This window comes from Pan paniscus, chromosome 11, assembly GCF_029289425.2.
Source record: "Pan paniscus chromosome 11, NHGRI_mPanPan1-v2.0_pri, whole genome shotgun sequence".
Lineage (NCBI taxonomy): Eukaryota > Metazoa > Chordata > Mammalia > Primates > Hominidae > Pan > Pan paniscus.
Genome location: NC_073260.2, coordinates 40,606,300 through 40,725,766, shown reverse-complemented (window position 1 = coordinate 40,725,766; position 119,467 = coordinate 40,606,300). Strand labels below are relative to the sequence as shown.

General features: G+C 46.1%; 2 protein-coding genes across 9 annotated transcripts; one reads left to right on the top strand and one right to left on the bottom strand.

The window, feature by feature from the left end:
* Positions 1 to 205: 205 nt before the first annotated feature.
* On the bottom strand, positions 206 to 64,881 carry ANKS6 (ankyrin repeat and sterile alpha motif domain containing 6). Of its 7 annotated transcripts, none has more exons than XM_034967864.3 (16): positions 64,459 to 64,857; positions 58,461 to 58,963; positions 53,186 to 53,230; positions 52,310 to 52,514; positions 50,820 to 50,926; positions 48,541 to 48,689; positions 46,835 to 47,033; positions 46,014 to 46,063; positions 42,483 to 42,686; positions 39,500 to 39,650; positions 36,681 to 36,850; positions 25,029 to 25,215; positions 19,633 to 19,700; positions 14,156 to 14,272; positions 5,395 to 5,491; positions 206 to 1,435 (listed from the first exon to the last, which is right to left on the bottom strand). In XM_034967864.3, the coding sequence occupies exons 1-16, from the start codon at positions 64,815 to 64,817 to the stop codon at positions 1,386 to 1,388; spliced, it is 2,661 nt and encodes an 886-aa protein (XP_034823755.1). In that variant the 5' UTR covers positions 64,818 to 64,857; the 3' UTR covers positions 206 to 1,385. The 7 variants fall into 7 exon arrangements, 4 of the variants coding, with proteins under 4 accessions (XP_034823755.1, XP_034823756.1, XP_063450021.1 ...); XM_034967865.3 differs by having other exon boundaries at positions 25,029 to 25,212; XR_004673395.3 differs by having other exon boundaries at positions 1,297 to 1,435; positions 4,870 to 5,491.
* Positions 64,882 to 75,166: 10,285 nt separating this feature from the next.
* On the top strand, positions 75,167 to 118,521 carry GALNT12 (polypeptide N-acetylgalactosaminyltransferase 12). 2 transcript variants are annotated; one of them, XM_063593950.1, is made up of 10 exons: positions 75,167 to 76,459; positions 91,642 to 91,811; positions 95,139 to 95,328; positions 100,147 to 100,332; positions 103,624 to 103,654; positions 105,346 to 105,522; positions 108,377 to 108,508; positions 112,477 to 112,590; positions 114,358 to 114,504; positions 117,343 to 118,521. In XM_063593950.1, exons 1-10 carry the CDS (start codon positions 76,089 to 76,091, stop codon positions 117,481 to 117,483), a joined length of 1,659 nt encoding a protein of 552 aa, XP_063450020.1. In that variant the 5' UTR covers positions 75,167 to 76,088; the 3' UTR covers positions 117,484 to 118,521. The 2 variants fall into 2 exon arrangements, with proteins under 2 accessions (XP_063450020.1, XP_034823760.1); XM_034967869.3 differs by having other exon boundaries at positions 103,624 to 103,741; positions 117,343 to 118,472.
* Positions 118,522 to 119,467: the final 946 nt, after the last annotated feature.

The following is a 119,467-nucleotide window of genomic DNA, read 5'->3' as shown; positions in this document are numbered from 1 at the left end:
GTTGGTTAGCATCTGTGTGCCACAGTCACCATACTGACAGAAAAAGGAGTTTCAGTCTGCCTCACAGGGTTCCTGTGAAGATGAGGCAAGGTGACTTCTAGAAGCTGCGCCTGGCAGACCCAGGGACTCGCTCCATAGCAGCCATGACAGGCAGGAATTTGGGCAGTGTTTTACACCTTGGATGAATGTAGTCAAAGTGGGAAGATAACTTTACATCATTTAATATACACAGGCCGACAAACAATAATCTTTCAAAGAATTAAGTCCCTGCACAAACATAACAATAAAATAATAAAAAGTGTCTATGGTGAGGAAAATAGACACTCCCTTGGGCAGAAACTAAAATGGCATTCTAGACTCTTGGCAGTGAATACACTGGCCCTAGTGAGGGCCCTATAGGGGAAGGCCAAACCTAGAGGTGGAGACAGGGTCTCCGACACAAGGATGGCCATGCCCTGTGTCTCAGCCCTGGAGAGGGCTCCAGCAGGAAATGGGAACCTGGGAGGGTCCCTATGCTGATGCGAGATGGCTCCACTCTGCTGGGCAGGGCCCCAAGTTGGCGGGGGTCCTGGAGCAAAGGGAGTTCTCAAGGGCAGGGAGAGGTGGTCTCAGCCTTAGGAAGGAAGCGCAGTGCTGGGGAGGGGAGCCAAGGACAATGAACTGGGCTTTGTGCTCGAGCTCACTACCCGTGATTCTGTGTGGATTTCCCTTCTATCATTCCCAAGCTTTGGCAACAACAACTGTTATTTTTGGAACTGGATTCTCAGCTGGGGGGCTGAAATTAAGGCAGGGTCTAAATCCACTCTTAGGCTGCATGTTAAGGAGGAGCAGAGCCCCCTGAGGCCAGAGGACCCACCTCACCCAGGGAGATTCCTTCTGCAGGCCAGTCCTGCAAAATCTGTTATCAGCTTTATTAGGGAAAACATCAGGTCTCTTTACACGTTGAACAGGAACTGCTGGTTAACAAGACACGATTAACTTGCTAGGAATGGACAAGGACAGCGACAGGATGGTGCTTCACAGTGCCTCCTGCTGATGGCACCTTCATTCTGGCTGCAGAATTCTCCCAGGAAGGGTCCCGGGCTCTTCAGGAGGCATTTACTTGGAAGTACAGGTCAGCGTATCTATCCAAAGTTGTCCAGCCTCCGGCCTGGCCCATGTCTTCAGGCAGCTCTGAGGCAAGCATAACAGAGACGAGTTCCCTGCCCCCTTTTTACCCGCTGGATCAGCTTCTACGACTTGGTCAAACTATCTTTCTTTCTGTCTGCCATGCCAGGAAATCCAGTGACAGCAAGACCCAGAGTCAGGCACATTTGGAGGGCAGGTCCATCGGCCACTCCTCACTTCTGTGGGCTCCGATGCCAGCAGAGCCACCTGAGCGGCTGCTACCTCTTGCCGGAGGCAGTTTCTTCTGGCCTCACCCACCCAACCATGGCTACGTCAGGGCAGAAGGGAGAGAAGAGAGATGAGAGATGAAAGAATTTAAAATGTGCAACCATCTTTGAGGTTTCCCACATCTGCACCGCTCCACAGTGTGAAAAGGGCTTTCTCACTTTCACATGATCCCTGGGGGCTACTATCCCCCTGTAACCAAAAGAGAAACTGGGACTCAAAGGGAAGAAGAAACGTGCTCAACATCATGCAGCACCAGTGCTCTTTCCAGGGTAACAGGTTGCTTCTACTCATTTTAAAGGACTAAAAACAGAAAAACAGGCACCCAACTGACCCTTCCTCCCTGACGATCTAGAACTTACACATTACGTGCTGCCTTTGCACATGCCCCAGCTGGAATGCCCTTTTTCTTTTCTGCCTAAACCTGCCCTTCGAGGCCCCACTCCATCTCTCTCCTCTGGGGCGTGCCCAGGCTGAGCCTGAGCCATCATCGATGACTTTCCCTGAGCCGTATACCCAGCAGGCTTCATCACCGCACCATCTCACCGACGTGCTTGTCTCCTCTAAGATACTGTGGGGTTCCCTTGAGGGCAGAGAAGTCCTTTTTCATGTTTGGAGACAGAGCGTACGAGTAGGGCTGGCACAGGGTAGATGCTCAGTAAACGTTCGGTAAACAAAAGAATTAAAAAATAAACAATCTCCTCACAAAACCAGCTGGCCTCCATGTAATTTTGTGGCGCTGAAGAAGAGAGGCAGGAGCCCTCCGTGGCCAGCAGGGACTTGGACATCCAGCACTCACGACACACCAGCAAGACACTGCCTGGGTGCTGGGAAACAATGCCCTCCACCCTGCAGGAGAGCTCAGGGTGGAGCCTCAGCTCAATGCCCTCAGGCTGGAGAGCTCTCAGAACAGGGACCCTGCCATCTCAAAGCAGGCCCGGTCCCCTGATGTCCCACTGCCAAGCAGGCCACCTCTGCAGAGCTGCTGGGGAGAAAAAGGTGACCACCAAGGGCCCTGACCCACTTCCAGGGCTGCAAGGCCTCTTGGTTGCCGCTGTTCCAGAAAAAGCGGGGCTTCTCCAATGGTGTCCAAGGAATTCCAGTCTTGCAAAAGCACCTTGGAGAAGTGATGAGAGTAATGTGGGAGATGCTATGAGTTTCTTGGCCCTGTGAAGAGGCCTGACCCATGCTGGCATGCTGAAGGTTGTGAGAGGCCTGTAGCAAAGATGATCGTGTAGCTCGCTTTAGTGTCTGCCAAACCTACTCAACCAGGGAACCTCACCCCACTTTCACATACACACCCTACGTTTCTTTATGAAAAACCTATTAACATCCTGTGGAACTAGGGTTCCCAGGAGCATACTTTTGGGAAATGCTGGTGAAGGTTGCCAAGCAAGGGAAGTGCTTCTTGTGGGGGGAACAGCCACAGGCAGGCTGGGGACACGTGTGGGAAGGGAAGGGGGTGATCAAGGACCAAAAATCAGAAAAACAAGCACCCAACTGACCCCTCCTCCCTGACGATCTATAACCTACATGTTCCGTGCTGCCTCCACACATGCCCCCGCTGGGGTGCCCTTTCTCTTCCCTGCCTACCAGCTGCATCCAAACATCCCCAGAAAGGGTGCCAGGGACCTCTTGTGAACCAGCACACAAACTTCCTAGGATGAAAAGCCTTGGACACTTGAGTCCAGTGAAAAAGAAAAGAAAGGCATTGTCTGGAGCCTCTGCTGTCCTGTCTGCAAAATGGGAATAGCCCCGCTCTGTCCAGGGTCATCCAATGAGTTCATGGAGGTCTACATTTGTGAAAAGGTGACCCCCCGGTGTAGCTGTGTATCATTGTTCAGTCAAACTTACCTGAGTGGAAGCTATACCGGTATATTGTTATGAAAAAAACAGGACCACAGCAAAAAGCAGGCACAAAACCTCAAAGCACCTAACGTCAGGGGCCATGAATTTCAGAGGCAAACAATTCTAGGCCTACTGTTAACCCCTGAAGCCATCAGTAAATTAAAACAAGAATCACAAGTGCTTCTAGCTCCAGGAGTCTATAGGAGTTAGTGGAAAAGGCACAGGCTTGCAAGCCCACCAGGTCCGGTTCTGACCCCAGATCTGCTCCTTCTGGGCTGTTTAACTGGCAAGCAGCTTCCCTCTCCTAAGCATCCGTTTCCCGAATGTGCAAGATGAGGTTACACAATGCCACCTCCAGGGTGGCCATGAGGATGAAATGACAAAGGTAAAGCTGCCAGCACATAGTAGGGGATGAATGAGTGTGTCTCCTTAAAAAGGCTGGGACATTAGTAACCTTTGTAAAGTGTCTGTCAGTAACAGCTAAATGAAACACTTTGTCTTCAGTCCTGTGGAAAGTTGGCTTCTGTGAGTGTAAGGCTGAGAGAATTTAAAGGAAAAACACCCAACCATCAGGGCAGGGGAAGAAAACTACGAGGCTCTGGGCAGTAAGTTAACGACAGCCTCTGAAAGCCAGCATAGGGGAATGGGCTTTCATGGCTGAGGGAGGGACAGATGAGAGATGGCACCTCCCAAGGAGACCAACTTGTGGCTCAGCACGGCTCAAGGTAGAGATCAGAATTCTGTGCAGCCTACCATCAACTGGGTACTTCCTGCAGACCCAGCACTTTGGGCATACTGGTTCTAAGCTCCAACTAAGAGGCCATTGAGCTTCATCTGAACTTTGAACCTGAGTCCAGAGCACAAGGTCTGCCCACTCTACCATGCTGCCTCTCAATGTCGGGACCATCTATTTACAGGTGTTCTCTTGCCTGTCGAGAGCCTGAAGGCTCTGTATTGTGTCTGCACACTTGGCACCTGGTAGCTAACATAAATGCAACAAGCACTGGCTGAATGAGTCATTCACTGGAAAACACTTCAGAAAGCCAGTGGGTTTTAAAAGTCAGGGCCCCTCTAATTCAATAAAATATGATATGGTAGGAATCTACACAAGCCAATTCCCTTTTGAGGAACACAGCATTAATAGGATGTAGAAAAAATTCCAAATTTTCACTTCTTTGCCTAGAAACTTTGAGCACCAGAGACCTTTACACAATGTGACCCATTAGCCTTCTGCTTCCACTTTCAGTGCAGAAAGCCCTGCAGTGATACAGGTGAGCACTGTGGAGTACCAGAGCATCATCTGGTCTGACCTTCCACTTTGCAGATAAGGAAACTGAAAGCTAGGAAGAAGAAGGGATCCACACAGCAGGCCTCCACTTCTTTCCTTCTACAATAGACTCTCTTTGCAATAAAGAAAAATGCGTTTGACATACACATCTCCAATGTAAGCTGTATGCAGCAGGTGCAGTGGAATGCTACAGCAGTCACATACACAGCACTAAGGGACCCAGTGGCTGAAAAGGGGTCAAAAAAGACTTCATCTGACAGGTGACTTGGACTAGGAGGGGCAAGTTAGAAGTTTTAAGGGAAGATGTGCCAGGAAGGCTAACCTCTCACCATAATACATACCCCCCATCTAAGTCAAAAGTTGTTGCTGGGAAGCCACTATGTGGAGACTGCACATCCTGGCCTCCTCTGCATCCAGGTGGGGCCACATGACTACCAGTGGCCAAGAGGACGTGAGCAGGAGTGATGTGTGTCAGTTAAGAGCAAGGCAGGTAAGAAGCAGCCGTGCCTTCTCCATCGTCCCTTTCCCTTGCCGCCAGCCAGAAGCAAACTCTGAGGCTCCCAGGGAGGGCAGAGCACAGGATGAAAGGAGCTGAGTCCCTGCATCACTGTGTGAACCAACCTGCCAAGCAGAAGCACCCCCACTGGACTGTTACATGGGAATCTGTCTCTGTGTGTTGAAGTTTGTTGCAGCAAGAAGTACTACCAATGAATGCAGTCGACGTGAAGTGGGCATCCCGAGCAAAGGGAACAACATGACTAAGGCACAGCAGTGTGACGGGGGCAGGGCTGGGGCTGTGGCCATGTGAAGGGGTCCCGGGATTCAGAGAGCTCACGCTGGTGGCTGCGGGAAGGAGGATCACGCACAGGGGCTGTTGCCAGGGGCCCTGGTGTTGCTGGCACTGCTCTCAAAGGAAGAGTGAAAGTTGTGAATGGTTTCCTGTAAAATTTGTCTCTCGCGTCCCTGTGGAGGAAATTGAAAACAGACACAGAAAGTCTTATTAAACCTTTTAACCATTAATTCAATTGACACAGTGTTGTTAATGTTCAACTCATACTTCAAAAACCCATGGGCGTCTTGGGGAAAATAAATTACCTAATTGAAAGAGTACCGAGTTCAATAAAAACATACTGAGTCAGAATCTCCCCAGTACCCACCATCGCAGCCTGTCAATGCTGGAGAGGCCCTGGGATGCAGGACCCTAAACCCCTGGACAGAGTGGGAGGCCGAGTCCGGGGCATGACTGACTTCTCCCGAGTCGCACGGCCCGGATTCGAGGTCTCCTTTCCTGCGCCTCTGTGCATCTTTCCAGTCCTCAGATTTCCAGATAATTCAATGGGAGCCAAGTGTCCTTCTGCTACAGGATAAGAGTTTAAACTGCCTTTGCTTCCCTTTGCCCAAAAGCTGCCGGATTTGTCTTCACAGAGATTCACTTCTCACTCTATTCCTACAACGCCCCCTGCCCCCTATACACACATTTTCAGATGAGAAAAGAGGGTGGATATGAATGTTCCGTTAAGCCCAGAAAACATCATCACTGCATTCCAGGCTCAGAGGCAGCAATACTCAGAGGTTAAGAACAGAGACTGGGTCCTAGCCAGAGCAATCAGACAGGAAGTCAAACTGTCGCTGTTTGCTGATGACATGATCGTTTACCTAGAAAACCCTAAAGACAGCTCCAGAAAGCTCCTAGAACTGATAAAAGAATTCAGCAAAGTTTCTGGATACAAGATTAACGTACACAAATCAGCAGCTCTTCTATACAACAATAGCGACCAAGCTGAGAATCAAATCAAGAACTCAACCACTTTATAATAGCTGCAAAAAAATAAATAAAAAAAATACTTAGGAATATACCTAACCAAGGAGGTGAAAGACCTCTACAAGGAAAACTAGAAAACACTGCTGAAATAAATCATAGATGACACAAACAAGTGGAAACACATCCCATGCTCATGGATGGAGAGAATCAATATTGTGAAAATGCCCATATTGTCAAAAGCAATCTACAAATTCAATGCAATTCCCATAAAAATATCACCATCATTCTCCACAAAATTAGAAAAAACAATTCTAAAATTCATATGGAACTGAAAAAGAGCCCGCGTAGCCAAAGCAAGAATAAGCAAAAAGAATAAATGTGGAGGCATCATGTTACCTGATTTCAAACTATACTATAAGGCCATAGTCACCAAAACAGCATGGTACTGGTATAAAAAATAGGCACATAGACCAACGGAACAGAATAGAGAACCCAGAAATAAACCCAAATACTTACAGCCAACTGACCTTTGACAAAGCAAACAAAAACATAAAGTGGGGAAAGGACACCCTTTTCAACCAATGGTGCTGGGATAACTGGCTAGCCACATGTAGGAGAATGAAATTAGATCCTCAACTCTCAGCTTATTCAAAAATCAACTCAAGATGGATTAAAGATTTAAATCTAAGACCTGAAACTATAAAAATTCTAGAAGGTAACATTGGAAAAACCCTTCTATACACTGGCTTAGACAAGGATTTCATGACCAAGAACCCAAAAGCAAATGCAATAAAAACAAAGGTAAATAGCTGAGACTTACTTAAACTAAAGAGCTTTTGCATGGCAAAAGGAACAGTCAGCAGAGTAAACAGAAAACCCACAGAGTGGGAAAAAAAATCTTCACAATCTATACGTCTGACAAAGGACTAATATCCAGAATCTACAATGAACTCAACCAAATCAACAAGAAAAAAACAAACAATCCCATCAAAAAGTGGGCTAAGGACATGAACAGACAATTTTCAAAAGAAGATATACAAATGGCCAGCAAACATATGAAAAAATGCTCAACATCATTAATGATCAGGGAAATGTAAATAAAAACCACAATGTGGTACCACCTTACTCCTGCAAGAATGGCCATAAAAAAAAAAAAAAAAAAAAAAAAAAAAACAGTAGATGCTGGAATGGAGGTGGTGAAAAGGGAACATTTCTACATTGCTGGTGGGAATATAAACTAGTATCACCACTATGGAAAACAGTGTGGAGATTCCTTATAGAACTAAAAGTAGAACTACCATTTGATCCAGCAATCCCACCACTGGGTATCTACCCAGAGGAAAGGAAGCCATTATATGAAAAAGATACTTGCACACACATGCCTATAGCAGCACAATTCACAACTGCAAAGTCGTGGAACCAACCCAAATGCCCACCAATCATCGAGTGGATAAAGAAACTGTGATATATATATGATGGAATACTACGCAGCCATAAAGAGGGATGAATTAATGGCATTCGCAGTGACCTGGATGAGATTGGAGACTATTATTCTAAGTGAAGGAGACTATTATTCTAAGTGAAGTAACTCAGGACTGAAGTAACCAAAAATAATATGTTCTCACTTGTAAGTGGGAGCTAAGCTAGGAGGATGCAAAGGCATTAAGAATGACACAGTGGACTTTGGGGGACAGAGGGGGAAAGGATGGGAAGGGGGTGAGGGATAAAAGACTACATATAGGGGGCAGTGTATACTGCTTGGGTAATGGGTGCACTAAAATCTCACAAACCACCGCGAAAGAACTTACTCATGTAACTAAACACCACCTGTTCCCCAATAATCTATGGAAATAAAAAATTTAAAACAACAACAACGACAACAACAACAACAACGAATAGAAACTGGGCTGGGCATGTGGCATGCACCTGTAGTCCCAGCTACTTGGAGACTGAGGTGGGAGGATCGCTTGAGCCCAGGAGGTCAACTCCAGCCTGGGCAACAGAGCAAGACCCTGTCACAGTCTAGGTTCGGAGCCCATTTCTCCTATTTGCTAGCTGGGTCACCCTGAGCGAGATACTTAATCTCCCTGGGCCTTGGTTTCCTCATCTACAAAAGAGGGATGATAACAGTCCCTCAGGTGATGGCTGTGAGATGATTAGAAGGCCTCAGACACAAAGCTGTCCATTGCAGCACCATTTATACAAAGTTTGAAAAGCTATATAACCAACAGGTAGGAATTTTTTAAAAATTAATTTTAGCACATTTCCCCAACAGACCCTGTGTGGGTAGCTGGAGGCAGACAGATCCTATCCTCAGAGAGCAGCAGCGGATTAAACATATTTTTTAAAATTAATAAATATGGTCAAAATGTAAAGTAAATTAAAAATGTATCATCTCTGGCAGATTGTTCTCTACTAAGAGTGAAAAGGGGGGAAAATCCACTGAATGAGCCCAGACTTCAAACTTTCTTTCATTTCATGGACTCCCCATAGCCCAGAAGGGCCCCTCTCCAGACCCCTACACAGACACCTCTTGTGCTGATGAGGCCTCCTAGACTCGAGAGGACAGTAAGATTCTCCCTTCATCCCAACCAATCCAAACAATTTTAAATAAGCTGGGAAAATGCCCTCCAGATTCCATCAACACAATCCAAAGGCTGGAGGGTATGACAGAGCATTGGATGCCAAGTCAGAGGATCTGGAATCCCCACTCTACCACTGATTAGCGCCAGGATCGCAGGCCCACCCCTTTTCCGCTAAGTGTCTGTCAAATGGGGATGTTACCTGCCAGCGCTGCACTGAAGCTCACCCTGAGATAATGAATGGGGTGGCGCTGTGCAAACTGCAGAGGGCTAAAATGTAAATGGAAGGGTTGACAGCAATTTTATTATTAAACACCATCTTAGCCTTAATTGTCTGAGAAATGAGGTCAGGGCAAGACAGGGTTCCGGCCCTCGCTGCCTGCTAACCTTAGGAGGGAGCTGTAGATGATTAAAACCATAATTGTTTCCTGCATCCACAACTGATTGAAGATGATAACGATAATTGCCCTTTAAAAACCCCTGAGTTTCAAAGGACCTGCCTGATAATTCTCAAAAGGAAAAAAAACAGCTATTAAATGTAGAAAAAAGGTTCACCTATCTAGCATCTCAAAAAATGCAAATTAAAACAAGGTACCTTTTTTTGCCTATCAAATTAATAAAGATTAAAAAACAAACTGATAGTAATACTGGCAAAGCTGCAGTGAAACGAATAACAAACTCTCACACACTCACAGCTAGTGGAACTGTTCACTGGCTCTTTCCGGTAAGTTATTCAGATGTACATATACCTTGATTCTGACTCTTTGACTAAGTAATTCCACTTTCAGACATCTACTGTGAGGATTAGAAGGCCTTAGACACAAAGCTGTCCATTGCAGCACCATTTATACAAAGTTTGAAAATCTACATAACCAACAGGTAGGAATTTTTTAAAAATTAATTTTAGCACATCTATGCAAATTTATATGAAAAAGAGTTCTTAATGACATGAATAGCTGCATATATTGCATATTAAAGAAAGCAGGATATAAATACGGACCCAAATTTATCTCAGTTATATTTTACGAAAATTTAAGGGTGTGGTGATGCATGCTTATAATCCAAGCTACTCAAGAGGCTGAGGTGGGAAGATCCTTTGAGGCCAGGAGTTTGAGGCCAGCCTGGGCAACACAGGAAGACCCCATCTCTTTAAAAAAGAAAAAACAAAAAAAAGGACACAAAACACTGCAGAGTAATCTGCCCAAAGGTGAACAATGTTGGCCTCTGAGTGATTGGATTGTGATTTCTTAAAAAAATTCTTTTCACCATTTTGGTACTGTGTAAATTTAATAAAATCAATATGCACTGCATTGACAATCACAAAAAAAAGGGCAACAAAAAGAAACAATGACTTAGGACCAACTAACTCCTCATTTCTGGTAAACCTCCAATATATAACTCATCCGAAACTAACAAACTAATGAGCAGACTCGAGCATACATTACAATTCCAATACTGGGGTGGGTTCATCTGGAAGTGACGTGGCTTGCAGGCTGAGGGTCCACAACGTTTTGCTAATATTACTATGCTTAATAAGACTTGCTGATGTTATTACATTATGAGCCAGGTTTTTAGTTAATACTCACTTAAAAAATTTTAGGCCAAAATGCTCAATCTTATTGATTGTGTAAAAAAAGCATTTTATATCACACCCTGTTTTCATGTAAACGTATGTAACTGAAACATTTTGTCCCTTCTATCTGCAAAAGCATGTTGCTATTTTCTATTCTATTTTCTAAAATGTGCTGCTCATGCCCCATTAAATGGATTCTAAAACCCACCAGCGTGCTGTGGACCACAGCTAGAAAGACACTGCGGGCAAGGAAAGCTGGGCCTCCCCGTCTCATGTGTCCTGGTCTGGGCTCTCTAATGTGTACACAGCACTAGAGCCACAATGGGTACTCTCTCTTGGTTGGCCAAGCTTGCGTTTCAAAAGAAAAAGTATGAATGTTACAAAGAGAAGTTCATGCCCTATAGCAAAATCAAAGAGGCAGGAACCCTTGATGTCAAGGTCAGGCAAGTCCAGTCTAGAATAGCCAAGGCCCAGAGCATCTGAAGGCTGTAAGGGCAGTGAACCGACTCTTGGAAGCCACCTTTGGCCTGAGGAGCTCTTTGCACATCTAAGAACCAGCACGCAGTTGCAGTGCTAACTTAAAATAATGCAGCAGAAGTTAAATTTGCTTTTGTACTATTACGCTTCTCCTAAACATGCCTTTTCTCTATGACTCATGATGATACATGGTCTTCCCTTCCAGAGGACTTTATCTGGTATTATTTACTCTTGAATAACAGGATCTTTCTCCAGGGAAGTGGTACAGATCGGCTCCTTCCCCTTGCACCTATTACTGTGTGGAACTGCCTGACTTTGCAGGGTGGATGCTGCCTGTTGGGGGGACACAGGTGGGATTGAGTGGTGCCTTTGGCCTGGCATGTCACAGGCACCTGGGCCTCTTGGTTGTGAGCTGGTGAGCTGGGCCCCTAAGCAGGACCACTAACAGCTGTCCCTTCTGCTTCACCTGATGGGGCCTGTTTAGTATAGGATGCAGACTGTCGCAGAAGAGGGAATGGGTGGGGGGGAGGGGGAGATGAATTTGAGAGGCAACTGAAAAAAGGCTCTAGTTTATATAAACTTTAAGAACAATGTCCTCCATCGGGATGGGCTCAAGATGTCATATCATTCACTCTGATGATGTCAGTTAAGTTTCCTAAGGTTTGCAAACTAGCCCAGTCTGTCTGCTTTTTGTGATCCTGGGCCAAGGAGGCCGTAGCCACAGAGGGCACAGGGGAGGTTCTGGAAGCATTAGCAGTTGCCATCTGGTGGCATCAGCTCCTGGCCTGTCCTCTCACTGGCCCTGCCTCCAGAACCTTTTCCGTCCTTCTTCCTTAACTGGCTTAAGCTTGGATTTTACTCACTCCATCCTCTCCTTGGCTCACACATCTGGCCTCTGGAGGCCAGGAGGAGAAAGGGTCCTCTAACGCCTGGGCCACAGCCCTCCCCCGCCCCACCATCACTCACCCACCTCCCCTCCCCAAAGCCCTTTCCCTTACTTGACTGAGTCACCCTTTACCACCCTGGGGGCCTTGCTCTGTCCCTTGGGCCTCCCCACATGTCATGTCTCTTGCTCTGCACTCCAGCCATTCCTTTAGTTCTTTAAACACACTGCACACCTCACTACAGGGCCTTTGCACGTGTGCTTCTCTCTGCCTGCTCCGCACTTTTCTACTACCCCTCTAACCAGTGGTTTCCACTCTTGCTTCAGGTCTCAGCTGCCTTGCCACTTCCTCAGGGATGTCTTCTCAGCCCCGATTCTAAGCCAGCTCTCACAGCACCACCTGCCTCTCCTTTATGTGCTGTGGGTTAGCTACACTGAGGCAGTTGGAGCCCTTGGGTGAATTCCTCAACTTCTCTGAGCCTTGGTTTCCTCATCTATAAACTGAAACTGACTTCTGTGGCTTTCGTAAGGATTAAATGAATGACTATAATGTGTGACATGCTCAGAGCACAATGCTTGGCACAGAGTGATTCTGAATGGTCAATACCCGCATGGTGCCTGAGACATAAAGGCTCTTCTTCATGAATAAATCAATGCCCCAGTCTTTAGAGATTGTTTTGGTTGATTCGCCTTCTGTGAGCCACCCTCAGGCTTCAGTTTCCTGGACGATGCCCTTCCTGACAGCCGAGATCTGCCCGCCTCTGACAACCTCCATACCTGCCTTACCCCCCTGCCCTCCCCCTTGACATCTAACAGCAGAGCAGAAGCGGTGCTGGTCTGGAAGTCAGGCATCACTGCCCAACTCTGAGCCTGGGCTTCCCTATATGTAAAGTGAGGTGGTCCAGGCCCACGCAACAACCAAGAAATGTTTAGAATCCAGCCATTTACAGAGGAGAAGGAACTAGTAAAGACTGGAGGAAAACTACTTGGCCTTGGGATGCCCAAGGCAATGCTAAGGGCATCCCTTTGAAGGATCACCCTATAGCCTTCAGGCAGGTAATAAGAATGACGACAGTGACAACAAAAACCACCACCTCCAATCCTGGCAGGGCTGAGAGGAGCCGCCTCTGCACAGCACAGTGCTGCAGAGAGGTGAAGAGAAAGAGGCCAGGAGGCCTCGGTTTAGCGTCTCCCTCCACTGCCCACCACCGCGTGACCTGGGCACCATGCTCCCCTCCCTAGACTGTGCACCCTCACCAGCCAGACAAGGTAAGTGTAAGGACATCGGCCTCCTTGGGCTGTCTACAGGACTGATGAGGAAACGTATGCAGTGATTTGTAGATGATAAAGTACTACGTAAATATTTATTTGCTGCTGGTGGTATGTGTCTGTTCAATATTTCTGTGCATAGTCCAGCAACATACAGAAACAACCATAAAAGTGGCCATGCTCTCTGATATCTCCACATATCGTGGAACACAGCCCAAGGAACAGCAACAAAAAAAGAAAAAAAAGAGGAAAAAGGCAGAGATGTCCATTATGGCAATATTCATAATAGCAAAATTCCAGGCATGAGACTATTGTCCAACAAGTGGAAAGCTGTTAGGCCAAGTGTGAAAAAGCAGCAGGTAAACAGGTACTGCGCATTGTTCCTGGAAAAAAAAAAAGCCACCCTTTATTAAGAAAAAAAGCAGACAGCAAAGGAGTTCCAATAGCCCAATAGCAACTACAACGAAGCTTGCAAAGTGAGTGGTGATTTGTCTTTTTTATTTTTGTGGTTCTTTTTTGTTTTTGGTGTGTGTGTGCCTTTGGGTGGGCGCGGGGTGAGGGCACTGATATTTTTAGCTTTAAAGCTGATGAGAAATTTAACATGAGACAAAAATGTGGGAAGCCGACAATAGTGACTGACGGCTCTCTGTATGCCAGGAGCTCTGCTGAGCATTTTAGTCCTTGACACACCACCATCATCCCCACCCTACAGACGGGGACAGTGAGGCTCAGAGAGGTGTTTGCCTCACCCCACACAGTGAATAAGTGAAGGAGCTGGGATTCAAACCCAGGCCAGTCTGATCCCAGGGCCTGTCTGAGCCAAAGGCTCGAAGGCTCTGCTTTCACAGTGCTCCCGAGGGCCACACCTAGCCCTGTGCATTGATTACCTGAGCGAAGATTTCAGCTCTATCTGGGAAGAAACCTTACGGGGGAAGTCCGAAAAGGGAAAAGGCCATGCTGGGAGGTAGTGAGTGCTTGCTCACTGTCAGAGAGAGGAAGTAAGACCTTCCCAAGATCCCAGGACCCTGGTGAAGCTCTCAGATGTCTGAAACACGGAAATACAAGAAACAGAGAACGGTACCTTGCCTGCGTTCAGTTCAGAAATCGCTGCCAGAATCTGCTGCCTGGACCCATCTGTCTTAATTCCCAGCTCCTTCAAGTCACCGTCAGTCAGCGTGAGGAACGCTTCCATGTCCACCTGGGGAGAGAGGGGATTCGCCACCATCTGCTGGATGCCACAGTTTCTTCCCAGTCACAACAGCAATCTCATGATTATGAGCTATGAGTGCTTATTAGTAGTAAACTGATGATGATTTACTACTTCTAAGTCCTGACTTTATGTTTAGAGTTTCGTTGAAAACATTTTTAAAAAATGAACTCTCCTCAGATCTGGCTCTTGGATTTTCTGAACAGATGCATTTTAGGAAGACCCTTAAAATGAGCCAGGTAAGAAAAATCTGGGATAGTCATCTGGGTGGCTAGAATAGGAGAAATCCAAGGCCCGCTATTAGAAAGGTAACTGCAATGTTGCTGTACTTTTAACAATATCGGATACTGTACAAACGTATGGCAGTACTCACCTCATCTCCCTCACCACACACGAGACAGAGACAGACTGTGGAAAGAGAGTGAGGAAATAAGCAGAAGCAATAAAGGAGAGAGGGCCATGGAGAAGGAGAGCAGAGCTCAGAATAAGGGCATCTCAAAACTGCAAGCCTTGGTTTCTATGGGTGAGATCCTAATGGCTCTGTCAACCCTGCCTGGCCCGTGGACAGGAAATCAGGCCCTCTGCTCCACTGGCTCCTGTTCCTCTTCAGCAAGGTGGAGGGAAGGTCAGAAGTGGCTCCAATGAAGCAAGCACACCCATCACCTTGCATGTCGGACAACAATGGCCTCTGGCATGGGGGTCCACACCTGGCAGGATCCAATCCAGGTCTACTGGGAAGCCAGTCTCACCGTCAGACCAGAGGAGGGCAGTTAGCAGTATGTGTGCAAAGCACCTTCTGAGGACTTCAGATAGACGGAGTCATTTAACCCTCATGACATTGGCGGGGTAGATCACTATCCCCACTTTGGAGACAGGGAAACTGAGGCACAGAGAGTTTTTTTTTTTTTTTTTTTTTTTTTTTTTAGCATTCAATGTAACATGGCCAGTAAGTGGCAGGGCCTGGCTTTGAACCCTGGCAGAGGGCTCCAGCATCCTCGCCGTTCTCCACAATGCCACATCACCCTTCAGCCGCAGATTCCCTGGCCTCCCTCATGGGCTTTTCCTGAGGGCAGTAGCCCCCTTGTTAACATGACTTGACCTTCCCTAAGCATTAAGGGATTGGGTCCCCAGTCCGGGCCCTTCCCCCTGGGGAGCTGCTATTGCAGACAATGCTACAGCTTCACAAATCAGACTCCAACAACAGCGCTTATCTGGGAGATGGGACAAAGAACTGGCTGCCCACACCCACGTCTTCAGCCAGAGCTAAGCAGGAGGAGGCTGTGCTGCCCTGGAGACAGATAGGGTGCCAATTCCCACTCACTGCCAGGGGACCTGGGCAGGTGCCTTACCTCAGTTTCCCCACTGAAAAATCACAAACAATCCCACCATATAAATTACAGGGTGCATGCGGGATCTACAAAGAGTTTACAAACAGCTTTATGATCTACATTTACAAACTACCAGATACTATTATACTTTAGAGATATGCTACTGTCATTTAAAATAAAACTTGCATAACTTCTTGAAAATCCTTAGTCTTTCACTTTATAAGAAGGCTTTATTTTATATTCCCTCATACCTAACAAGATTAACATTTTTTTTCTTTAAAACATTTGATTTATGTAGGGATAGAGATTTTCTTTCTGAAATTTTCCCCGCCCCCACCTCTCCTTTTCTCTGTTAACAGTCATTTTACTTTTCTGGATTAAAAACAAACAAAAACCTTCAGCCAGGGTTGAGTCACTGGGGAAGAGTCTGTTCCCTTAACCAGTCCTTAGCCCCCTCTGAGATGCAGGCACCCCCACCTCTCTGGCAACAGTAAGCTCCTGGCATCTCCTGGGTGTTTTATAAAAGTTCACGGAGTGCTGAGGGGCTGAATGGATAGGTGATGCAGTCTGAATGGAAACCACCTGCCCCCCGCCCTGCTGGACACGAGTCTTTCCCCACCATCCCAACCCCTAGCAGGGACCCCACGTCCAGCGTGGCACCATGGCCAGTCCTCAGCGATTCTGACATCCTCAGCACCTGCCCTTTTGGTGAGGGGCCCTCCACCTCCTAACTGGTCTTTCCCTCCCAGTTATTCTTCCCCTTCTGCCCTTCCAACCCCTGTCCACCTCCACACCAGAGGCTACAGACCTTCCAGCCTGCATCTACCTCAAGCCCATGGTGTACAGAAGCAAGTCCACATTGTCCAGGCCCTGACTGGTCAAGCTCCATTCCCTCCTCCTGATGGACTGGCCTTGGCCCAGTCCCAGCCAAGCCAGAGTACCACAGGCTCTCTCAATGAGTCCTGCTCCCTCTTCCCAGATGCCCTTCCAGGTCCGTTCCCCCTCTTTCTCCAAAGTTCAGCTTAGCTCTCAGCCCAGGTCTTCTCTGGCCCTCATTTCATAGACCCCCTTCTCTGGGCTCCAGAGTATTCTGGGCATCTGCATTTCCCAGCACCAGGCTCTGGCAGAGGGTCTGGCAGGGGCAGGGTCTCAAGTACTTAGTATGCGTTTGCTGAATGAATGAATGATGGCATCAATCAATCAATCTTCTGCATCTCCATCTGCACTGACCTTCCCAATTCTGACCTCCGTCAACCCTGGGGGATGCCAAACCCTCAGGGCTTATTCTAGGTGGAGAGCACCAGAGACGGAATTCCTCTCCTACAACTACTTGTGAAGGGGTAGCAGGAATAAGGCAGAAATATCCCAGTATCCTTTCAATATTCATGCCCTATTTTTTTTAAGCAACAGAATCCCAATTTTTAGCTGGGCACATTTCCACACAGTTAAAACATATTTCTTAGTTTCTTTTGCAGTTAAGTATTGTCAGGTGATAAACTTTTGGTAAATGAGATATAATAAAGACTGTGTGGGACTTTGGGGAAGTCTCTTTAAAAAGGAGGGAATGTGTCCTTTTTCAGTCTCCTTCCATCCTGCTGCCTGGAATGTGGATGTGATGGCTGGAGCTCCAGTAGCCATATTGGACTTTGAGGATACAAGCCACATACACTAGTGGGGGTGGAGCAGAGAGCTAGAAGGAGCCTAGATGACTCATCTCCAAACTTTCTGTGGGAAAAATCACCTTATTTTTTGTTTAAGGTACCATTATTTTGGTATTTTTCAATACACATAGTTAAATCCACCTTAATACAGGTAGAAAGATGAAAATTATTAGTCTGTCTTTAGCTTCAAAATGGCAAGATGAGAACATGAATTAACTTCATTCCTCTTCCATATTCTCACTGATAACTATAAGTGCATTATTAATGGGGATAATTGTTTACTGTTGGAAACTAGGGAAAAGTGCTATCTACATGCCCTTTTGCAAGGGACTGAGAAGTACCCCTGAAGCTGTGGTGACTGGGTCTGGTGGCAATCAGCAGGGTTAAAACCTCAGTCCTACTAAAGCCTCCAAGGAAAACACTGGGTTGTGGGTCCATATAGAGAGTGCACCCCTACAGTGTAACCAGCTCATATGTTGCCAGAGAGAAACTAAGTAAAAGGAAGAGACCCTGAGCTTGGCCCCCAGCAAGCACAGCCACCTGTGTCAAGTAGAGACAAGGGCACTGCCTCAGCTAACCTCACACGAACCTAACACACAGAGAGGTCCTCAGCCAGTGGCTGCCAGCCCTCCCCATGGCACTGCCTCAGGCCCCAGCTTCCTCCCTGACCCCAGAGGCTGCAGAAACTTCTAGGTGGGTGAGTTACTAAAATTAGAGCAAATCTGCACAGCCTGCCTTCCTCTCCCCGTGAACATTCTCGGAGCTCTGTACGTCAGCTGAAACATACCCCCGTTCCCTACACTGGATAACCACAACAACCTCTGAACGATGAAGGACAGGTGAACTCGCAGACATGCCAGGTCAGAAAAAGGGGAAAGGCCAATAAATCAGAACAAATGTCACCCTATGAGCCAGGGACACGATACTTCAAGAAGCAGAAGTGTACTTTGAGATGTGTTCTCTGTACACTCCAAGAAGGCATAAACATATCAGCAAAAGCAGGCAGCGATCAGCAATACGGAAAGATTTCTTGAAGAAAGTCACTGCTAAGGTTTAAAACACCAAGGAGGCAGGAATGGCAGACTGTATATGGTAGAAAAGCAAACAGGAGGAGGAAAGCTACTGCACCCTATTTGTTTCTTGAACTAAAATACGAGCTCCTCAACTGCATCTCAAGTCTGGTGGGGACAATGAGTGATTCTCATGATTGCTCTGCAATTGTGTCAGTTTTTACCTACTAAGCTGCTCACTGGAATGTTCTAAACCAGTGATTATACCCTGGAGGCTGGTGGGCCTGTGGAGGAGTTTTACTTGGCTAAAGCAGTAAATTTTTTAACAGCTTACTGAGATATAATTCATCTACCATAAAATTCACCTATTTATACAATTCAATGATTTTTAGTATATTCACAGAGTTGTGTAACCATCACCACACACTTTTAGAACATTTTCATCACCCCCAAAAGAAACCGTGTATCCATTCTAGTCACTCCCTACTCTGCCCATTCTACCCGCCCACTCCTCCACCCAACTCTCTGGCAACCACGAATCTACTTTTTGTGTCTACAGATTTGCCTAGTCTGGACATTTCATATAAATGAAAGCACACCCTATGTGCCTTTTGTGACTGGTTTCTTCCACTTAGCAAGATGTGTTCAGGTTCATCCACGTTGCAGCATGTGCCAGTATTTCATTTTTTTCATGGCCAAATAACATTCCATGGCACAGGCATATTTTATTTATCCATTCATTAGTCGATGGACATTTGGGTCGTATCCACAGTTTGGCTTTCATGAATAATGCTGCTACAAGCATTTGTGTACAAGTTTCTGTGTGGACACATGTCTTCATTTCTCTTGGGAATATACCTAGGAGTAGGACTGCTGGGTCACACGGTAACTCTATGTTTAATATTTTGAGGAAGTGCCAAACTGCAGAACAGTATTCTTTTTTTAATGTGAATCTGAATGCTTTTAAACACATAGCAACTCTCTCAGACCACCACTGACCCTAGATCCAGACACATAACACAGGTTCCTTAGGGTTTACTATTAGCTCACTTTAAGCCTATAAGTCTGCCAGTCAATCACACACAACAAAAAAATGTTTTCAGGACAGGAAGAAACTTTTCTAGAGAGAGCAGTGCTCAAAATTACAAAATTCTATCATAACAAAGCAAGCCATAAGTCCCCAGGATTTCACAATAACAAACTGAACTAATCCCGCTGAGCACGAATTCTATTTCCTCAACTGTCTCAGTGCAAGAGATCAATCTAGGCTTGCAAAATGAAAACCTACACATTTAGACAAATTTTTCTTTCACAGTAAGATTTAAATTGACATTCAAAAAGAGCATTCTTACCTCTTGTTCCTCAAAAATGGGCTGATATTTCTCAAGTGATAATTTCTTAAGGATTCCAGTTAGTTCATCTTCAAGATGGAAAGGTGAAAAAAAAACAACAACACATTTTAGAATTTGGTAAAGTGGTCTTCAAACCTTTATAAACTAGTGGTAATCTTATTTCAAATGAAATTCTATAAGAAACACCAACACAGAAAGCTGATCTCAGCTGGACTCCTGCAGATGAGGCTGGAGGTGGGTCCTGAGCTACCTGCACCCTCTTCCCCTCAAGGCAGGCCCTCAGCAATCAACAAAACTCCACGTCAGGCTGTGAAGACACAGAGAGTCTGGGCCAGGACTGACTGATTCCCTCCAGACTGCGACCCTCAAGTTCTGGAAGTTCCAGCTGCCAGAACTAAAACTCTGCCTTCTGTGCGAGAAAGCACCATAAATGCCAATGCCTGCAGTAAATGCCAATGCCAGCAAGTCCTTAGCTAGTGTGAGGAAGAACTTAAGAAAGAAGATGGTGGGCTTCAGACCAGAGCCAGGGTTTGGCTCAAGTGTGCAGAGGCTGTGGCCTTCCTGAAGGAAAAAGGCATCTATGTGGAACAGCAGAGCCACAAGGGCACAAGAAGATGATTTGGGGTGTCAGAACAGGGAGAATAAAGAAAAGGAGACAAAACCAGCACCTGAGGGGCTTGGAGAAATATTTACTCACACATTCAATAGGGATTTGCCAAACTAGGAACTGGGGACTCAATAGATACCAAAACAGACAATAAGAAGGCTGACAGAGGCCAGGCAGGTCGTGCATGCCTGTAATCCCAGGGCCTTGGGAGGCCAAGGATGAAGGATCACTTGAGGCCAAAAGTTCAAAACCAGGCCTGGCACTATAATGAGACTTCATCTCTACAAAAAATTTAGAAGTAATTAGCCAGGAGGTGTGATGTGTGTGCCTGTAGTCCCAGCAACTCGGGAGGCTGAAGCAAGAGGATCACTTGTGCCCAGGCCACAGTGAGCTGCAATTATGCCACTACACCATTGCACTCCAGCCTGGGCTACAAAGCAAGACCCTGTCTCAAACAAACAAACAAACAAACAAACAAACAAACAAACAAAGGCTGATAGGCAAGACAGCAAGGAAGAAGAAAGCAGCATCAAGGTAAATGACAGCATTTCCAGTTTTACAAACGCTGTTTTACAGAAGATGGTCACGGAAAGACTCTCCTATAAGGTGATCTATGAGCAGTAAATGAAGGAGTGAGCTATGCAGATATCTGGAGTAAGAGCATTAGGCAGCATCCAGACAGGGAAGAGCAGGTGTAAAGGTTGTGAGGCAGTGCATGCAGCTTAAAGAAGTGATTAGGAGGCTTAGGTTCCTTCTTTTCTTAACTCATTCATTCAACCAACCTTCCTTCCCTCCTTCCCTCCCTCTTTCCCTTCCTTCCTTCCTTCCTTCCAGCAGTGACTACCACTGTGCCCAATGGACACTAGGTAGCAAGGATGGAGAGGTCCCTGTCATGAAGCTCAGTGTGGCTGGGAGGATAGGATGAGGAGGATGAAAGCTAATACACAGTGCTATCAGCCAGCCTGTACATGGATGACCCACTTGCTCTTTACAACACCAATGAGGTAGATCCTATTACTGTCCCCATTTACAGATGAGAAACTGAGGCACAGAAAGGCTTGATACCACATCTTGGGTGAGGTCATCCTGCTAGTCCGTGGCAAAGCAGGGACTCAAGCCCAGTGGTCTAGCTACCAGGCCTGTGCTAGGCGCCCACTCTCCACTTTTCTCATGGGTGGTGCATGCTATGGTGAAGAGCAAGAACAGGGGGATGTGGGGACAGAGAGAACAGCTGACCCAGCCCAAGGTACTAGGGAAAGCTTCACAGTAGAGAGGCTACTGAGCGAGGATGTATAAGACAAATCAAATCCCAATCCACACATAATCTGTTGTATTTCATGACACCAAACCTTTGCTCCTGCTGTTCCCTACACATGCAGCCTCGGTCCACGGTGGTGTGCTGGTAGATGTTTAACAACTGGTTCTCGGGGGGAAGATGTATGCATGTATATAGGCACATAAATCTATTGCAGATTTACTGATATAAAGGATTTATAGCACACAATTTACAAATAATAAAAAATACAATATTCTTTCTTATAAATTCCATATAGCCAATTGATTCTCACCAAATGCTTTCATTTGTTTTTGCCCTACTCTTGTACCCACAGCCAAGGAGTATGGTTCCAACATGAACACTGGCTGAGAGTTTTGTTTACATGAACAAGAAACATAAAAAAGAAACAACAAAGACTTACGTTGGAACTTCAGGTGAGCAACTTGGCTGAATCAGATAATGGTTTTCAAATACTGGAAGAGTATTTTCTCAATTTTTTGTGCTATTCACAAGATAACGGTTACAGATACAACATACTTTTAAGTTTAATCCTCATTGTTAACATTTTCCCATCACTGCCTAGATTACATGTAGACAATATCTATAAGACAACAAATCAAGCCCCGGATTGCTTGAGACCAGGGAGGTTGAGGCTGCAGTGAGCTGTGATCACACCACTGTACCCCAGCCTGGGTGACAGAGTAAGACCCTATCTCAAAAAAAAAAAAAAAGCAAGCCCTGATTGATGGTGTTTGCCAATTTCCATGGTGTAAATACCCCCATCATAGCCAATTTCAACCTACCAATCTAATGCCCCTGAAAGTGAAGCTGAGCAGAGATGCGCAGTAGGAACACATCATTATGGGGTATTCACACTGCAGGTATGAGATATACACAACCTCAAGAGCACAGATAATAAAATATACAAAAATGAGTAAAAAATACATTTTAAGTACAATATACTGTTATATTTCTATAATTCAGTTAATTCTAAGTTCATGTAATTTGTAAATAATGGTTGTGTTTAACAACCAGCTTGGGCATGTCCTACAAATTGAACAGTCAGCTCTGGCACCCCACTGCCCATCTCTTCCCAGCGTCGTGGTCCAGCTGGAGTGTCCGCTCACCAGGGGAGCCTACCATGGCACATGGTGCTTTGCTGATAACAGGTATGACCTCACCTTGTGTTACACTCTAATGTCATTATGTTGAATGTGTCTGTATCCCTGTGAGTTCCCCTGGGTGCATAGGTTAGGGCATCCAGGGGACTGCCCAAGAAAATTTCCTGGAACAAATGTGAGGCTGAGAAGGTGATGCTGTCACCAGCCTTGCTGCTTCAACAGGTGGAGTCCAGAGAGGAGGAATGCAGATGGAGACATGAGGCAGGGAAAAGCTCACGTGTCCTTGACTGGGACCAAATATTTCCCAGAAGAATATAATAAAAATAGCTCTTTGGGGGCCGGGCGTGGTGGCTCACATCTGTAATCCAAGCACTTTGGGAGGCTGAGGCGGGCGGATCACGAGGTCAGGAGATGGAGACCATCCTGGCTAACACGGTGAAACCCCGTCTCTACTAATAATACAAAATAATTAGCCAGGCGTGGTGGCGGGCACCTGAGGTCCCAGCTACTCGGCAGGCTGAGGCAGGAGAATGGTGTGAACCCGGGAGGCGGAGCTTGCAGTGAGCCGAGATCGCGCCACTGCACTCCAGCATGGGTGACAGAGCAAGACTCCGTCTCAAAAAAAAAAAGCTCTTCGGGGATGGATTGCAGCCCCTGGCCTATAACAATCATATACCCACAGGACACAGGGCTCGCTGCCTCAGGACCCAGGAACTCTCAACAGGAAAACTAAGCTTTATGAACCAGAGAAATTATTCTACAAAGAAAGTGCTATTGGCCCTCTTCTTTTTTCATCCCAATTAGGACTTTGCAAACCATTTTTAATAATGAACAAGAGGGAAAGAGAGTGGGTACAAACAGTCCATACAGACATCCACTGTCTCCACTCTTTTTTGGAAAACAATGGGGCACAAATACCTAACTGAATCTCTAGGGGCTTCAATTCCTGAAAACCTCAGAGGTGGGAGAATTCACGAGTGTGGAACTCAAGACTCCACATAGAAAATATGGTTGGGGAGGAATGAGTTTGCTGGTGAATCTCTGAGGCCTTGATAAATGATCACACTGGATATCACAAAACAATAAAAGCAGCCCCCAAATAAGGAGGATACCAGTGGCAGCATGCATTTATCAACTTAGTACAGACTAGAGCCTGTGCAAGTGATTCCAACTTATCTTGCTCAGCAGAACCTGCTCAGCACCCTACTCCTCAGCAGCTGCAGCGAACTGCCCGCAAACGCATTTGTGAGGGCCACGAACACTATCAGATTTTCCTCCCTGCTGATTTATACTCCTCGATTTGCACCTGCCTGGACCCCAGGTCTCACCAAAGCTTCCTCCCTCTTTCCCCCCTCCCAGCTCCTACAGGCCTCTAGAGGGCAGTTTAAAAGGATGGGATTCCTTTCTTCATCTGCCTTTATCTTTCCTGGGGCCTGACTGCAAAGCCTCTGCTCCTGCCCTACCACCCACTCCATCTTCCCTCATCATTCCCGCATGGGGGCTGCAGAGGCTATAATTCACAAGGCAGGTTCCAAGGCTCTCCTGGCTGCAGCAGACATCAACTGCTTTTGCTTGCCCTCACCCATCCCCCTTCTCGTGGAAACAGTATTTCCAAATTTTCCTTTGAGGAACTATTTCTCTCCCACTTCCAATACACAAATGTCAGTAGGTTGGACCCCAACTCTGCTCCAAAGCAGACAACTGACCGAAGGGGCATGGCCAATCACCACATTCCACCCCTGTGGACACAGAGATAGTCAAGGGTGGGCAACTGACCTAGGTCATTATAAATACAGCCAAGCCAATGGCCTTTACACTTGGGATTTTGCTGGACCTACTGAGAAAGTAGCACTCGTTCTGCTGGAGTTGAAAAATTGGTGGGAAGACAAAAGTATGCCTGAAGCTGCTTGCCACCACTTGGAGAGAGCCTACCTGAGACCTGGAAACACTCCCAAAGCACCTGGATTCAGGTATGGTTGAAGCACACCCTAGACACTCCCATCATATGAGCCAATGAAATGTCAGGTTTCATTTTTTTCCCTTGAACCAGTGTGAGTGGAGTTTCTCTCACTCGCAACTGAAAGAATCCTGACGGGTACAGGGTCCAGGGAAAGTAAGTTCGTGTTGGAGAAGCATTTCCATGGGTGTATGTTTGTGCATGTAAACAAAAATCACCTATACTCAAAAACTCTTTGAGGGAGCTTACCATACCTTTAGCATAGTGAAGACAAAAATACAAGGTACAATCAGAGAAGAGGAGGGACATGTTTGTCGTAAATCTTAAAACCTGACCTAGGATGGTTATAGCAATTAAGGTCACCTTGCAGTTCCTTGCTGCCAGGTCATCATGGTGAGAGGAATAGGTGGGGTTTCAGGCCCTCAGGGGACTCACCCTCATCTGTGATGGTGCCACTGCTGGAGCCCCCACTGCTCTTGGACTGCCGATGGGATGACGAGGAAGACACTGAGGACTCTGCAGTGTGCCCTTTGGGTGAGGGGGAGGGCGTGAGGGTTGGAGAGGTGCTCTTGGAGGTAGTGGAAGTTCCAGATGGAGGCCTTTTGCTGGTCTCCAATTTCTGCTGAACAGAGTAAGACAAATACATAAGCCATCACCTGTAGGGTAGAAATGATGAAAACAAGACACCCACAACAGGGAACATGGGTGGTATTTGATTCAACATGATGTTTAACCAAGACTATGAAATCTACTTTTAAAAACATGGAAAGCAGAAATATCATTATCAGAACAATTAGAGGAAAATGCAACCCTGGAGCAGAGATAGGATAAGATCAAATAGCTGCATATTATGAGTCAGGAACTACCCCGCTCCCCACCCCGCCCCGCTCCCCCAATCCCAGTCCTGCCCTCCAGCTACTTGCATTGTGGCTTTGGCCAAGTCCCCCGAGCTCTCTGGGCCTCAGTTAACCAGCTGTAAAATGAAAGTCTGGCTTAGGGAGGCACAAAGTCTCTTTCTGCTCTTGATGCTCCTTCATCTACACCAAAGAACACGTATTCTTCCCTTTTTCTCATTGGTTAGCTTTAAAACAAAGGCTTTTTACATTAAAATAATTCTAGACGTATAGAAGAGCTGCACAGAGAGAACAGAGTTCCCACATACCCCTCACACAGCTTCCTGATATTAATATCTACATCGTCACAGTATAATGATCAAAACTAACAAGCTGACATTGACACAACACTATTAACTAAACTACAGACTTCACTCTGTTTCCCTGGCTGTTTCGCTTATGTCCTTATGCTGGTCCAAGATCTGATCCAGGAACCCACACTGCATGGAGCTGTACTGTGTCTCTGTAGGCTCCTCTGACCTGTGACAGCGCTGTCTTTCCTTGTCTTTCATGACCCTGACACTTGGGAAATATTGGTCAGGTATTTTGAAGAATGCACATCATTTTGGGATTATCTTAAGTTTTCCCATAATTAGATGTGCTTGTGAATGTAGGGGGCAATGAAGTGATATGCCCATTCAGTGCATCGTTATGCAGAGAGGACATAGTATCTGATTACTGGTGATGGTAACCTTCATCACTTACATGAGGGGATGTCTGCTGGGTTTCTCCATTATAAAGTCGCTATTTTTCTTTTTAATATTATTTGGGCTGGGCATGGTGGCTCATGCCTGTAATCCCAGCACTTTGGGAGGCTGAGGCAGGTGGATCACAAGGTCAAGAGTTCAAGAGCAGCCTAGCCAATATGGTGAAACCCCATCTCTACTAAAAAATACAAAAATTAGCCAAGTGTGGTGGTGGGTGCCTGTAGTCCTAGCTACTTGGGAGGCTGAGGCAGGAGAATCACTTGAACCCGGGAGGCAGAGGTTGCAGTGAGCCGAGATCGCACCACTGCACTCCAGCCTGGGTGACAAAGCGAGACTCTGTCTCAAAATAAATAAATAAATAAATAAATAAATATACAAAATAAAATATCATTTGGGAGAAGTTTTTTGGGTAAATATTTATTAAGGTTCTGCCCATTAATTTTGCATTCATTGGTGAGTCTCACTGAGGCAAGTGTTACAGTGGTGTTCCCATGGTGATTTTCTATTGCCCTCCTTCCTTCCACATTTATTATCTGTAATACTTCTATAAGGAAGAGTTGTTCTTTCTCTCCTATTTATTTGCTCAATCATTTATTCCTATCAGTACAGGCTCATGGGTATTTTTTAAGCTCTGGGCCATAATCCAATATTACTGTTATTTTGTAGCTTATTATTACAGCTTTGGCCATTGTGAGATCTTTCGGGTTGGCTCCTGTATCCTTTTGACATGCGCCATCTTTCTTTTTTTTTTTTTTAATCTTTCTTTTTAAAAGTATTTGCCTACTTTCTGACACCACAAAATATTCTAAGCTCATCTTATGTTTCTGCTGACCCAGTACTAGAATAAAACACTTCTCCAAAGCTTTCCAAGGTCCCTTTTATTAGAGAATGGTATTTAGAAACCAAAATCTGGGTACTAGGTTGCTCACTGGTACTGGGATGTCACTGCTTCTAGGTCCTCAAAGTGGACAGAGCAAAGACATATATACACTAACCGATGTATACACACATAGCCATATCTACTTTTATATCTACTAACTCTGTGTGTGTGCAACTCTCTGTGTATTTAAAAGCATGCACTCATACTGATTCATACCGATACCTCTGACTTCAACCCAACATCCACAGAGTTTGTTCTAGCATTTTTCCTTTGATTCTGTCTCTGACAGTAAAAACTTTGCTACTTATTTATTCAATCCTGGTATATATGTTAAGTGTACATGTACACAAAAAAATTTTTAGCCCATATCCTGGTAAGGATAACAGAATTGTTAGCCCATACCCTGGTAAGAAAAAAAATATCAACTAGAGTACAGTACTTGTATACAGTACTTTTTGTCTTTAGCCTAATATCCACTCAACATACGATTTTCTCCTCCACCTCCTACAATGTGGTTAGGTCATTCATTTGAATACACTTAGATCTTCTGTCATAGTTTGCATTCTATCTTTGGTTCCTGGTTGATTTTGTTTTTTTTAATTTGCATACAGTAAAAAACAGCTCTGTTGTACACAATTCCATGGGATCTGAAAAACACATAGTGTTATGTATCCACCAAGAGGGTACCATACAGAAGAGTTCCATCATCCTCTGAATGTCCTTAAGTGGTCCTTTTCTAGCTAATCCCTCCTCCTAATCCCAAGCCATAAAAACAGCGCTCTATGTTCCATCCTGTGACTAGAGACGAAAAAATAAACTATTTTTCCTCTATTCTTACCCCACAACAATCAACATAGAATGTGTCTGTAACCAAAGGTATGGAGCTTTCTTCCCCTACACACCAATCAATTAATCAGTTCTGCAGTGGACACCAGCTGAGTATCCTCCAATTCAAGTCTGACATGATCTATCCAAACACAGCATCAAATCCCACAGGTTGAGGACTCAGTCCCAGGAGACTGCCCCCACTTCAGATGCCAATTGAAAGCCCCAGATTGTTTTACCTGTGCTTTTGACTGGCTATAAATCAGAGTTCCCACAACTCCCTCCTTGGGTTTGATTAATTGGCTAGTGGCTCACAGAATTCAGGGAAACACTTACTTACATTTATGGGTTTATATGGATTATTATTCAGCCATAAAAAGGATGAAATCCTGTCATTCAAAGCAACATGGATGGAACTGGAGGACATTATGTTAAGTGAAATAAGCCAAGAATGGAAAGTGAAACACTGCATACTCTAACTCATATGTGGAAGCTTAAAAAGATGATCAATGTAAGTAAAAAGTAGAACAGAGGATACTAGAAGGTGGGAAGGGAGAGACAGGAAGAGATTTGTTAAAAGGATACAAAACTATAGCTAGATAGGAGGAATAAGTTCTAGTGCTCTATACCACTGTAGGATGACTACAGTTAACAATAATATATAGTTTCAAAAAGCTAGAAGGAGGATATTGAATCTTCCCAACACAAAGAAATAATAAATGTCTGATATGATGGATATATAATTACCCAGATCTGATCACTATATATTATATGTATCTAAACATCACTATGTACCCCCTAAATATGTACAATTATTATGTGTCAATGAAAAAAAATAAAAATTTAAAGATATTACCATGCATAGGGCAAGGCACGGAGGAAGGGGCAAGGAGCTCCCACGCTCTTCCTGGGCATACTACCCTCCAGGAGTCTCCAGGTGTTCAGCTGTTTGGCTCTCTGAACCCAGTCCTTTTCAGGTTTTCATGAAAGCCTCATTATGGTGGCACAATTAATTAAATCATTGGCCACTGATTATCAACTAAACCTTCAAACCCTCTCCCTCTCCCCAGAGGTTATGGGGTAGAGTGAAAAGCTCAACCCTCTAATCCTACCCTCTAATCCTGCCCTGGTCTTTGCTGTGACTGGTTGCCATCCTGGAGCTACTTAGGGGCTGCCAGCCATCAGTCAATTCATTAGCACACAAAATGACATCACTTTGGAGATTCTAAGGATTTAGGAATTGTATAACAGAAAACTGGATGAAGACCAAATATACATTTCACTGTTATCACATATCCCTACAGTGTTGCTGTTGCCAGAATCTCACATAAATGGAATCACACAATTTGTAGATTTTTGGATCTGTCTTCTTTCACTCAGCATGATGCCTTTAGGATTCATTCAAGCAATCGCATGTATCAATAGTGTGTCCCTTTTTGATGCTGTGTTGTGTTCTATTATTGCATGAATGTACTACAATTAGTTTATCTATTCACCTGTTGAAGAACATTTGGGATGTTTCCAGTTTGGGGTGATTATTTTTTAAAACTAATATAAAGGTTCACAGATTTTTGCGTGAAGAGAAATTTTTAAAAAATCCACCTAGTAGTCAGTTAGCTGGGTCATATCATAAGTGAATGTTTAGTTTTATAAGAAACTGCCTATCTTTTTCAAGGTGGCTGTACCATTTTGCATTCCTATTAGCAATGAATGGGAGTTCCAGTAGTTCCACATTTGTCACCAGCAACTGTACCTTTTTAAATCTTAGCCAGTCTGACAGGTATATAGCTCTATCTTAATTATGGTTTTAATTTGCATTATCCTAGTACCTAATGGTTAAACATCTTTTCATATGCTTATTTGCCATCTTTATATTTTCTTTGAAGTATCTGTTCAAATATTGTGCCCATTTTTACATTTATGTTTTATTGTTGAATTGAGGGTTCTTTATTTAGTCTGGAAAAAAAGACTTGATTCTTTATAGAGATAGGACCTCACTCTGTAGCCCAGGCTGGAATGCAGTGGCAACATCACAGCTCACTGCAGCCTTGAACTCTAGGGCTTAAGCAATATTCCCATCTCAGCCTCCCGAGTAGTTGGGACCACAGACATGAGCCACTGCACCTGGTTCCTGGATAAAAAACTTTTTCCAGATCTATGATTTGAAAATATTCTCTCCTAGTCTGTGGCATGACTTTTCATTTTCTTAATGGTATCTTTTGCCAGGCAAAGATTTGAGTTCTGATTAAGTCCAAATTTGCCAATTTTTTCTTTTATGTATCATGCTTTTGGCACTGTGAGATACACGTGGAGGTTCCTTTTCTTGCAATATGGACATCCAATTGTTCCAGCACTCTTCATTGAAAAGACTACCCTTTCTCCACTGAATTGCCTTTGTACCTTTAAAAAAAGAGTTTATTTGGCTTGTCTTGTGCGGGTCTATTTTTGGGCTCTCTCTTTTGTTCCACTGATCTATTTGTCTGCCCTTTTGCTAATACCACACTGGAGCTTTATGGTAAGTCTTGAAATTAGGCAGTGTGAGCCTGCCAACTTTATTCTTTTTCATATGACTATTATAATTTTTTGTACCTCAATATAAAATTTATAATCAGTTTCTAGATCTCTACAAAAAGAGCTTGCTGGGATTTTGACTGGGATTACATTTAATCTGTAGATCAAATTGCAGAGAATTGGTATCTTCATAATCACAAGCCTTCCATCTCTTCATTTATTTAAGCTTCTTTATCAGTGTTTTGTAGTTTTTGACCTTTTGATTCCACACATATTAGATTTATACCTAAGTATTATATTATATTCCATATAATACATTTTCACATAACTTCAATTTCATACATGTTAAATGTATTATATTTTTAAAATTTCAAATTAAAAACATTCTAAATGTCCTAATGCTAAATGTTTATTACTACTATAGAGAAATACAGCTGACTTCTGGATATTGACCTGTATTGTATCCTGAGACTTTGCTGGACTCACTTACTCATCCTAAGAGCTTTTGTGTAGATTCTTTGCAGTTTTCTATGTGGACAGTCATGTCATCTAAGAACAGATATTGTTTTGTTTCTTCCTTTCCCATCTGTATGCCTTTTATTTTTCTTGCCTTATTGTACTAGCCATAGTATTTGGTACAAAGTTGACAGTTGGAGGTAAGAGACAACATCCTTGTTCCCAGTCTTAGGGGGAAAACAATCCTTAACCATCAAGTATAATCCTGGCTATATGTGTTTTATGTCAGATTCAGGAGGTTTCCCTCAATTCCTAGTTTGTTGAGAGTTTTAATGATGAATGGATTTTAAATTTTGTTAAGTGCTTTTTCTGCATATTCTTCTTTAGTCTGTTCATATGGTGAAGGCTAATGATTGATTTTATAATGGTGAACCAGATTTGCCTTCCTGGGATGAACCCCACTTGGTCAGAAGGTATTATACTTTTTATTTAATCATGGGATTAGATTTGCTCATATTTTGTGAAGGATTTTTATATTTATATTCATGAGGGCTACTGGTCTGTCATTTTTCTTTTCATGTTAGTCATAAAAATGCATCCTTGTTCCCAATCTTAGGAGAAAAGAAAATCTTAGGGATTTTCTATAATAATATAATAACATAGGGGTCAATTCTCCAAGACATGCAATCCTAAATGTGTACACAGCTCGTGAGGCAAAAACCAACAGAACTGAAAGGAGAAATTGACCAAACTGCAGTTATAGTTGGACACTTTAAAACTCCTCTCTCAGTAATTAGTAGAACAAGTAGAGAGAAAATCAGTAAGAATATAGAAGACATGAACAACAGTAACAACCAACTAGACTTAATTATACATTTATGGACATTTATAGAACTCCTCTCCCCCAACAATAACAACAGAATGCACTTTCTTTCCAATTGCCTATGAGAAATTCACCAAAAGAGATCACATTCTAGGGCACAAAATAGACCTCAAAACATTTAACGGGATAGAACTAGAAACAGAACTATAATCAAATTAAACTGAAATCCCCAACAACAGAAAGATTTCTGGAAAACTAACAAATAATTGAAAAATAAACAATACATTTCTAAATAATCAATGGGCCAAAGAGGAAATCTCAAGAGAAGGGGAAAATATTTTGAATGGAATTAAAATTAAAATATATCAAAATTTGTGGGATGTAGAAAAAGCATCACATAGAGGTAAATTTATAGCATTAAATATCTGTATTAGAAAAAAAGAAAGATCTCTAAACTGTAATCTAAGCTTCCACCATAAGGAACTAGAGAAAGAAGATAAAACCCAAAGGAAGCAGAGGGAAAGAAATTATAGATAAGAGCAGAAATCAATGAAATTGAAAACAGAAAAATAGAGAAAATCAATAAAACCAAAGTTGGTTCTTTGAAAACATCAATAAAATTGATAAACTTCTAGCCAAACTGATTAAGAAAAAAAGAGAGAAGTCACAAATTACCAATATGAGGAATGAAAAAGGAGACATTCCTACTGATCCTATGTAATAAAATAGTAATAGATACATACTACTAACAACTGTATATCCATAAATTCAACAACTTAGATAAAAGGGAATAATTCCTTGAAAGATACAAAGTACAAAAACTCACCCAAGTAGAAATAGAACACCTGAATAGTCCTATATCTATTAATGAAATTCATTCTGTAAGTTAAAACCTTCCAAAAGAGAAAACGGCAGGCCCAAATGGTTTCCCTGGCAAATTTTATCAAACATCTAAGGAAAAGGTAATAAGAATTCTACACAGTATCTTCTAGAAAACTAGAAGAGGAGATAATACTTCCCAATTCATTTTATGAGCCAACGTGACAGTTTTTTCTTTCAGTGCTTTAAAGATGTCACAACACTGTCTTTGATTTGCATGATTTCTGACAAAAAGTCTGCTGTAATTCCTATTTTTGTTTCTCTGTATGTAATTTCTTTCAAGAAAAGGCTGCCTTCAAGATTTTCTCTTTGGCTTGTTTTCAGTAGTTTAAACATAATATGGAGGGGTACATTCTTTTTGGTATTTACCTTATTGAGCGTTCTGTGAACTTCCTGGATCTGTGGTTTGGCATCTGTCATTAATTTGAGAAAATTCTCAACCATTATTTCTTTTCATTTTTTAAGCATTATTTCTTTACATATTCCTTCTGCCCCACCTCTCTCTCTTCCTTTAGGGATTCCAATTACCTCTATGCTGTGGCATTTGATATCATGCCATGACTCCTGAGTACTGATGTTTTATATGTGTTTCTTCTTTCTTCTCTTGTGATTCAGTTGGGGTAAACTCTACTGACCTAACTTCAAGTTCACTGACTCTTTCCCTGGCGGCCTCAAGTCTACTGAGGTGCCTGTCAAAGGTATTTCTCAACTCCATTACTGTTTTATTTCTAACATTTCCATTGGGTTCTTTCTTATAGTTTCCATCTCTCTACTAAAATAGTTACCCATATGATCTTGCATGTTGTTTATACCTTCTATTAGGACCTTTAACATATTAATCACAGTTATTTAAAATTCCCTGTCAAATATTCTAACAACTTTGTCAGATCTGATTATCATGATTGCTTCATTTCTAAGGAGTGTGGTTTTTCTTGACTTTTTGTACGTCTTGTAAATTTTGCTAAAAATTGGACATATTATATAGTAGAGTATAGACTAAGATTTCTAAGCATAAATGGATATATCTTTCTTCCTACTAAGCCTTTAATGCTCCTTCTAGCTGATTATATGCCTGAGTGGAAAAAGAAGACCCTGCTTGAGGTTTTGAAAGACTTGCCAAAAAGCTGGCTATACTACTAATAAATTCTTCTCTCTTTTCTCTGCTCTTTCCATGAAGACAGACAATCCCAAATAGAATTTCTGATAAAGCAGGAGATAATTAGTATATCCCCACAGATCTATCCCAGCCAAAAGCAAAGAAACATGATACTCTGGACCATATGGGCAACATACTGGGGAAGAGGTGGGTAAATATAAGATTATTTGGGATTCTGTGAAATATTTGAATTGTTCTCAATATCCGTTGAGTGGTAGGCTGACTGTGTTAATGACATCATCTCTACCCCTCCCTCTGCATGTAGTTCTGTGTGCTCTCCTGCCACAGGCATACTAACTTGCTTAAACAACCTGATTGGCTTTCAACCCATGCCTTCAGCCACTGCCATGAGAACATGTCCAAGCTTGCTGTAGACACATGTGGCTCAGTTGTCCTGGCCACCTCAGCCACCAGCCAGGTGAGTGATCCTGCAGACCAGAGAACTGCCCACATAAGTCCAGATTAAACTGCTGACCCACAGACACACAAGCAGCTAAGTAATGTTTTTGTTTGAAATGACTGAGTTTTAAGGTAGGAATAGAAAGCTGATATATCTAGTAGGCCTTTAGGCCTCCAGAGATCTGGGAAGTATTGGTGCACACTCTAACGCCACCTATGCTGTGTCTCTTGGAGCTCATATCACACTGATTCACGGCCCTGCTAGATGCCATGCCTTGTGGATATTCCACCATTACAGCGAGTTATTTTAAGCAAAGTACAAAAACCAGATTGAGGAGGCTCATATTTTGAATACTAACTTCTAATTTTTACTAAGGTTATCTTTGAAAAAGCACTTCGTGTCTCTATTTTGCTGCTGGGATAGAAAGCCCACTTCTGTGTCCTTTGATTTAAGACTGTGGTTTCTATGAGCCCCGGACTGGGCTGGTTCCAACAGACGCTCTGGCAGGAATAACATTCCCCAGACCCTCCCCTGAGAGCCTCATTCAGGTATGCTGGGGTGGAGCCCAGAAACCTGAATTTTTAGATAGCTCCTCAAGATCATAACATACTATTAACATTATGTTATAAATGTCAGGTGATCACTGAAATGGATGGTTTCCCCAGTTTACTGCTTCCTGAATGCATCTTTTGATACAATCTCCTTTCATGAGAATATACTTACATATAATGTATGATCAATACATCAAAATAATAGTTCATATAATAGAGAATAGTTAATATAACTTATAACTTGGAAATGCCTTATTTCCAATAAAAATTAAAGGAAGCTAACATAACACATCCAATAAGACCATCAGAATAGAAACAAAATTTTAGACAAGAAACACTATATCAAAGCCTCAAAACAGTAGGCTTCATGAGTAGCTGAGTTTCCTAGTAGCAAAGGCAAAGAAAGAAATACAATAATTCTAAAAATTCTTACTATCTGATAAAATAAAATATATCAAAGTATCAGTAGAGACTTTTTTCCTCACAGCCGAATTATAAAAGGAACTTAATCATATAGGACCTATTACACAAATTATTTTGAAGATAAAAAAATGGAAAATAAGCAAATGTGTAGGGAGAAAATCTTTTTGGAGCTATACTGCAAAAGGAATCTAATTATATAGGTCGTATTGCACAAGGGATCTTGAGTAACAAAAAGAGTTGTGTAACCAAGAGTGGCTGGGCAGAAAATGACTATTTCTCATACAGTACATGTACATCCTGGGAGCATAAATCTCTGGAGGTGCTTCTTTGGTGGGCAAAGGTCCATAGATGAGGGAGGCTTTCTGTGTTTGGACTTTTCTCACTGAAGGAAGCTTATGACATCTAAGAACTATGAAGAGTGGGGTTTTGGCTGGACATAGAGTCCCCTCAGAGGAGGAAAGGGTTATGCTGCACTACTGGGGAGTCACTTGGTGGAGGAGCCAGTTCACACTCACGACTAGGAACCCGCACTCTGGGGGCTCACCCAGAAATCAACCAAGGCAAAGAGGTTCAGGAGGCAGAGGCAGAGTCTGAAGACACTAAAAAACTTCTTGTTCCAGGAAGGCATCTAGGTTTTCTTGCTTACTGCATTATCTGTAGATGCTAACAATGTGGTGACTGTTCTCTGGCTGCATTAATGGAAGCACAGTGCCCAGAAGCAGGGAGACAAGGTCCCGGCTCTGTCCTGCTCATGTCCTTCCTTCAACTCCTCCCTTAGGCCACGCTGTCACCTCTGGAGTGCTACACAAGTTGTTCCCTCACCCCAGAACAGTTGCACCAACACCCCTGGCCCACCCACACCCCTTTTACCTGGCTCCATTCTCATCCTTCAGATCCCCATCCAGATGGCCCTGATGCCCTCAAACCTGGGTAGGGCCCCCCACCTGTGCCCCTACAGCATCCTTCCTGCTCCACAACAACCCCTATCACACTGAGCTGTGACTGCCTGTGTCCTTAGAGCGGTTGCCAAATTTCCCAGTTCACAGTTGGATCCTTACTGTTAGCTGTGCCAGGCACAGAGCAGATGCTCCCAGGATGTACACAGTGGATGAATAAGGTTGAAGGACAACAAAGACCACTAAGAATGCTGTCAACAGGAACAGCCAACACGGACATGAGCTTATCCTATGCCAGGCCCTGTTCTAAATGCTGAGGTGTGGGGCTGAGAGCTGAACCCAGGCAGGTTGCTCCTCAACTCATGCTCTTAAACCATTCATCCTCATCAATGAACAAATGTGTGCAGTGTGAGGCTGGGTGACCTGTGGGACTGCAGGAAGTGGGTGTGTACCCTGCCACTGTGCAGCAGCCCAGTGCCCCTCAAACCTGGAGATGTGAGGGGAGGTAAACGCCTGGTGCGGAGGACCATTTCAGCCCTTCTCATGCAGCCCAGGAGTGGCTGGCTGGAAGGGGCCTGTCTTTAGTCCTGTCCCATGACTAAGGCACTGCCCATGCTTCCCGGCAAGTGGGCCATGTTAGGACAGAATCTGTGAGTGTAACAGGAGGAGGCCACACAAAACAAGCACCTTGCCAACAGGAGCGCTGCCACCTGCAGGGGAGGCTGGAAGCTCAGACGGGCTGGACCCCGGTGCTGGCCCCACAGGGCTTGACCGATGGCTGGGTTTCTGCTCCGATAATCCGGCTGCTTTTTTCCTCTGGGCAGCGATTTGGGACAAGACATTGTCTATGCTGCCACCTGAGGAAACACAAAATGAGTGAACACCATGGGCACAGAGGGCTTACTCCAACACAAGGGTGGTGGACTGTCGTGTGATGATTGGGTTGGAGCCAGTCTCCCAGACTCCCTTCCCCATGTGGCTCCAGGACAGGACTGACCACAGGAGAACTCTGCAGGAGAACCAGGAGGTAGATGTTTAGGCAGCAGGCCCTGTGCTGCGAAGGTGTAATGGTAAGAGGTGGGAAGCAGCAGCACAGGCAAAACCCAGTCCATCCTCGCTTTCCCCGTGCCACAGCCAGCTTGTGCTGGCCCCCACCAGGCACAGATGCAACACCCTGCACTCGATGCCCACAGCAGCCCCTCTGCAGTGCCGGCCAGCAGCTGCACAGACCATCTTGTCTGGCTGCACCAGTGCTTCAGGAGGGCTAGTGAGCGATTGGTCCCTCACCCTTTGACTCTCCCTTTATGTGGCCACCTACTCTCACGACTGAGTCAATAAATTCCCAATTCCATAATGCTCAGAGTGCTCTGCTTCCTGACTGAACCCTGACTGCCATTCTCCCTCACCCTGCTTCCCAAATCTACTGGTAACCTTGAACTATTATAAAATAAAGGGGCCGGGTGCAGTGGCTCACGCCTGTAATCCCAGCATTTTGGGAGGCCGAGGCGGGCAGATCACAAGGCAGAGATCGAGACCAGCCTGGCCAACATGGTGAAACTCTGTCTCTACTAAAAATATAAAAAATTAGCTGGGTGTGGTGGCGGGCACCTGTAATCCCAGCTACTTGGGAGGCTGAGGGAGGAGGATCGCTTGAACCCAGAAGGCGGAGGCTGCAGTGAGTGAAGATCGCACCACTGCACTCCAGCCTGGCAACCGTGAGACTCTGTCTCAAAGAAAAAAAAAAAAAAGAAAGAAAGAAAGAAAAGAAGACAGTGATAATACTCAGGGCTGGGGGGTGCTCAAGAGGGACACTAATGACTAATATTTATAGAGGATTTACTATGTGCCAGGCCCTGCTGTAAGTATTTCACATGTTTAAACAGAGCCATTCTGGAGGGCAAAACATATCAAAAACCTCAAAAATAGGCATACTCACAAACTCAGCCACCCTGATTCCAGCAAATTTAAATAAATGAAATCACTGAACATACAGGTGAATATGGAGGCATGAAGGTATTACGTAGGGAGGTATTACCTATAAAAAGCAAAAATCTAGGAACAGCCTCAGTGTTCAACACAGGGAATTGGTTAAATGAACTGTGATGCCTCATACAAATGGAATACTGTTTGATTATTAAACAAGGTGCTGTAGATATATATGTATCAACATAAAAAGGTGCTCACAATCTAGCAATGTGAGGAAAAAGAAAAAAGCAAGTTACAGAGCAGTTTATAGTTTAGAAAGGCACGTGGTTCCAAGAACAGGCTCTGAAGTGGGACTGCCTGGGTTTGGATCCTGGCTCTGCCAACTAATAGCTATTTGACCCCGGACGAGTTATCTAACCGTCCTTAGCCCCAATCCCTCATCTGTAAAACAGAGGTGGTAACTTCACTGCCTGCTGGGGCACTGAAGGAGATAATTCATTCGAAGGGCTTGGCACGCTACTTGACAAATATTAAGTGCTCCATAAATTATTGTGCCTTTTTATAAATATTCATAATCTATAGAAAAACACTTTCCAAATATACATATGAAAATGGTAATGATGATCTGTAGTGGGTGAGATTATACTTTGTTTTAGTCTCTTGGCTCATCTGGTCTTAAAGCTTTTTCCACTAGAAGCAGGGTGGCTGATATGGTTTGGCTGTGTCCCCACCCAAATCTCATCTTGAATTATATTTCCCACAATTCCCGCATCATGGTAGGGACCTGATGGAGGTAATTGAATCATGGGGGCGGGTCTCTCCTGTGCTGTTCCCATGATAGTGAATAACTCTCATGAGATCTGACGGTTTTATAATGAGGAGTTTCCCTGTACAAGCTCTCTCTTGCCCTGTGCCACGTAAGATGTGCCTTTCAGCTTCTGCATGATTGTGAGGCCTCCTCAGCCTGTGGAATTGTGAGTCCATTAAACCTCTTTTTCTTTATAAGTTACCCAGTCTTGGGTATGTCTTTATTAGCAGCATGAGAACAGACTAATACAGTGGCCTTCCTGCAAAGCTGGTTTTGGTTAATCCTGGATGACCTTAGGGAGGACTAGAAAGTATGCTGCAAGCCCATAATAACTTTGGGGCACTCTGCTTTGAGATCTAATTGCCACCAACTTGCTGTGTGACCCTAAGCAAATCTCTTGCCCATTGTGAACTTCGGTTTCATCTGCTCAATGAAGGGGCAGAATGAGAAGCTCTCCAGGGTCTAACCTTCAGAGATTTTAAACACCATGAAAACATCATGCACTTCCCTTAATCTCTTGTAAAATTTTACAAGAAAAAAAAAAGCATTCTGGACTTTATTTTCCTCCATCTCCATCCATCTGCATCCCCAAGAAAATGTGTAAAACTCTGAATTGGGAATTCACTGAAAAATCTCTTAGCCACATTAAGGAGAAAGTGCCTCTTGCGTGGTCATTTCTGCGACTGTCTGCAGCCTGAATATCCGGGCAGCGCACACCCTCAGTCCCAAGGGATCACCCCACCTCCCTGAGTGGCCCTGCCCAGCTACTCACCTGAGCGGTTAAGCAGCTCCCCACCGTGCCGGCTCACACCTACCCCACTAGAGCCGCCCGATGAATGAGGCGAGTGGTTGAAGTTTCCAGAATTGGCAGAAGAGGCTGGGCTTCTGGGGAGGCTTGGAAATTTAACAGGCCTGACGGGTGTCTACAAGAATAAGGCAGGTGCAGCACTTAGGGAGGCTGCTCCTCCCTCTAGCCATGCAGGATCACAGTGTGGGGGTTCCTGTGCTCAGCTGGTGCACACCCCACCAAAGCTCGCTGTGCCCAGCATGGCCCTGCCAGGGCCCAGCTGGGGAGTCCCTGAGGGATGGAGCTTGCTTCTATGTGCTGACAACTTGCCCATTAGCTCAGTGAATCCATGTCACATCATTTCCCATGGGCCACCTTGCTTTCGGTCTCATTCAACTCCAGGGCCTTCCAGGAAAAAACCTGACCATGTTACTCACTGACAACCCACGGAGGCCTCAGCACATCCAGGACAAAATCCAGCCCCCTCAGCACCGCCGGGCACAGTGACCAGCACCCCAACTCCAAGCCTGCTTCCGTGATGCTGCCTCTGTTGGTCCCTCAGCCTGAAATGGATCTTCTCCTCCCCACATCCTTTATGGTGTCTTTCCTGGCCCCATTGTCCCTGGTGCCAGTGCTCCTGGTCACGTCCTCTCCACCCTGACCTCACTCCACCCTCTGCTTCGCTTGCTCTGCTCCAGGCACACCAACCTCCTTTGGGTTTCCTGCTGATCTTTTTTGTGCCTTGGGGTCTTTGCCCAGGCAGTCTGTTCTACATGGACCCGGTGGCTCCTCCCCATCCTTACCCCACTCCTCCCACAGCGGCTCCTCCCGGTCCTTGGCTCTCAGGTCTCGGAGGCCTTCACTGCCTAAGTGGTATAATATGGGCTCTGGTCTAGGGTGGGCTCCCGTGTAGGGCAGGCTCCTCGACACACGGCTGTGCTCCCTTCCAGCACCCTCTTCGCTTACACTGTAACTCCTACCATGGCTTGTGAGTGTACATTTACTGCGGTTGCCTGTGTGTATGATGCCCCAGTGGACTGCCAGCTCCATGGGGACTTGGTTCTCTGCTATATGCCTGGTACCCAACTCTGGCCTCGGCACAAAGAAGGCACTCAGTAGATGTGATTAAAGGTTGCAGTGGGCTGAATTGCAGCCGCCAAAAAGATACACAGTGTCCTAATTCCCAGAACCTTTGACTGTTACCTTATGAGGCATGAGAATGAGGATGAGCTTATATGTGCTTACCTAAGATGTGCCCAAGTCAAGGATTTTGAGAGGAGGAGCTTATCCTGGATTATCCAGGTGGGCTCTAAATGCAATCACATGTATCTTTATAAGAGAAAAGGCAGAGGGAATTTTGACAAACGAGGAAGCAATGTGACCATGGAGGCCGAGACTGGAGTGATGCAGCCACAAGCCAAGCGAAGCCTAGAATCAAGAGAAGCTGTCAGAGGAAAGAACGGATCTCCCCGGAGCCTCCCGAGGGAGCGGGGCCCTGCTGACACCTTGATTTCAGACTTTTTGCCTGCAGGACTGTGAGAGAATACATTTCTGTTGTTTTAAGCCATGCAGTTTGTGGTGACTTGTTACGGCAGCCATAGGACACCAAAACGAAGGTCCTCTTGTTGGTCCTCTACTGTGGGCACTCCTAAGGGAGAGACAGTGACAGATCCCAGGGCCCTGGCCCCCCACTGTGGGCACTCCTAAGGGAGGGACAGTGACACGATCCCCAGGGCCCAGAATGAGGCCCCTCTGCTGAGTAAGCGAAACAGAACACACTTGCAAAGGCCATAGCTCACGTTCTCTCTCCCTCTACCTGGGACGCTGCTGCCTGCACTCCACTGGGGAGAAAACTCTTCCACAGCCTGCAAATCCCAGCTCAGCTGTCGCCTCTTCCTGGAGGCCTCCCGAGTGCCCTACCACACACGGTCACCTCTCTGGCGCTCCCACACTCCTAACACTGCTCCCTGCCTCGTGTTCTGTGCCTGTGTCTTTGCCACCCAGACCACCACCTCTTCTAGGGCAGAATGGGGCTGACTAGGCTACATGGCAGTGGGATTCAGTTAATGTTCACTGAGCAAATGAAGCAAGTCAAGTTGATGTTCTGTCCCTCTAGGGTTAAATTCTCAAGGAAACACAGCCATAGAAGAAGTCTCAGGGATGGGTTCTACAACTCTCCCCTGTTCCTACCTGATCGAGAATAGTGGACTAAATGCAAACCTGTCCTGCCTGTTTTGAGAGCATCTCCAGGCGCCAGGCTCTTGGTCTCCTGCAGGTGATCTGATACTATCATAGCCCTAGGAGGCAGCAGTGAGTGCTGGGGTCAGCCCCATCGTATAGAGACAGAGGCCACAAGTTTCTCCAATCACCCAGCACAAGGCGACAGGGTCAGTCCTGAATCCCTTCGTCTTGCCCATTTGCTGCATCTACCATCTAGATACAGGTTACACACAGATACCTTCCACACCGATGAGACTGTCAATTTCAGAAACAGACCAAGAGCCACCAAGTTAGAAATCACTACAGTCAAAAGGATAGAAGTCACACTCTTGGGCACAAGAAAACACCAGTAGCACACACAGTTGCCGCTGAGTGTTTGCTCTTGATTATGGTTCACTCACACTTGGCTGGTGATCTTCAGCTATTACTCCCACTCCCTGGGTCCCAGTTTCCTCATCTACTAAAAGGAAGGTTGGATTAGATGGATCAGGTCTTCAAACTGTGCTCCTTGGAGATCTAGGGTTCCAGTGAGGGGACAGATGTTCCCTGCTACCTCAACATTTTAATCTATTTTCCATACTGAGTTGCTCTGTAGGGCTTCATTAGACAAAAGGATATCATCCATTCAAAAGAAAAAAAAAGTTGCAACCCCTCTGGATTCGTCGGTTTGAGGTCCCGCTGCCTGGAACACACCATGATCTCAGTGAGCAGTGAGTGATGTGTAAAAGTGTGTCAGAAGACAACTTACAGTGTCTGTGCCCCCACCACCCACGGGGTGGCCCCTGCTGGCTCTCTGGGGCAGCGCAGTCTTCATGGGGTCTGCCTTCCCGTTGTGACGCGTCCGGGACCGATCAGAGCTCCACAGCTCAAAACTGGAAGGGGGTAGGAATGGGGGGATGACTGCTTTCAGCTTGTCACTCGGGAGTCTGGTGAGGGGAGCTCCGTTTCGAAGCTGAAAAAGACAGGCTGAGGGTTAGACAAGCCCCCAGGAGGGCTCCCAACTCTGCAGGAAAGACTCCATGTTTTTCCTGCTTCTTGGGGCATGGCACCACCATCCACCCCTCCACCCAAGCCGGGAGCTATGTGGCATCTACAGCTCTCCTCCCAGTAACCGCACAACACCCATGTCTGCTCTGCGCCAACACCAGGCTTCTTCTGGATCTCTCCTCACAGCAGCAAGATCAGAATGGGGCAGAGGAGACAGAGCGCCAAGGAGAAGCAGATGATGTTGGTGTGCTGTGGGGGAGGCAGGGGAACTGGGAGAACACAGAGGAGGGGTGCCCTTGCTGCACAGTGAAGGCACCTTTGTGGGAACCGAGCTGAGCCCGAACGACAGTTTAAGCTGGGCCAGTGAGGACCAGGAGGCGCATTCCAGACTGAGTGAGGGGTCAGAATATGGAAAGGCCTGGAACCTAGAGGAGCAGGACATGGGTGCAGTGCTGCAAGGAGACCAGCATGAGCAGCCATTGGGAGTGAAGAAGGAAGCGGGAGGTGATAAGGGCTAGGGCCCAGCACCACTCTCTTCCCCAGCCCCCCACATCCCAGCTTGCTCCAGCCACGCCTCCTGCTGCTGACATTTAATTGTAATTTAATTTTTAATTTTGAAAATGTGATTTGGGGGTCAGTATAAAATCTACACAGTAATGACTATTAGATCTTCAAGGAAGTGTTCACAGACCAAGCTCACCTTAATTAAGAAAAATAGTGAACTTTGTGCCAGATGGAGCTTTGCAGCAACGGGCATCCCACAGCTAAACTCGCCTCGGGAGCTGAGCAGGCGGGCATCTCCACACTGACGGCTGCACATGCCCATCAGCAGGGCAGCCGGGCCACCCCACCCATTATGGGGGGGCAGGCACACTGGCGCCCTCTACAGGGCATGAGCAGTTGGGGAAGGAGTACACCTCCGGGATTCCCAGGCTGGCTCTGTCCTGCTTTTCTGAGTCTCTAAACAAGTGCTGTCCCCTCTTTCCCTCTAGACCACAACAAGCTCATCCAGCAAATGGGGTTGAGTTGGAAACTCACAGCGACAAATCCACCACCACAAAAGGGTCTTTTCCCTCCCTGGGGTAACAGTCTAAATTGTTGCTATCTTTCTGGAAGCCAATGACATTCACAACCTTTGACCCAGGAATTCCATTTCTAGGTATTCATCCTGAGCAAATAATCAGGCAAGTGGGGGAAATGAAGGTATAAGGACATTCATCTGAGCTGTTAAAATAACAAAAAACTAGAAATCCCAGAGTCTGACAGTTCAGTCTTGGATAAAGAGACACGTTCCTACACTAGAATGTTCTAATGTAGCCATTAAATATGATGTGGCTACATGGTGTTTTATGACATGGAAAAGATGGTCACAACATATAAATCACAAATAAATTGGATTCAACACAATATGGGAAAGATACTAACAGTGCCAACCTCAGGAATATTAAATGAGCTGATACATGCAAAGTGCGATGAATAGTAGCTGGTACTTAGTAAAAGCTATGGTATTTGCTATTATTATATACAACATCATATCATATTTATACATGCTAAAAAACTGCTTACAAAAAATACTCAAAAGACATATCCATAAAAATGCCAACCATGGTTATAGTTGGGTGTGTGATCAGGGATGAATTTATTTTCCTTCTATATGTTTTACTGCTTCTTCCAAAATTTCTAAAATAGCATTTCTGTCTTCACACCAAAAATAATTATTGCTATTTAATAACATGATCAAATGTCAGGCAGCACAAGCCTCCACAGTCAGTGTTAAAGCCATCAATTTACACCTGTTGGGGTGGCAGGGAGCCGTGGGCAGATTGGGTCAGGACCCCTCGCTGGGCTCTAAAGTTCCTGACACTGCTGATGCCTTTTCTGGGAGCCCCCTCTGCTCCCTTGTCCTCAGCAATACTGCCCTCTGCTGGCTAGTATTAGGGTCTTAGCGCTAAAGGGACTCAAGTCCAACTTTAACCACTAAGCTCTCATGTCAGAGGAAACGAACGTGAAACCCAGAGAGGGGAGGTAACACATCCAAGTTCACAGCACGGAGCTTATTCTGGGCCAGACACTATGCTAAGAACTTCCTGCGAGTGATCTTGTTTAAAAACCATAACCATGAGGGATCCCCGAAGTCAGAGACTGCAAACTGTCCCCCAGTATCTACTTTTCACATCTTAGAAATGACACCCCTAATGTTCATTTAGATGGGCACAGGACCACTTGGAACAAAGACTTCATTTCCCAGCTTCCCCACTGTGATTTAAGCAGAGTAGTTGCCAAGAACCTTTTTTTTTTTTTTTTTTTAGACAGAATCTTGCTCTGTTGCCCAGGCTGGAGAGCAATGGCACGAGCTTGGTTCACTGCAACCTCCACCTCCCGGGTTCAAGCAATTCTCCTGCCTCAGCCTCCCGAGTATCTGGTATTACAGACGCCCACCACCATGCCCAGCTAATTTTTGTATTTTTAGTAGAGATGAGGTTTCACCATGTTGGCCAGGCTGGTCTCAAACTCCTGACCTCACGTGATTCGCCTGCCTCCGCCTCCCAAAGTGCTGGGATTACAGGCATGAGCTACTGTGCGTGGCCCCAAGAAACTTCCTTAAAGACAGCTGGCATGTGCCCATGGCTACCTCTTCTCCCCTCCTCTCTCCTGCTGGCTGGAATGAGGCCGTCATGGGCCAGAGCTCTGGCAGCCATCTTGAACCAAGAGGTGACCTGAGAAACAGAAACTACACATGGGGGACCAACAGGCAGAAAGGACTCAAGTCCCTAACTCCAATGAGCCATATACTAGTTCTGGACTTTGTTTACTTGAATGAAGTAGGCTGCTGTCTTATTTACACCATTGTTACTTGGGGATTTTCCGTTACTCACAGTTGACCCTAATCCTAATACATCTCTAAGTTACAGATGAGGAAACTGAGGCCTCCCCAGCTGGAAACATAGCCTCCTCTTTGACTCCTCTCACCCTGGTTCTCCACAGCCCAAATGGTGAGTCTTCATTTCTCATGCTGCCCATCAATTCCTACCCTCAATCCCCTGCCTCCATGAGAACAGGGCCAGGGCTGACACCCAGCGGGTGAGCACCAGCACAGCCCTCGCCACAGTTTAGAGCTGGCATCTGTTCTGACTCCTCAGTGCCAGAGCTAAGCCCATTGTTACACATTCTCATCACCAACCCTATCTGTGACCACCACAAAGACAGACAAACGCCTACATCCCTCCTTGTAAATCAATCAACTGATGATTGCCGGAGACCTAAAATGCTTTTAGAAAAGCCCCACACTTACCATGGTTGTCAATAACGTGTCTTCCTTTTCTCCTCTTGTGCTCCCAGGACCTGAGAGACAAATGGAAATTTCCTGAAATGACCCCTCCACGTGTCCACAGCATAAGGATGAGTGACTGGGGCAGGCTTCAACCTGGAAAACCAACTCTCCTCGCTGCTTAAATATTTAATAATAATTGGTATTCGATATTTTAATAGAAGGAAGGCATTTAAAAGGTATATTGGAGCATGTTTTCAGCTTTTCCATAAACCACTGCCGTGCTGAGTCAGACAGTGGTGCCCCCAGCTCAATAATCTGTCTCAGACAGTGGTGCCAAAGGAGCTAATCCGGTCATGGGGAATCTGACTGTTAGAAGGGATCTTATCTATGTTCCAGTCAGTATGGGAATCTCCTTCAGCAAACTGACAAAGGTATCCAAGCTGTTGAATACCTTGAGTGATGGGGAGCTCACTACTCACACCCTCCCAGTAACTCATTTTATTTCAAGATGCTTTCAGTGTCATAGACCAATCACATTTCATAGGTGGGGAAAACCACCTATCAAAGGCAAGAGAGAGGACGACTCCCTGTCGTCCCTCAGCAGGGAGTGTGGGACAGGAACCTGGGCCTCTTGCCACTGGCCAGCACCTTCTCATTCTATCACACTCCTGGTGGTTGTGTCCCTGCCTAAGTATCTTTTCCACCAGACCAGCCTCTATGCTCCAGTGTCCCATTCCAACATCATCTTACCCCTGACAGCAACCCAGGAGGTAGGATGAAGGGCAGAGGGTACAGGCTCAGACCATTCCAAAAATTCTACTGCACATGCAGACTTTTCTCACCATTGTCTTTGGTCACAGGGGCCGCAACAGGGAGTGCAGAGCGGCTTGTCTTGTCCTGGGGGGCAGCCCTCATTGTGGAGTCCAGAGCTGGCTCAGGCTCGTCAGAGAAAGGCAAAGGCTGGTTGCTGGACAGCCCACGGGGCAGCGTCTGCATCAGTTTGAGCTTTCGGAACCGATTGGACATTCGGTTCCACCAGGACTGCCAAAGGAACGCAGAGCAGAAGTCATGCTCCAGGAAGGACAAGGAGACCAGGCCCAGGACCTGCCAGCCCAGAGACAGTGACTACATTCACATGTGCCTGCCCTCCCCTCTCCTGGGGCCCAGACAGACATTACTGATCAATGATAGCACCCATTCCCAATAAGCCATGGTTACTCACTAAATCTTTCCTGACCCAGCCCTTAGGCAGTCACTTCCAATAGCCTGGAGGTGGCAGTGAACCCTATTTGCCATCCCTCATCTAATCAATCTCCTCATTGCACAGATTGAGAAATGGAGACCCAGACAGGATTGCTGACTTGCTTGAGGTCTTACAGTGAGACAGGGACAGATGGACACAGAGGCAGCTCCAGATTCCTAAGCGTCTACAATTGCATAATCTCCCTCCTCCTGCTCTGGTGATAACGTGAGAGGCATCAGGATCTCTATACCAGGGCCTGGGCCAGCTGCTCCTATAGCTGAGCCTCACCTAGAGAGGACAGGCACTACCTCCTGGGAATGCTTGTAACCCATGACCACTCAGAGGTTAATGAACAGCCACGAAGGGCATCTGTGAGGGCCTGCCTGTGGAAATGGCAGTAAGAGCAGGAATGAAGGGAGCTATGAGAACAACACAGTCAGGAAGGATGCAGAGCTTGAGCCAGCAATGGACACAAAAGGAGTGCCGAGTCTGCAGCCCTCAGAAGGCACTACCACCCCATGCAGACTGGGGAGGTCGGCAGACAAGACCAGTGTTTTGTTTTGTTTTCTCAGGCATAAAGTAAGTTTGATTTCAAACAAGTAGAGCAGGATGTGGAAGATGAGAAATCCAAAGAGAAAGTCTCAGCTTGCAGTTACAAGCAGCCACCAGAGCTTGTTTCTGGTGTTTCCAGGAAGCTGGCAGGGCCTGTGGACTGCAGGGAGACCCCAGAGTGGCATGATCAGCAAATATCCTGCACAGTAAAGCAGAGGCTGCAAACGGATTCCTTGGGAAGAGAAGTGTTTGCTTTGGCCAGCTCAGTACTACATCATGCAGAATTTTCTAAAATTCCCTGTACTTATAAATTAAGATTCCATATCAAAATCTGGATTTCTATTTTTTCCTTTAAAAAAAAAAAGAGAGAGATCTAGTAATATGGACCCACATTCCTTTTTGAGACAAGTTCTTGTTCTGTCGCCCAGGCTGGAGTGCAGTGATGTGATCTCAGCTCACTGCAACCACAGCCTCCCAGGCTCAAGCAATTCTGCTGTCTCAGCCTCTGGAGTAGCTGGGATTACAGGCGTGGACCCACATTCTTACAAAGCAGCCACTGTTGCCACAACATGGTCACAGTCTCCCCAGTTTTTCCTGGTCCCCTGTGTTTCCTATTGCTCAATGCCAGCTCACCTGCCACCCCTGCAGGGACTCCCTAGCATAAACCAGCCTGGGTGCATAGGAGGCAGCAGGCTCCCCGCCAGCCCCCATCTCCCTGGCCCCCAAGCCCCTTTAAGACAGGAAAAGGCAAACCTTCAGTCCACCCTTGTCATCGGGCAGCACTGGGATGCTCCAGGGCTGTCGGACCTTCGAGTGGGGCAGGGGAGGCTGGTGGCTCGGCCGGCCTTTGTCTTTATTCACCTGCATGCAGACAGATGCCAGCAGTCGAACAAGTTCCGTGTCTATGGACACAAAAGGCAGCATTTTACCTGCAAATATGTCTGTTGGGCCATAAGGAGAAGACTCAAGATGACCCGTTAGACTTAGAACTCAGCCCTGCAGCTCCAGGGTCTGTGTAATTCCAGAATCAAGGCACCTGCCTCTCCATCTGATCTTCAAAAGGTAGCAAACAAAGCCAGCAGGGCTTAACCTACTTAACCAGAAAGAAAAACCGGAAGTCCTCTCTCATGAGGAAGGCAGGGGGACAGTGTGTTTAAAAGTGCAGGCTTCACAGCCAGGCTGCAGAGGTTCAGATTCTGCTTCTGTCCCTCCCTGGCTGTGTAACTGCAGGTAAATTACAAAGCCTCTTTGTGCGTCTGTACAAGTCAGTGACATTAATACCCACCACATAAAGGTATCTTGTCAATTCACGGGAATTCCTTTAGAGCAATACAAGTGCTTTAAAAATACTAAGTATTATGAAGTTATTAGGAACCCAACTCAGTTATATAAAAAAAGCATTGCAAAAAAGATTGAGAAGAAACTACTCCAAACTATTAACAATGCTTTTTCTTGATGACTATTTCTTTTTTTTTTTTTTTTTGGAGACAGAGTCTTGCTCTGTCACCCAGGCTGGAGTGCAGTGGCACAATCTTGGCTCACCGCAACCTCCACCTCCTAGGTTCAAGCGGTTCTTTGCCTCAGCCTCCCATGTAGCTGGGGCTACAGTGCCCGCCATCATGCCTGGCTAATTTTTGTATTTTTAGTAGAGATGGGGTTTCGTCATGTTGGCCAGGCTGGTCTCGAACCCCTGGCCTCAAGTGATCGACCCACCTCAGCCTCCCAAAGTGCTGGGATTATGGGCGTGAGCCATCCACGCCAGGTTATTTCTTTTTTCTCTCCAAGTATTCAATAATAGGCATGAGTTTCTTCAAAAGTTTTGTGTAAACACTTCATTTAAAAACCCAGTAGGCAAAATATTCCTAGGAATAGACTGTTTTATTGGGAAAGGGAATAAACGGCAGTGGAGGCTAGGGAGAAGAGGAACACTGAAAAGATGAGTTTCTCAGAAAAAGTGTGTATGAGATCCAGCGAGAGTGGCTGCGGACTGATTCTGAATAACAAACTCTTGGCAAGTGAAGAAGGTCTCCAATGAGGTAGAGTAGGATCACTGGACTTGGGGCACAGGACTCCAACCCTCTGGCTGGGACAGATCACTTCCCGAGTCTTGGCGACCTCATCTCTTCAAGAGGATGTGAACCTCTGCTTCCCCTCTCAGACCTCTTTGAGGGTCAAACAGAACCAAGTGTGCATCTGTGAAGTGCAGGGGCCTGCAGCAGGGAAGGGGTGGCAAGGGTGGCAGTGCTGTGACGAGGAAGGGCATACCTGCTGGCTACCCCTCTAGCTAAGAGGGGCAGCAGGTGACTTGTGACTGCAGAGGTGAAAGTCTTCTCTCCCCACAGCCAACAGCTAGAATCCCAGCACAGGGTTCAAGCCCAGTGGGTCAGAAGGGCCTCGGGGCTTCTCTCTCTCTGGGTTGAAATTCCAGGTTGATAAGAAAGACGACAGATCAGAGACCTTTCCCCTTGAGCTGGCTAACTGGAAGCCCAGGTCCCAAAAGAGGGCCTGTCACAGCAGGGGAGGGTCAAAGGGGAGTAGCAGGTACCAGCCGAGGCCAAAATGGGGTGGAACTAACGGCTACATTCCCAGTACACGACCCTTGACCCTGCAGCCTCTACCTACACAATTAAGCTGAGAAGGCCATCGCTCTATCTCCCATTCTGCTTATCAAAGGGGACTTTAATGTTTCCACCTGAGTGACTCAGGATTTCTGGCTGTGAAGCACAGATGCCATTCTAGGGTGTGTGTGGACTACAAAGTCAGACACGTCTTATTTTCCTTCCCTCTCTAGAGACTCCTAGGAGGTTGGTGCTGGAAGAAGTCCCCGGGGCCACCTGGTCCAAGTCCAGCGCTTCACTGGGGAGGGAAGGAACTTGCCTAAGATCATGCAGTAAGCTCCTGACACTTGAGAATGACTTTCCCCCACGAATAAGCAAGTGCTTAAAACACAAGTCACAGAGGAGGTGGCTGTCTTGACTCCCAGTCCAAGAAACGCTGGGTAGATTTACAACCCTTTTCTTGAAATTACCTACCGGGATCATTCAGCAGCATCACCAGGTCAAAGGCCGTGTATCCATTTTTTGCACGAAGAGTGACATCGGCCCCTTGGTTTAGCAGATATTTCACAATTTCCTTATTCCTGGGAAAAAATGCTAGAGTTATATTCACTGAAAGCAGAAGCATGGCTTTGCTCCTGGGCAACAAAACCAACATTAACTACAAAGCTCAGTCTCTGAGCATTTAAGAAGGACATGGAAGGGCAAACAGTCTCACATTCTCTCATTCCCTAGCACGTGGGCAGGTCAAGCGGGAACATGATTTAAATCAAAGTCTAAGTGTTCCTTCCAGGAACAAAATGAAGACTGAGGCTAGATGCGGTGGCTCACACCCGTAATCCCATCACTTTGGGAAGCCAAGGTGGGAGGATCACTTGAGCCCAGGAATTTGAGACCAGCCTGGGCAACATGGGGGGCCCTGTCTCTACTAAAAATTTTGTTTAAAAATTAGCTAGGTGTGGTGGTGCAAGTCTGTAGTTCCAGCTACTTGAGAGACTGAGGTTGGAGGATGCTTGAGTCTGGGAGGTCAAGGCGGCAGTGAGCCATGATCACGCTACTGCACTCCAGTCTGGCAACAAAGTGAGATACTGTTGGAAAGAAAAGAAAAGAAAAGAAAAGAAAAGAGAAGGGAAGGGAAAGGAAGGGGAGGGGAGGGGAGGGGGAGGGGAGAGGAGACAAAACCAACGGCTCTGCCCAAAAATCACTGACCCCATGGAGACTCCACTTCTTCCACCCTAAATCAGGACATCTCCATTGGGAAAGTCTCCTACAGACCAAGGTGTCTGAAATAAAATTTCGTCTTGGAATTCAAGACTCATCGAATAAGAAAACAAACTGTTTTCAGATGACACAGGAAAGTGATCTGATCACCTAAAAGAGGGCAAGGAAAGAACCTCTAACTGGGAGTCAGATCACTTAGCAGCTACAAGATGCCCACCCCAAAGACGAGGCCTCCAGGAGGATGACAGCCCATCCTGCTGGGATGACCACATAAGAAGGGGTTCATAAGCACCCTGTAAACACTGAAGCCTATTCAAAAGGAGAGGGGTAGGACACATCTCACCATCAATCATCACAAGACGACAATGGTACGAATAACCAATGTTTACTTCATACAGGAGCTACTTAAGGAGGTCACTATATCTCAATGTGAAAACTCCAATGAATCAGTCACTGTGTTCAACTGAAACCAACCTAGAGAACCTTATCTCTCTGCATAAAATGCTCCTGCTGCATGGTTTTTCAGGGCCATTGTGAAATTCTGTGATGGGGGAACAGGAAATCTGGACACAGAAGGGTGGGAATAAAATGAGCCTGTGCCGCTTTTTTTTTTCATGCCTCAATGTCGTCATAGTCCTGGGGTTTGTATGCAGCATCTCAGGACCAGAAGAGCCCATTGGGAACCTCCATCTCAGGCCAGAGCATCTGTCTGGCCTTGTCGCTGAGGGCGTGGAGCTGGCACTGACCCATGGTAGGTTGCCTGCATGAGGGCCGTCCAGCCATGCACGCTGTCCTGCTTGTCAACATCCGCATGCCTCTCCACCAGCAGCTGCACCAGAGCCAGCTGCCCCGTAACAGCTGCTAGCATCAGTGGCGTCGCCCCGTCCCCATTGACCAAGTTCACGTGGCTGGGGTCTTCATCGGCAATCTCTTTGACCAGCTGGAAGTTTCCTGCAAACACAAGCAGGAGTCCGGGTGAACTGTGGGCCTGGTACCATAGGCTGATTTCTCCTGTGGTTCATGTAACAAACACTTGCTGGCCCTGCTCTGCCTCTGCAGTGGGCTGCTGGGCATCATAGGGGATACTAAGAGGGGGTCAGAGATAGCCCCGACTCTCAAATGCCTCAGTCTAGGCAAGACAGAGACAAACACACGAATGGGCAGAAGTGTTACCAAAAGACAGAAGTGTTGTTAGTGTCTTCAGAGAACAGATGAAAGAGACAGAAGACAGAAGGAGAGTTCAGGTCTCGCTGCGGGGTGAGGATCGGGAAGGGCTTCCTGGAAGCAGGGTCTATATCAAGAGAGAAAATTTTAGGCTAAATGCCTCTTTGTCACAAAGAGACTGGAGTGGGTATGCAGAGAGGCATTTCAGATGCAGGAAGAGCTAGGGCATAGCTAGACAGTGTTTGGCTGGAGTGGGGCTGGAGGCCGTCTGGAGTCTATGTGTAGAGCTCTACAATAAATACTGGCCTCCAGGATCTGAACTTCCAAACACCAAACACCAAAATGCCTGTTTCTTTCTCAAATACCCTGGGTGGCCCTGCAAAGGACTACAAATATTAGGTTGGGAGAATGTAGCCCTGTATTCTTAAATATCCAAAAAGATTTTCTAAAGCGCTTACCCATTTTCAATGCATGGAAAATATCAGGTCGCCTTTTCTCCTCATCTGGGTAAACAAAGATTTTTAAAGTTAACCACGGAAAGGTTTAATATAACAGAAAAGTCACAAGGGTGTAACAACACAGCCTGGCTTTAAAAAGCATCTAATTCTCAAAAGCAATCTAATTGGAGACCTACGTAATGGACAAATCCAGCAGCTCTTCTGGAAGGTTTATTACCCAAGAACATCTGAAAACACTTCAGAGACAGATCTTGCCAACAAAACACGAATGAGCAGCAGATCACGGCCCTGATCTCATGCAAATAAAGCAATCATTTTTAGGCAAAACAAACGCTGGCATATCCTTTCTTAGATATACTGAAAAGTCTTGGGGTCTTAGAAAATCCCGGATTCCCATGGACATTGTTTAAAAAATTTTTTTCTTCTAAAAACTAAATGTACAATCATAATTCCAAATCAGAGGACCCCTGAGATATCGAGCAGCTGAGCTCTAAGGAAGTTCACAGCCACAGCCAACAGAAGAGCCAATGCTCATATTTTCTTCCCCTCCCATGTAAGAAGCAATCAGAACATGCTCCCTCCTCCAAACCTGCAGACACAGCTGGCCAAAAGCCGCTGCCCAACTGGGCATCTTCATGCTGTACCCTGAAGCCCAGCTGCTAGGCTGGGGCCAGACCCCATGCCTACCTGCACAGCTGAGCCTTGCTGCAGCCGCCAGATGTTAGCCCCTCCCTCACATGCTCATCCCACACCTTCCTCCAAGCTTGGGCCAGCAGGTACCCCATTCCTGTCAGAGCAGGCATCCTCATGGCCAGTCTGCTTGCTGGGGGGCTGAAGGCAGGCCTTCTGCAGCCTTTAATTGATCCCAGGGGATGGAGCAGCTGCCAGAGGGCACTTGTGACTCTGGGCTGACTCTGGTCGAAATGAGCCCTCTTGAGTAACTGGGAGGAAGCTGCAGCCCAGGACAAGGAGCACAGAGTGTGGAGTCAGTGCACGTGAATTTCAGCGCACATTTTTAGAGTAAGCTGCCTCTTCATCACAAATGTGGGGATAGCATCCCTCTCACCTGGCTGTTGCAGAGATCAAATGATAATGTTAAGGCGCCATTCAAAGAGCAATTACTTTCTTTGGCAACCAGCAAGGTAAACCCCAGAATTCTTTTTTTGAGATGGAGTCTCGCTCTGTCACCCAGGCTGGAGTGCAGCGGCGTGATCTTGGCTCACTGCAACCTCTGCCTCCTGGGTTCAAGTGACTCTTGTGCCTCAGCCTCCCGAGTAGCTGGGATGACAGGCACACGCCACTACACCCAGCTAATTTTTGTATTTTTAGTAGAGACGGGGTTTTGCCATGTTGGCCAGGCTGGTCTCAAACTCCTGACCTCAAGTGATCTGCCCGCCTTGGCCTCCCAAACTGCTGGGATTGCAGATGTGAGCCACCGCTCCAGGCCGGAACTCCAGAATTCTTTTTTTTTTTTTTTTTTTTTGAGATGGAGTCTTCCTGTGTCTCCCAGGCTAGAGGGCAGGGTGAGATCTAGGCTCACTGCAACCTCTGCCTCCCGGGTTCAAGCGATTCTCCTGCCTCTGCTTCCAGAACAGCTGGGATTACAGGCACCCACCACCGCATCTGGCTAATTTTTGTATTTTTAGTAGAGATGGGGTTTCACCATCTTGGCCAGGTTGGTCTCGAACTCCTGACCTCGTGATTCACCCACCTCCGCCTCCCAAAGTGCTGGGATTACAGGCGTGAGCCACCACACCCGGCCAGAATCCCAGAATTCTTCATGGGAAGTATGGACACTGCCATGGGACACAGTATATCAATTTTGCCTGTGAAATACTATCAAGAAACTATTCTGCACCTGACTTTTAAAAAAAATATGTCATGTTCTTTCAAGTATTCAAGAACCAACTTTGCTTGGGGTGGGGTCTTCTCATGCCAAGACCTTTTCACAGAAAAGAGTGTCACCTGGTCTTAGTGTTGGCTGCTAAGCAACCATCTGACACAAGTTAATCACTGACAGCAGAGCCTGGCCCCAAGAGGCAGGGGCAGCTGTGTCCTGACACCCAGTGACTCTGGGCAGGTCCCTTCCTCGCTTTGGGCTTCAGTTTTTTTCCGTCTATATCCGAGCAGTCCCAGGGACTCTGCCCCAACCCAAGGAAAAGAAATCAGCTCCAACTCCACACCACAACCTCAGTGGGGAGTCAGAGGTGTCGCAATGACAGTTACAGCATCAAAAGTACCCTGTCCTGCTGCTAATGAAAGGCAGAGACCAGGGGACCTCCAAGGCCTTGGTGGGGGCTGGATTTCCGGGCACTGCACAGTAAGAGCTGGGGCTCCTATTATTTATTTCATAATCTGTCATTATCAATAGCACAGCCTGCACCCTACCTGGGGCTCTTCCCAGGGATCCCCCAGGGCCAACACACTCCCTCAGGTCCTGCATGTCTGCTGCAGTCCCACCTTCTCAAGGTTGCCCAACCACTCCATTTGACACAGCAGCCTGAATTGTCCCAGCTTTGCCACACCCAACCTCTTTACACTGCCCTTTTTTTTTTTTTTTTAACCCTGTGGCACTTACCACCTATCCTACTATATATTTAATATGCTTATTTCCTACTGACTGCCTGTCTCCCCTTATCAAGGCCAAGGTCCTCAAGGTCAGGGATTTGGATCTCATTTGTTCACTGATGTATCCAAAGTGCCTAGAAAGGTGCCTGATACATAGCAGGCCTCAGTACGTCTTTGTAAAGTATCGGAATGAATGTGTCATCAATCAAAACATAATAGTTTCCATTTATTGGATGTCATCTATGTGCCAGGGCACTGCGATGAAAATTTTACAGGCCTGATCTTACTATTCCTCACAAAAATCTCCCAAGAAAAGAGCCTTTATTATGACTATTTTATGAAAAAAGACACTGTAGTCCTGCAGGGCCAATTAAGATGACCAAGACCACCCAGGTACAGAGTGGGAGAACTGAGCCTCACACTAGGTCTGCTCAATGGGAACATGACCCGATCCTGCTGGAAGACCCGAGGTTCGCTCCTGTCAAATAACGCCGACAACACTATGGAGTAATCCACTTCCCATGTGCTCCCTCTGGGCCAGGCAGGATCTCACATGAACCCCACAGCAGCCCTGAGGCGGGTATCACTCCAGCACCCATTTGTGGAGAAGGAAATGGGAGCTTGGTGAACTGAGGCAGCTGGTTCAAGGTCCCTTGGCCAGCAGGGGCACAGCCAGCATCGAACCAAGTAGACAGTGACCTTGGCCACATCCACCAATGTGTCTGAGCCACTGCATCTTGGGGAAATGAGGGCATCGCCATCCCATGATGCCAGGACAACCCCTAAAATGAGGCCTGTCAGAAGCTAAGCCCGAGGGCACTCCGTGAAGATTCAAGATGCAGAGGCTAAGGAAACCTGGGAAGGAGAACGCGTGCACAACAGAAGAGGCACAGCTCGGCAGGCACGGGCAGGTGCAAGTTCTGGAGTGTTCACTTCTGAGCCTGAATTCCCTCCCCTGCAAAATGGGGGAATACCCTCCTCAGAGGGTCCCTGCGAGGGTGAGGGGAGATTCAGCATGGCAGGTGTGCTGGGCACGGCAGGGCCTGGGAAGGGCAGATCCTTTCCCCATCCCCGCCACAAACAACCCAAACCTTTAAAGGAGAGCAATGGCCTTGTGTCAAAAACAAAAACAAAACAAAACCCTGTCCTAGGAGACTGGGGCCCTAATTTCTAACAGCAAGCCTTTATGAGTCCCTAACACTCTACTGGGCTGAGTATCTCACACGCCAGAGGATAACCTGCCTTCTGCTCACCACCACCCCGTAGCAGTTGTCATTGTGTCCATTTCACAGATGAGGCAAAGGCTCAGAAGAGTCATGTGTTAAACCAGCTTCTAGAGCCCATGCAGGAGCTGCAGGTGGGAGAATCACCTCTAGGTGCTCTTCCCATGAAATCCTCACCTCCTGAGTGTCACTCACTCAGCTTCCAACGGGTGTGTGACCTTTGACCAGCTTTCTTCCCTCTCTGGGCCTCAGTTTCCCACCTGGACAAAGTAAGAGGTCTCTTGGCTTCAGGTAGTTCTTCCTAAACTTCTTTTTCCTTTTCATTTGAGCATCCTCTTCATTTTTGCCACCTCTCTGTCATTACAGGCTTTTAAAACATGTTTATTTCAGACTTGTTCTGATTGGATGGTGTATTTCTTTTTTTTTTGGAGAGTGTATTTCTAATAAGCATTTACCAAATTTTCAGCATCTCTTGATTGATGGGGCTATTCTATATTCTTTCAATGGTAACAAACTTAACACTTTCAGGTCTTTTTAGCCAATGTGCCTGAAGCTACTTTCTTCAGTGCTTGACCTCTCAGAGCTAGATGCTTGTATACACTGCAGCCCACCTACTGTTACTCCCTGGCTGTGAGTCCTGCCGTCGAAGTCAGGCCTTTTACATAGACAGAGGGTACCAAGGCTGTGTGTTGCGATCTTATTGCAAACCGTGCATTAAAGGTTTTGAAACGTGGTATGTCCTATGGCAGATTTGCTAAGGATTGTTTAGACAACTCTTTACATGCCAGAGAGATGGCAAGAAGTAAAAAAAAAAAAAAAAAAAAAAAAAAGATGCACTGCTAGATGTTTTTTAAAAAACTAATTTTCATCAATTTTACATGAACTAGTGTTTGAGAAATGATCAGGGCAGAGGAGGTCAGGCACACTATTGTAGAGCAAGGGCTGGCAAACTACAGCCCATGGCTCAAATATGTCCCACTGCTTGTTTTTGTAGTTATAATTTATTGGAACCTAGCCATACCTGACTCATTTACATATTATATGCATAGCCACACCCATTCATTTACTCATTACATATGTAAGGCTGCTTTCACTCTAGCAGAAGTGACTACTGTAGTTTTAACAGAGACTGTATGGTCCATACAGTCTATTTGGCCTTTTACAGAAAAAGTTTGCCAAACCTTGTTCTAGAAGGACCCCAGAACCACCTGCATCAGAATGATGTGCTTGGGGAGAGCAGCCTTGTTATAGAGGCTTCCAGGCTCTTGCCAGGGCTACCAAATCACTCTGCAGAGAGTGGGCCCAGAACCTGCATGTCACAGGCAATCCCCCCGATACTTAAGCACACCACTTCCTCAGTCTCAGTGGTCTGCAGGGCTGGACTCTGAGTTCAGCGTGTCCTTCCAGTAGAGCAATCCTCAGCTTAAGCCACATAAACACAATTTGGGGTCCTCTGTGAAGCCACGGGGGGCATGCAGCCTGACCTGTTTTGGGCCTGACGGTGGTCAGCGGGTCCAGGTAGTCTACAAGGTCCCTGTGCTTGCAGTCCAGTGCAACCTCGAAGGCGGTCTTCTCCAGCACGCTGAGGTGGTCAGGGTTGGCGCCCTTCTCCACCAGCTGCTGGGCCACTCCAAGCCGCCCAGTGAGTGCGGCCAGCATCAGCGGGCTCCAGCCCACGGTCCGGGCTGCGTGGTTGGGGTCCGCGCCCCACTCCATCAGTAGACGCACCACGGCCTCGTGCCCGTGCTGGATGGCAGCCATCAGGGCTGTGATGTCCAAGGGCTCATCCCTGCTGCCGCCCAACCCTAGTTGCTCGCCTGAAGGGTGGTGATGGTCCACAAAGGCACCGGCTTCCAGGAGCAGCTTCACCACACCCAGGTGGCCGCCCCGAGAAGCCACAGTGAGCACACTGGCCCCCAGCCGGTTCTGGGCATTGACATCAGCCCCGTGATCCAACAGGAGGTGTGCCACACTCACATGCCCAAATCTGCCAGGAAGATGGAGAATTAGTGACACTGAACACACAGCACTCGGGGGCCAGCTTATGTCATCCTTAATTGGCATGAATTATTAGTCCTGACAGCTGCTCATGATAAGAGGTCTTATTCTGGTGCCAGGCACTGTGCCAGCCACATGGATGCAGATGCATCATCATGAAGGTGAGCAGCTGCCCTGCCTGGGTTCAAATCCAGCTCTCCCCACCACCAGCTGCATGACCTTTGGGAAGAACTTTGATTTCTTTGTGCCTTCATTTCCTGATCTGCAAAATGGGGATATAACTGTACCTACTTCAAGGGTTGTTGGGGATTAAATGAGTTACATGTAAAGCACCTGGCTCTGTGCCTGGCCACAGGAAACATCACATCAATGTTAGTGATTGTTAGGTATTATAATTGTTCATGTTACGTTATTCAACGTGCCAAGGGTTACCCGGCTGGTAAGGGGCGGCATCAGGGTCAGGACAGGTCTGTGTGAATGCCGCTGCCCTTGCTTTTTCTCTTACACCATGCTGCCTCCTACATTTCAGACAGTCGATTTTATTCTGCTTTATAGCCTGGGAATCTGTCTCTCTGCCTGTGCTCTAATTTCCCCACAGGCAGAGCCCATGTCTGATTCATTTCTACCCTCCCCATCCCCAAAAGCACACATCCCATGCCAAGAGGTGTGGCAAGGTTGTGGTCAGCAGATAGGCTGGGCATTGCGGCCTGGAGGCCTGCTGCCACCTGCTGGCAGGAATGTTTGTTGCAGGCGGCTGAGGATCCAGCCTAGGCCAGATCTTCCTCAATGAAGTCACTGCTGGGCCCCTGAAGAGAAAGATCTGCACCCACCAACTTCCTAATACCAGGAGAAGGAAAACAGGTACCTCTTCCCAGCAAAATCTCTTCCTTCTTTTAACACCAGAGGGCAGAAAAGTTCTGTTTTGTGGTGTCTCTGGTGGGCTCGGAGCTGTGTATCTCCAAGCTGGAAGCAGCCCTGGACTAACAAGAAAACAATGACAAGACAGGGGCTGTCTACTCCAGGTTTTCGAGACCACAAAGCCACTGTCATGTCTGCATCTGTGAGGCAGCTTTCTGGGTTTCTCGATGCTCAGCCCTCCTTCCCGGGAGCCAGTTTTGCACCTCATCTAAACCCAAGACCTCCCTCCTCCTGGCAGCTGGCGGCCAGGCCAGGGCTGAACTCTGTCTGAGGCTCCAGCTGAATACCTTCTGGGATGTGAACCTGAACAGCATGGGGCTACTCAGTCGCGGAGCAAGAGCCTGGTGACACAGCTCCATCAGCTGCAGGGGGCTGGGCCTCTTGAATTCCACTCCCAGAGCGGAAAAGGACAAGGCAAATTGAAACCAACTCAATGCAGAAAGCTGCACCCCAATGTCTCCCCGCCTCCAGTCTCGTTCCCTCCTGCGCATCCTCCATGCGACTCCCAAATGATATTCTCCAAACCCAAATCTGTCACTCCCCAGCTTCTGATTGCCGAAGACCTGACTGCTTTGCCAACCTCACTTCCTCCTGCTCCCAAACCACACCTTCCCGCCTTCCCCACACCTTCACCATCCTGACCCCACCAGAGGACTCTCCTGTCCTCATCTACTCAGCACACCCCCACTGTGTCCTGCTTCAGGAGTCAGATCTCACCCACTCTGAGCAGCTTCCAGACCACCCCTCACCAGGCTAGGTCAGTGCCCCTCTTCTGAGCACCTAATTCCACGGGCTCGCCTCTGGCTGCACGTGAGCCCTCTTTCCCTAATTGTCTCTCCTATTCAGTGGCAGGCTCTCCAAGGACAGGACAGGGTTCCACGCATATTGTTTCCCCAGCCCCTACCATAGTGGCTGATCCACATCGGAGCTCAGTAAATTTTGTCAAACAAGCCAAGTAAATGAATGCATAAATGGCATAACCACATAGGGGAAGGTCCAGAGGTGAGCAGTGGAAATCACTGAAGAACTGGTGTATCCTCCACTGTAGTAGATTTCTAAAAGATTACACTATTTAGTTATCGAGCATGAGATAAAATCTAGCATAATCCCTAACAGCAGAGTACAAGGTGCGTCACATTTTTATCTCATTTGATCTTAATAAACCCCGAGATAAACTCACAGATTAGAAAACTGAAGATTACAGTGGAAAGCAATCAATCTAAAGCCTCTCAATTTGAACGTGATAGAGTCAAAAGTTGCACCTGGACTCAAAATCGAAGCTCCAGTATAACCAATTTTTAAGGAGGAAGAAAAGGGGTGAATTAGAGCAGAAATAGTGAAATTTGGAATGTTTTCTGAATTAGTGAGTAGCCCAAGAGAGCACTCAACTATGCTGAAAATATAAAAGGATCCAAGCAAGGCTGAGATAATGTTGTGGATGCTAAGTTTCTAATAGGTAACTGCCGGAGATGGGCATGCGAGGGGCTTTCTGAACAGGTGCTGTGATTACTGATGAATTTCAGCAATTAACACTTGTGTTTAAAGAGCTGGCACACATTTTCCCCTCTCAAAGCACTGGGCTGAGAGTCCAGCTCTACCCCACTGGCAGGCAGGAAATGAAGGGTAGGGAAGGAAGGTAAACACTATGCAACCCTGTCCCTTGGAGAGAAGTCTCTGGCAAATTTGGCAAGCCGCTTCCAGGCACCAACACCAAGAGGGAAACTATCAGTTACAGGATTCATGGCTGGGAGCACAGGCTCTGGAACCACCTCCCTAGGTGTGAATCTGACTCGCCACTTGGTAGCTATGTGACTTGAGCAAGTTATTTAACTTCTCTGTTCCTCAATTCCTCATTTATGAAATGAGGATGACAATAGTACCTCCTTCCTAAGGTTTTGTATGGATTGAATGACTTAATTCATTTAAAGCACTTAGCACAGTGCTTGACAGAAAGTCAGCGCTCAATAAAGGTTATTTGTTTTTTGTTTTGTTTTGTTTTGGTTTTTTGAGATGGAGTCTCGCTCTGTCGCCAGGCTGGAGTGCAGTGGCGCGATCTCAGCTTACTGCAACCTCTGCCTCCCAGGTTCAAGCGATTCTCCTGCCTCATCCTCCCGAGTAGCTGGGACTACAGGTGCGTGCCACCATGCCCGTGCCACCACGCCCAGCTAATTTTTGTATTTTTAGTAGAGACAGGGTTTCACTATGTTGGCCAGGCTGGTCTCGATCTCCTGACCTCCTGATCTGCCCGCCTCGGCCTCCCAAAGTGCTGGGATTACAGGCGTGAGCCACCGCACCTGGCCAAAGGTTACCTATTATTTTAAGAACAGGAAAAAACATGCCCCAGCGAGGTGGCTCACGCCTGTAATCGCAGCACTTTGGGAGGCCAAGGTGGGTGTTTCACGAAATCAGGAGATTGAGACCAGCCTGGCCAACATAGTGAAACCCAGTCTCTACTAAAAATACAAAAAGTAGCTGGGCGTGGTGGCACGTGACTGTAATCCCAGCTACTCCGGAGGCTGAGGCAGGAGAATCGCTTGAACCCAGGAGGCGGAGGTTGCAGTGAGTCGAGATCACGCCACTGCACTCCAGCCTGGTGACAGAGCGAGACTCCGTCTCAAAAAAAGAACAGGAAAAAACACTAAGGTCACCATTTCTAATACTAAAACGCCCACAAAAGACCAAAGGCACAGGGTGTCTAATAGTCTGGCCTGATCCACACAGAGAGCTGGGACGATAAATAGATGCTTGCTCAGACCCAGCGTGGTGGCTGCCAGGGGTGTGGTTTTGAGCAGGATTCTGGGGGCGTATCCAGATCCAAGGAAGAAGAGCACAAGGCTGGAAGGTGTCAGCACACGGGCCATTCATTTGCCTACCCCGATGTGAGGGACAGACACACTGTACATCATTCTGGAAGTCTTCCATATATACTACTCCTCAACTTGACCTTTTCTTATGAATTACGCAGCAGAAAGCTGGAGCACAACTCAACACAGGCAGAGATGCTACCTGAATATAGAGTCGGTGTCACACCAACTGAGGAACAGCACATTTTAAAATACCCAGGCTCAAGACTATCCTGCAGAACTTGGTTAAAACTGATGATCAGGGGTCTCTGAGACACTCTGAGGCATGTCAGTGCTGTAGTCACAAACCTCACTCAGTAAATTCCTCAGGGGGCTCACCAGGGCCCCTCTGCACGCACTTGGTGGATTGCAGAGATGAGACACACATAACACATCAGTGGCTCCCCAACCTACCATACAAGAGAATCACTGGGGAGCCTCTTCTCACACAGAGTCCCTGTCTCTTACTCCCCTCACTGCCCTGGGCCTTCTAAATCACAATCTCCAGAAAAGGAACTCAGGAATCTGCACTTAGACAAGCATCCCAGTGATTCTGATGTGTGGCCAGGTTTGGGTACTGAGGAAGCCAATCAGCATTAACATGGTGTGATGGATGCTATCACAGAGGCCTTTCTGCTGCGGAGGGACCAGAGAACAGGGAGATATCATGGCAGGCTTCACAGAAGCCAGATCTCTAGATGCCATCCTTGCTGTCTCTCTTAACCCCTCCCCAAGGGCCAGTCGTCAACTCCTGCTGATCTACTCCCTGAATATATCACAAATTCATCTGGGTGCCCTCCCTCCGCTGTCTCCATTCTGGTCTAGGCCACCATCACCTCTCAGACTGCAGCAAACTCCACCTAACCAGCCTTTTTGACTCTAGCTTACCCTAGAGTATCTAATCTATTCTCACACTTCAAGGAAAGTAATTTTTCCAAAACATAACTTTCATCCTGTCACTCATTCTGCCTAGAACCTTCCATGACTCCCTAGCACCATAGGATAGCTAGCGTTTCTCAGCTCCCACACTCCCCCAACTCCCTGGCATCTGCCTTCTCTCCAGGGAGGACTAGTACATCATTCTACTCATACATTCTACACATACATCATTCTACCAGTCCTACCAGCTCGTGCACCCAAGCCTTTGCATGGGCCTCCCATCATGCCTTCCCACATCCCACTTGTAATGTCCTGGCTAATTCTCAGGTATCCGCAGGTCTCCACGTGGATATAAACATCATTTCTACCAGAAACCTTCCCCCACGTCTCCAAAATGGGTCACCTGCCCCACAGCTACTCAAACCTTTCCGGTCAAGCTCGTTCCTTTGCCTGGCCTGCCCACCAATGCCCTGGGTGGGGACTCTGCCTGGGTCTCGCAGCACCCTCAACGCCAAGCCAGTAAGGGAAGGCAGGTTCTGAGGAAATTCTTACTGCAATAAGAAATGAATTAAATCTCTAAGGTTCTAAGTCTCTACAATTCTATTCGCTGTCTCCAGATTCTATTCTGAAAGGCCAAAATTTCTAAGAATCTGATTTTATGTTAATTCAAAAGTGTTTCCACGTCTATGCTCAAAGTTTACAAAAGACTACTCAAAGTTTACCATTCCAACTCTAAGGAGTCCTTAACTCTTCACCTCCCGGGGCAACCGGCCGCCGGGGACCCCGTCTCGGGCCAGCGCCGGGCACCACTCTGGTCCCGGGCCCCCGGGCCCCGCCGCCTCACCTGGCCGCCTGCATGAGCGCGCTCCAGCCGTAGTGGTTGCGGCTGTTGACCGAGGCACCGCGGCGCAGCAGGAAGCGCACCAGCGGTTCGTGGCCCCCGGCCGCGGCGAACTGCAGTGCGGTGTTGCCCGCCTCGTCCGAGCAGTCCACGGGCACCGGAGCCCCGACTGCCCCTGCCGCTGCGGCCCCGGGCCCAGCCACCTCGGCCCCTGCCGGCTCCGCGCCCGCCTCCGGCTCCGCGCCGCGCTCGGCTGGCTCCGCCGCCCCCGGCTCCAGCAGCCGCCGCGCCGTCTCCGTGTCGCCCTGGTCACACGCGCGCAGCAGCAGCTGGAAGGCCGGGGGTAGCCCGCCCTCGCCCATCGCCGCCGCCACGCGCGGCCCGCGCCCGTCCGCCCCGCCGGCCGCGTCGGCTCCGCCCCCGGATACCGCCCGCAGGCGCCCCCTTCCGGCCACCCGCCCGCGCCGCGCGCCTACTGTGTGCCGGGAGCGCGCCGGGGCTAGGGCCGCGCGCCTGCTGTGTGCCGGGAGCGCGCTAGGGCCGGGGCTGCGCACCTCCAGTGCCCGTATTCGGGAGTCCAGGGACGCTCAGAGGAGCGCCCGCCGCAGGCCCGCGTGTCCCCTTTTGCCTCTTCGGCGCCCTCTCGCCGCTCTGTCCCGGGGCTCCAGAAACTTCCTGTCAGGGCAGAGGTGGGAGCGGCCACCCCATCCCCTCTTCACGCTGTGGCCAGGGCCCTGGGCCCGGGTCTCAGTCCGCAGCTGCGTGGGCCTTGACTTCACTAGCGGGCTCCGCTGACCCCACCCCAGCCCCTGGCACTGAACCTGCCCTTCTAGAAAAAGGAAGCGGCTGAATTAAGGAACGAATGGATTGTTTCCTCACAGTGTCCTGCAGTGCCCTTAATGTCGCTCCTTCATCTGGGCCAGGCTGCTGGGGCTAAAAGCGCCTCCTGTTCTCTCTCTCTCCCCCACCTTTTATTTCAACTATTATTATAGATTAAAGGGTACAGGTTTGTTACATGGGTAAATTGTTACATGGGTAAATTGCGTGACGCTGAAGCTTGTGGTCCCAACGATCCCATCACCCAGGCAGTAAGCATAATACCCACCAAGAGGTTCTTCAGCCCAGAGTCCCCTCCATCCCTCCCTGGCCTAGCGATCCCCAGCGTTTGTTGTTCCCATCTTTGTGTCCATGTGTACTCAATGTTTAGCTCCCACTTATAAGTGAGAACATGCAGTATTTGGTTTTCTGTTCTTTTTAGGTCGCTTAGGATAATGGCCTCCAGCTTTATCCATGTTGCTGCAAAGGACATGATTTCGTTCATTCTTATGGCTGCATAGTATTCCGTAGTATTCCATCATATTCCATCATGTATATGCACCACATTTCTTTCATTCCTTCCCTCTCTTCCCTCCCTCCCTCCCTATCCCCCTTCCTCCCTCCCTCCCTCCCTCCCTCCCTCCCTCCCTCCCTCCCTCCCTCTCTCTCTCTCTCTCTCTCTTTTGACAGGGTCTTGCTCTGTCATCCAGGCTGGAGTGCAATGGTGCAATCTCTACTCACCACAACCTCTGCCTCCCAGGCTCAAGCAATCCTCCCACCTCAGCCTCCCGAGTAGCTAGGACTGCAGGCAAGTGCCACCACACCCGGCTAATTTTTTGTATTTTTGGTTGAGATAGGGTTTTACCATGTTGCCCGGCTGGTCTCAAACTCCTGAGCTCAAGTGATTCACCTGCTGTGGCCTCCCAAAGTGCCAGGATTACAGGTGTGAGCCATCACATCTGGCTCTGTACCACATGTTCTTTATCCAATCTACTGTTGATGGGCACTTAGGTTGATTCCATACCCTTGCTATTGTAAACGGCACTGCAATGAATATACAGGTGTCTTTTTGATAGAATGAATTATTTTCCTTTGGGTATATACCTGGTAGTAGGATTGCTGGGTCAAATAGTTCTATTTTAAGTTCTTTGAGAAATCTCCAAACTGCTTTCCACAGTGCCTGAACTAGTTTGCATTCCCACCAACAGTGTATTTTCTCCACAGCCTTACCAGCACCTATTGTTTTTTGACTTTTTAATAATTGACATTCTGACTGGTGTAGATGATATCTCATTGTGGTTTTGATTTGCATTTCTCTGATGATTAATGATGTTGTGCATTTTTTCATATGTTTGTTGGCTGCCTGTATTTCTTCTTTTGAGAAGTGTCTGTTCATGCCCTTTGCAGAGACACGACGAAAAAAAGAAAACTTCAGGCCAATATTCCTGAAAAACATAGCTGCAAAAATCCTCAATGAAATACTACAAACAGAATCCAGCAGCACATCAAAAAGTCAATTCACCATGATCAAGCAGGCTTTATTTCTGGGATGCAAGGTTGGCTCAACATGCGCAAATCAATACATGTGATTCACCATATAAACAGAATCAAAGACAAAAACCATATAATCATCTCAATAGATGCAGAAAAGGCCTTCAATAAAATCCAACATCCTTTATAATAAAAATCCTCAAAACAGATTAGGCATTGAAGGAACATACCTCAAAATAATAACAGCCATCTATGACAAACCCATAGCCAACATCATATTAAACAGGCAAAAGCTGGAATCATTCCCCTTGAGAACTGGAAGAAGACTCTCACCACTCCTATTCAACATAGTACTGGAAGTCCTAGCCAGACAACCAGGTAAGAGAAAGAAATAAAAGGCATTCAAATAGGAAAAGAAAAAGTCGAACGCTCTCTCTTTGCGGAGAGTATGAATCTATACATAGAAAACCCTACAGAGTTTGCCAAAAGGCTCCTGGAAATGATAAACAAATTCAGTAAAGTTTCAGGACAGAAAATCAATGTATAAAAAGCAATAGCATTTTGATATGCCAATAACATTCTAGCTGAGAACAAAATTAAGAACACAACCTCATTTACAATGGTCACAAAGAAAATGAAATACCTTCTCTCTCTTTATCAGCGGTCCTTGAAGTGTGTCCCACACAGCAGTAGCACCATCACCAGCTGCAACACTGTTACAAACGCAGATTTTTCTGGCCCTACCCCAGATCTACTGAATCAGAAATTCTGGGTGTGGGTTCAGCAACCTATATTTTAACAAGCCCTCTGGGTGATTCTGATGCATGCTAAAGTTGGAGACCCACGTTTGATCTTCATTGCACGCCTGCCATCCACCGGGGAGGGCCCAGATGATCATCCCTAGGTTGCAGAGAAGGCAACCGAGGCACAAAGAGGTTGTGTCTTGCCATAAGACTCCACAACTATTCTGCAGGAGAGCTGTGAGTAGGACTCAGGTCTTCTGACATCGAGTCCAACTCTCTTTCCATTTTCAACAAATATGTATTGAGTGCCTGCCATTTCCAGACACTGTTCTAGGTGCTGGAAAAGCTGCAGGATTTAGTACAAGGTTCTTCTGTAGCTCACAGATCCATGAGAGCCTGAGAACCAGTTCTGGAGGCCCCAAAGCCAGGAACAATGACCCAAATCTCATGCCGCAGCTGCACCCTGTAGGAAGATGGGGTTGGTTCAGGCCCTTTTTGGTGTTCCTGGCTTCAGATTCAGAGGCTGAGGTGACAGTGCCTGACTGGCCCAACTTGGGTCATGTGCTCATATAATAGCGGGAGGTAGTTTCTGCTTCAGAAGGTAGGGCACTGCCAAATGTAGGAAGGGGGTTCAGATGCTGGGCAGTCAAAAAGGATAACAAGTGTCTGCTATGAAATATTCCCTCTGGACACCCTTTTTCTTTTGGGAAGCCTTTCTTCCCTACTCACAGTCTGTGTGCTTCAGTAGTTAGCACATATCCTGATTGGCTTCAGCCCAGGGCTTTTTTTTTTTGAGACGGAGTCCCACTCTCTCTCCCAGGCTGGGGTTCAGCGGCACAATTGCACCCCACAAACTGCAACCTCTGTCTCCTGGGTTCAAGTGATTCTCTGCCTTAGCCTCCCGAGTAGCTGGGATTATAGGCACCCACCACCATGCCCGGCTAATTTTTGTATTTTTAGTAGAGACGGGGTTTCACCATGTTGTCCAGGCTGGCCTCAAACTCCTGACCTCAAGTGATCTTCCTCCCTCAGCCTCCCAAATTGCTGGGATTACAGGCATGAGCCACTGTGCCCAGCCCAGCCCAGGATTTTTGCTAAAGCAATTGAGAATGAGGCCCTCTCTGCTGAGGTTGCCAGCTATCAGGATGTCAGCCAAACTGGTGCTCACTTTGCCACCACTTGAAGACAGCCTGCCTAAGAGTGAAGTCACCACAAAAGAAAGCAAAACCAAGTGATAGAAAGAGACTAAGTTAGAAAATCCCTCCCCACATTCTTTTTGGTGAGGTTTATTTTGAGCAGCATTGTTGTCACTTGCATTCCAAGCCTTAACAAATGGATAATTTACTTTTTTTGTAAATGAATGGGTTCATACTACGCATGCTATTCTTGAATCTTGCTTTTTTTTTTTTTCTTTTTCCATTAACAAATGTCTTGGGCACCTTTCCATGTAGGTAAATACAGACTGCTGCATTTTAAAAAAATGATTGCCGCCCGGCGATGTGGCTCATACCTGTAATCAATCTTAGCACTTTGGGAGGCTGAGGCAGTCGGATTGCCTGAGCTCAGGAGTTCGAAACCAGCCTGGGCAACACGGTGAAACCCCGTCTCTACTAAAAATACAAAAAAATTAGCCAGGCATGGTGGCATGTGCCTGTAGTCCCAGCTACTTGGGAGGCTGAGGCAGAAGAATTGCTTGAACCTGGGAGGTGGAGGTTGCAGTGAGCCGAGATCGCACCACTGCACTCCAGCCTGAGCGACAGAGCGAGACTCCATCTCCAAAAAAAATTTTTAAAATAAATAAATAAATAAATAAATGATTACATGAAACACCATTCAGCAGATGTACCATAATTTATTTAATCATTTAATTTATTTATTTCTATTTTATATTTTTTGAAATGGAGTCTCACTCTGTCATCCAGGCTAGAGTGCAGTGGTGCAGTCTTGGCTCACTGAAACCTCTGCCTCCTGAGTTCAAGCGATTCTCCTGCCTTAGTCTATGGAGTAGCTGGGATCACAGATGCCAGCCACCACACCAAGCTAATTTTTGTATTTTTAGTAGAGACGGGGTTTTGCCATGTTGACCAGGCTGGTCTTGAACTCCTGACCTCAAGTGATCCACCCGCCTCGGCCTCCCAAAGTGCTGGGATTACAGGCATGAACCGCTGTTCCCAGCCCATTTAATCATTTTAGAATAAGGCACCGTTGAGGCCGAGTGTGGCGGTTCATGCCTGTAAACCCAGCACTTTGGGAGGTTAAGGGGGGGTGGATTGCTTGAGGCCAGGAGTTCAAGACCAGCCTGGCCAACATGGTGAAATCCCATCTCTAATACAAAAAAAAAAAAATAGCCAGGTGTGGTGGCACATGCCTGTAATCCCAGCTACCTAGGTGGCCGAGGCACGAGAATCGCTTGAACCTGAGAGGCAGAGGTTACAGTGAGCTGAGACTGCATCACTGCACTCCAGCCTGGGTGACAGAGCAAGACTCTCAAACAAACAAACAAACAGAAACAAGCACAGTTAGCTTGTTTCCAGTTTTCTGCTCTTATAAAAAATACTGCATTGGACAGCGCTTGTAGCAGCCAGGGTCCCACCAAGAAACAGATGGCACACTTGGCTGAGGAGCTGGGGAATGCTTACTAAAGGACCATTTTCAGAAGTATAGGCAGGATTTACTAAGAGCCACAAGGGATGGTGCAGTACTCCAGGGCTGGTAATAGTAGAGAGCTGTTACCATCCCAGGCCTGAAGGGGAAAAGGGGAGAGCATGTACTGGAATTCTGCAAGAGAGAAAAATTGCAGAGACCTACCTGATAGGAGCTACAGCCTTTGGTAGAGGGACAGAGCCAACCCACAGCAACTCAGTAGGGAACTATCCTCAGAGGAATAAAAACCTCTGACCTCACTCTCCTCCTGCCCTCTGATCTCCTGCCAGTGCTCCTCATTAGTAAACCCTACTGGAAGCTAGAGTCTTGGAGCCTGCTGATATAGTTCATGCAGTCAGCCTTCCAGGGCACAGAACAGGGTGAAGAGAAACAGCAGGGACAAATGGACGATGTCTAGCACTTTGCTGCTCAATCTGGGGTTCTTGGACCAGCAGCACTGGTATCACCAGGGAGCTTGTTAGAAATGTGGCATCTTGGGCCCACACCAGACCTGCTTAACCAGATCTAGCATTTCAACAGGATCCCCAGGTGAGTCACCATACCATACATTAAAGTTTGTGAAGCACAGATCCAGCACATCTTTCTATGCGAGTATAGCTATAGCCTTATTTTTTATGAATTCTCTTCCAGCCTTTTTTTTTTTCCGTTGGTCCCTGTGTTGGTTTGGATCCTCTAAGAATCAGATGCCTAGATGTTTGTTTGTTTGTTTTCTGGGAAAAATACCTACAAAGGACAAAGAGGGAAAGTGTGTAATCCCAGCATTTTGGGAGGCCGAGATGGGTGGACCACTTGAGGTCAGGAGTTTGAGACCAGCCTGGCCAACATGGTGAAACCCCATCTATGCTACGATACAAAAAAAATTAGCCAGGTGTGGTGGTGCGTGCCTGTAATCCCAGCTACTTGGTAGGCTGAGGCATGAGAATCGCTGGAACCTGGGAGGCGGAGGTTGCAGTGAGCAGAGATCACACCTCTGCACTCCAGCCTGGGCGACAGAGTGAGACTCTGTCTCAAAAAAAAAAAAAAAAAAAAAAAAAAAAAAGAGTGAAAGGGGAAAGTTGGGGAAAAGGGATGGGGAGCCCTCAGACCATGATGCAGGTCTGAAACTTGAGAAAGGAGAATGGGAAGTGAGGAGGGAAAGTCTCAGCCAGGCAGATGGGGGATTCCCAAGCACGGGTTGTGTCCTATATCATGCAGATGTGGCCAGGTTCTGGTACCACACCATGCTCGGTCACTGACTGGGAGTAGCCAGAGGATAACACAAAGGATCCAAAGGCATAGCCACTGGGAGCTCGCAGTCAACCGTGTTTCCCCTAAAAGTTTCTCCCAAAGGGTAATCTGAGCAATCCACCTCATTTCCAACACACTTCCATTCAACCAACTTTTTTAAATTGAAATTTTTTCTTAATTTTGAATTTTTTAGGCATGGTATCTTGCTTTATTGCCCAGGCTGGAGTGTAGAGGCTATTCACAGACACCATCGTGGTGCTCTGCAGCTTCAAATTCCTGGGCTCCAGTGATCTTTCTGCCTCAGCCTCCTGAGTAGCTGGGACTATAGGTGTGTGCCACGGTACCAGGCTCAGCCAGCATTTACTAAATACCTTCTGTGTGCTAGGCATTATGTGTGTTGAATGATAGAAACATGGCCTCATGGCTCCCAGGAAATCCCACATGACTGCAGAACAGTGGGGTCTATGCGTTTTCATCATCAATTCAAAGGAAGATATCACAGTTTGGAGGATGCCACTGACAGCTTCATGGCAGAGCTTGGCTACAAGTTGGGCAGAAATGATGGGTGGGGTCTAGGTCGTTGTAGGAAAAAGGAGGAAACATACTGGAAGGAGAGAGCAGGGGGACAGGAGGACCACAGACTGACAGAGTGGATTAGGCAGGAGATAAGGAAGGCTTAGAAGTAAAATAATCTCGAAAGAGTACAATATTTACTTTAAATGTCTTTTTTTTCCTAATAAGGTAATGATTGTTTTAAAGAATTCTGATGTTGTAGAAATATAGAATGTAAACTCCTTGAGATCAATGGCTTTGGATATTGTTTACCTCAAATCCCCAGAATCTAGCACACTGACTCCCAGATGGTAGGTGATCAATAAATATTTGTTGAAAAAAAACAAATAAATGGAACAAAAGTGAAAGGACCACAGAATCTCACCCATCAGAAGTAAATATAATATAGTTAATGGTTTGGTAAATATTCCTTTAGATTTTTTCCCTTTCATATGTTAATATATATTATTTTACAAAAATAGGATCATACTATTCATATAGCTCCACGACTTGCTTCTCTTTTCTTTACAATGCATCTTGAACACATGTGTATGTTAAATGCCTACAACTAACTCATGCTTGTAAATAGCACTGTGGTATATTATGGTATTGTACGGATGTGCAATATTTTATTTTATAATCTCTTGATGGAAATTTGGATTGTTTCCAACTTTTTGCTTTTATATACAATACTGCCGTAAGCTTCCTTGTATGCATATCTTTTGAGCACTTATGAGTCTATGTTTGTTGGATAGATTCCTAGATGTGGAATTGCAAAATCAAAAAGATGTTAATATTAACATTTCTAATAAATGTTGCCTAATTGCTTTCCAAAAGGTTATACTAGTTTGCATTCCTACCAACAGTGGATGAGAGTGTGTTTTTTCACATCCTTGCCAACACTGGAATTAATAACCTTTTTCATTTTTGCCAGTCTGATAGGTGAAAAAATATTTCAGGGTAGGTTTATTTTGTATGTATTTTAGAGAGATCGAGCATATTTTCATACTTTTATAAACTATTTATATCCTTTTGGGTGGGAACTGTCTATTTAAATCCTTTGACCATTTTTATTTCTGTTTGTTCTCTTTATTTCCCTGTTGATTCACATACTGGGTAAATGTCACCTGCAAATATCTCTTTCTGACTTGCCTTTTGTTTCTGGACTTTGTATTATACTGGAAGCCTTACAGAATTCAAAATTTTTTATATAGTCACATTTAGAAATATTTTCCATATGGTCTCTGGTTTTTCTCATTCAATACTTTTATAATAAAATTCCTTCCCTTCCCTTCCTTCCTTCCTTCCTTCCTTCCTTTTTTTGCTTATTTACTGTGGCATCTTCAGATCATTTGGAATTTATTTTGATGTGAAGTGTGATGTTGGGACTTGATTTGAATTTTTTCCAAATGGTTATCAAGTTGTCCCAATTATTACTTGAATTAGGCACATGTTCCCCACTAATATTTGAAATACCACATCTACCGTAGATCATATTAAACTCTAAAAGGAATGTAATAACTCCTATGAAGAGAGCTAATATGACAAATTAAAAGCATCTTCTAGAGATATCTACTTGTTGGTGAGCAGCCGATGACATAACATGGTACGGTTAGTGAACAGATAAGCCCCCTAAAAATAGCAATAAACCCAAGGGCTTTACCTCTGTTGAAAAGATGCTAGATTTCCAACAAGCTCCCAGGTGGTACCAATGGTTCTGGTCTAAATATCATACTTCACTCAGCAAGGTGCTGGACATCTTCCCTTTGCCTTACTGACACTCTCTCCACTCTGTTTTGTGCCCCGGGAGGCTGACTGTGCAGACTGTATCACTCAATCTTCTCAACAACCCTGTTCAGGTGATGCTATCATTAGATCACCATTTAATAGATGAGCAAATTGAGCCGAGATAAGTAAAGCAACTTGCCTGAGGTCACACTGCAATTCGTGATGGGGCTGGGTTGAGCTCAGGCAAGTGGGCTCCAAGGTTGTGTTCCGACCTCCTAAGCTAAGCTGCCTTTGCATCTCATTGCAGCCTGCCCAACAGTGAGTGGTGTGGTGGGAAATCCTGGACTCATGGGAGTCAGGAGACCCAGATACAAATCCTCCCTCTACCGCTTGCATGTTGTGTAACCTTGGGCAAGTTGCTTCACTTCTTGAGCCTACATATTCTCATCTGTCAACCTTGCAAGGTTGTCATAGGGTGAAATGAGAAAGTACATGAAAAAGAAAGTCCAGCAGTTTACAGCACACAGTGCGTGCTCAGTAAACAATAGCTTTTATCTGTTACCTGGGGCTTAAGTCCATGTCTTGTAAGGTCTAATTGCATTTCTCTTTTCTCTGTATCTGAACCTCTATTGAGAAGCATTCCAATTTGGCAAGCGGATCCAAGACATTATGAATTTTAATCCTTGTCTGTTTTCTAATCTGACCGCAGATCTTAAATGTGTTGGGTGTCTGAACAGAGGCCAAAGGGCTCAGGTCCAGACCTACCTAACGCAACCGCTTTCTGGCATTAACCAGCAGCCTCCATTCTGCGTGGGAAGCAGGTGGGGCCCTGAGCACTGTGGGAAGAGCCACTTCCCTCTAGTCTAATATTAGCAGCAGGTTGTCCTGAGTGGGAGCTGCTTTGCATGGTTCATCCCAAAACCCATCCGCCTCCTGCAACCTGAGGGAGATTTCCTCTGGGGATACCAGTAGCCAAAGGCTGTATGAAGACAACAGCAAGTCAGATTCTACCTCTACCTGAGCCGCCAAGTTCGAGGTCCTCTCCCCACCCTGTGTCTCAGAGCCCGCATTTATCAATGAGATAATTGGACCAGATTTGTGCTTTTTAAACTTTCTGGGCTTCTGGTCTCCTTGAGAATATTTGATAAAAAGCTTTGGACCAACTTCCCATGGTAAAACAAACAACAACAAATACAGCTTACACTCTATCCTTCTACAGGGGATACAGAATGATTCTTTTCCCTGAGCTAGACACAAGCAGAGGGAGTTCCAGATTAATTTAAGATATGATTTGAAATCTCTGCTATCACTTTTACATTCAGATATCTGTGTAGACATTACTTCATCAGAGAAGCTTTCCAAAACCCCCAAACTAGATCAAGTTCTACTATTCTAAGCCCTTTTAGCGCCCTGTAATTCTTCTTCAAAATACTTAACACAATTCTAATTATCTTTTTAATATTTGTCTACTCCATTAGACTTACTTCGTCCCTGGCAGCTCAAGGCTCCCACAGCAGTGATCTCATGAAAAGGGCGGCAGCTTCATGGCCTTTTTTGGTTGTTGTTTAATAGAAACAGGATCTCGCTCTGTCATCCAGGCTGCAGCGCAGTGGCGCATAGTTCACGGTAACCTCCAATTCCTGGGCTCACACAATCCTCCTGCTTCAGCATCCTGAGTAGCTAGCGCTATAGGCACGTGCCACCATGCATGGCTAATTCTGAAATTTTTCTGTAGAGATGGGAGTCTTGCTATGTTGACCAGTCTAGTTTTAAGCTCCTGGCTTCAAGTGATCCTCCTACCTCGGCCTGGGATTACAGGTGTGAACTATCATGTACAGCCTTCATGGCCTTTTGCTCCTAGCCTCAGAGGTCACAGAGCTATCACGAGGCGAGCCAGGCGAGGGTTTGCTATTCAAGGACTCCAAAGAGTATGGCAGAGGCTGGGCCTGCAGAAGTCAGTGGGGCAGCGTGGTGTCTGTTGATCTCATCGCACCTCCATCTCCTCATCTGTAAAAGGGAGCTCGTAATCCTACTTGATGGTTGTTTTATTGGACTGTGTAAAGACCAGATGAGATAATGGCAGTAGAATTCATAGCACCCTGCAGGGTGTATTCAGCCAACACTTAGCGCCTACAATATGCCAGGCGCTAAGGGTTTTACCACCACTATCTCTTTAATAATGCACCATAGCCCAAGAAGGAAGATGCAAGTCTCAGCCAGCCCACTTGAGGACCCTGCCGAAATGAGCCACCCCGGGGGCTGCGCTTGGGCTGGCGCGGGGCTGGACGGAAAGGGGGCGGCGCGCAGGTGGGGCGGGCCGGGGGCGGGGCGGCACGGCGGTTCCGGGATCCGGGTCCTGGCCTCCACCGCCGCCTTGGGGCGCGCTGATCGCTGGCTGCAGTTGGCGGGCGCATGTGGGGGCGCACGGCGCGGCGGCGCTGCCCGCGGGGACTGCGGCGCGGCCGGGAGGCGCTGTTGGTGCTCCTGGCGCTACTGGCGTTGGCCGGGCTGGGCTCGGTGCTGCGGGCGCAGCGCGGGGCCGGGGCCGGGGCTGCCGAGCCGGGACCCCCGCGCACCCCGCGCCCCGGGCGGCGCGAGCCGGTCCTGCCGCGGCCGCCGGTGCCGGCGAACGCGCTGGGCGCGCGGGGCGAGGCGGTGCGGCTGCAGCTGCAGGGCGAGGAGCTGCGGCTGCAGGAGGAGAGCGTGCGGCTGCACCAGATTAACATCTACCTCAGCGACCGCATCTCACTGCACCGCCGCCTGCCCGAGCGCTGGAACCCGCTGTGAGTGCACAGCTCGGGGGAGGAAGCCCGCCCTCAGAGCCCCGGGCCTCAGTTTCTCCATCAGAGCAGTGGCAGGGCGGGGAGCTGGGGTCTCCAGGATGGCGCGTCTTATTGAGTCTTTCTCCGAAGACGATAGTGTAAGAGCTCACATGGGGGCGGGGAGGCAAGAAAGTAAAAAAGACGAAAGTAGAAAAAAAATTACCAGAAATTGGCAAGTCTGTTAGTGATCTCTTAGCTCCCTTCTCCTTGAGAAGTTATCATCTCCCTGAAAAGGTGAGGGTCAGAGCTAAGCAGAAGGGTTTAAGGCGAGGACCCCCCAGCACCCAAAGGACAACCCCGCTCTGCCCGCCTCGCAGTGCCTCCGCGAAACTGACAACTCCTCCGGGCGGTGACCGGCTCCATTCATTCATCTGTGTGTGCCAGGGCCTAAGGGACAAACAAGATGCGAGGGAGGGCCCCACAGGTGAAGCGAAAGGTGGCTGTAAGGCCCCCTCAGCGCTAGAAAGCCTCCTTGTGCTCTCCCTGGGCATTGGATTTCTGAGCTTTGGATGGAGGAAGGCGGGAAGGGGCACGGGGTGGGAAGGGCTCCTTCTGGCCGTGATCCACCCCAGCTCACTCCTGTGGGTGGTGCTGGACTGGAGCCAGCGTGGTCAGAGGCCTAGTTCCTGTTGGAGCTACTGGCTGGGCAGGTTGCGCCCCTGCCTAGGTGGGGATCCAGGGCACACGCTGGCAGCAGGAGGAAGGACAGGTGGCTGCTGCCACCTTTGCCGCTGGGCCTCCTGGGCTCTCACTTTTTCTTTGAGGTGTCAGGGATCTTCCAAGTCCTTTTTTGAGCCCCTTCCTTACAGACTTTGAGGAAAAGAGAACTCAGAGAGGGGGTTCCCATTGGAGCTGGTGGTGGCAGCCTGCCGTGTGCACCGGGCACCTGCCACTCCTCTCCCCTTCAAGCCATTCCTTCTTTACAGGTGTGGAAATAGGTTCGGAAAGCATAGGTGACCCACCCAAGGCCCCTCAGCTGGAATGTGGTAGGACTGGTCTGGAGGGACTGTGGCCCTTCTGGCCCACTTAGCACCATGCTGATCTCAGGATTTTAGGGGCCTGCTCCATGGTACCTTGGCCAGAGAGACCATGAATGATGGAATGAGGATGCCCCACCTCTGCCCCACTGTTTCCACTGTCTTCCCTGTTTTGGGGATCTCCTCATGCCTAGCCTCATGCTTCTGCCTGAGACATTTTTCACTGTTAGTCTTTTTGAGTAAAACTTTGTTGGGATTGATATTAGTTCCTCCACTCACCAGCCTAACGCATGTTTAGCTCCTCGAAACCCCGAGGGTGCCCGCTGAGGGGAGGTGGAGGGGAAGCTTTCAGGTTATACCCAGCTTCAGGTTAAATCCAGCCCAGGGGAGATAAAATCCTGGTTCTTTTGCTCGTCACTTCTGTGATCTCCGGCAAGCTGCTTAGCCTCTCAGAGCCTTGGTTTCCCTTCGTTTGCGAAATAGGAAACTCATAAAAGTGAGTCTCCATGCATTCTACATAAAAGTGAGTGGAAAGAACACAACTTAGGAATTAATAAAGCATCAATACCTGGGAGCACACTGTGTGCTTAAATCTTAGTTTTTTCACCTTTCCCTGTTGCTAAGAATGTACTCAGGAGGTTGCTTTTGAGAGTCATCCAGGGATTGGTTGTAGTTTTTCTTTCCTGGATCCAACTTCCTTTATTGTCGCAGGTTGTGAATATCTCTTTGAAACACTGTGGACAATCTGTGGGGCTTATGGTAACCTGTCTCCATGGTGACGCAGCTGCCCTGTGTCCTCTCAGGATTTGCTTGTAGATCCTGCTGTTGCATTGACCCTGGAAGTTAAGCCAAACCCAGCATGATAAGGAGTGTGAATGCCTCCTGCTTCTAATTCCTGCAGCAAGGCGTGTTGGGTTATTCTTACCCAGCCAGAGAGAAAGGTGAGCCTGAGCTGTGTGGGTCACTGTTGGGCCAGGCTTTGAGATGTAACTTCAGAGTGGTCAGTAGGGTCAGGGTCTTTTGTGGCATCTCACTTTTATTACAGTTCATCCAGGAGCTAATCAGGGTCTTGAGATTTTGCCTGAGAAACCTGAATGGCAGATCATAAGTTCACAGTGTGAGTATGGGGTTCTCTGCGAGTCTAATAAACAGAGGGATAATGAGGGTCCTTGAATGTTGCAGGAGGGAGGGCCCTGAGGGAGGAGCATCTAGTCTAACCAGAGAGGAAAAGCCACACCCCCAGGTCACATAGCACATCTCAGGCAGAGCTACAGTCCAGATCTGTTACTCGTTCCTCCCTTTTTGGGTGGGGATGATTATTTCTATGTTTATTTTAATTATGAAAGCAATGCATATTCACTCTAGAAATGTTGGCATGCACAGAGAAACAGAAAAGGAAAAAAGTGAAAATCCCCAATAAACCTACCACTCAGGGAGAACCATTGTTAACATTTTGCTGTGCCTCCTAGACTTTTAATGAAAGTCTTTACTCTGCAGTGCCTTTTATCAGAGGAAAGGAGTTGGGAATGACTAAGGGACCACTTGGTTTGACTCTTCCTGGTGTCAGCAGGGTGTGGCACTGTGTCTGCCTTCTTGAAGAAGGCCAGACCACTAAAAAGACATTTTAGAGTACTGGTCCTAATTCTGTGAGGGCCAGTATAGACCTGGGCCCCTCTATGAATCTAATAATTTACATGCTAGTGGATTCGAGTATAGTTTTGTTAGTTACAGCACTGAATTGAGGAGGAGGCTAATGATGACTAGGAATCCTTCCTTGCATGGTAACATAGTAAGTATTCATATATATTAATATAAATAAGTGTAGTAAGTAAGTCAGTAAGCATAGTAGTATAGTATGACTAGCATCTCAGCAAAGAAGGTGAATTTTTGCTCTGAGATGATAGCGGGTCAAAGTGGGGAGACAGATAGTTGAGTGTGTGGCCCTGGGGAACTTTAAAAAATATATTGATGCCAGGAATCTTCCCTAAAACAATGAAATCAGAATATCTGTGGCTAGGACCTAGGCTGAATCTGATATGCAACCACGGGTGAAAGCTACTGGCCTAGAGCCTGTGGATTTCTGAGTCAGAAGATTTAGGGTGAGTGTTTTGGAGGGTGTGGAGAATACCAGAACTAGAGAAAGTAAGGATTAATAACAGGTCAAATGTAGTTCAAGCCAGTGATGACATCATAGTCAACTGAGTGGTGTGTCACAAGGAAATGGTTATTAGTAATGTTGTACCAAAATTTGCAAAAAGTTTTAGTTTCCATAGAATACGGGGAACTTGAGATGATCACTGTAACATCATTCTCATTTGTGTTCTGATATTTAGCAGAAGAGAGAGTGGAGTAACAGACAGTGCCCTCAGGGCTGGACATTTCTTCAGGTCTATCTATGACAGGAATCCCATATGTGTGAACACCAGCCATTCTCTACCAGGGCAGAAGAACTGTGAACCATTGGTCAAGGAAAGCATGGTGTTTTTATTTCTTGACTTGCTCTGGTTTTAGGCTTGTTAATACTATAATTGCAGATGTGTGTCTGAGTTCAGGGGTCAGGATTTGGGTGCTGGGATGGCAAAGAGTCTCGAAGTAGTTCTTTTTTTTTTTTTTTTTTTGAGATGGAGTCTTGCTATGTTGCCCAGGCTGGAGTACAATGGTGCGATCTTGGCTCACTGCAACCTCCACCTCCTGGGTTCAAGCCATTCTCCTGCCTCAGCCTCCCGAGTAGCTGGGATTATAGGCAAGCGCCACCACACCCAGCTAATTTTTGTATTTTTAGTAGACACGGGGTTTCACTATGTTGGCCAGGCTGGTCTCAGACTCCTGACCTCAGGAGATCTGCCCGTGTTGGCCTCCCAAAGTGCTGGGATTATAGGCGTGAGCCACCATGCCCAGCCTCAAAGTGGTTCTAAACAGGTAATTCAGCAAAAGTATGTCTTGCTAGGGTTGCAGAAGGGAGTAGGACATTAGACTGATGTTTATTTTGTTTCCCCAACAAAGTTGTGGATATTTTATGAATTCTTATTAGATCCATCTTGAGAACATCAGAGTGGCATTCTTTCTTGAGTCAGTACTCCAGTACTTCAAATCCACAGAACATGTTCAATTTCGGTTAGTATTTTCCTGATACCTTTTTCTTTCACTCATTCTGTGTCCATATGTTTTTGGTGTGTCTTTGAATAGTATGTTGCTCGATTTTGTGTTGTCATTAAAAAAAAATCCAGGCCAGGAGTGGTGGCTCACGCCTATAATCTCAACACTTTGGAAGGCCGAGGTGGGTGGATCACTTGAGGTCAGGAGTTCGAGATTAGCCTGGCCAACATGGTGAAAACCTGTCTGTACTAAAAATAGAAAAATTAGCTGGGCGTGGTGGTGGGTGTCTGTAGTCCCAGCTACTTGGGAGGCTGAGGCAGGAGAATTACTTGAACCCAGGAGGCTGGAGGTTGCAGTGAGCCAAGATTGCACCACTGTACTCCAGCCTGGGCGACAGAACAAGACTCCATTTAAAAAGAAAAATCCAAACTGACAATCATTGACTTTTAACTAGATAGTTATATCCACTTACATTTATTGTGCTTACTGATGCTTTTGGATTTGATAGTGCTGTCTTATTTTATGTTTTCATTTGTTATGCTTTTTTTGGTGTTTTCCCCCTCTTTTTTCCTACTGCTTTTTGAGTCGATAGAGGCTTTTCCCCTCATTCCATTTTTTTCCTCTCTACTAATTTAGTAGTTATATTATCTATTTCTAACCTTAGTGGTAAATTTTAAAGTACATATTTAACTCAACAAAGTCTAAAATTAAATATTAACTATGGACCATAGAATGCTTTAGTATTGATCATCTTCTCTCCTAATTTGTATGCCATTTTGCTCCAATATTTTAATTCTGTCTTGCTTTTAAACCAACAAATTAGAATAGCTAAAAATGCAGTATTTATTTGTTCAGATTTATCCACAAGTTTACCATTTTCTCTGCTCACTATTCTTTCCTGAGTCAGAGACCTTTCTGGGATTCTTCTCCTTCTTCCTGAAATACATCATGTATTAATTGCTGTAGAGAGGTCTATTGTTAGTCCTCAGTTTTCTTTATCTGAAAATGTTTTTATTTTGCTCTTGTTCATGAAAGTTTTGCTGGGTATATAATTCTACATTGGTAGTTTGACATTTGAAGGTATTATTCCCTTGTCATCTGGTTTGCACCATTGCTATGAGATGCCTACAGTGACCCAGATCTCTCTGTCATTCTTGTTTCTTTGTCATTCATTTGAGGTCTTCTTTTATTTAAGCATATTAAGCATACTTATTTTATACTCTATGTCTGGTAATTATGTTATCTAGATTAGTATTTTCTTGTTGTTCCTTCGTGAAGAAGACTTCTTTTACTTTCCTGTCTGCTAAGCCATGCATTTAAAAGATTTTTTTTTTTTTGAGATGGAGTTTTGCTCCTGTTGCCCAGGCTGGAGTGCAATGGTGCGATCTCAGCTCACTGCAACCTCCACCTCCTGGGTTCAAGTGATTCTTCTGCCTCAGCTTCTCCCTAGTAGCTGGGATTATAGGCGCCTGCCACCATGCCCTGCTAATTTTTGTATTTTTAGTAGAAACGGGGTTTCACCATGTTGGTCAGGCTGGTCTTGAACTCCTGACCTTAGGTGATCCACCTACCTTGGCCTCTCAAAGTGCTGGGATTACGGGTGTGAGCCACAGCGCCCAGCCAAGAGATTAAAAAAAAAAACTTTATATCAAGATTTTTTGGGTGTATATACCAGGAGGGTTTCCCTAGACATCTTAGTCTTCCATGTTGCCAGAAGTAGAAGTCCTATATTCACTTTTTAAAAATAATTATTTTCTACACTAGACAGGATTCTTTTGGTTAAAAGTAACTGAAAGCCCAATGCAAACTGCCTTAAATATAAAAGAAAATATATTGGGTTCTATTATAGAAAAGTGTGGGATGAGAACTGAGTTCAGGTTATTCTGGGCCCTGGATTCAGGGACTCAATTGATGTCATCACGAAATTATTGATTGGTCAGGCCTGAGGCATGTAACCTTCCCAGGGGTAGGGGTGTGTGTCTGTGTGTCTCTGTGTGTATATGCATGTGCTTGTGTATGTTCAGCCCTCCACAAACCACATAGACTGAGAATTGGAAAAGGTTGGCTCTTGAAAGGGAAATCAAGATGCAGTACAGTGAAGAAAGGAGAAAGGATTCTAGGCAGGTAAGTCACAAAAATGTACATCACGATCTCCTTGGCCTTTTCTACAGAGGATATGATTTGATTTTTTTTAAAAGACATTTATGTGATAACCTTAATATAAAGATAAAAGAAGATCAGGAGGGGCCGGGTGCAGTGGGTCATGCCTGTAATCCCAGAACTTTAGGAGGCCAAGGAGGGCGGATCACTTGAGGTCAGGAGTTCGAGACCAGCCCTGTCCAACATGGCGAAACCACATCTTTACTAAAAATACAAAAATTAGCCAGGCATGGTGGCGGACACCTGTAATCCCAGCTACTTGGGAGGCTGAGGCAGGAGAATTGCCTGAACCTGGGAGGCAGAGGTGGCAGTGAGCCAAGATCCCACCACTGCACTCCAGCCTGGGTGAAAAAAAAAAAAAAGGAAGATCAAGAGGCATTTACTGTATCCATTAATTCATTCATATCCATATAATAAGTAAATATTCTACCAGCAGAGATTATTGTAGTCCCTACCCAGTAGGGTTGTTAGGAAGGCTACATGAAGTAATGTGTATAAAATGCTTATATGGTGCCTCTCCTGTATTAAGCACTCAACAAATGGTACTGTTACTACCAGGTAAAGTACAAGGCGTGCTGAAAATACAGAGACAAACACAGCTCAGTCTCTGCCCTTACAAAGCACATGCAATATACCGGAAACTTAGGGAAATGATTGTGTGCTGTGATGTAGCGTTAAATCCAGTTCTGAGCTTCCTTTTGTCCTCAAGGCAAAAGTGGAACCTTAAAGTGATCCATAGCTGTCTTTGGATGATCAAAGGATGCACAGCTTTTTATTAGTCCGGAAAAGGAGAAAGTGTTTTTTTCTGGAAGCAAACTTAAAGACATTTCAAAAAGATATACAGACGATCTCCGATTTAAGATCGTTTGACTTAAGATTTTTCAACTCTATCATAGTACCCATGCAACCAACCTGGTTTTCACTTTTGGTACATATTTGGTAAATTATATGAGGTATCCAATACTTTATTATACAGTAGATTTGTGTTAGATGATTTTGCCCAACTATAGACTAATGGAAGTGTTCTGAGCACATTTAAGATAGACTAGGCTAGGCTGTGATGTTCGGTAGGTTAGGTATATTAAATGCATTTTCTACTTAGAATGTTTTCAACTTACGATGAGTTTATTGGGATGTAACCCCACTGTAAGTCAAGGAGCATTGGTATTGAACCTCATAAAACAGAATGCCTTTAGGAGATGTTTTCAAAAAAGAAACAGAAACTATACCAGGACTAGAAAAAGAGAAAGGGCAGAGTATTAAATTATTGCTCAATGAAGGCATTTGCTGTGAGGAACTAAAGAAATACGATCTAATCTTTTAAAAATAATATTTCTTTGTGATTATAAAAATTATAGATGTTCATTTTGGGACAATTTTAGAATGCACAAAAATATAAAAAGTAAGAATCAGCAATAATCTCACTTCTTAGAGATCACCATTGATAACATTTTGGCATATTTCTTTCTATTGTTTATTGTTTATGCGTGAACGCCCTCACATACACGTTGTTGTTTCTAGAATTGGCTATCTGTAGATTTCTATCCTGCCTTTTTGATTTAACATTATAGTGTGACCATTCTCCTTTATCATTAAATATTCTCTAAAAAATGTTATTTTGTTGTTTTACATGGTGCCTCTCATGTAGTAAACACTCAACAAAGGATACTGTTATTACCAGGTAAAGTACAAGGCGTGCTGAAAATACATGGCCATGATTTCCTCATGCAGCCATACTATACTATATTTTCTTCTTGTTCGACATTGAAATTGTTTACAGCTTTTTGCTATTATAAATAATGTTACAAAGAAAAATTTTTACAACAAGCCTCCTTCAGGGTATTCTGACTATTTACTTAGGCAAGAAATGTTTATGTATGTTGATATGAGATCAAAGAAAAGAGGAACATTTTAAAGCTCTGAATATTAATTGAAAAATTGGCACCCAGCCTTCTTGTGATTTAGATGGCACAAATGAAGAGCCCACCTAGACATTCTAGAATGGTGGCCCTAGGCTATTGGTTTTAGTGGAAACACATTAAAAAAAGAAAAAAAAAAAAAGCAGGGCTGACAAGAGAAGAAATAAATTTTCATCCAAAATACTAAGGATGTGATTTCAGACTAAAGGATTGTTCTCTACATTGAATGCACCTCACTTTGAAAACCTCACTTCACCGTCCTTACTGTCAATTATTTCTCTTGAACTTGTGCATGTTTGAAACAAAGTTTTAGCAGCATCTTAAGAAAAAATATTTATTTTAGGTTTCACAGAAACACTTTTGTTTTTCATGTAGTGTAAGCAATTAACTTTTTTTTTTTTTTTGAGTCAGGATCTGGCTCTGTCACCCAGGCTGGAGTGCAATGGCGCCATCTCAGCTCACTGCCACCCCCGCCTCCCTGACTCAAACCATCCTTCCACCTCAGCCTCCTGAGTAGCTGGGACTACAGGTGTGTGCCACCATGTCCAGCTAATTTTTTTTTTTTTTTTTTTTTTTTGAGACACAGTCTTGCTCTGTTGCCCAGGCTGGAGTGCAGTGGCCCCTGATCTCGGCTCACTGCAAGCTCTGCCTCCCGGGTTCACGCCATTCTCCTGCCTCAGCCTCCCAAGTAGCTGGGACTACAGGCGCCAGCCACCACGCCTGGCTAATTTTTTGTATTTTTTTAGTAGAGACGGGGTTTCACCTTGTTAGCCAGGATGGTCTTGATCTCCTGACCTCGTGATCCACCCGCCTCGGCCTCCCGAAGTGCTGGGATTACAGGCGTGGGCCACTGTGTCCAGCCCAGCTAATTTTTGTATTTTTGGTAGAGACAGGTTTTTGCCATGTTGCCCAGGCTGATCTCCAACTCCTGGGCTCAAGCGATCCTCCCACCTTGGCCTCTCAAAATGCTGGGATTACAGGTGTGAGCTACCGCGCCTAGCCTCGCGGTTAATTCTTTCTGAGGCTCCTGGTGAGCTACAACTCAACACAATCTAGCTTTTCTATGCATCTTGTCTAGTATTCAGGGGCTTAATAATCAAGACGCAGTTATTAATATTTTTATAATACACACACATATGTTTTCCATTTGCTATAACATGTATTTGTTGGAGGGGGGATGTTTTTGTTTTTTTGTTTTGTTTTGTTTGTTTTTGAGATGGAGTTTTGCTCTTGTTGCCCAGGCTGGAGTGCAATGGCGCGATCTTGGCTCACTGCAACCTCCGCCTCCCAGGTTCAAGTGATTCTCCTGCCTCAGCCTCCGGAGTAGCTGGGACTACAGGTGCCCACCACCACGTTCTGCTAATTTTTGTATTTTTAGTAGAGACGGGGTTTCACTATGTTGGTCAGGCTGGTCTAGAACTCCTGACCTTGTGATCCACCCGCCTCAGCCTCCCAAAGTGCTGGGATTACAGGCATGAGCCACTGCACCCGGCCCAGAGTGAGGATGTTTTGGTAGATATGAGAAATAATGAGATTGAGGAGGGCATTTGTAAGGGCCACTAAAATTGAGCTACATAGCTATAGATCAGAATAGACTTGGTGTTTGGATGTGTCCTTCACAACATTGGACCTTTTTTTCCTCTTTTTATATTAAAGTTTTAATTTGGAAAAATTTAAACCTGGAGAAAATTTATGAGACACCAGCATAACAAACTTCTATAAATCCTCCACCTAGATCCACCCATTATTGTTTTGGCCCATTTACTCACTTTGTCTCTTTCTGTATGTCTACTATAATATTATATACATTTCAGAGTAAGTTATAGAAATAACAGTTCTTTACCTGTCTCTACTTCAGCATGTATTTTCAAAGAACAAAGACATTCTCTCATGATACCATGATATAATATCAAGTCCAGAATATTTATCCAATATCGGATGTCTATAGCTGTCCCAACTTATTATTATTATTTTTTTTTAGACGAAGTCTCGCTCTGTTGCCCAGTCTGGAGTGCAATGGTGCTATCTTGGCTGACTGCAACCTCTGCCCCCCGGGTTCAAGCCATTCTCCTGCCTCAGCCTCCTGAGTAGCTGGGATTACAGGCAGGCGCCGCCATGCCCGGCTAATTTTTTTGTATTTTTAGTAGAGATGGGGTTTCGCCACGTTGGTCAGGCTTGTCTCGAACTCCTGACCTCAGGTCATCTGCCGGCCTCGGCCTTCCAAAGTGCTGGGATTACAGGTGTGAGCCACCACACCTGGCCAGCTGTCCCAACTTTTATAGCAAGATTTTTCCTTCCTAATCTAGTATCTAAGCAAGAATCAGGTGTGACACTTTAATCAGGCCATTGCTGTGCCTCTTTAGCCTCACTCAGTCGGGAACAGTTCCTCAGTCTCTCATGGTCTGTTATGACGTTGACATTTTTGAAGAGTAAAGACCCGTTGGTTTATAAAATGTCTCAGTTTGGGTCTGTCGGACACTTTCTTTGTGATTTATTTTATGGTATGTATTACTGCAAAATTTAGTGGCTTAAAATAGCAATAAACACTTGTTATTTCACATAGTTTCTATGGACTAGGAATTTAGGAGTAGCTTAACTGGGTGGTTCTGACTTGGAATCTCTCTTGAGATTATAGCCAAGATGTCACTTGGGACTTTGATCCCCTGAAGGCATAATTGGGTGGGGCTGGAGGTTCTGATTCCAAAATGGCTCATTCACATGGCTGGAAAGATTGTACTGGCTGTTGGCAGGAAGTGTCAGTTGCTTGCCACACAGACTCCTCCATAGGGCTGCTTGAGTATCCTCACAACATGGCAGCCGGCTTTCTCTGGAATGGATGATACATTCCATTGAGGAAACAAGAGGAATCCTTAATGTTTTATGATGCAGTCTTGGAAGTCACATACTGTTTCTCCTGCTCTTCATGTGTGGTGATTTTAAAATATATCCACAAATTCTTTGATAGCCTCTGTCTAAGAGATGGAGCCGCATTCTCCTCCCCTTGAATGTGGACCAGGCTCCCTTCTCTGGAGCACAAAGCCTTCCACGGGGTCAGTGCTAAGTTAACTACTTGCATGAGTTGAAAGCCTATGGTGTCTGGGGATTCGGCTCCTGGCTGGCTAGGTGCTGGTGGGGATGCCCAGTGGCTTCACAACACCAGAGCTTTCATGCTTCCAGCCTGGGCTGACCTTTCCTCAAGTGCCCAGAGCAGGGCCTCCAGATGCAGCCAGGATGAGTATATAAAGCTGACTGAGAACAGCCAGCCCCTATCAGAGATTCTCAGATAAGCCTGTTCACAGCTGAAGGGAAATCATCCCAGTGACAGCAGAGCAAGGCCACTGCCAGGGAGCCTTGGAACTTGCTGTAGAGGCTGTCCTGGCATTAGGAAGAGGGACCTAGAACTCATTCCAGGGAAGAGGACCCTGGACCCCGAGAAGGAGAAGAGTAATTGTCCTTGTCTTGGTAGGAGGGAAGGCCAGGTGGGGAGATGTGATACAGGGATCTTTAGATTCAGATGGCCCACCTGAGCCTCCTGTTGGGTAGAAGGAACAAGCCGGAACCTTGCAACAAGATCCCTGGACACAAAGATCTCAGCTCAGTACACACTAGCAGGTGCTCTGTGAACTGACCAAGTCACTCTACCTTTCTTAGCCTTTAACGTGGGAGCAATAAATGCTAACATAGGAAGTGGTTTTGAAGGTAAAATGAAGTACTACATGTCATCAATTCAGAGGCACATTTTTTTCCCACATTTCAACATTTCTAAAATTAGCATGTGTCTTAAAAATCAATGCATCTTACCATTATGCTAGGTAGCACTTGTCTTTTTTCCCCCCAGGTTTTAAGTTTATAGGTACATGTGCAGGATATACAGGTTTGTTACATAGGTAAACGTGTGCCATGGTTGTTTGTTGTACAGATCATCTCATCACCTAGGTATTAAGCCCAGCATGCATTAGCTATTCTTCCTGATACTCTCCCTCCTCCCACCCCCGACGACAGGCCCCAGTGTGTGTTGTTCCACTCCATGTGTCCATGTGTTCTCATAATTCAGTTCTCACTTATAAGTGAGAACATGTGGTATTTGGTTTTCTGTTCCTGCATTAGTTTGCTGAGGATGATGGCTTCTAGCTCCATCCATGTCCCTGCAAAGGACATAATCTCATTCCTTTTTATAGCTGCATAGCATTCCGTGGTCTACATATATACCACATTTTCTTTATCCAGTCTATCATTGATGGGCATTTAGGTGATTCCATGTCTTTGCTATTGTGAATGGTACTGCAATGAACATGCGCGTGCATGTATCTTTATAATAGAATGATTTTTATTCCATTGGGTGTGTACCCAGTAATGGGATTGCTGGGTCAAATGGCATTTCTGCCTGTAGGTCTTTGAGGAATCGCCACACTCTTTTCCACAATGGTTGAACTAATTTACACTCCCAACAACAGTGTAAAAGCTTTCCTCTTTCTCCACAACCTTGCCAGAATCTGTTGTTTTTTGACTTTTTAATAATAGCCATTTTGACGGGTGTGGGATTGTATCTCTTCTTATTGGTTCATTAAAGAATGTCGTGTCTTCCAACCCAGGGCTGCTTAACTTTGTTGAAATACTGTAGACTGGAGCACAAAGGTAATTTTCTAAGGTATGACAAAAATACTATGCTTATTAAAAAAGAGTCCTTACCTGTTAGAGACACATATCAAACTATTTTTGGATGCTACAGTATGCTGGATTTTCTTTAGAAATAATCTGGGGCAGAGGGAGTGGTGTTGACACAGATGAATCAAGAGTACAGTGGCACGATCTAGGCTCACTACAACCTCCATCTCCTGGGGTTCAAGTGATGCTCATGCCTCAGCTCCCCGAGTAGCTGAGGTTATAGGCGTGTGCCATCATGCCCGGCTAATTTTTGTATTTTTAGTAGAGATGGAGTTTCACCATGTTGGTCAGGCTGGTCTCGAACTCCTGGCCTCAAGTGATCTGCCGGCCTCAGCCTCTGAAAGTGCTGGGATTACAGGCATGAGCCATCATGCCCGGCCCTGTTCTGCTTTTTTAATGTTGAAATTTCTGGCCAGGCGCGGTGGCTCACACCTGTAATCCCAGCACTTTGGGAGGCCGAGGTGGGCGGATCACAAGGTCAGGAGATTGAGACCATCCTGGCTAACATGGTGAAACCCCGTCTCTACTAAAAATACAAAAACAAAATTAGCTGGGTGTGGTGGCAGGCACTTGTAGTCCCAGCTACTCGGGAGGCTGAGGTGGGAGAATGGCATGAACCCGGGAGGCAGAGCTTGCAGTGAGCCGAGAGAGATCGTGCCACCGCACTCCAGCCTGGGCAACAGAGCGAGACTCCATCTCAAAAAAAAAGAAAGAAATTTCTAATAGTAAAATAAAAGAGGAAAAAACAAATACTTTTGTATGCTAAGGGCTCTTCCCTGACTTTTCATGGGGTTCATCATTCAGGTCTCATCCTAAATGTCACTTCCTCTAAGTGCCCCTCCCAGATTACCTGTCCTATAGTTGCTCTCCTTCCCCCTCCCCACTCCTCTGCTTTTCATTTTCATAGTTTCAAAGTTGTTCTCTTTCATCACTCTCCTTTCCATTTTCCATAGCACAATCACTTTCTGTAATTCCTGATTTGTTTGTTTAGTTGATTACTGTCCCCCTGAATATGAGCTGCATGGGAGCAGGGGCCTGGCCTATCTGACATGCAGTAGGTGCTCAGGAAGTTTTTGGTGACTGACTGATAAATGGCCCAGTAGCACAATGCTGACATGTGGTAGACAGCAGATGTCAGTTTCCCTCCTCCTCCTGCCTAGTTTGGCATCTTTTCTCCTGTCCTCTTTGATCTGTCACTTAACTAATCTGGGAAGGCCTTGCCTTAGCAACCCAGGGAGCCTAGCTGGTCTCCAGCATTTCACCCCCTTCTTGAGTATCTAGCTGATCTCTTGGCCTAGCCTTGGCCAGCCCCCAGCATTCAAACTTTGTCCCTTCTGGTATCCCTGTGGTTTCACTCTCCCACCTTCCCATCAGCTACTTCCCACTGATAGTCTCCAGGCACGCCCCTTAGTCAGTCCCGTGACACTGGGAATTTGTCATGTCACTCAGGATAGAATTCTGTGTCAACCAGGGAACCTTCAGTTCAAAGTGATGGCAAATTGCTAAACAAAGAGGGAGCTTATTGGTTCTAATCACTGCCAGTCAGGCCCACTGCTGGAGTTGGGTGGGCTCAGCCCCACCCCACCACATGACTACCACATCTTGGGGGGCAGGTGGCAGCGGGGATTTGGGGGAGGTAACCAATGTCCTCTGTAGAGTCCTTCCTGGAGTGTCTGTAGGTCCTAGCCACAATTCTAGTTTATGCATTTGGGACACCACCTTTGCTAAGCCTAGACAGTATTGGATGCTGGGAGAGGGTAGGGAGTGGTACAGTGGTACATGAGGACTCAGAATACTGTCAGTGGTGCATGCTGAGATGGAGGTGGGCCGGATGCTGGAGGAGCATTGAGGAGACAGCAACTGCCCAAGATACGTGGTCCCAGGCGTTTCACAAAGGAGAACAGGCCTGAGCTGGGAGCTTGCCAAGTACAGAAGGGAGGAAGGAGCATTCCAGGCAGAGGGAACAGTCTGAGCAAAGGCCTGGGAGTGAGACTGGGGCAGAGTAGACAGAAAGGAGGGCGATGGGGAAGGAAGACGTGCCAGTTCCCTTCCTTCTGATTCTGTCTCGTTTGTATGTTGCTCAAATCAAAAAGTTGCTTGACAGCTTAAAACAATATCCCACAGTAAAAGCTAGGTGGGTGCCATGGTTAGGACCTTTCTTGGAGTCTGCTGGGGCTCCTAGTGCCACAAGGGGAGCTCCGGAAGATCCTTCAGTGGATTATGTCCCCTTCCCCAGGGGACCATGACCTATGTCCCCTTTGTCACTCCATCCCCAGTGCCAGACTAGGCTAGATCCTGAGTTCCTGAAGTTCCGCTGTATTTGCAGGTGCAAAGAGAAGAAATATGATTATGATAATTTGCCCAGGACATCTGTTATCATAGCATTTTATAATGAAGCCTGGTCAACTCTCCTTCGGACAGTTTACAGTGTCCTTGAGACATCCCCGGATATCCTGCTAGAAGAAGTGATCCTTGTAGATGACTACAGTGATAGAGGTGAGTCCCGGCCAGGGCTCTGGGAAGAGCCTGTCCTTCTGTAGCAGTGTCTGGGAGGTGAGAGTGGGATGCAGGAGGGCTAAAGTAGGCCCAGTAAGGATGGGCTTCCTGTATCCTCCTGTACCCAAGGAAGACCTCAGGGATAGTAGCCCAGAAACAGTAGGCGTGGGAAACTGGAAGGAGCAGGGCATTCTCTTGGCAGTTTCTGGGACTGTTCATTTCATTGGCCAGTGGAGGTGATGTAGGAGGTGAGGTTGCAGGATGGGCAGGGCCAGATCTGGAAGGGCCTTGGAGGCCACCATAAGGGGTTGAGGCTTAAGTGCAAGCTTGATGGGGAGCTTTGCAGACAGCAAGGTCCAGGTCCCTCTGAGGAGCTCACTGAGCCAGCTGTGTGGGGAATGGCCAATGGCAGGGGAGGGGCTGGGTGAGGATGGAGGCAAGGAGGGTGGAGGGGCCTCTGTGGTGCCCACATGCAGCAGAGCCTTGGCTTGGCTGGGACTGGCAGTGCCAACGGAGTAGCATCAGCCCGTGAATCCTTGGGGCCTAGCTGAAGTGAGAGCAGCTAAGCTTAACCAAGGACAAGTGTCAAGTCTGTAACAGCAGGTAGAGCTGTGGGCTTAGTCACTACAGCTTGTCTCAAAGGGAAGCAACCCCTGCTGATGGGGCATCTGCTGCCTCAGATGCTGCACTTGCTCTGACTTCAAAACTGGCCTCTGTGTGTTCTAATAGGTGTGTGCATTGGGCTGTTTTCACAGACTCAATAGTGACTCACACAAGATAGAAACAGGCTTCTCACATCACAAATCTGGTGTGCTAGTCTAGAATGGGTGTGGTGGCTCCTTGGTGGATGGGGCCTCAGCTCCTTCTGCACCTGTTCCCACCTTCTCTAGGGTGCTCTGCTGCCTTGGTCCTCATGGACCAGGCTGGTTTTTCACCTCCTACTCACTCTGGTCAACCAGAAGACTTAAAGGGGAAGGAGAGCCACACCCTTCCTCCCGAGGGCACTGCTTGGAAGTTCTCCACACATCCCGTTGAGCAGAGCGTGGTTGCCTGGCCACGTGTAGCTGCAAGGGAGGCTGGGAGCTGTGGCCTTTATCCTGCTGGCTGTGTGTTCAGTTACAGGTCACAGGGAGAATGGGTTTAAGGCACAAGGAGCAGTGTCTGTGACAGCGTGTAAGCCAGGCTGGGGTAAGCCAGGCTGGGGTTTGGTGCTGACTATAGCCTAGAAGGCATTGGGTTCTGGGGTCAGGGCACCTGGGTCTGAGATGATGATCCAGTTATGGCACCTTGGGCGAGTTGCTTGTCTTTTCTGAGCCTCAGTTTCTCACCTGTGAATAGGTCTGTCCACACCTATCTCAAGAGAATTATAGTGGGGAATAAATGGGATCATGTATAGGACAGAACCTCATGTAGCAGCCGGCACATAGTAGGTGCTCATCTACATTTCCTTTTTCCATTTCCCCCCAGGGTCGTTTTAAATCTCTCCGTGTGGACATTGGTTCTGGGCCACACTGCACGGGCTTGAATCCCCCTCCCCCAACACCTAGCGACTAGACAACTTTGAGCAATGACCCTAACCAGTTTCAAACTTGGCTTCAGCCTCTATAAAATGGGAATAATGATAGCTTCTACCTTGTAGGATCATCGTGAGCATTGAATGAGATGAGGAGGGTAATGTGCTGGGTAGGTGCTTGGCATTTAGTGAGCTCTTGTTAGATGATAACTTCTATTTTTATAATGTTTAAATGTTTAAAAAGTTGCAAAATGAAAAAAACAGCATTTCACAAATATATTAATCTAAAGGCAAAGAGCGGATTATTTATTTTATAATAATGGGATTAAATAGCTCCTCAGTAGGCAGGAATACAGTAGAAATTCCTCTGACACATCTCAGTTCTCTCATAAAAATGTGAGGCAGTGTGGACCAAGCTTCCCTTCCTGTCATTGTGGGAACTTGGGAAAACAGGCATGATGCCCTGCTTTAACCTGTAATGAGTTAGGAAGTCCTGCCCTGCCTCCCCTCCCCACCATTTCTGCAGTGTCAGTGTGAGCTTGATGAAAGGGTGTCAGGCCCTCTCAGATGCAGGGAGACAGTTCAGGCAGACATAAAATTAATGCTGACAAGATCCATCACGAGTGCAGGGCAGCCATGCTGCATTCATGGGTTCACTGGGTACAGTAGCTAATTAGCTTTGCTTGCAAAGTTACCCACCTTATTCCTGCCATCAACTTATTTGTGGTTATAATTTGGATTTTTAAAAAAAATTGGCTGGGTGCGGTGGCTCATGCCTGTAATTCCAGCACTTTGGGAGGCCAAGGTGGGAGGATTGCTTGAGCCCAGGAATTTGAGACCAGCCTGGGAAGCATAGGAAGACCCTATGTCTACAAAAAATTTAAAAAGTAGCTAGGTGTGGTGGTGCATGCCTGTAGTCCCAGCTACTTGGGAGGCTGAGGTGGGAAGATTGCTTGAGCCCAAGAAGTTGAGGCTGCAGTGAGCCATGATCATGCCACTGCACTCTTGCCTGGCTGACAGAGTGAGACCCTGTCTCAAAAAAAAAAAAAATCAACCAATTAATGCTTTTATTTATTGATTTATTTATAGACAGGCTCTCACTCCGGTGGCTGCTCTGGGCGGTAGTGTTAGCTTGTAGAATTTGGAGCTGGGTTCCCCTCATGGCTCGTCAACTTACTTACTCTGTGACCTTGGGCAAGTTACTTAGCCTCTCCGGCCTCAGTGCCCTCATCTGTGAAATAGGGATAATACTAGCACCTGCCTCAGAGGATTGTTATGAGGATCAGATAGGTTATCTAGAAATCACCTAGGTAGTACTTGGCACAGCAAGTCCTCTTTAGTTTTAGCTGCTATTATTATTGTTACTACTACTGAAACTGTAAAGTACTCCTGAGAAAATTCCTATTAACATAACTACTGTTTTTATAAAAATTGCGATTAGATGGTTCATGTGTTTTTTGGTTTTTAAGTGCTCATGAGTCAAAACTGTAAAGCATTTTTTGTAACAGCTTTATTGAAATATATTCACACACCATTCAATTCACCCATTTGAAGTGTACAATTCAACGTGCATGTGTTTAGATGGGGAGCAAATGGTGGTTCTGGAATTCCTCCCCCAGCCTCCTCCTGGCCTTCGGAGCACTTCCAACCTTGGTTCTGGGTGAGGTAAGGATGTCCCAGGTGGAAGAGCAAAGGAGGCTCCTGTCTATTTCATCTTCTGTTTGGGACAGGGAGGCCCAGAAGGCCCCGGGTTGGGATGAGGCGCTCCTCCGAGATTGTCACGGTGACCCCTGTTGCTTTGTTTGCCTCCCTAGAGCACCTGAAGGAGCGCTTGGCCAATGAGCTTTCGGGACTGCCCAAGGTGCGCCTGATCCGCGCCAACAAGAGAGAGGGCCTGGTGCGAGCCCGGCTGCTGGGGGCGTCTGCGGCGAGGGGTGATGTTCTGACCTTCCTGGACTGTCACTGTGAGTGCCACGAAGGGTGGCTGGAGCCGCTGCTGCAGAGGTACGTGAGCCGCCCACCATGGGAGAGACAGCATGTTACCTGGAGTAGGTAGCATAAGGAACAGACTCATCACGTCACTTGAGGGTTAACGGGTTGCCTGGGCTCAGCTGCTTCTCTGTCACTGGGCAGGAGAGCAGTCCCTTCTTAGTTCGGCTGTTGAGACCGTTAAATGATTTAGTGCATGGCAAGTGCCTGGGAGTGCCAGCTGGAGAAGGCCCTGTGTCACTGTTTGCTTTTATTATTCCTTCTTTTTTCTTTTTCTTTTTTGAGACAGAGTTTCACTCTTGTTGCCCAGGCTGGAGTGTAATGGTGTGATCTCTGCTCACCGCAACCTCTGCCTCCCGGGATCAAGCGATTCTCCTCCTCAGCCTCCGGAGTAGCTGGGATTACAGGCATGCACCACCACACCCGGCTAATTTTATATTTTTTTGTAGAGATGGGGTTTCACTGCTTTGGTCAGGCTGGTCTCAAACTCCTGACCTCAAACTCCTGACGTCAGGCGTGAGCCACCACACCGGCCTTATTATTCCTTTTTATCCGGGCTTGTTGCAGAAAACCGAGGAAGTATCATCAACCAAGAACATTTTTAAAAATCCTCAATCAAATAGAATGGCACTCCTAAAGAATACACATTTTGATGTATTTCTTTCAAGCAGGGCTGACTTATCCCTTACACCCAGGAGGAACAATGCCTAGGGCCCATGAAACTGGAAGGAACCCAGATAAATGTTATGAATTTCTTTTAAAATCAGAAGGGAAAAATGAATATCATAATAATGGGTATGTAATAATGAATCTAGCATGGATTGTATTTGTCTTTATACCAGTATAGTCATAAAATATGCTTTTTAATATGTCTGGTTGTTATAGAGGAAGGGTCCCTGAAAGTCATAATGTGACCCTGTTCTCAAGGCCATTGTCCTTGCTGTTCCACGGCATCTCACTCTCACCCTCCTACCTTCCCCCCTCAAGAAGCCACCATCTACTGGGGCCCACTTTTTGTTCCCTTCTGTCTCTTTCCTCCCCATGCTCTGCCTCATCTCTCTGCCCTTTCTGTTTCTGCATCATAGAAGTCAGGAGCTGGGCTTGCCAACCAGAAGCTCCCCAGGTGGGAGAGGAAGGAAGGGATCTTTGCTTGGCCTCCCCGCTGTGGAGCAGGCAAAGGGCTGGAGGGGCAGGGTCTCTGCAGCTGGGGAACTGCTTCCCCGCAGATGCCAACTCCATGGTTGTTAGGGTTGTCTGAAAGAGCTGGGGACCCACTTGCCTTCCTTCCTGGGTGTGACCCAGCTGCCCCCTGCCCTGCCACTTCCTACTGTCCTGGCTTCTTGTCAGCTGCAGGTTCTTTAGCTGTCTCTTTCTCCTCCTCAGCTCTGATGAGCTTTCCTAGCAGCAGATTCGAGGCTCCTCTGGCCTGTGATGGAGCTGGAGACTAGAGCACAGTTATGGCCGAGTGCTCCCTCTGGAACCCAGACCAGTGGGCTCCCCTTCCTTCGTTCCCCCACTGCACTCATAGATGGCCACCTCTACACAGGTCTGAAATCATGGGGAGAGGACATTTCTTTCTCTGCAGCTGATGGATTAATGCTTTTAGATTCCTCTTCATCCCACCCTTTGGACATGGGCCAGCCGCCTCCTTGCTGCATGCCTGTAGAAGAGGGGATTTTCCACCTCGGTTGTCTGTTAGAAATACCTGGGAAACTTTAAAAAATTTATATTTTAATTTTTAATTTTTGTGGGTAAATAGTAGGTGTATATATTTATGGGGTACATGAGATATTTTGATACAGGCATGCAATGCATAATAATCACATCAGAGGAAATGGGATATCCATCCCTTCAAGCATTTATCTTTGTGTTACTAATAATCCACTCATACTCTTTTTTTCTTTTTTTTTTAGACAGAGTCTCACTCTGTCACCCAGGCTGGAGGGCAGTGGCGTGATCTTGGCTCACTGCAACCTCCGCCTCCCAAGTTCAAGTGATTCTCCTGCCTCAGCTTCCTGAGTAGCTGGGACTACAGGTGTGTGCCACCGCACCTGGCTAGTTTTTGTATTTTTAGTAGGGACAGAGTTTCACGATGTTGGCCAGGCTGGTCTCGAACTCCTAACCTCAGTGATCCACCCACCTCAGCCTCCCAAAGTGCTGGGATTACAGGCGTGAGCCACCGCACCTGGCCCAGTCATACTCTTAGTAATTTTTTTTATCTATCTATCTATCTATCTATCTATCTATCTATCTATCTATCTATCTATCTGAGACAGAGTCTCGCTCTGTTGCCCAGGCTAGAGTACAGTAGGGTGATCTCGGCTCACTGCAGCCTCTGCCTCCCAGGTTCAAGTGATTCTCCTGGCCCAGCCTCCTGAGTAGCTGGGATTATAGGCATGCACTACCATGCCAGGCTAATTTTTGCATTTTTAGTAGAGATGGGGTTTCACCATGTTGGCCAGGCTGGTGTAAAACTCCTGACCTCAAGTGATTTGCCCGTCTCAGCCTTCCAAAGTGCTGGGATTACAGGCATGAACCACCACGCCCAGCCAGTTATTTTTAAATGTACAATTAAATTATTTTTTTTTTACTATAGTCACTCTGTTGTGCTAGCAACTGGTACGTCTTATTCATTCTTTCTGTTTTTTTGTACCCATTAACCATCCCCACTCCCCCAACCAACTACCCTTCCCAGTCTCTGGTAACCATCCTTCTGCTCTCTGTCTCCATGAGTTCAATTGTTTTAAGTTTTAGCTCCCACAAATAAGTGAAAACATGCAAACTTTGTCTTTCTGTGCCTTGCTTATTTCACCTAACGTAATGACCTCCAGTTCCATCCATGTTGTTGCAAATGACAGCATCTCATTCTTTTTTATGGATGAATAGTACTCTATTGTGAGTATATGTACCACATATCCTTTATCCATTCATCTGTTGATGGACACTTCGGTTGCTTCCCAATCTTGGTTATTATGAATAGTGCTGCAACAAACATGAGAGTGCAGATATATTTTCGATACACTGACTTCCTTTCTTTTGGATATGTACGTAGGAGTAGAATTGCAGGATCATATGGTAGCTCTATTTTTAGTTTTTTGAGGAACCTTCAAACTGTTCTCCATAGAGGTTGTACTAATTTACATTCCCACCAACGGTGTGTGAGGGTTCAACCTGGGGAGCTTTTTAAACACACCAATGCCTGGTCCCATTTGGATCTAACTCTTGGGGCTGGGGCCTCGGCTTCTGCATGTTTCAAAAGCTCCCCAGGGGACTTTGGTGTGCACGAGCATTGGGACACATCAGACTGTGGACTCTCCCTAAGGTGGCCCCAGACAGGAGTGGTAACCCTTTCCATCCAGGGGCTTTTGGAAATGTGGGAGGGTATTCTTGGTTGTCATGTCAACCAGGTAGGGCTCCTGGCATTTTGTGTATCAGGGAGGCCAAGTATCCTGCAGATCAGCCCTGTGCAGTGGAGAATGGTTCTGGCCCAGATGCCAATAGCATCCCTATGGGTCCTGCACATTCTCCAGCCACGACTGGGAGTCCTATACTCCAATGCTGGTACAGCATTCCCCTAGTTTTCCCCTTCTTGTAAAAATTAGGCTGTCTGTGGTTCCAGCCAGCTTGATCACAAGCCATCAGTTCCTGGGGGAGCTGGCCTTTGCCAAGGGCCAGCTAGAACTTGCCCAGCAGGTCTGATGTTGGCCCTTTCAACCTTTTAAATAATGCCCTCAATTGCTTTAAATAAGCGGATGTTGGTGGATACCTAGTATGCAACTTCCTCAATTTGGGGAACTCACAGATCTAAGACCCTGTCTCACGCAACCTGTTCTGAACAGTGCAATTTCCCCGATAGTTGTAATTCTTACCCCAGAGTGGTATTTCTAATATCCCCTCTGACTTTCTGGTGTCATTCTAAGGACACTGAAAGCTCAAGTCTGGTTGATCTCTGTTGCACTGTCCTGTGTGGCGGGACTCTTAGGATTTTTAGGTCTCAAATTCCAGACAACGTCCCCCAAAATGTACTCAAGGAAATGTAGTGTTCACACGTGGTCTAGTCTCAGTCCATCTTTCCTGGTGTGGTGGCAAATGCAAAGAAACATGGCCTGGAAGCATGCTGAGGGATGGCCAGATTTGTAATAATGTGGAGAGAACAGTTGAAGCCAACACACAGGCTGATACCTGCAAAAGGAAATTATAGCATTTTTCACTATATGTAATATTTCACAATAACAAACATTAAAATAAAAAAATAGCAATAGTTTCAGGTTCTCTGCCAGCTATCTTAAAAACATTTTCCCAGGAAGTCCTCACATTAACCCTCTGAATGGATATTATAATTCCAGTGTTACCACTGAGGCAATAGGCTCTGAAGTTAGGTGACTTGGCTAATGTCACACAGCAAATAAATAGCAGGATTAGAATTTATATTCTAATTCCAAAGCTGACCCTTTGGTCTGGGTGCACCTTTGTTCTTAGGAGATAAGTATTTCTTGATGTTAAGGTGTTTCATTGTGATTAAATCTCTTGCACTTCTGAGAAATTGAAATCATAGAGCGTTTGGTCAGAATGTCCATGGATAGAATCAGAGCATATTAAAGTCATGGGACTTTTTGTTTTAAAGCCCTCCGTGGCCCCCAGATCTCCCCCATGGTGGTCACCTGCCAGGGCTCTGACACGGCTGCAGACACCTGGAATAAGAGAAGCAGGTCTTTCTCAGATGTTCCTCCCTCTTATTGGAAGGAAGACAAGAATTCACCCTTGAATTTCCCAATTGTCTTCCTGCTGCCCGTCTGCATAGGAGAGACGGATGGATGTCTTGGGTGCTTTCAGGATCCATGAAGAGGAGTCGGCAGTGGTGTGCCCGGTGATTGATGTGATCGACTGGAACACCTTCGAATACCTGGGGAACTCCGGGGAGCCCCAGATCGGCGGTTTCGACTGGAGGCTGGTGTTCACGTGGCACACAGTTCCTGAGAGGGAGAGGATACGGATGCGATCCCCCGTCGATGTCATCAGGTCAGGAGCTGACTTCTGGGTGACTTGTTTTTTAAGCATGCCTCATTGAATCTGGCTGACCTGTGAGCGGAGGCCCTCGGGAGGAATGGTTAGCTGTCAGCTTAACTACCTCCCCTCTTCCCACTTTTTTGCCCAGAGTATTTGTTTATTTTTATTAAACATGTCTGCTACACATGTCAATTTTATATCGGTATATTTTATTTATTTAATTTTTAAATTGTGGTAAAATATGCATCATAGAGAATTTACCATTTTAACCATTTTGAAGTATGCAATTTTAGGCTGAGCATGGTGGCTCATGCCTATAATCCCAGTACTTTGGGAAGCCAAGGTGGGAGGATTGCTTGAGTCCAGGAGTTTGAGACCAGCCTGGGCAACATAGCAAGAACCTATCTCTACAAAAAAATAAAAATTAGCTGAGCGTGGTAGTGTATATCTGTAGGCCTAGCTAGCTGGAAGGCTGAGATAGGAGGATCGCTTGAGTCAAGGAGTTCAAGGCTTTAGTGAGCTATGATCACGCAATGGTACTGCAGCCGGGCGATAGAGCGAGACCCTGTCTCTATAAAAAAATAAATAAATAAAACAAAGCATGCAATTTTAGTGGCATCGAGCACATTCACGGTATTGTGCAAACATGATCTTTACCTGTTTCCAGGGCTTTTTCATCATCCCACACAGAAAATATCCCCACTAAGCAATAACTTCCCATTCTCCCCTTCCCAGCCCCTGGGAACCTCTGTTCTTTCAGGCGCCCCATGTAAGTGGAATCATACAATATTTGTCCTTTTGTACTTGGCTTCTTTGACTTATCATCATGTTTTCAAGTTTCCTAGAGAACATCATTCCTTGTGATGGCTGAGTAATATTCCTTTGTACATATATGCTACATTTTGTTTATCCATTCTTCTGTTGGTGGACACTTGGGTTGTCCTTTGGTTATTGTTAAATAATGCTGCTATGAACATCGGTGTACTTTTATCTGCTTGAGTCCCTGTTTTCCATTCTTTTGGGTATACACCTAGGAGTGGGATTGCTGGTCATATGCTCATTCTTGAGGAAACATCTTTAGGCCCCTTTGACCTGGGGTGTGGGTGGATCCATGGCAGGTGGAGGAGTCTGCTCTGGCCAGTGGGTGAGTCAAGCTCTGAGTAGAATGGGCCCAAGGGAGGCTCAGCAGCTCTCATTCTGGAGGTTTTGAAGTGATAGCCTGGCTTCTTCCTCCCCTTCCAAGTTCAGAAGCAAGTGGGAGACAGATGTGGGAGTTGGGCAGAAGGAGGTCAGGACTTCAGCCTCACCGCTGGTGTGTTGAACCGGAAGTAGGCTCTTAGTTTTGCGTCCACATTTGGCAGTTGGGCTTCTGAATTCTTTCACCAGAGTCCTGACCTTAAGATGACCCACTGCTGGCAGGAGTGGAGCAAGCAAGGAGAGTGTCCAGAGATAAGGCTGGAGAGATGGGCGGGGCCAAGGGAAGGGGTTTGGACTTGACCCTGAGCAGGTAGAAGCCACTGAAGGGATCCGAGCAGGAAGTGACCTGAGCATGTGCTGCGTGCCATGTGGTGAGGGCCCTGGAGGGACCGTTGTAGGCAGGGATACCATTAGGAGGCTCTGCAGTCTTCCAGGTCAGAAACAATGGTTCAGGAGATGGTGGGCACTGTGGATTCCAGAGATGTTAAGATGGAAGAATTGGAAGAAATTGAGTGGGAATTGGGGAAGGAAGGAATTAAGAATGGCACCCAGGCTTCTGTAGGAGCCCTTAGTGAGAACATCCTGCTCAATCCCTCACTGAATAGGTTTGGAAACTGAGACACAGAGCAGGAGGCTCTAATCTAGGCTACTTAGGCAGCCTGTCATGAATTCATGGGGGTCCATGAATTCTAATTGCCTCGTTACCCCACATGCTCAGGGCACCTATCCTCCCCATCCCATAATATCCCTGTGCCTCAGTTATCTCATCTGTATAATAGGTACCAGCATATCCACCCTGCTTATTTCCTAGATTTTTAGGATAAACACACGTGAAAGTGCTTTGTAGTCTAGAACCTTCCCTTCCACTGGGGATGTTGCTGTTGTCTTCTCAGTTGGCCCCATGCTTGGAGTCCAGGGCAGGCCCCGATGCTGCAGGATGTTAACATTTTCAGTGGTTGTGCTCTCAATGTTCTCTTTCCCTATTTTTTTTTTCAAGTTGGGGTCTCGCTTTGTCACCCAGGCTGGAGTGCAGTGGCATGATCTCAGCTCACTGCAACCTCTGCCTCCTGGATTCAAGTGATTCTCCTGCCTCAGCCTCCTGAGTAGCTGGGATTATAGCTGTGGGCCACCACACCCAGCTAATTTTTGCATTTTTTTAGTAGAGACAGGTTTTCGCCATATTAACCAGGCTGGTCTTGAACTCCTGACCTCAGGAGATCCGCCTGCCTCAGCCTCCCAAAGTGCTGGGATTACGGGTATGAGCCACCGTGCCCAGCCCTTTCCCTATTTCTGAATTCGTCCTTTTGCCTGTGCAACTCTGGGGTGTGCTGACCTTACAGTGTTCTGCCGTGTAGGCTGGAAGCCGTGGGCCATTTCTGAAGTTAGTGCTGGCTTCCAGATAAACCTGGTGATGGGTGGCAGGAAACAAGGCTGGCTGAAAAAGCAGCCTGAGGCTGGCTAGCTGGGTCCTAGTGGAGGAAACCACTGAGAGGACCTGGCCCTCGGGGCGCTTTCAGATGCCAGAGTTGCCTTTAGGGCCTTCTGCATACTGGCCTCTCAGTGGCATCTGTGAGTGCTTCCCTTGTGAGATCACACCTCCTCAGATGACCATGGCCTGGAGCCTGCCTTCTTCTTGGAACGTGGTCTCTTGCTTCTCTCTTCTCCTTGCTCTCTATGCTTCTAAATGTCCCTGGATTTCTCCCACCCTTAAGCCTTTGCTCATGCTGGAGAACCATTCCATTTCCCTTCTTCTTCTTGGCTAACTGTCCTTTGTCCTGCAGACCTTGCTTCCTCCAGGGAACCTAGTCCTGCCCTTTTGCCCCGCCCTCCTCAGTGTTCTCCCAGGGCCCTGGCTGACCTTAGTTAACATATTTAGCACACACATAGTACTTACCTGCTGAGAAGCCTGGGAGCCGCCTCAAGGCAGGGACCGTAGGGTACATCTGTGCCTCCAGGCCCAGCCTAGTGTGGGGCACAGAGGTGAAGGCAGGATATGCTTAGAGATGATGGATGAACAGATGAAAGGGCTCGTGGTGGGAAGATAGTTGGATAACTGTGATGGTTTTCTGCTGTCTACAGTGAAATAAGGATATCATATTTTTTTAGGTCTCCAACAATGGCTGGTGGGCTGTTTGCTGTGAGTAAGAAATATTTTGAATATCTGGGGTCTTATGATACAGGAATGGAAGTTTGGGGAGGAGAAAACCTCGAATTTTCCTTTAGGGTAAGTATTTCAGTCTTCTCTTTGGACATGTTCTTAACTGATTCTCTCTTTGGGAACGATGGGATTTGCTGTGAGAGCGTGGTGGACCCTGAAAGATGATGACACACATATCCCATAAACATGCTTGCTTTCTTGTTTTAGCTTTTTAAAAAGTGTACTTTTTCTAGATTTGGGGCCAGCAAGGGCCTTGCAAGTCACATAGTTCTCTCTCACTCTATGGAGAGGAGGAAATGAAACCAGGAGAGAGGCGACTTGCTCAGGGTTAGGTCCTCCTGATCCTGTCTTCTGGAGCCTTTACTCGATTAATTCCTTATGAAGTGGCCTCTTTATTTAGCACAGTGCCTTTCAAACTTTGACAGATGTAAGAATTTCTTTTTTTTTTTTTTGAGACGGAGTCTCGCTCTGTCGCCCAGGCTGGAGCGCAGTGGCACGATCTCAGCTCACTGCAACCTCCGCCTCCTGTGTTGAGGTGATTCTCCTGCCTCAGCCTCCCGAGTAGCTGGGATTATGGGCATGTGCCATCATGCCCGGCTAATTTTTGTATTTTTAGTAGAGACGAGGTTTCACCATGTCATCCAGGCTGATCTCAAACTCCTGACCTCAGGTGATCCACCCGCCTTGGCCTCCCAAGGTGCTGGGATTATAGGCGTGAGCCACTGCACCCAGCCAACACATGTAAGAATTGCTGGGTAAACTTGTTAGAAAGACAGATTCACAAGCACAATCTAGAATTCTAGCTAGATTTGATAGCTTTAGGGTGGGACCAAGATTCTGCTTTTTGTAACAAGCCTACCTACTGGTGCTACTCTACATGGCCCGTGAAAACCATATTGGAAAACTCCTAGCATTTCAGTAGATTTTCCGGTTAATGAAGTCTTACATTTTAAGCATCAAAACTTTGTGTAAATGTTGGTGCTTTTCAGTGGAAAATTAAGATTTTTAATAATATTTTATATGGTGTTCTACCCTCATAAAAACTGAATAAACAAGAATTTGGCCTTCTACCGAGGACTCACGCCCTCTGTAACAAGTACCAGATGCTGTGCTTGGTTGTCCCATCTTTGGGAAAATGAGATATTCAAGGCTGTCAGTCCCAGTGTGAGATGGGCTCAGATGCCTTCGCCTGTTGAGTCTTTGGGTGTGCTTTTAATGGTCTCTCTGCCTCTTCCTTAGGTGTCAGGCTGCTCTACCTGTTTCTAGACGCTCTTCCTTTCCCCCTTCCAAACCTCTTTTCTTCCTTGCTGCTTTCCTATCTTCTGTGGCTAGGAGATCAGGTAATCAAGCCTGTGTTTTCTGTAATGAGTAAGTGGGTTGCCAGCGAGGTCTCTGTGGATGCTCCTGTGAGTCAAGTGCATGAGCTTTAGTGCATGGACTTTGGGGTCTTGGTTCCCACAGCTTATTTGTTTTGGGGGCTGCTTTCTTGCTCTTTACCCACATTCTGTGTCATGAGTGTGCCGGGTAGGTAGCCTCCTGCCCGATGGAGGCTGAGCATCTTGGCAGTGTCCATCATGCCTTGCGTGTGCCTGGCCTCTTTGCTGCAGATACTATGGACCCGCAGCTCATCCCCTGCTCACCACCTGGCCTCTCCTTTTCTCTGTGTGCAGATCTGGCAGTGTGGTGGGGTTCTGGAAACACACCCGTGTTCCCATGTTGGCCATGTTTTCCCCAAGCAAGCTCCCTACTCCCGCAACAAGGCTCTGGCCAACAGTGTTCGTGCAGCTGAAGTATGGATGGATGAATTTAAAGAGCTCTACTACCATCGCAACCCCCGTGCCCGCTTGGTGAGTTCCTCGGCCCACCTGCACTCCATCTGGCTTCATCTGAAAAACAGCAGCTAATCGTGGCTTCCCCAACATAGTCGATCTGGTTCCAGAAATAGAGAATAAATTGGGTGCTCAGATACGAGTATGGGGAGAATTTATTCCTCCATTTATAATAATTATATGCAGTCAAATCTTGTTATTTACAGCTGTTATAGTGCATAAAGCCACCACAAACGCTGAATTCATGAAAACAGAGCCATTGTTCTTAGGGGAAATACAGGGTTAGGTTCCTGCCAGACTTGGGGCACAGTTTTGTCAGCAGGTCAATACAGAGCCTTGTTTTCTGTGTGTTTCTGTTCAAAGACACCTGTTTAACATATATCGTTGCATCATTAACATTGCACTCATGGCTAACAGCACGGTAACTCATGCCAGAATGAAGCTTACCTAGCACGTGTTATTTTCTCTTCATCACAACCTTCTTGCATTTAGGAACACTAGGTAGCACTTCAGCACTACGATTGGGGGACATTCTAGAATAGCTGGTGCAGTCACCAATACAAAGCAGAAAAAAATGTGGTGCCCAACAGATGGTGAAAAGAACACTGGTTTACAGGATGAGAGCTGAAACAAGAAGGCGGTGTGTGCCCTTGTTCTATATCACCTGGAAATGGGAGTTAAGTGTTGGGCAACTCAAATTTTTTGTCCATGAATGTGTGTGAAAATTAGAAAACACCACAAGTATTGATTTGGAGGTTACAAATCAATTTTATTATAGCATGTAGGGAAATTCAGATACAGAACCAGTAAATAATGAGGATGGACTGTACCAACATAGACAGTTGGGGATACCTGGTGTCACAGGCCAGGCATTGTCCATGTGTTTTGGTTTTCCTCTTTGTAGCCAGTAGGGTGAGTCCACAAACACAGGGTGCAAGTTAAGGCACAGTTCTTTACCTTAAAGCTATTGCTCAGGGACACATCCGCCTTATTAGTTAGGGGTCTGTTACCTCCCTCTAGAGCCTTTTTGTTAGCACCCTGGAAGCTTCCTTTTCTAAAATAGGGAGTCTGTTCTGCTTCCATTTCCAGATGGAAGGACTACTGGAGAGTGGCCCAGGCCCCCGCTGCTACTCTTTCTCACCATATGTCATGGTCATGGAAAGCCCCCCACCGCCAGCCTAACAGATGTCTATCTTCCTCCCCACTCAGAGGCCTTGCTGGGCCCATCTCTCTGACCAATGATGAAGGTGTGCCTGCAGTCACTGAAGTCTCAGCTCAGTTGGCTTGCTCCCCTGGGTCCTAGCCACACACTGCAGGGACACTGGCCCATCCACCCACTGCACTGAATCTGTCGGAGGCTGAGGTTCAGCCCAGACTGTGTCCTTCCTCATAGCTATTTATCTCAGGGACTTGTTTTCTGGTCCGGATCCTTGCTCTGCCTCTACCTCCGGGACCATTGTGGATGAGGGATCTGCCTCTTCTTTCCCAGGTCTTGGGCTTCAGATGAAACACAGTCCACTGCCTCTGCCCCAGCCAGCTCTGCATGCTCCATGGCAGGGTGCCTGCTTGCCCTGCATTTGCATAACAGGGCTGCTTGGCAATACAAGAAGGTCTTGCTCTAAGGCTTCTCATCAGGCCACTTCATGGAAGTCTCTTCTGAGTCCTTCCAGCAACCCTGCAGGGTAGCAATAAAATTCTCATTTTATGGATGAGAAAACTGAAGCTCAGAGAGACGCTGTTGGAAGGAACTTGTCCAGGCCCTGTGGCTGATAGGAGGTAGAACTGGGCTTGGGGCCTGTACTCTGCAGCGCACCTCTTGCTCTGCTCTGCAGAGCCCATGGGTTCTCAGCTGGACTCCCACTCAGCCCCTCTCTGGCTCTGGGCTCCATGGTCATTTGCTTCTGCCTCCTCCGTCTTGCCCAGCACCATAGAGTAGAAACACCCACTCTTTCCTCATGCACAGTCTGGAACCCATAGTTCCCTTTTCCTGAGGGTTCCCAGAGAATATTTTAGGGAGGCACTGAATGCACCCTTAGGCTTCATGTCCAAGGCTGAGTGCTAAATGGATACTTGGCTGAAGCTGGGGGTGCAGTGACTTTCACCAGTGAAAGAACTCTGGGAAATAGCAGAAATCTGAAATCTTATTCAAACATGTACTTATTATTACCATTTTGTTCAATATTTAACTTGTCAGCTTTTAATTGTTTAACATGACAGTGCAGGTACGGTAATATTTCTGCACTCAGCATTTTTCTTGTGGCTGCACATTTGCGATACTAAATAGAGGCTTGCTGTATTTAATTATTCAAAAGCTCTCAGTCATTAGTTTTGCCCATAAAACCAAACTTGCATAAGTATTTCTTATTGCTTATTTCATACTGAGAACATGATTACATCTAGAATATTTACCTGTGTTTGAAAGTGGATATTCAGATATTAGTAGTAAACCAGAAAGTCATGGCATATGTTTCGGTGAAACTGACATTTCCCTGGTTGGGTTTCAGGATGACCTCTGATCACAAGCATGGGTCACAGGTCCGGGATCCATAGATGCCAGTGCAGCCCCAGGGCTTGGCTCCTTCACTCCATCAGCAGGCGGGTTGGGTTGTCCTCTACCCTTGTGCACCTGGTCACACCCCCCTGCCAACAGAGCACCTAGGAATGGAATTGTCTGTGTGACAGCCTCTCATACTAGAAGCTAGAATTAGGTGCAAGGATGTTTTCTATCCTCTGTGCTCCACACAGGGCCTGGCATGCGACGAATGCTCCATCAAAGCTGGCTGGTGGTTAGTAAGTGAGCATCAGTGAACACAGGGGCTTTGAAAGGAAGCACTAGGACCCATGGGGTCTCACTGTTTTGTTGTTTTCTCAGGAACCTTTTGGGGATGTGACAGAGAGGAAGCAGCTCCGGGACAAGCTCCAGTGTAAAGACTTCAAGTGGTTCTTGGAGACTGTGTATCCAGAACTGCATGTGCCTGAGGACAGGCCTGGCTTCTTCGGGATGGTGAGTGAGGGTGGTGGGCCCACGGCAGGCAGGGACTTCCCTGGCCTCTGGGTCTGCTCTACAAATCCTGGGCAAGAAAGGCCACGTCATGGGGAGCATTGGCTTCCTCCACTCCCACCCGCCTGCCCACCCCCCACCACCTTTTTATCCACTGCCCTTCTTTCTCCCTGTGAGTGTCTGGGCCGTAGGTGCAGAATGTCAGAGCTGGAAGCCATCTCAAAATTGACAACTATTTTGTAGGTAAGGAAACTGAGGCTTATCTGGTGTTTCCACGTCCTAGTTTTTACTAACGCCTTATCATATTACTTCTAGTCTCAATGGCTGGACTAGTTAATAATTCCAAGTTTGGAAGTCTACAGAGGCAATAGTGGGTATAGGGGAGTCACTTCTAGTATTTCAAAAAACCTAAAAAATGTTTTTGGGATGAGACCAGATAAAATGTCCAGTGTCTTTTGTTTTTACTGGGAATGACACCAGCTTAGCAAGGTCTCCTCTGCTGTGATGTGTTGATCAGAAGTGCTGGTGTTCCATTCTAGAAGTCTTTGATAAATATAAAGCAGGATATTCATGTTACATTCTATTTTCATTATGAAAATATTCAAACATATAGAAATGCAGAGAGAATGGTATGAGAATGGTATAATGAATACCATCCCTGAGATTCTAGAATTTTCAAGATCCTGCCTCTCTTTATCTCTTTCTCTCTCCTGTACTTCACCTCCACATTTACCTCTTTTTAAGCAAATCCCGGGCATTGTGTCATTTCTCTCCTGTGCATTTTATGCATTTTCATAACATTTGGACATTATCTTACAAAACCGTAGAAATGAACAAGTATTTCTTTGTATCATTTAATGTCTAGTTCTAATACATATTCCCCCAACTTTTCCAGTTTCTCTTTGAGTGGCTGGCTAATTCGAATTGGGATCCAAACAAGGTGCACACATTGCATCTGATGGTTGTGTCTTGTCTCCTAAATCTCTTTTAATCTAAGGCAGCCCTCTTCCTTTTTCTTGTTAATATCTTTAACTTGTTGAAAAAACAATATGTTACCTGTAGAGTGTCTCACTCTTGCAATTACTATTTTTTTCTTTGTGGTATCTTCAAGTTGTGCCTCTCTCCCCCATATTTCTTTAAGATAGAAGTGAGTTCTAAAGGTTTGATTAGAGTCAGGATCCACCTTTTTGGCAAGAACACTTTGTGGGTGATGTTATGTGTTCATGTTGTGTCATATCAGGAGCATAGGAAGTATGGTCATCTTTAGTGATAAGGTTGACCAGTGGGTTAATGGAGTATCCCTCACCTGGACCAGTCATTATAAGACCCCCATCAGCCTCTGTCTCATGTTTTTAGTAGCCACTGATAACCATTGCCTAGACCCATTATTTCAAATGGAGTTGCCAAATGGTGATTTTTCTCTTTCATTTCTTCCACATTTATTAGCTGAAATTTTTCATAAAGAAGAACACTCCCTCATTAACTAAAGCAATTTGGTATATGTGAGTTTTAGAATTCATACAGAAAAGGCACGACAAATTCTTTTTTTTTTTTTTTTTTGAGAGAAAAGTCTTGCTCTTGTCCCCCAGGCTGGAGTGCAATGGCGTGATCTCAGCTCACTGCAACCTCTGCCTCATGGGTTCAAGCAATTCTCCTGCCTCAGCCTCCCGAGTAGCTGGGATTATAGGCACCTGCCACCATGCCTGGCTAATTTTTTTTTTTGTATTTTTAGCAGAGACGGGGTTTCACTATGTTGGCCAGGCTGGTCTTGAACTACTGACCTCAGGTGATCTGCCTGCCTCAGCCTCCCAAACTATTGGGATTACAGGCATGAGCCACTGTGCCCGGCCAAGGCATAACAAATTCTTAAGTCTTTTCTTTATTTGCTTATTTTCAGAGTAAGAGTTGGTATTTTAGTTTCCTCCAGTTGTATCTACTGGGTTGTTTTTTTTTTTTGTTGTGGCTCATTGTTTTTTTTGGCTTTTTCTCTTCTTGAGTGTCATTGTAAACTAATGGGTGTTTAAATAGCCGGTGTGCTTCAATCAATTCATCTTTTCTTCTTTGTATTGTTTTTTGAGACAGGCTTCTATTCTGTCACCCAGGCTGGAGCACAGTGGCACCATTGTAGCTCACTGTAGCCTGGATCACTGGGCTCAAGTGATCCTCCCACCTCAGCTTCTTAAGTAGCTGGGACTACAGGTGAGCACCACCACACCTGGCTAATTTTTTATTTTTATTTTTAGTAAAGATTAAGGTCTCGCTATGTTGCCCAGGCTGGTCTTGAACTCCTGAGCTCAAGCATTTCTCCTGCCAAGGCCTCCCAAAGTGCTGGGATTACAGGTATGAGCCACTGTGCCCAGCCCAATTCATCTTTTTAAAAAATATATGAAAATTGTTATTGGCCAGTGGGAGACCCTTTATTTTGGCTTCTGAGGTCTTTGACACCTTACAGTGGCGTTGATAGCCTCCTTGATTCTGGCCAAGTTGTCCCATTCGAGTTTTAAACATTTCCTGCCATTCCTCCCAGAAGCCCTGCTCCTTTGTTGGGTAACGGTATTGGGAGTCAATCTGGATGCTGGCGGTGCCCGTTGCTATGCGTTGTCATTGCCTCCAGACCATGCAGTTTAACAGAAATATAATGAGAGCCACTGTTGTAACTTAAATTTTTTTAGTAACCATATTAAAAAAAAGTAAAGTTAATGAAATGTTTAACTCAGTATATCCCAAATAATATCATTTCAACATATAATTAATATAAGTATTTATTCATTGAGGCATTTTACATTCTTTTTTCATACTAAGCCTTGAAATCTGGTGTGAATTTTATACTTATAGCATATCTCAATTTGGATTAGTTACATTTCAAGTGTCCAGTAGCCACAGTGGCCAGTGGCCGCCACGTGAAATAGCACAGCTCTAAATTTTTCTCATTGGGCAGAGAAAGGAAATTCGTATTTTTGAGAAACAGATCATGAGCTTATATTAATATCTGAAAATCCAATGTAGTCTTGAAAAATTTTCTTTGATAGCATACTCATATTTCTTTTTTCTTACCCTGAAAATCTTGGTTTTAAACAATATTAACATAATTACTTATTTTCTTTATCCTAAAATATATTGAAAATAGTTTCAAGATAATTAATACAGTACTACAGCTTAGAGTATTATACTGAATGAGGTTTATAATTTCTTTGCAGCTCAAATTTGTTTATAGAATATATTTCATAGGTGGTATTTTCAAACATACCATGCTCTAAAGTGATTTAAATTAATTCTTTTTTTTTTTTTTTTTGGTGGTGGGGAGGACAGAGTCTTGCCTTATTGCCCAGGCTGGAGTGCAGTGGCATGATCTCAGCTCACTGCAACCTCCGCCTTCTGGGTTCAAGTGATTCTCCCGCCTCAGTCTCCCAAGTAGCTGGTACTACAGGTGCACCCCACCACACCTGGCTAAGTTTTGTATTTTTAGTAGAGATGCGGTTTTGCCATGTTGGCCAGGCTGGTCTAGAACTCCTGGCCTCAAGTGATCCACCTGCCTCCACCTCCCAAAGTGCTGGGATCACAGGCATGAGCCACTGAACCCAGCCTAAAATAATTCTTTCTTTGTGTCTATCGCCTGCTTGATTTAGTTAGCTTAATTAATCTAGTTCGAGGTATCAACCCAGGTATATTTGGACTTGCACAGCAGTAAGGCTGCTGCTAATGAGAAAGAGAGAGAGGAGCTTTCAGGCCATGAAGAGTTTATCTCTCTGGTCCTCAGGCTTATCAACTTAAAATAGGGGTAAGGATTCTTGCCTACAGAACAAGGAAGCACTTTTAAAGCTAGAAGGTGCTGTACAGAAAAGACTCTTACCTTTGCGTCTAGCTCTTGAAGCAGGCTCTCCTCTCATGCCAGGTACCCTCCCCAAGCCTTGTGTGGCATCTGTTAGTGTCTATAAATCTGGACTGAAATGCCACATTTATGTTTTATTTAGCTCCAGAACAAAGGACTAACAGACTACTGCTTTGACTATAACCCTCCCGATGAAAACCAGATTGTGGGACACCAGGTCATTCTGTACCTCTGTCATGGGATGGGCCAGAATCAGGTAGGTATGAGCCTCAAAAGAGGAGAAAGCTGTGTGTTTTGTTAAAAAAATTAAATATTTGAATTTTTTTCTTGTAAAAGTAATATTTGGGAAATATAAAAAGTAGAAGCCTGGGGTGGCCAGACTCAGGGAGACCACTATTAAAATTAAAATGTGTTCTCTTCCCATCATTTTTTACACATAACACATAGAGATTATGTGTTGTAAATAGTTGTCATAATGTCTGTATGTTTTATATTCCATTATTTGCATTCCCTTCATCTACTTTTCTTATGTTATTAGATATCCCTTGAGAATATCATTCCTAGTGGCCTCTTGATATTTCATTTTGCACCTGTATTGCTGTTTCGTTAACTGGTTCCCTGCCTCCTTGTCTTTGCAATTATAAATAACCCTGCCTCTAACACCTTGGGTCAGACAGAAGGAAGGATAAAGTAACAGATCTGCATTTCAGATGATTTCCTTAGAATTAATTGTTAAGTGGAATGACAGGTTTAATGCATAGGGCCACCTTGCAAGGTGGTGTTTAGGGACATTGCCTCAGCTGGGGGCCAGGTGTATCTGTCTGGGTGAAGGGCTGTAATTCAGGCTGGGCAAGGGAGATTCAGTCCTGGGGGAATCTGAAGACCAGAAAAGGACCCCCAGCCCTGGAAAGCAGTTGACAGGACCCTTGGAGGATGCAGGAATGGAGAGAAGTGTTGGTTCTGGGCCTCTGAAGCTTCACCGTACTAAGGAGTTATCAGACACCAGGAAACAAAGGGATAGAGATTCAGATGTTGTTTTTTCCAATCTGGATTCACCCCAGTGCCACTTGAATATGAAGCCTTCTTATGGTTAACAGTAAACTTTCTTAATTCCAACCCCTGCAACCTTAAATTATTTAGGTTTTCAACACTGTTTAGAACAGCCTTCCTCAAAGCTGATGGTACCTGAGTGCTACCATCAGCATCATCTGGGAGCTTGGAAATGCATATTTTCAGACTGATCCCAACACTACCAAATCCCAGACTCTTGTTTTAAGCAGCTTTTCAGGAGATAATGGTGTGACAAGCCCTGCTCTGTGCGCCTTAAGAACACCCACCTGTGTCAGAATTTTTGAAAGGGGCTAGTGGGGTGGGTGGGTGTCTTGTCAAAGATGCAGAAAATGCAGCTTCCTAGGCCCCGCCTCACACACAAGGAATCCTTATTCCGTCTCTGGGATGGGGCCAGCAATCAGCATTTTTAACAGTCACTGTAGGTAGTTCCTAGTACACTCAGGTAGGAAAACCATTGTCCGGGAAGAACCAAGTCTTCCCGTTAGTGGTCACATTGTCTGCTTGTGCACAGCACTTTACATCTTCTAGGAATTGTCATATTGGGGGTTTGGGAGGAGAGACTGAGGAAAACGAGAGGAAGTAGCTAGTCAAGGTCACAGAGAGCCCCCAAGAGCTAGTGCTGCGATGGGTCCATTTCCCTTCCTCCCATCCCACACCAACACAGCATTCAGCACTGCAGGCAGGAGGTGACGTGCACCAGCCCTGTCTCCCTGTCTAGCAAGCCAGGCAGGCATGGGAAGGGCCATTTCCTCCACGCTCATGAAGCACTGCAGTAGCGGTTCACTGAGGGCTGTGGGATGCAGAGGAACCCATCACACAGGCTCCTGTTGGTGGTGACGCAGGTACATGACCCCACCCATGCTCTCGTGATCCCAGGTTCTTGTCCAGTGATCTTTCCTCTTCCCACAACAGTGGAAAATGTTGTGTTACATGTTGGCTGCCCCATTTTTAGTTTTTCGAGTACACGTCCCAGAAAGAAATACGCTATAACACCCACCAGCCTGAGGGCTGCATTGCTGTGGAAGCAGGAATGGATACCCTTATCATGCATCTCTGCGAAGAAACTGCCCCAGAGAATCAGAAGTTCATCTTGCAGGAGGTAGGTGAACTCTCTCCTTCCTTCCTGCTGACAGTCCCTGGGCTATAAGGGAGAGTGTGAGAGTCAGACATTCTCTCTGGCATAGTCCTGGTGAGGATCAGGGATGTGGTCATGCATGGACAGGAGCTCTGGAAGACCTGGAACCTCAGTCCCAGTGAGCCTGGGGGGCGGTGATGGCAGGAGATTGGAGTCCCCTGGCACACGGTGTCATTAGCACTGCCTTCCTTCCTCATTGTCCAGTCCCTTTTAGTCTTTTCCATTTCCCTTGCACCCCCATGAGCTGCAGGCACCGACATGGAAACAGCTCTTACAAATGCATTCAGAGATGAAAGGGCTTTAAACGAGTAAGCCAAATAGCCCAAGTGTAAGGATGTTAGCCAAAGCGTTAGATCCAGATATAAGCCACCCCACCTCTCTAAGCCTTGTTTTTCCCAGCTCTAAAATAGGTACAATAGGCCAGGCACAGTGGCTGACGCCTGTAATCCCAGCACTTTGGGAGGCCAAGGCAGGTGGATCATCCGAAGCCAGGAGTTCGAGACCAGCCTGGCCAATATGGCAAAACCCCATCTCTACTTAAAAAAAAAAATTAGCCAGGTGTGGTGGCATGCCCCTGTAGTCCCATCTACTTGAGAGGCTGAAGCAGGAGAATCACTTGAACCTGGAAGGCGGAGGTTGCAGTCAGCCGAAATCATGCCACTGCACTGTAGCCTGGGAGACAGAGCGAGACTCCGTCTCAAAAAAAAAAAAAAAAAAAAAAAAAAGGTGCAATAATAGCAGCCTTACTTTACTGAGGATTAGATGCATAGCCAGAAATATTCTTTGGAAACTATAAAGCTCGATAGAGATTAGTTGTTGCTTGTGGTATTATAACCAAGAAAACACCTCTGATAGAGAAGTCTCCCCGGATAGTCACAGTTGATTTGAAACTGAGGGTTACCTCAGACCTGAGGGTGCTGGCCCCGCCACACTTGCAGTCAGCTTGCATCAGGACTTGTAAATCGATCATATCCTTTGACTCACTAAAAAGCATGTGAGGGAATAAATCCAAAGAAAATCATTCGAAAGAAAAAAATTCATTGTTTTTTATCTCCCTGGGCAGCTTTCACTCCCAATATACTGCTTATAAATGGGTTTATTCTAAAGATGATTAAAAGCTGGAATATGTTTTCCTGCAGAAAAATGTTGTCCCTAGCTATGACATTTGCAGGCTGCCCAGAAAAGCCACACACCATAGTGTTACCTATTGAATACAGGAAAATAAGAAGGAAAAATACTTCTGCACACCCCAGACGTCTCTGATCTTCTTGAATGTCCTCCTCTTCCCATCTTTCTCCCAACCAGAAGCCATTGTAAGCCCTCAAGGAATGGTAGTGGACACTAGAAACAATAAAATCAGTTTGACATATCAAAAATTTTATCTTAAATTTCAGTGACCATTTAAGGAAAAGGAAGTTTGTTCAGGAGGCTGGGAAGAAGGATACTGAATTGGATTATTTACCTTTCTTCAGGACACTTAATACTTTGATTCATATGTGAAAAGGATACAGCTTGATTTATTATATTTCATCAGTCATGCCCTAAATATATATATATAAAACAAATATATATTGAACAGAAACATATGTGAATTCTGAAGGAAATGTCCCCACTTACATTCACTAGACCATAATAGAAAGCTTAGTTCTTAGGGCTGGATCTTTTTTTTTTTTTTTTTTTTTTGAGATGGAGCCTTGCTCCACCAAGGCTGGAGTGCAGGGGTGCAATCTCAGCTCACTGCAACCTCTGCCTCCTGGGTTCAAGCGATTCTCCTGTCTCAGTCTCCTGAGTAGCTGGGACTACAGGCGCCCGCCACCACGCCCAGCTAATTTTTTGTATTTTTAGCAGAGATGGAGTTTTGCCACGTTGGCCAGGCTGGTCTTGAGCTCTTGGCCTCAAGTGATCCACCTGCCTCAGCCTCCCAAAGTGCTGCGATTACAGGCGTGAGCTACCGTGCCCAGCCTTGTATTTTCTTATGTAGGCCTAAAAACCTCTGAAATGTCATTTCTTGGATTCTACAAAACATGAGTTTGGATTTTTTTGAATGAAAAAAGTTCCATTTAGTGAACAGCACATCACAAAGGTTTTTCACTGATGTTGTTATTCACTCTGCCTGTTTGCTGCTCAGCCATGATTAAGTGCGTTGCATACAGCTTATAACAGAGAGGCAGAGGGAAAAGATAAACACCAGGCCTGAGAGAGAGACTTGCTGAGATAACTGAGCAAGGGCTGGCAGAAAGGAGAGAAGCAGGAGGTCATTAAAGAAGACCATCGTCTTTGGGGTTTGGGAATTGGCACAAGGCATATAACCCACTGATTCTCTGATGTGTGACAGGTGAGTAGCTCAGGCCAAGTGACTGGCTTCCTCATCCATCTGGTCTGTGGCTGAGCTGGGACTACAGCCAAGTTTCCACACTCTCTGTTTAAATACCTAAGAGAAAGAGATCACCCTGCATGGAATGAGTTGACCTAAGAGGAGTGAAAGAGATAAACAAAGGATCTTTGTTCCTGATTTCCCCGAAGGAAACCAAATGCAATAGGGAGATGTAGGGTATGACACATGCTCAGAGAAGCCAGCAGGTGGCACCATCGGTCCTGTGAGAGGCAAGCGGGACGCAGCCTGTACCAGCCTGGTGCTGTGTCCCCGGGACAGTCCTGAGTTGCTGCGTTACACGGAAGACACTTACCCCTCAATAAATATTTCTGAAATGGTAAAAATCAGACCCTGATCTCTTTAAAACATGTCTTTAGGAAAAAGAGACTTTTCTGATGACTTGCCTGTCATTCTGTTATCTTTTGTAGGATGGATCTTTATTTCACGAACAGTCCAAGAAATGTGTCCAGGCTGCGAGGAAGGAGTCGAGTGACAGTTTCGTTCCACTCTTACGAGACTGCACCAACTCGGATCATCAGAAATGGTTCTTCAAAGAGCGCATGTTATGAAGCCTCGTGTATCAAGGAGCCCATCGAAGGAGACTGTGGAGCCAGGACTCTGCCCAAAAAAGACTTAGCTAAGCAGTGACCAGAGCCCACCAAAAACTAGGCTGCATTGCTTTGAAGAGGCAATCATTTTGCCATTTGTGAAAGTTGAGTTGGATTTAGTAAAAATGTGAATAAGCTTTGTACTTATTTTGAGAACTTTTTAAATGTTCCAAAATACCCTGTTTTCAAAGGGTAATCGTAAGATATTAACCCTTGGTATTTAGAAAATTAAAACCTTATAATATTTTTCTATCAAGATGTATATTTTACAGTCGTGCCTTTTACTCTCATTAGCAAAAAAGGTAAAGATTTTATTTTGGTATTTACAAGAATTCCCAGGTACGAAGATATCTGCATGGGTGGAAATCAGGTTCAAGAAACATACTTTGCATTAACTGATAATACCTCAGCTGTGGGGTTAAAGTTTTCCCAGTATAGAGAGACTGTCACTAGGAACATTGTATTGATTTATTCAGGTCATTGAGATCTTCTAGATGTATTTTAAAAAGAATGCTTTTTGGTTATGTGTTGCTACCACAGTTAACACTCCATAATGTTCATGTCAGCCAAAGAGGACTAACCAAAGCTGAAATCTCAGAGAACAATTTGCTTTACTAAGCTGAGTCAACTTGAGAGCGAACTTCTAACAATGCCGCACTGTAGTGTGGCTGGTTCTACCACTATGACTTTAAAACATGTTTATATCATTTTTAATTTTTATGATACGGTAGTGTCAGGGAGAAATGTAATGTTCTATATGAAATTCCTTTTTCAAGTTTGTTCATTAATAACAGTTATTAATTTAAATCAGCGTTAGAGTTTGTGCTGCTGCAACTGCTGTGAAAATTTCTCTGAGTAATTCTGATTTGTGAATGATCCCAGACCAACCCTGAGATTTTGTCAACCTGATTAAGTCAATATGAATGATTAAAAAGATGTGAGAACACTGACTGCAGATCTTTTTGTACTGTAAACCAAAAATAAAATTCTAGGGCCGGGTGCGGTGGCTCACGCCTATACTCCTAGCACTTTGGGAGGGCAAGGAGGGCAGATCACTTGAAGTCAGGAGTTCGAGACCAGCCTGGTCAACATGGCGAAACCCCGTCTCTATTAAAAATACAAAAATTAGCTGGACGTGGTGGCATGCGCCTGTAATCCCAGCTACTCCAGAGGCTGAGGCAGAAGAGTCTCCTGAACCCAGGAGGCGGAGGTTGCGGTGAGCCAAGATCGCGCCACTCTACTCCAGCCTGGGCGACAGAGCCAGACTTTGCCTCAAAAAATAAAAAATAAAATTCTGGGGTCCCCCATCTGATTGAATGGACTCCTCTCTTGGCCAAGAAGATCCCAAAAAAACCTGAACCTAGTTCAGAACTGAAAAACTAGTTCAGGCCATGATGAGAAGGGAGCAGTATCCAGACAAGCCTCATTACCCTCTCCTCCCTTTGGAGTTTAAAGACAACTGACTGGCATTCACGTTAAAACAGATCTCTTAAGATGGACCAAACAGACTCTTTGTAGCAACACATACCAAATTCCAACCTGACTGGTATAACATCCTATGACCCTGAAGGAAATCCAAGTATTTTGCCACAAAATATATTTCTTTAACATATTCTGAAATGGCCCTGCAAAGCTGTCTCTTGCGGGGGAAATTTACATTCTGTAGAGAATCTCCTTCCCTAACTAGGTCTTTTCAGGAGAGTCTGACACTTTTTAAGGTCTGATAAGAGACCTTCACATCTATTTTCTCTGAAGCCTGCTACCTGGAGCTTCATCTACATAAGAACCTTGGCTTCCACCCACCATCCCCCCACCCCACCCCACCCCACCCCACCCCTTACTTAGTTCAGCTGACTTGGACTCTTCAGGCAGAGCTTAACTCTTTCAACCAATTGCCAATCAGGAAATCTTCGAATTCGCGTGTGACCTGGAAGCCCCGCCCCCC

What these genes read in the sequence shown, in the direction of transcription:
- ANKS6 (XM_034967864.3), bottom strand. Translation starts at nt 64,817, where the DNA reads ATGGGCGAGGGCGGGCTACCCCCGGCCTTCCAGCTGCTGCTGCGCGCG. An exon ending in CCCTGTGACCAAAGACAATG is followed by an intron (nt 46,064 to 46,834) that starts GTGAGAAAAGTC and finishes TTTGTCTCTCAG; the next exon opens with GTCCTGGGAGCACAAGAGGA. An exon ending in ACACGTTATTGACAACCATG is followed by an intron (nt 42,687 to 46,013) that starts GTAAGTGTGGGG and finishes TGTCTTTTTCAG; the next exon opens with CTTCGAAACGGAGCTCCCCT.
- GALNT12 (XM_034967869.3), top strand. Translation starts at nt 76,089, where the DNA reads ATGTGGGGGCGCACGGCGCGGCGGCGCTGCCCGCGGGGACTGCGGCGC. An exon ending in ACCTCGAATTTTCCTTTAGG is followed by an intron (nt 103,742 to 105,345) that starts GTAAGTATTTCA and finishes CTCTGTGTGCAG; the next exon opens with ATCTGGCAGTGTGGTGGGGT. An exon ending in AGAAGTTCATCTTGCAGGAG is followed by an intron (nt 114,505 to 117,342) that starts GTAGGTGAACTC and finishes TATCTTTTGTAG; the next exon opens with GATGGATCTTTATTTCACGA.